Raw genomic sequence first — 112,632 nt, forward strand, 5'->3', positions numbered from 1 at the left:
TAAGTTCAGCATCTCCAGAGACACTTCTACTAACACAATAACAATTGGAGGACAGAACATGCAGACTGAAGACACAGCTGTGTATTACTGCGCTGGTTACACACAGTGAGACAGAATAGTGGATTCCTCTTACAAAAACCTTATGAGACATGTTACACACATCCTCTCAATGCAACTAATAAATCATCTCAGTCACACTTTCACTTTCTTTCACTGTAATGTATTCGTAAGGTTTTGCAGCATTTTAAAATATAGTCACACAAAATAATTTTTAAATAAAAAAGAAAACATTATTGAAAAAGTGTTCATTCTGAACTATTATTAATCCCTTCATTTTACAGGATTTTCAATCGTTTTCACTGATTCCAATTTCAGCAGTTGAATCAGTGTTTACTGAGTGGATTCAGGATATTTCTTACTTTCTTTTTTAACTTTAACACCAATCTGTGTGTTCTTGCAGATTCCTGCAGTCAGACACTGATCGAGTCTGATCCAGTGATCATCAAACCTGATCAGTCTCATAAACTGACCTGCACAGCCTCTGGATTTGACTTCAGTAGCTACTGGTTGGCTTGGATCAGACAGGCGCCTGGAAAAGGACTGGAATTTGTTGCAAGAATCTACAGTAGTAGCATATATTACTCCAGTGCAGTTCAGGGCCGCTTCACCATCTCCAGAGACAACAGTAAGAAGCAGGTGTATCTGCAGATGAACAGCATGAGGACAGAAGACACTGCAGTTTATTACTGCGCCCGACACACAGTGATACTTCCCCTTAGACATCAGTACAAAAACACATACTTGCTATAGTCACGTGACAAACCCACATTTTCAGATTCATGGAGGTCAAAGAACCAAAATGTGAACATTGTCTGGACATTTATGCTGATTTTAGATTATGATGAATTTAGGCAATAAAAATATAAGCAACTCACAAAACAGTGTAGCTTTCCTGCACCCTTTCAGGATTCTGTGTAATGAGATCCACTCAATATAAATGTTTTCCCTACATGTTGTTTTAAATACAGAAATATTTCACAGTTTGACAGAATGAGAACTATGTAAAAAGTTTAGAGGTTGAAAGTCATTTACATACTAAATTTAACTTTACTTATTCAGTTTTAAATAAATATAACATAACTTAAGCACCAAAGAACATTTTCACTGTGGTTATAAAACATGTATAAAATCATCATAACAATATGTAAATGAATATGCAAAATGTTCCCCTTACAGCTACATATAGAGAAATATCAGCCACGGTCACTGTGGGCTCTGGAGAGTTTAGCACTGCTTTTAGATAAAAGATGTTCCTTCCAGTTCTGCTGCTGCTGGCAGCTTCATCCTGTGAGTTTCACTTCAGTAATGAACTCAGAGCTGCTAGTAAATTACTGCAGTTATAACCTACTGTACATACATTTTTACTGAAATTGTGACATCTCTTTTTTTCAGATGTGGAATGTGCAGTAGAGCTCACTCAGGACACCTCAGTGATGTTAAAGCCTGGAGATTCTTTAATGAATGAATGAATCAGCCTTTATTTGTCACATATACATTACAGCACAGTGAAATTCTTTCTTCGCATATCCTTTCTTGGAGGTTGGGGTCAGAGCGCAGGGTCAGCCATGATATGGTGCCCCTGGAGCAGAGAGGGTTAAGGGCCTTGCTCAAGGGCTGTGTAGACTTGTTGAAGTTCCAAGCATATGAGGAAGTGGCATCACAGGCAGCCCAGATCTTTACACCATATTTTGCAGGTTTAGATGGTATATACTGCCTAAAAGGGGCAACAGCCCCAAAATGGCATCAGCTGCTCATCACTTGTGACATTAGGCACACACACACACACACACACACGCACATAGAAACAGTAGGCCCAGACAGGAGGAGGACAGTGTACGTACACAGGACCAATTTCCACACATTTATTAGCCCCGGGTCCAGTGGACCCAAACATCCCGTATATAATATAAATGTGTAGGGGGGTGTACAGTGTGTGGTCATTGAAAATGTGTTCTGATATATGTTCTTCACAGAAAATGACCCAAGGCCAATGAGTTTGAGTTTGAAAAAATAATTAATCGTATCATTTTTCTTTTGATAAATAATGAAAACGGGTCCCACAGACCCGACCAGCATACAAGGGTTCTGACCACTGATTCATTTGCTTGAACACTGGTGCTATCACCAAGATCCCCTTTACCATACAATTGCATAGCTATTATTTTTAAGGCAATTACTTTTTTAAAATTTATGTACATGTGTGTCTACACACCTTCACAGATGACAGTTAGCTGTTTGCCCTCAAAAATGTCAGCTCACGTAACAAGTTATGGACTTCTAAGTATTTATTTACTGAAGTCAGATGTAAAGTTGTATGCTTTGTTTGTGAAATACAGATTGCTGTTTTTATAAATTACAGTTTGAGTTACCACTATGCAACTAAACATGCAGAAAAACACGAGAACTTGACTGAGGCAGAGCAGCGACAGTGCGGTCAGTTAAAGGGCGGCCATAATCTAGCCCATTTGCCATCATCTAAACCCTGTTTGCTATAATTTTCTGGATACAGAAATCTTCATGTAGTTTGATTAATCATCTAAAAAATGTGTGTTTTAAACCAAACTGTTTTTATAAATTTCAAATTTGATTTTAAGATGATTTTAAGGGGAGAGGATGACATGTTATACTGATGATTTAAACAATCTGAAATCTCTAAACACTTGTGAAACCCTGATTACATTCTACACCAAATACCACAAAATTCAGACTTAAACATAATATAGTTGACCTATACAGTGAGCAGTGTGTGGTTGTGGATTGAACACCTCCATAGTGGTCATGGACACTCCCTATTCAAATAGAGTCGTGTATAAACAGCATGTTCTTGGCTGCTCTAGTTTCCAGTGAGCTCTGTGATAGATAACACTCCCATACACTTTAAATCTGGGTGAAGCAGAACTCAGAGAAGGATGATTTTAGGACAGTGTATTTTATTGATACTCATTTCATGTAAGTTTATGTTTTTTCATATGAAGGTTATTAGTATTCTAATCATTATAACATAACATTACCTAGTTCTACTCTTCTCTTCCAGATTCTTATGGACAGTCCCTGACCTCCTCTGCTTCTGTAGTAAAGAGACCTGGAGAGTCGGTCACTCTGTCCTGTACTGTCTCTGGATTCTCAATGAGCAGCTACTACATGCACTGGATCCGTCTGAAACCAGGACAAGGACTGGAGTGGATCGGATACATTGACAGTGGCACTAGCACTGCATTCGCTCAGTCACTGCAGGGCCAGTTCTCCATCACTAAATACACCAGTAAAAACATGCTGAACCTAGAAGTGAAGAGTCTGAAAGCTGAAGACACGGCAGTTTATTACTGTGCACGAGAGTCACACTGACACAACAGACTCCAGAGCTGTACAAAAACTTACACAAGCACGTCCTCATGAGCTGTAAATATTCCCTCAGCAGGAAGCTGCACCCCAGAGACATTTATTATAAACATCCATTCACACTCAGCACTCAGATCTTTCTCTCTATTCCAATCTTTTTTTTTAGCAGTTATTAATATTAATAAAAATAATCCCCATTGTAATCTATCACATTTACATGGACAATGCTCTAGGACAATGATTCTGATGACTAGTTGTGACTATATACTGTACTATTCATGCTTTTATTCCTCCTATTTGTGATACCAGCTGCAGGAACACTACAGGTCAGTGGTTAATTTCCTGAATTTAGAAGCACAGAGTCTGTTCAGCAGCACAGAACCTGACAAGAGATCACATGAAATGTACATGTTTTCTGCAGCATCATTACTACAAACTCCTAAATATAAAAATCATCTGTAGGGGGCAGCAGCTCACTTGTTTTCAAGAAGGACTCCTGAAACTATGAAATCTAACAGCTGAAGGATGTTTATGCAAATTCACCCTATTATATAAAAAAATCAGCCTCTTGCTCACCAGATGTTTTTGTCACATGACTGAATCAAAGATCTTGATCATGGAGCTGAGGGTCACTCAATACCAGTGGCGGACTGTCAGGGCCAGCAAACAGCAGTGATCTGAATCACTGACTTGCATGTTAATATATTTAATATATTTTTCCATGAATGTGTATTAAATTATTCCCAATAGTCTATTCTCTACATTTCATAGCTTTTCTCTTGGTTGCGCTGCTTCCAGTAGTGTATATTTATGATAAGAGTATTTATCCAATCATATTTCAGCCAGTGGCTGACATCATGTGTTGCCCAGCTCTAAGGCCTTCAGAATCAATAGTGCAGGCGCCCGTAGATTAAAATGAGTGGCAATGAAACTGCTCCATTAACCAATCAGATTTCGAGTTGGCGTCACGGGGTCATCTAGCAGGCATACGATTACGTCAGCAATTTCATGTCTTGTGATTGGATAATTGGAGTAGTCAGAGGCGGCGAACCACATAAACTAAATAAAATATATATATTTTAACTCACAATGGCTGACAGAGGAGAAGAAATCGATTTGGTCACGGACATCCTTACAAATGCATTTTCAAGGCGGACATTTTAAGAAAATCCTTTTGATTCTTCAAAATAGTTGGTAAGCTTTTTCAGGAACCATTTATGCTTTTGGGTTTTCTTTTTTTCTGGGTTTTCAGTTTGCCTTCATTCCAGATCCCCGGGGTGGACTGTGGTTTTATTTTTTTTTGCTGCAGTGAAAGGAAACTTGTGAGACTGAATTGTGTTAATGTGTTTTTTTTGCTATATGTAATGTAATTTTATTCATGTTCTCTACAAGAGCCTGTGACACAGCGCACTGTTATACAGTGTTTCTATATTCACTGTGTCTCATTTCAGATGCTGCGTCCTCCGGAGATTGCAGTTTGCTGCATACGGCATCAAGAATGACTTTTTTGAGAAAAGTAACCCTAATAAAATTGACTATTCCTTGTGAGGTGTGAAATACTGTAGACTAATTTCTTTTTTACTTCGTTATTTAATAGTTGATTAGCATCTATAGTGATGCTATGAAGGTGGATTAATTCAGTTAGGACACCAGTGAAGGCCTAGGTCTGAAATGCACGGCCCGCCACTGTTTATATCAATGTTGTGCATGAAAGGGTTAAGAATTCTCTCCAATTCTGCATTATCCTCAGAGGGAATTTGGGGCATTTTAATGGAATTAAAAAAAGAATCAAGTTCAGAACAGTTATAATCAATTTCAGACGAATACAGGGCTGTATAGAATTGTTCAAAGACCGAAATGATTTCCAACTCATCCTTGGTGATCCTGCCATCATCCCTACGGATAGATGTTATAGTATTTGTAGTTAAGTACTGTCTTATTTGTTGAGCAAGAATTTTCCCACATTTGTCCGAAAGTTTCTATAATTTAGAGCGAGATTGGAGCAAAAGTCTTTCTGTCTGTTCAGATGTTATTAGATCACTCTCTGTCTGTAGCTTTGTTCTTTCCTTAAAAATGTCAGGTGAGGGCTTAATTGCACATTTCAAGTCTAATTGTTTAATTTGATTAAAAGATCATTTAGTTGATGGTTTCTTTTTTTCCCCTCTCCCTCGATGAAAATGAGATTATTTCCCCTGCTTATGGCTTGGATATAAGAAACGTCAGAGATCAGGAAATGTATATGTCTCAAAAAAGTATTAATAGACATGGCGGATTTAGTTATTTTGTAGGGCAGGGACATTTGAAGGTCCAAATATGAATTTTCATCAATGTCCAAGTTCTTGAAGATTCAAGATTCAAGAAGCTTTATTGTCATTTCAACCACATATAGCTGACGCAGTACATAGTGAAATGAAACAACGTTTCTCCAGGACCTGGTGCTACATAAACATACAACAACAAAGTTCAACATAAAAACAACACCACAGAGCTAGGACACAAGATTGTCATTAGCCACGTAAAGTCCACAGTGTGCAGCTAGGTGCAAACAGAGCATAGACAAGACAGTGCAAAAGACAATAAATACAAGAAAGACAACACAAAAGAACACAGGACACTTAGCGCCGAAAAGAAAGAAAAGAACGTGTACTGGAATGTAAGTGAAATAAGATAAGATGAAGTGAAATGATGTAAAAAAAAAAAAAAAGTATTGTACAAAAATAATTGTGCAAAAATACACAGCAGCGGTTGAGGTAGTGCAAATAGAAATAAACATAAATATAACTATAGCAGCGGATGACAGGTTGAGGTAGTGCAATAAGTGTGAACAATATAAATTGTGTGTGTGCGTGTGTGTGCGTCCACACAGTCAAGAGAGAGTATGTGTGTATCTGTGTGTGAGAGAGACAGAGAGTTGATATACAGTTCGGTCCTGAGTGAGAGTGTGTGTGTGTGTGTGTGTGTGTGTGAGAGAGTGTAGAACAGTTCAGTCCAGGGTGTTGAGGAGCCTGATGGCTTGAGGAAAGAAACTGTTACACAGTCTGGTTGTGAGGGCCCGAATGCTCCGGTACCTCTTTCCAGATGGCAGGAGGGTGAAGAGTGTGTGTGAGGGGTGTGTGGGGTGTGTAAGAGTGTGTGTGAGGGGTGTATGGGGTGTGTGTGAGGGGTGTGTGGGGTGTGTGAGAGGGGTGTGTGGGGTGTGTGTGAGGGGTGTGTGGGGTGTGTAAGAGTGTGTGTGAGGGGTGTGTGGGGTCATTCACGATGCTGTTGGCTTTGTGGATGCAGCGTGCGGTGTAAATGTCCGTGATAGAGGGGAGAGAGACTCTGATGATCTTCTCAGCTGTCCTCACTATCCGCTGAAGGGTCTTGCGATCCGAGACGGTGCAGTTCCCAAACCAGGCAGTGATGCAGCTGCTCAGGACGCTCTCGATGGTCCGTCTGTAGAACAAAGTCGGGATGGGGGAAGGGAGATGGCCTTTCCTCAGCCTCCTCAGGAAGTAGAGGCGCTGCTGGGCTTTCTTGGTGATGGAGCTGGTGTTGAGTGACCAGGTGAAGTTCTCCGCCAGATGGACACCAAGGAATTTGGTGCTCTTGATGATCTCCACAGAGGATCCGTCGATGGACAGCGGAGAATGGTCACTCTGTGCTCTCCTGAAGTCAACAACCATCTCTTTGGTCTTGTCGACGTTCAGGGAGAGGTTGTTGGTTCTGCACCAGGCTGTTAGATGTTGCACCTCCTCTCTGTATGCTGACTTGTCGTTCTTGCTGATGAGACCCACCACGGTCGTGTCATCAGCGAACTTGACGATGTGGTTGGAGCTGTGCATTGCTGCACAGTCGTGAGTCAGCAGAGTGAACAGCAATGGACTGAGCACACAGCTCTGAGGAGCTCCAGTGTTCAGTGTGGTGGTGCTGGAGATACTGCTCCCGATCCGGACTGACTGAGGTCTCCCAGTCAGGAAATCCAGGATCCAGTTGCAGAGAGAGGTGTTCAGGCCCAGGAGACTCAGCTTTTAACAACTGGTTATCATAAAACTTGGTTTTAAAAAGCAAGCATGCATAACAAATCAACACTATTATTGAAAAAAGTGACTTTTGCATTCAAAATACATTAATAACAAATGGCAAAACAAATAATTTAAAGTGTTCAAGAGGCAGGCTAAAAATAACATAATAGAGAGCAGTCTAATGTGAGAAAAGGCTCTGTCTGTCTTCCATCAGCTGCCTAAACCATGGCACAAAAGGAGTGGTTGCTAGACGGGGACACTGGCCTAAATGTTAATTAGTCAAGCTGCTGCAGTATGAGTTCTTCACAACATTCATTACTGAGAAGACTCGCACTGATAGGTCGACCCAGAGTTCAGTCTGCAGAGATGCCATGCTTGCCCATGGGAAGATGCTCTTGTTTCTTTTGACAACTCCTCAACATTCTTGACCAGGAATGGAGATGGAATGCAGAGCAGCACTAGTCTGCCTACACTGAAGCCCTCAAAGCGCTCCCTGAAATTTTCAGCTAGCTTCTCCAAAAAGGAAAGATGGTGATGATGGTGATTGCCATTAGTCTGCTGGAGAAGAGTTGGAAAGTGGATATGTGGCCATGTGATGTCACTCTTAAAGATCTCCAGCCGCCTTTCAGAGGAGAGTCCTGCTGCCATCAGATCACACATGTTGCCTTTGCCCTGGAGCCTCTGATTCAGTTCATTTAGCTGAGATGTTATGTCCACTAAAAAGGCCACAAGCTCTATGCTATCATCATTCCTCAGAAAATCCATGTAAAGGCTGGCTTTGACAAATCCATGTCCAAATCTTTCCTGATGACCCTAACCTCTCCAAGACTCTTCCCTTACTCAGCCACCTGACATTGTTATGGAGGAGTAAGTCATCATAAGCAGCATTTACCTGGTAAGAGAAAAAATAAATAAATAAATAAATAAACAAACAAACAAAGAAATAAATACGAGATCTTTTGTGTTGCAGAAATATTCATAAAGTGAACACAAACACCTTGTAAATGCTGTAAATGTAAATGGTTTAAGTCTGTTGAAAGTAGATTTTGATGACAATTGTTAATACTTCCAAATGCATATAATAACATTTTCTCCTACATTTTATTGACAATTGAAAATGATTATATGCATAAAAATTCATAATGTCTGTGTTTTGTTTCGTAGTGGCGTGTGACATTTCCACTCTTCACAACTCCAACTGTCTCATTACAAATCAAACAGAACGGTTTTGTGTTGGATTTGGGCAAAATGAATGCATACCTCTCTGTCCAATTACCTTTGAAAACTCTATTTTCTTCACCAACTTTTCTTTTCCTGGAAACTGATATCCTCACCCATCCAATCACTCACTGTGGTGAAGTGTCACCCGATTACGTCAAACGTCATACACACACTAGATGTCATGACAACAATGTCAAAAACAAAACTTTTAATATCTTGCCTTCGCTTTCATTTTGGAACATCTTTAAAAAGACATTAAAAAAACTAAACAGATGATTTACAAGTCTGACATGCGTTTATCAAAGTAGGAAATCCACACTTTTATTCACCAGAGTCCAGACTTTGAGAAGTGATGTAGGGTGTTTTTGAAGACTGATCCATAGTGGGGTGGAGCACACAGTTAAAATCCCCTCCTGGGATTAGTTTAGGTGTAGTCAAATTGGAAAAACTAGTTAAGAAATTTTTTTAAAATAATACATAGTCCCTATTAGGGACATAAATATTGTCTAATATCAGGGGAACATTATATAATGAACCTGTTGCTATTACAAATCTACCCCCCACCCAGCCCCACCCCCCCTATCTTTTGGACATTACTTACACAGAATGGTGTGTTTTCTCTTATAAGAATCACAGTCCCTCTGGATCTCTGTACATTTGCCCCACCCACGATTTTTGTAGTTTATAATGATCAGCTGGTATTGAACACACCTTAAATACTGTACCAGATGATGGTAGCTATGTAGAAACTAATGAATTATTACTGTTTAATGTTTACAAAATAAACAGTTTAATTGTATTGTGTGTGTGTGTGTGTGTGTGTGTTTAATTTCAGAGAAAAAATAATAATTATATTTATTTGGACATTTATCAAAAGAAAATTAATACTTAAAAATATCCAACAGAAAACAATATAATAAAATCTACTTATTTAATTCACAACAGGAAATTCTACAGACATTAAAGATTTCCTTCATATGTGGATGAAAGTGATGTTTCTGTCTGTAAAAATTTGACTACTTAATTAGTTTAATTAAATATAATTTATGATATATTATGAATCATATATTATGATTTATATTAAATATAATTAAGTATTTTTTTTATTTATTTATTTTTATTGAGGTTTATTTGAAAAGGGACCATGTACAATTATAAACATAAATGTGTCCATTTAATGCACCGAATTTAGCCAAAAGGCTAATTTTCATCCGAAAAGATCCAGTAGATCTTAAAAAATCTGCAGAGCGGAGGTGTACAAAAACACGAAGTATGGGAGGGGCCAAACCATTTAGAATTTTATATACCATACACAAATTTGTAAAAAGCCTAAAATTATCGAAACTCAAAAAATTATATTTCTCCAAAACCCTACAGTGGTGATACTGGTTAGGCTTTTTGTCCAAAGTTTTTAAAGTCTGTTTATAAAGAGATCTTAAAGGTTTAATAACTGTTTCTCCTGCTTGACCCCAACATGTCGCACAATATGACAAATGAGAAAAAATTGTAGCATGCATGAGAGTCGTAGCTACGTCAGTGGGAAGACATTGTCTAATTTGTCTGAAATTTATCAAGTTACATTTTATAGTCCTCACCATTTTCTTTACATGCTTTTTGAAACTAAGCTTTGAATCCAACGTTAAACCAAGATAATTAAACTCTGACAATTTTCTCCATTTATAGAGATCTACATATCTACAATACTTGATATCTTCATGAAGGTTATGTTTAGTGGTAAGTACATTTTACTTGATACTCCTAAGTGAGTTGTACTTGTTATTCCAGCAGAAATATTTACTTAAAAAGTGCTAGTGCACATCGCTATGAGGATTTTTTCAAGTAAACCCTAAAAGGTTTTTGTTAAGTGTATGAACAGGGTACTGTGATTAGTAATTAGTAATTAGTAATGCTCTAAATTCCCCAGTCTACCTTATCCCACTGATTCTTAAGATGTTTTATAAACATACTTAACATGATTTGTAGGTTTATTATTATTTATATATTGTATTCGACTTTAACACTTTTGCTCATTATTGAAGACAATATGAAATATGTTCAAATTTGAGATAAATGTATACTATAGATGTATATTCTCTCCTGTGGGTTGGACATTTAAAATATCCATATTTTTTAACCTATAATACAAGATCAAGTTCATTTCTGGCTATTACTCATTTGCTGGATTGAACGGTTGCCACACATGAATACAAAAACGACAGAAAAATCATCCTAGGCCAAAAATGAAAATGAAAGGTGCAGTCGCATATGCAATATGATTGTACAATGGGATTTGACTATTGTTTACCAGCTCTTCTATGTGGAATTAAGTTACATTAAACGTGCAGCTATCTTTTTGGGAAGCTGAGCTCACTCTTGTTGTTTGAAATACACAATATTGCCAAAAGTTTTGGGACACCCCTTCAAATGATTGTCTTTAGGTGTTGTTTTTTAGTGGTTGGGCTCAGGCCTCTGAGAAATCTCACAGCTAAAATAATTAAGGAGATAAATCCTGTTGTAATTAAAACCAAGCTGTTAAGAGAAAAACTAAAAACAGCGCGAGTTACAACATGATTTCATGAGGGTCGACCATATACTGCATATAAAACCTCCACTGGTTTCCAACAGAACGTCGACCCTTCCAACATGGCGGAGGAATTGACGTGTCTGTATACAAATCACAGCGGCGCCCTCTACTGCCTCCTGATATAAGTGAATAGGACAAGCTGTTATGACAGGAAAGTGTATTTATTAACCATTTATTATCAGATTTAATTGAAACATAATCATCATGCATTATAACCTTAATTAATGTTTATATAAAATATTAAGAATATAACGCGCCATGTTGTTGTTTTTTGAAAGCCCCGCCCCTTTTTGTGGTTTTCATTTAAATGTCCAGAGCGCGTGCTTGCGTCATCTAGAAGGCTTTTAAAAGAGATTTCAAAAGAAAACGACGGAGACAGCGACACTGCGGATTACCTGGAGATATTTCAAGGATAAACTGCAGATTTTCTTGGAGAGAAATGATGGATTTAGGTAAGTATCTTCCCTTCCTAGGTAGATGGACAGGCCGGGGCCTGGCCTGCGCCGCCGGGATGCTCGCGCTCACCTCCGCGGGATACTGCGCGTATCGCTGGCTGAAGAGGAGCAGCGATCTTCAAGCTGCTGAACTTCAAGCTGCTCACGGTGAGAAAAGCTCACTTTTTACTCAGTCTGTGTGTTTCTAATCGCTTTAGAACTTACAAAGAGAGTGTGTGTGGAAAATGAATGACTTTAACCGGTACAGAGGACAAACAGGATCAAATCTCCTGTGTAGTTTAGCTAACAGAGCTAGTCGAAAGCTAAGGCGCTAACATTAGCCGGCGATGCTACATGGCTCATATCAAGAGCATTTTAAAGTATAAGTGATTATTTTGTGGATTAAAACATTTCGAGGCACAACATCATGACTTTTAGACTTTTAGAAATAGTCTTGAAGTTTTATGAAAATAATCAAGTACAGGGCGGAGTCACGAAGCCTGACATGAAGTGGAGTTACTGTTAGCACCGGGATTATTATTATTATTATTATTATTATTATTATTATTATTATTATTATTATTATCGTTGAAGTGTTTTATTTCTCTTCTTGGTCTCGGCATTGTTTCTTCTGATGTGTTAATAGTTAGAGTGAATGTTGTGGTAATGAGTGAGTTCCTGTTAGCGCATCATTGTAGCAGCTGTAAAGAGTCAGTCCCTCACCAACTCGCCTTTTTATTTCCCTTCCTCTTCAATAAGACTCGTTTCTCCTTACTGATCACTAATATAACACTCTGATTAAAGACATGAAGGGGATGAGAGAGTGTCTTCTTGAAATATTTTCTTTCCTACATGAATGTCAGTTTCCACTGATGAAATTTGTCATCTCCGTGACATACTGATGTGGTTAAATGTGTCAAATGTTTTCCTGGATCTGTTGTTGATGATGTGGAGGAAGCCGAGACCACTGAAGGGTTTTTTTTGCAACAGTGCTGATGGTGCTCCTTCTCTCTTTTTTGCTCAGGCACTTGGTGTTTCTCTCCACCTGAGTGGGTGTGTGATGGAGAGTATTTGGGTTATCCTGCCACCATGTGGGGTCTGGGAGTTCTCCTGTTTCATCTTGTCTGTGGACACTTGCCCTTCTGTAATGAGGATGAGATCGTTTACAGGAAGATGGACTTCGCTCCCGGCCTGTCTGAAGGTGAGAAAATGTAGAAGCATCACCATTTAGAACAGCTGAAGTTGTAAAACTGGCATTACAAGATTAATAGATTTTTTAATAATATTAATATATATCTGAAATGTCAAAGCACTATCTATAATATCTCATCGCTGCACACACAGGTTGCCACAATCTGATCAATTGGTGTCTGGACCCGGAACCTGAATGTCGGCCCACGTTTGAAGAAATCCTCAGCCATCTGGTGGACCTGAGTGAAGGATCTGAGTGTAGGTGGATCTGTTGAAGACTCTCACCCTCACTTACATAAAGAAAGCAAGAAATGAATAAACAAATGTGTATATATAAACAAATACATTGTTAAAAAAATGTTCCATTTTTTTTTTTTTTTCTTATTTAGCCATTTGGATGTCCACCGTTGTGTTACGCCTCGTGAAGGAGCATGTCCAGGAGATGCTGAAGGCCATGAAGGGAGTCTGAGCAACACTCCTCTCACACACACACACACACACCTCTCTATCTCAGCCAGCTTAGAGTGATCAGGACATTTTAGGAAATCTATTGTTGGCTATTCAGTGGTCATTAGAATATAAAACTAAGATTAAACTCTGCACTTTTGCCCATTCATTTGTAGAACTGCTTTTGCTCTCCATTTTGTTTGATGATAGATTACTTGTAACTAATTTATAAGATTAAGCAACCCCCAAAATTTGAATAAAGTAATAAATGTCCTGGTCATACTTTAAACACATCTCTTTTCTTTCCCTTTCTTTCTCTCTCTACTTGCTCAAGACCTCCACAGGTAAGTAAATACTTATTACTGTCTTTTATTTTCTGCAGATTTAAACCTGTCTTGCTTTTCTTCTCTCCCTGAGCAGCTGGACACAACATCACTGACCTCTAACATCAACACCTGTTAGTGCTCTCTGACCAACGGACCACATCAACATCTGCAGCTCCGATAAGCGTCTCCATCTTTAGTTTAACTTTTTATTATATACATTACTCATTAAGACTTTAATCTTTATTATAGGTTTAAGATTTTTCTGTATTTTACTATTTATTAGACATTTAAGATTTTGTTGTATTTTAATAGACTTTACTGTTCATTATACTTTTTTATTAATAACCTTTTATCATAGCTTTACATCTTTTATTGTAGTTCTATTTATTATATTGCATTTTTAATTAAAACCTAATAATTTATTAGCTCATATTTGAGGTTTCATTGTGATCATTCCCAGTTTTTCTGAATGTTTCTGATGAATGTTGGGGTTGAAATGTAACTAGAAACAATCGGAGACTTTTTCCTCCTAGAAAAGAAAGACTTGTTTTCTACTGACTGTGGAATTAACACTTTATTTAGATTAAAACAAAAATCTATTAAAGAAACATTGAGTTCATAGTCAAAATGATGAAAATTAAATCAATCTCATATAGAGCCTCCTGTCCCCTATGGCAATACGGTGTTTAACTCCATCTCTGTGTTATATACTAGAACCTAATATTTAACAGTGGATTTGTACATGACGCCATCTTCAAACACAAATACTGATCTTTTTGTACTGAAGTGAAATGATGTTAAATGAATGTGAAGTAAACAGTAGTGGCAGAAACACTGCTTAGATTCATGATACTGCGTTATTTACATGAGTCTCTGATTTACAGAATTATATTCCTTACTAAATCCATTCATGAATCTGACTCTGAATTTGGCAAGAGCACAACACACAACAGAAAGGCAGCCTAAGACATTAGGCTGCTTTCTAGTTAAGGTATAGAAAAATCATTTGTTTTTAGAAAAACAGTGCCTGCAGAAGATGCCTTAAAAAAATCTGAGCAAATTGGATCATTTATATTAAGCATTCCCATGTGGAATGAAAAAGTATTCAACAAAATTCATTCATTAACAGTTATTCATTCATTAATAATCAGATTTTCATGAAGATTCTGTGTACCATGAAAACGAGTTCACTTTAAACAACACATTTTCTCTCAGCATTGTATGACTCTGGATGCTAGTTTAATTTTAGACTCAATATGATCATAACTCAGTGGTTTTCATATCAGAGGACAGATGAGGTGGACAGTTAGGATACATGGAGGGATGGGATTGAATGGATAGACGGAGGACAATGTTCTTTATATTTTTTTATGTTTGTTAGATTGTGTGCAATCTTGCATCCTGTGTACCAGATAAGTAGTGTATCTATTGTGTTATCAATTTTCCATCCTTTTTTTTATTACAGAAGTAAGGATTACAGATCATTACTTTCTACCCTGCTATAATACAGTGTTGGAGGCATAAAAATGATCTACTTTAGGTATTTGTGCTGCACAGAAAGTTAGCACCAGGAATGTAAATATTTTTATTTGTTCATTAACTAAGGATGGTTGTTTTTGCATGAGAGACAGTTATTAAAGTAATGATCAACATTTTCATATAATTCCATATTAATGTTGCTGCTGTCTGACAGACGTCCTGTACAACAAGTCATTTATTTTACATTTTCTGGTACAGCAGTTAGTTTAAAATAAAAGTTAGTTTAACAAAGGAAATTAAGTCTCACATTATTTACATTTTATTCACACACAAAACATTAATGGTGAACATTTTTGACTTTATAAAATTATTCTCTCGAGTCTGGTTGGGCCCTATTAAACAATAAAGAAAGTAAGACGTCTTTTTTATACAGCCTGGACATGTTATACATGCCCTTTTAAACTGTGATTTATATGCTTTATTTATATGTTTCTTATATTGCTGTAGTTTTTGTTCTTAGCATTGCGCTAGTAACTTCTGGTCAGTTATCACATTACCCTGTGTATACTGACTATATGTAAGATATACAGTGTGCAGTCTACAACCTGTCTTTATGTTACTGTCTCTATTGCTGCTGAATATCTATCTATCTATCTATCTATCTATCTATCTATCTATCTATCTATCTATCTATCTATCTATCTATCTATCTATCTATCTATCTATCTATCTATCTATCTATCTATCTATCTATCTATCTAATCACACCTAGGGTCATTTTAGAGTCACCTGTTTTATTCCTGATTCAATTTCTTGAAGAAGATCATTTTAAACTTTTGAATAAGAAAGAAGAAGAAGTATAGAGAATAGTTTCACTGTTGAGTTGTTGATAGATATTAGATTTTACATTTTCACAAGATCTGCAGGTGGCGCTAGAGCTTAACAAATATACTGTTACATTGTAGGTTTTTTTAAAGTGGTCATAAGTACAATGCATTCTCATATCCTCAGTCAGGGCTAGATACTACACAATTTCTATGTTTTTCTGTCAGACAATGAAAACTGAGACTGTCTCTTATAGTCTAATTCCCAAAGAGGGAAATTATAACATTCACAGAAATATTGCTAACTTCTAATCAGTGATTATTAAATACATACATTTCACAAAAGTTCCACAACATTAACTATTAACTATAAACAACCAAATGTTCACTGTATTCTTCTTTAATTAATAAATAAATTGTAATCGTTCACAGACTGCTGCTTTATAAGAGGAACAGTGATTATAATAATTAATGGCATTGAATATTGGAAAATAATTGTCTTCATGTTTGTAGCAGTAACTCCCTGACACAGTTCAGCCAAAGTATGCAGAACTACACAATGTTTTTTTTTTTTTCTACTTCACAATAATTAATTATTGGCATCTACATCCACCACCTCTACAATTCCTGACATCACACTGCCTGGTCCTTGATTATTGTCCTATAATAACACACCCCCAAATGTTTTACTCCTTACTGAATATGCTGATAAGGAAAGTGCATTCTATTCACATAAATTCACCTGAGAAAGTCTCTTAATGATCCAAATTTTATAGATTTATAATCACAGATTAGAGACGTTCATGAGATGAGAGGAGGATTTCAGGTGTAAAGGAATCCATCCAATTTTGTCCCTAAGATAAGGAGTGTCGCTATGCAAATGTCTTTCCCTGTTATATATTTAAGCAACAAAGACCAAGAGCTTTTACGTCTTCTGCTTCAACACACACCATGATCTCTACATCCCTACTGCTGCTGCTGCTGGCAGCCGTACACTGTAAGTGTTTTTACATTTGACATGTAATACAGTTTTGGTTCCTTAAAGCTTTTCACTTTTCCATCATTAAAATAACTTTTCTTTAACAGGTGTTCACTGTGTTGAGCTGATCCAGACTGGATCCACAGTATTAACTCCTGGTCAGTCACTGACTCTGACCTGTAAAGTGTCTGGATATTCATTAACTGATAGCTACTGTACAGGCTGGATACGACAACCTGCAGGAAAAACTCTGGAGTGGGTCGGACGTATGTGTGGTAGCGGTAACACTTACTACAGTGAGAAACTGAAAAGCAGGTTTCGGGTTGCCAGAGACACGTCCAGCAGCACAGTGACATTAACAGGGCAGAACATGCAGACTGAAGACACAGCTGTGTATTACTGCGCTCGTGAACCACAGTGAGACAGATAAACAACATCCCTGTACAAAAACTCCTCATCCAGTGTTCATTATAACAGAATGTCCAAAAGACAACACTGATCTATAGAAGTCAAAATAACACTAAATATACCACAAATGAGAAGAAAGTGTTTCAATCTAGGTATTTTTTAAAGTCAGTAGTGTTGATTTAAAACCATAATATTTTATCTGTAATATTGCTCCACATCATAAACACTATTATAGTCATATCACTATCCAGAACTTTATCCAGTGTAGTGTCTTTGACTAACAATAATCACCTTGACAAATTAGAATGTGTGATCATGTGTAATGCTCTCACACTTTCTCACATATTGTTTAAATTAAAAATGTGTGAGAAAGTGTGAGGGCATTTTTTCATGACTTCAGAGAGGTAGATTTTTTCTATTATCATGATCCCAGTATCATCAATCATTGTCAGGGATGGCAGGTGAGGACCCAAATGCAGGACACAGTTCAAACTTAGAGTCTTTATTAAGAATGGCACAAAAAATGGCAGAGTTCTCAATCAACTCCAATAGAAAAACTGAAAAAACCAGGATACAGCAGGCTGGTAGAATCAGTAAAAGAAACAACCACATACAGTCCAATAATCCACCATCCAGAGAACAGGTTAAACGTAGGACAGGCAGAGTCATTAACAGCATACAATCCAATAATCCAAAATCCAGAAAGCAGGTTAAACATAGGACTGGCAGAGTCATTGATTGAAGGAAGGCAGAGACAACCAGGCAGACAGGAACTGAAGAAAAGGGCAGGATGCTGTCTCAGAAGCTCAAGGCTGACTGAAGAGACCATCTGGCAAGGAGCATGGACTGCTCATATAGGACAGCTTATATAGGACTGAGGAGCATAAAATGGCGCAAACCGGAAATGAGTTCGCGAAACCGGAAGTTGCGTCCCGGAACCCGGAAGTAGCAACAAGGAACCCAGAAATGCATGCCTGACAGTACCCCTCCCTCCACGGGGCATCTCATGACGTCCTTCCTGGTTGATCAGGATGCTCGCGGTGGAACTGGGAAACAAGGTCGGGATCAAGGATGTGACGTGCGGGCACCCAGGAGCATTCTTCAGGGCCGTAGCCCTCCCAGTCGACAAGATACTGGAGACCTCTACCCCGATATCTGGAGCGTAGAAGGTGGCGAACTGTATAAACAGGGCCTCCATCAATGACCTGGGTGGGAGGAGGGCGTCTGGTGGAGGGAACTAGCGAACAGGCTCGGACAGGCTTGAGTCTGGAGACATGGAACGTAGGGTGGATGCGAAGGGCCCGGGGAAGCTTGAGTCGGACGGATACTGGATTGAGCACTTTAGAGATCGGGAACGGACCAACAAAGCGAGGAGTGAGCTTCCCGTCAGGCGGCACTTACGATTGGCCCACCGAGCATAGCTTTTGGATGAGCGGAGAAGCACTAAGCGGGTCCTCCTCCAGACCCGTCGACACCGTTTAACCAGAGCGAGGGCAGAGGGAACCGAGGCCTCTAATTCTTGGGAGGAGAACAGAGGTGGTCCATAGCCGTAAGCGGCCTGGAAAGGGGAGAGGCCTGTGGCTGCCGAGGGAAGAGAGTTGTGGGCATATTCGACCCAAATGAGGTTGGATGACCAGGATGTAGGGTCTTCAGAACAGAGGATTCTGAGCCCAGTCTCCAACTCTTGGTTTAATCGCTCCGTCTGGCCGTTGGTCTGCGGGTGGAAGCCAGATGAAAGGCTAATGGAAGTACCCAGGAGGTGACAGAACTCCTTCCAGAATCTCGAGGTGAACTGTGGCCCCCGGTCAGACACAATATTGCGAGGCAACCCGTGTAAGCGGAAGACATGTAATAGTAGCATCTGGGCAGTCTCCTTGGCAGAGGGAAGCTTGGCCAAGGGCACGAAATGGACCATTTTCGAGAATCGGTCCACCACAGTAAGGATGGTAGTGTGGCCGGCGGAAGGAGGTAGTCCGTTGACAAAGTCCAGGGAGATATGAGACCAAGGTCATCTGGGGGTCGGAAGGGGGCGCAGGAGCCCGGCTTGTGGGGTCCTGGACGATTTCTGCTGAGCACAGGTGGGACAGGCTGCCACAAATCTCTGGATGTCGTGCTTGAGTGATGGCCACCAGAAACGCTGTTGGAGAGTAGATAAGGTACGGGAAACCCCGGGATGACAAAAGAGGCGGCTGCTGTGGCACCACTGGTTGACCTGAGACCTAAGGTGATCAGGGACAAAGAGTCTGTTCCTGGGGCAGTTGCCTGGAATCTGTATCCCTGCGATAGCCTGCTGCACTCTCCTTTCGATCCCCAGATGAAGAGCACGGATGGTTACCGACGAAGGGAGGATGTGTTCAGGAGCTGGGTCATCCTCATCGGGAGTGAATTGTTGTGAAAGGGCGTCCGGTTTACCATTCTTAGAACCAGGGCGGAATGAGAGGGTGAAGTTAAAACGCCCGAAGAACAGCCCCCAACGAGCCCGTCGAGGATTGAGTCGTTTGGCTGTCTGAAGGTATTCTAGATTTCTGTGGTCAGTCCATACAATGAAAGGCTGCTCTGTGCCCTCCAACCAGTGGCGCCACTCTTCCAGGGCCAGTTTCACTGCCAGAAGCTCCCGTTCACCGATGGCATACTTCTGTTCGGCTGGGGAAAGGCGGTGAGAGAAAAAGGCACAGGGGTGAAGTCGATTGTCCTTAGAAGCCCTTTGAGACAGGACGGCCCCCACCCCACAGTCAGATGCATCCACTTCCACCACAAACTGGTGCGATGGGTCCGGAAGAATCAGGACAGGAGCAGTAGTGAAGAGCTTCTTAAGTTGGGCAAAGGCTAGCTCAGCCTCTGGAGTCCATGAAAAGGGGTGTAGCGAGGAAGTGAGTCGGTGCAGGGGTGCCGCAATGGCACTGTAACCTCTGATGAACTTCCGGTAGAAATTAGCGAACCCCAGGAAACGTTGGAGCTGCTTACGACTTTCAGGGCACTGCCAGTCCCTCACAGCCTCCACCCGACTGGGATCCATCTGTATGCTACCAGCCGAGAGTATGAAACCCAAAAACGTGGTGCTGGAGGTGTGGAATTCACACTTGTCGGCTTTCACATACAGACAGTTCTGAAGCAAGCGACGGAGCACCGACCGGACATGGTGAACATGCTCCTCTAGGGAGTGGGAGAAGATGAGGATGTCATCCAAGTACACAAAGACAAACTGGTTTAGGTAGTCCCGGAGGATGTCATTGACCAGGGCTTGAAATACAGCAGGGGCATTAGTGAGCCCGAACGGCATTACCAGATATTCATAATGGCCTGTTGGGGTGTTAAATGCAGTCTTCCATTCGTCACCCTCTCGAATACACACCAGATGATAGGCATTGCGAAGATCGAGTTTGGTGAAGACAGTGGCTCCCTGGAGGAGTTCGAAAGCAGTAGACATGAGGGGTAATGGGTAACGGTTCTTGATAGTAATGGCATTAAGCCCATGGTAGTCGATGCATGGATGCAGGGACCCATCCTTCTTCCCTACAAAGAACCACCCAGCCCCAGCAGGTGAGGAAGACGGACGAATGATCCCGGCCGTGAGGGAATCTTGAATATATTGGGTCATAGCCTCTCTTTCGGGTCCCGAAAGCTGGTAGAGCCGACCCCGGGGAGGGGTAGTGCCAGGCAGGAGGTCAACAACACAGTCATATGGACGATGAGGGGGTAAAGAGGAGGCTCTGACCTTGCTGAATGCCATTCCCAGGTCATGATAATCGGAGGGTACTGAGCTGAGGTCAGGTGGTGGTTCATCCATGTCAGACACCTTGGTCAGAGGTACAGATCCTAGGCAATGGGCTAGGCAGTAGGTGCCCCAATCCAGAATACGGCCACTGGTCCAGTCCACGTGAGGATTGTGCTTCCGGAGCCATGGAAAGCCCAACATAACAGGGGCAAATGGTGAAGGGATCAGAAGAAAAGACAATCACTCTTGGTGATGTTCAGAGATGGTGACAAGCAAGGGTTTAGTGCGTTGGGAGGCATGATGGAGGACGTGGCCGTCCAAGGCCCGAACTTGGAGGGGCGAGAACAGAGGCACCGTCTCAAGGCCTAGTTGTTTAGCCAGGTCTTGATCCATAAATTCAGAGTCGGCTCCAGAGTCCACAAAGGCAGATAGGCCGTAGCCCCGCTGGTCAACTGAGATGCGGATCTTGAGCAGTGGCTTGGAAGGGACTGATGGTCGTAGACTCGCTGCTGGCCCCTCTTTCAGCGACGAGCCCTGTCCTTTTGCTGGGCAGGAAGCGGCAAAATGTCCAGCCTCTCCACAGTACAGGCATAGTCCTGAGGCCTGACACCTGTCCTTCTCAGCAGGGGATAAGTGACAACGACCGATCTCCATGGCATGGGAGAGAGGAAGGCTCCTGAATGCAGAGACCGGGAGGGTAGGAGAAGGCAGGGAGCGAGAGACAGTGGGTCGGTAGTTGGGTTGTCCAAGACGTCGGGCTGACCTTTCAGTTTGGCGTTCCCGAATGCGTCGATCGATGCGGGTAGCCAGGGCGATCAGGTCATTGAGTTCGACTGGTAGCTCCCGGGCAGCGAGCTCATCCTTAATTTCAGAAGCCAGCCCCCGATAGAAGGCATCATAGAGTGCGGTGGCATTCCACCCGCTGTCAATGGCAAATGTGCGAAAATCCACCGCATATTCCGCCACGGTTAGGGTCCCTTGTGAAGCTTCAAAGAGGGAGCGTGCAGCATCCTGCTGGGGAGCAGAGGTGTCAAAGACCTTGCGGAGTTAATCGGAAAAAGACTCAAAGGAGGAGCAGAGTACAGACTGACGTTCCCACTCGGCGGTCACCCAGAGCTTGGCCTTGCCTGACAACAGGGAGATGACATATGCTACCTTGGAGCGGTCTGATGGGAAGGAAGAGGGTTGAAGTTCAAAGATCACTAAGCATTGCATCAGAAATGCACTGCATAGTCCTGGTTCACCAGAGAAGCGTTCGGGGTAAGGCAGGTGTGGCTCTCGAAGATGACTTGGTGAGCTCGTGGGTGTCGTTGTCGCCGAGGGAGCTGAAGAGGGTGGAGTGACTGAAAGCTGATTCACGCGACGGATCAGTTCATGTGTAGCCGAGGCGAGATCCTGGAGACGACGTTCGTGAGAGGTGGAGGTCTCAGACAAGGAGCTTAGAAGGGCTTGCATGTTCTGTGGATCTGCTGGGTCCATGTTGGCCAGATGGTACTGTCAGGGATGGCAGGTGAGGACCCAAATGCAGGACACAGTCCGAGTTCAAACTTAGAGTCTTTATTAAGAATGGCACAAAAAATGGCAGAGTTCTCAGTCAACTCCAATAGAAAAACTGAAAAAAACAGGATACAGCAGGCTGGTAGAATCAGTAAAAGAAACAACCACATACAGCCCAATAATCCACCATCCAGAGAACAGGTTAAACGTAGGACAGGCAGAGTCATTAACAGCATACAGTCCACTAATCCAAATCCAGAGAACAGGTTAAACGTAGGACCGGCAGAGACATTAACAGCATACAATCCAATAATCCAAAATCCAGAAAGCAGGTTAAACATAGGACAGGTAGAATCATTAGCAGCATACAGTCCAATAATCCAAATCCAGGAAACAGGTTAAACATAGGACTGGCAGAGTCATTGATTGAAGGAAGGCAGAGACAAACCAGGCAGACAGGAACTGAAGAAAAGGGCAGGATGCCGTCTCAGAAGCTCAAGGCTGACTGAAGAGACCATCTGGCAAGGAGCATGGACTGCTCGCTAGCTTATATAGGACTGAGGAGCATAAAATGGCGGAAACCGGAAATGAGTTGTATTTTAGATAAAGGTCCAGGTCTTCATGACTTTTAGCAGAAATCTTGAATTATTATCAATACAAGACCAAGTTATTGATGTCTACAAGCCTTTAGATGGCAGTCTGTGTGAACGAAACAATCTTTAACTGTTTATTAATACAGATCCCTGAGAGTGAACCTGATCACTCTCATAAACTGACCTGCACAACCTCTGAAATTAATATTGGTGCCTCTTGGATCAGACAGGCTCCTGGAAAAGGGCTGGAATGGGTTGCAACTATAACACATGACAGTGGTAGCAAATATTTCTCCAGTTCATGGCCGGGTCACCATCTAGAGAGACAACAGTAAAGAGCAGGTGTATCTGCAGATGACCAGCATGAGGACAGAAGACACTGCTACACACCACAATGATACATCCCCTTAGACATCAATTCAAAAACACATACTTACTACAATCACATGACAAACCCACTTTTTCAGAAGCAGTGGATACATGGAGGTCAAAGAAAGAAAATATTTCAGTTCACTTTGACTTACATGTTACCACTTGTTACAATTTATTCACAATTGTTGTGAACATTGTCCGGACATCTCAGTCACACTTTCATTTTCTTCCATTGGAATGAAGTCATAATAGTTTGCAGCATTTTAAACACAGTCACACAAAGTCATTTTTAAATAAAAAAGAAAACATTATTGAAAGATAGTTTATTCTGAACTATAATTAATTCCCTTATAAAATCCATTAAATCCCTTTATTTCTAACTAATATTTAAAATCAATATCTGACATTCACTCTGTGAGGAAATCACACTTACAGCAAGGTTTTACAAATCTTCAGGCAGACTGACTGTTTGTTGAATTCACTCCTTACACAAGATTTTTACAGGAACATACCTGAACCTGTATTACACATTCATTATAAACAGTTTTATGCATGGTTTCTTAACACTGATGTTTTCCCAGACCATCACACACGTCCATCTTCATTTTCCATCACATTTAATAACTTCTACAATGAAATAATAAATGATTACAGACAAAAATGTTTAAAAATTCTATATATTTGAACAGTTGTGCAAATTATGTTCCATTTTTTCTGACAGTCAAACTGAAAAAGTTTATTCAACCTTTGGTATACTGTATACTGTATATTTAACCTACACACACATTAGAAATGTTTGAACATTATGCTTTTCTTTAAGTTTTAAGGCCTGTGATGGTCGCTCTTTCTTTATTTTCCACAACATCTACCAAACATTTTGAGGTTTACATCAAAGTCATAAACTCTACAGCATTGTTATGAAGCTAAGACATTACAGCTCCATTATATCAGTGTCTCATTAAACCAGGCTGCTTCATCCACACAGCTTGATCAATTACATAGTAAATAAATAGTAAGTAACTAATAATTTGTGAATGTGTATGTTTTTACATATTCGGGAAATGCCTCATGTCTTCCTAAAGCCTAAACACTTACATGCAAATCAAAGCAGTTAACTGGACTGCAAAGTTATAAGTGTTTTATAGAAACTATTCACTTCATGCAGTTGTGGTAGTTTCATGTAAATGTGTGCAATACGTGTCATAATTATATAATAATTATTATACTATTAATTTTTATAATTATATAAGTATTAAAAGGATTAATAGAAAACACTGCGTCCTAAAGAGTATTATAGCAGAAAAAAAATATTGATTTCAAATCTGTGAATCTGGAGACTCTATATATGCTTTGGTTCGATCAGGTGTGTATAGAGTAGGGAAAACTCCAAACTGTTGAATAAAGTGAGCAGAGACAACAAGTCCTCTTCTGTGCATGTGAATAAAAGAGTATGACGCTTATGATTAAAACATAATGTGAGAAATTTGCATGTTAGTCTGAGTCTCCTCCCTTTTTCACATCAAGTCTGAAGAACTGAGACATAATAAAAAGCTCTGTGAACTGTGGAGATCCAAGATCAGTAGCCGTAGCTGGTGGAAATCCAATCACCATGAGCTCCATCTGTCTCCTGCTGTTTCTGACAGCTGTGTCCTGTAAGTGCAGTTCTCACTCACTGAAATGACTTTTCTGTTTCATTCTGCATCTCTTACAGATATGAAAAAGTATTGACTGTGTTATAAAATACAGCATTTGATCTTGTGTTGCTCTTTACAGGTGTGGATTCTGTTGAATTTACTCAGTCAGATAATATAGTGGTACGAACTGGAGAGGTGTTTACAATCTCCTGTAAATTCTCTGGGTTTTCAATATCCAGCTACTGTCCATACTGGATTCGACAAACACCATCCAAGACTTTGGAATATATTGGATATGTGTGTAGCAGCAGCTCGAATGTGAAGGACTCACTCAAGAACAAAATCAGTTTCTCTGCAGACGTCTCCAGCAGCACAGTGTTTTTAAAGGGACAAAACTTTCAGACGGAGGACACAGCTGTGTATTACTGCACACGAGAGCCACAGTCATTCAGAGTACTGGTGCAGCTGTACAAAAACCAGGGTCATACTGTGTGGAGCTCTCTTTAGTCTGCATTTAGACATATCCTACAAATAACATTGGACAAAGACCTGACTGAATATTGAATATTGTATTTTAGACCTTTGTGTGGTTGCTTAATTTAACAGGAAATAAAATAAAATTGATGAATTTCTGTATATCCGAACACATACAGTATAGATCCTGCACAAGTGATAATAACATTCTACTTAACTCACAGTCATTCTACTAAATTTAAGTTTGTAGTTTATTTATAATAAATGGCCTGTAATAGATTCTATATTCTTATTTCTGGTATAAATAAATATGAAAACTACAGATTTTCCTTTCCTGAAGTATATTTCTCTTTTGCATGTCTCTCAACTTCAATTAAAGTTTTAGATTTTCAAGATTTTATTCTGTTTATGGTGCAGAAGACAATCGCAGACAATCGCAGACATTTGACATCCAGTATCAGATTACATACTGATCTGATTAGGCTGATGTCCATTTCGCTATGACTATGTAACTAGGTTGTACCATATAAGAGTTTATCCAGATCACTACACATACATGTGATAAATATTCTAATTTAAAACTTTACAGTATATGCCGTATTTTGTAGAAATCTATTTCAACCTAATCACATTATATACAGTTTGAGAGCATATAATGGATGGGTAAACAAAAAAAGCATGAACATTGTGGGAAGAAGAGAATGTTCCATATACAAAATCTTGTTCTTAGGTTTATAAAGTTTATAAGGAAGATTTGTAATCTTTATAAGAGTTTTTCTCCCAATTCTAAACCCACACATACAGTACTTCATCAGATGAATCTCCTCCTCATGATTTAAATACATTTCAGATACATTCTCCTCCCATCATCAGCAGATAAGCAAATCCAAGCATCAGAGCTGGATCTCACTCTATTTATATGATGTGATGGTGTCTGTTAAACTTTGGAGAACAGAGAAGACTCCAGTACAAACAACACACACCATGTTCTCTACATCTCTACTGCTCCTGCTGGCAGCTGCTTCTTGTGAGTGCTTTATCAAATTCATTCATTTATTAGATGAAGAATAAAGGTGCAGCAGATATTGTGTGAGATATCACCATGTGTTTTCCTCCACAGATGTACATGGTGTGGAACTGACTCAGCCTGCTTCCATGACAGTCCAGCCAGGCCAGAGTCTCTCCATCCACTGCAAGGTTTCATATTCAGTTACAAGCGATGAAACAGCTTGGATCCGACAACCTGCAGGAAAAGCTCTGGAGTGGATTGGAATCATCTATAGTGGTGGGAGTACAGCTTACAGTGACAAACTGAAAAATAAGTTCAGCATCTCCAGAGACACTTCTACTAACACAATAACAATTGGAGGACAGAACATGCAGACTGAAGACACAGCTGTGTATTACTGCGCTCGTGAACCACAGTGAGACAGAATAGTGGATTCCTCTTACAAAAACCTTATGAGACATGTTACACACATCCTCTCAATGCAACTAATAAATCATCTCAGTCACACTTTCACTTTCTTTCACTGGAATAAAATTGTAATAATTTTCAGCATTTTAAAACAGTCATACAAAGTTGCATAAAAAAGAAAACATTATTGAAAGAGTTTTCATATTACAGGATTTTTAACCAACAGTTGGAATCAGTGTTTACTGAGTAGATTCAGGAATAATACAGCATGTTTCCAGCAGTGTGTTGTGTTTAACACACAGTCTGTTCTCACAGTGTGAGGTGCAATAATTGAAACAACTGAAGGAGGCAGCAGAGTTTAACAAATAAAGTGAAAAAAGTGAATCCACAAACTGTATTCTGTATGAGACTCATTCACTATCATTCATTATCAGACAAATATCTGATTATTTTTCACAAATTAGGATTATTTCATATTACCTGAGATTTACACCTACTCTGTAGCATTTTTTTTGCATGTGTGAAATGTTTACAGTTTATATTTATGTGTATAGTGAGTGCAGCCGTGTGAACTCGGTTACCCAGAATTCTCCGGGCTCATTAATTTGGATTGCCTGCACCTGCCAGGAAGGATAATTAAAGGCAGCCACTTGTCACATCCCCTTGTACAGGGGTGACTTGTATCGTATGTTGATATGCATTTGTTTAAAACTGGAACTGAAAACAAAAGCTGAAAGAAAGTGAAGGAATGAAGGGGGAAGAAGATTTTAGGCATGGCCAGGAAAAGAGAAAGAAAACAAGACAAAGAATTAATTGGAAAGTTTTCAAAATTACACAAAAACACTCAAACCCTTCTCTAAAGCTTGATCTTACCTGTATATTCTGAACTGTCCTGTAACAATGACAGCATGTCCCGATGTGTTTTACTCCTTTATCACAGCATTTTGAAAATAATGACATTTTTACGAATTCAATACAACATTTTGTACTTTTAATATTAAAGTAATATTATGAAACAACCACAAAACAAATTGGTTTCTTTTATCAGTTGTGCTCAGTGTCAGTGTCTGTTTCAGGAAGTGGCTTTAGCGGGCCATGTGCTCCAAGACGAGTTACTGTGACACAACAACCCAAATTTTAACCTGTTTATGTTCAGTGATAGACAGATATAACTGTCCACGACAGCCACACTGACACAAAAGACTTCAGAAACGTATACAAGCACATCCTCCTGAGCTGTAAATATTCCCTCAGCAGGGACCTGCACCCCAGAGACATTTAATAGATATTTTAGTTCTCAGTTTCTTTTCATCTTTTCTCAAACTTAACTAACTCTCAATAATTCTCATTCAAAAATTCTCATCCCTTTTCTTATAATTATCTCTGGCTGGTGATTAAGGCTGAAGACAAAAATGAAAGCAAAATGATAATAAATGGTGATAAACTTTTCTTTCCTTTGCAAGTGGGCTCAAAATATATTCTGGTTACATTTGTTAAATCATTTATTTGTTCATTTGTTTACACAATTTGATGAAAAATGTTTAAAGAAATTATGTACTATAGGAAGACTGCCATAATAACTAGTAAAAAAAACATAAAATTCATGCAAATTTCCCAGTTCCCAGGCAGATATAAATACACTGCATGTACATGGCAGCCTCTGTGTTTAGTTGCGTACAGCAGAGGAATCATGAGCTGGTCTTTTCTTCTTCTTCTGATATCTTTTGTTCCTTGTGAGTAAACATGTCTCTAACATCATACTCAGCTTTTTATATGATAAATATTTCAGTCTGTGTTGAGTCCACTCTCCTCTTTTCAGATGTGTGTTGCATCAGTCTGACCTCGTCTCCTGATGAGGTTAAATCTCCCGGAGCCTCCATGAAGTTGTCCTGTCAGATTTCTGGCTATGCCCTCACTGACTATGGAACAGTCTGGATCAAGCAAGCTCCAGGAAAAGCCTTTGAGTGGATCGGGATCATATGGGGTGATGGAAGCATAGACTATGGAACTTCCTTTAAAACTCGTTTCAGCATCTCCAGAGACACGAGCAACAATGTGCTTTACTTAGATATCAGCAGCCTGGTGTCAGAGGACACGGCTGTTTACTACTGTGCAAAGACAGACACAGCTGTACAGCTCAGTGCTAGAGGTGTACAAAAACATCAACATCAGTAAAAATGCAAGGATGATCAAATTAACAAGTAATACATTATAATGGGGAAAAACCCTCTCTTTCACCAAAACTCAGTCAAACAGATGTAAAGCCTCTAGAAGTCAACACTGCAATGTATTATAAACACCTAACATTTTTTTTGTGTTTTATTTTGTGCTTAATATAAAGATGTATGTAAATAATATTTGGTGTCTCATGAATTATTACATTGGCAAGATTAACTAAACTAAGCAACACGTCATGTCAGTTTTCATCCACTCCAAAACCTAATGAATAAAAATATACAATTAAATTTTTTATAAAATTAAGAGAGTCACACACCACTTGACACATTTCCCTCAGTAATTACACTGATTAGTGCATCTTTATCTTGAGTCTCAGGATTTATTGCCTCTATACTGGTCATGGACACGCCCTATTCAAATAGATTCAGGTATAAACAGCATGTTCGTGGATGGTCTGGTCATCAGTGTGCTCTTTGATAACACTTATACATTTTAAAATTGTGTGTATGCGAACTGTGAGAATGATTTTAGGATACTGTATTTTATTTGCACTAATATCATGTACGTTTCACATGATCCTCACTAGGAAATTTAAATATTTTCTCAATACTGTTTCTCTCAGCAATGTTATTAATATTAATAATCCCCATGTTATGTATCACATTTACATTATGATGTCTTTAATTATTTGACTCAAGTCAAATCAGCTCTAGGACAATGATTCTGATGACTAGTTGTGACTATATACTGTACTATTCATGCTTTTATTTCTCCTGTTTGTGATACCAGCTGCAGGAACACTACAGGTGAATGGTTCATTTCCTGAATTCATAAACACAGAGTCTGTTCAGCAGCACAGAATCTGACGAGAGATCACGTGATATCAGTGGTGGGCCATCAGGGTCAGCAAGGCCTTCTCTGCTGTGATCTGAATCACTGACTTGCATGTTAATATATTTAATATATTTTTCCATGAATGTGTATTAAATTATTCCCAATAGTCTATTCTCTACATTTCATAGCTTTTCTCTTGGTTGCGCTGCTTCCAGTAGTGTATATTTATGATAAGAGTATTTATCCAATCATATTTCAGCCAGTGGCTGACATCATGTGTTGCCTGGCCTTAAGGCCTTCAGAATTAATAATGCAGGCACCTGTACCTTAAAATAAGTGGCAATGAAACTGTTCCATTAACCAATCAGATTTCGAGTTGGCATCACTGGGGCCATCTAGCAGGCATATGATTACGTCAGGAATTTCACGTCTTTTGATTGGATAGTTGGAGTAGTCAGAGGCAGCAAACCACACAAACTAAATAAAATATACATATATATATATTTTAACTCACAATGGCTGACAGAGGAGAAGAAATCTGTTTGGTCGCAGATATCCTTACAAATACAATATGTGAAATATTGTAGCCTAATTTCTTTTTTACTTTGCTGTTTAACGGTTGATTAGTATTTATTGCCGTGGCGTCATAATAATGCTATAGAGGTGGAATAATTCAGGAAATGCACGGCCCTCCACTGCCTGATATGTACATGTTTTCTGCAGCATCATTACTACAAACTCTTAAATATAAAAATCATCTGTAGGGGGCAGCAGCACACTTGTTTTCAAGAAGGATTCATGAACTATGAAATCTAACAGCTGAAGGATGTTTATGCAAATTCATCCATTTATATAAAAAAAAATCAATCTCTTGCTCACCAGAAGTTTGTGTTACACGACTGAATCAAAGATCTTGATGATGGGGCTGAGGGTCACTCACTACTACATCTTTGTTATAATGTTAACCAAAGGTACCTGAGACTTCTTTACTGTATATTTCTTCCCTCAGAATATCTTGAGTGTGTTGATGATGATCTTTGATTGTTATGTTTTATCTGCTAGGTGTCAGCAGTCATGAGATCAGACTGGACCAGTCTCCTGATGTGGTAAAGAGACCTGGAGAAACTGTGAAGATCTCTTGTAAGATAAGTGGATATTCAATGACAAGCTACTACATGCACTGGATACGACAGAAACCAGGGAAAGCTCTGGAATGGCTTGGCTGGATGAATACAGGCAATAATCGAAGAACACATGCAGAGTCTGTGAAGAACCAGCTCACCTTAACAGAAGACGTCTCAGCAAGCACACAGTACTTAGAGACCAAGAGTCTGAGGACAGAGGACACTGCAGTTTATTACTGCACCCGAAGAGCCACAGTGACTGGAGCTGAGGAAGCAGCTGTACTAAAACCAGACAAACATTTTTACACTGTGTTTATTTTAAACAAGTCACATGTACTGTTATCATTTATCTATTATGTTCTATGGTTATTAAAAAGAAAAATTATATTTTATTTGCAATTGATTATATTACAATAATCTTTTTAATTTTGTATTCGAGTGCCGGCTCCAGAGTCCATCCCAGGAACACTGAGTGTACAGCCTGGACATGTTACACATTCACACACTCCTTCACATTTAGAAAAGACGAGTCACCTGCTTCACTCCTGATTCAATTTCTTGAAGCACATTATTTCAGACTTTTGAATATGAAAGAAGATGAAGTATAGAGAATAGTTTCACTGTTGAGTTGTTGATAGATATTAGATTTCAGCTTTGCCTTCTGTTCACTAGAGATTACAATTCTTCTTCAGAATTTAAAAACACCTGATCTAGAATCTTCTCAGCTATTTCTCTCTGGATTCATCAGTTAAAGCCTCTAGAGTGCAGACTATACCAGAATGAACATCATGTTCTATTGAACGGTTTGATTATAATGTTAAATGTAGTTCATGCTGTTCAGAAAACACTGCAATATTTCACCATGTCAGAGTCAAATATAGAAGCAGTTACTCACATTGTTATTTTAACAACTTCTCAGAAACAGAAACAAGGAAATTTGTGGACATGAGAATAATTTCTTTGTTAATGTAATTCTCTAGAGTGCAGCCTACACATGACTGATAATGATATAAAATATTGTTTATCTAATTATTATTATTTTCATGTATTATGGCAGAGATTCAGATGAATTTGAGGGAACTGGAAATGGAGCAGTATTCAACAGGTGAATTATTTTCCACATTAAATTGATATTGATTAAAACAAGGTGTGAGTGTGATTAACAGCTGCAGAGCTGCACTCAACACAGCCTCTCTGGAATGTTTATGCAAATCTGCATCTCCTCTTGTAATATTAGCAGCGTGCTGATCTAGAGAGGAAACACTTCTCATTAGTCTTCCTTCAACACAAACATGTTAGCTTCAGCTCCACTGCTGCTGCTGGCTCTCGCCCCCTGTGAGTGCTTGGATTGAAGCTTTATTATTTCATCTGATCCTTTCAGTTCGACATGTCAACCTTTTCTTTTTCTCTTTTCACAGATGTGTTCTGTGCTACTGAGCTCATCCAGCCAGACTCACTGCTTATAAAGCCAGGAGAGACTTTAACCATCACCTGTAAAGTGTCTGGAGCTTCTATCACTGATAGCAGCAGCCACTATGGAACAGCTTGGATTCGACAACCTGCAGGAAAAGCTTTAGAATGGATCAATTTAATTTATTATAATGGGGATATTTCTAAGAAAGATTCACTTAAAGACAAGTTTGTCATCTCTCGAGACACTTCCAGTAACACTGTGACCTTACGGGGACAGAACATGCAGACTGAAGACACAGCTGTGTATTACTGCGCTCGTGACTCACAGTGAGACAGAATAGTGGATTCCTCTTACAAAAACCTTATGAGACATGTTACACACATCCTCACAACAAGCTGCAGTGCTGCACAAAAGCCTCATCACAATTCACTTTTCTAATTAAACAACAACTACAACTACTGATTAACTAATCCCCCAATTAAAAACACTTCAGCCTAAATGTATAGATAATTATTTAACAAAAACTATTATAAACATTTGCTCAGTTCATAATTATTATGAAAATGTTGCTGTTTGAAATGAAAAGCATCTGAATATCCAGGTAACATTCCATCTGTTTTACATTTTTGAAAGCAGTTTTTACTTCAGATAACTGAGTTCAAATGATACTCACAATAATTCCTCCAATAATTTAGATTCAATACACGACACAGAGAGAGGTATTAGAGGAACAAAACACGTCCACACATGCTACTGTATCCCATCACCCTGTCATTGATTAGTTTCCTATATCATGCCTCCAAGTGTTTTATTCCTGACTCAATCTGTCACTGAGCTCTTCTGCTTCTGTTGTATTTTAGATAAAAGACCTAGTTTCTAATGTTTGTTGCATTGAGAGGGCAGTCTGTGTGAATGAAACCATCTTTAACTGCTCATTAATACACACTCAGCTTCAGTTACAGTGATACACAGTGATGGAATAAAAAGACATGAGATCTAATGAGTAAAGAGCAGTGATGAACCTGACAGCATGAAACACACCCAGAGTCTTACAGGAAGCTTTTTCTCATCTCAGCTGTTCCTCTGTGAATGTTTTTATATCTCTAGTGGGCGTGTCATGCAAATGAAATCCTGCATTTGAACCATTTATGCTGAAACATTCAGCCCAACAACATACCAGCAGTTTGTGTTCATTTACAGCAGCAGGAATCTTTCTTCTTTGAGATGGGACTAGGCAGTGTTTTGAGTTACTTTACTCTAGCAATCTTCATTCAATGTTGGTTTTATTGTTGTACACTTTTATCAAAAAAATCTTCTTTCATTATTTCTGTTTTTTATGTAACTTAACACCTATCTTTTTGTATTCTTTTATTTCACATTCCTGCAGTCAGACACTGATCGAGTCTGATCCAGTGATCATCAAACCTGATCAGTCTCATAAACTGACCTGCACAGCCTCTGGATTTAACTTTGGTGGCTACTGGATGGCTTGGATCAGACAGGCGCCTGGAAAAGGACTGGAATGGGTTGCAACTATCTCACACACCAGTGGTAGCATATATTATTCTAATGCAGTAAAGGGTCACTTCACCATCTCCAGAGACAACAGTAAAATGCAGGTGTATCTGCAGATGAACAGCATGAGGACAGAAGACAAGCTGGGGAACAATAGTCTGTTTCGGGTGGGGATGAAAGGAAAAAAATGGGGAAGAAGGGGAAGAAAGAAAAAAGAGAAAAAAGAGAAGAAAAGAGAGAAAAGAAAGAAAGGAAGACAGCAAAAGAGAGACAGAATATATATAATATAATATATATATATTATATTATATATAATATAGAATATAGAATAAGAGAGAATAAGACAGAATATAATAAGAGAGAATATATTGCTATTATAAAATAGCAATATATTAAACTATAATCAAAAAAGAAAAATGCTATTTAAACATCAAATATTTAAATATAAAATATACATAGAACTTTGTAAGAATACAAGCACTATATGCAACATATCTATATTTTCTTTATTTTTTGAGCACCTGCTATTTTGTCATTGTCTCTGTCACTGGACAATAAATTCTGGTCATGTCCTGGCTATGTCCAGTTGCTGATGTCCTAGAATGACCACTCTTTCTGCAAGTGTCGGCCTTCCACTCACCTAATGTATGGCACAGGTGGTTGAAATGCTGTTGGAGGAACATGGCTTGGCTGATGGACCATCATGTAGGGTGGAGTGCTGCTGGGCTGGGGAGTGCTGGTTGCTGAGGCTCCAGGGTCCATGTCCAGGGTCCGAATGTGGGTTCGGTGTGGGGACCATGCTTGATAGAAATGCTGGGCCCATTGGGAACAGCACTGGCTTGCGCCAGTATGCCTAAAACAACATGATGAAAAAAATAATCATTAGCAGTCTACGTATATGGCAGTAGAATTTAAGCAATGGGTAAAGAGTTTAGGTGAGATATTTCAGATATAATATACTGAGATATTTACATACCAAATTCTCCTCAATAACTTAAGTGGTAGAATCTGAAAAAAAGTGATGAGTGTCCACAGGCCTGCACTGGACATTTACTTATCTGTAACATTAAAAAAACACTGTCAGTTGGCACGCAGCCTATAGATTTCATGTTATGGCTTCATGTCTTTTCTATGCATACCTTCTGCTGAGAAGCAGGTCTGTCCCCAGCTGCAGAGGGCCACACACCTGTGCTGGAAAACTGCCATGGCCTTACGAGATTTTTGAGGCTTCTGTAGTCAAAAATCTGTGAAAGTTAAAGTCGGCATGTTGAATTGAATAATAATTAAATCATAATATACAATAATTAAATGAATAAAAACGAACATGCAATTGACTATCGTTCTTCAGGTAGCGCCATAGGATTTGACTATTGTTTAATAGCTCTTCTGGGAGCTACTTTAAACTATTTAAATGAAGACTTAAAAAAAATATATTGTGGAATTAAGTTACATTAAACATGCAGCTTTCTTTTTGGGAAGCTGAGCTCACTCAAAAACACCCCTTCAAATAATTGAGTTTTGGTGTTGTTTTTAAGTGTTTGGCCTCAGAGAAGTCTGACAGCTAAAATAACTAAGCAGAAAAATCCTCCTGTAATTAAAAGCAAGCTGTTAAGAGAAAAAATAATCTAAAAACAGCAAACTGCATATAAAACCACTGCTGGTTTCCAACAGAACGTCGACCTTTCCAACATGGCGGAGGAATTGACGTGTCTGTATACAAATCACAGCGGCGCCCTCTACTGCCTCCTGATATAAGTGAATAGGACAAGCTGTTATGACAGGAAAGTGTATTTATTAACCATTTATTATCAGATTTTATCGAAACACATTCATCATGCATTATAACCTTAATTAATGCTTAAATAAAAATATTAAGAATATAACGCGCCATGTTGATGTTTTTTGAAAGTCCCGCCCCTTTTTGTGGTTTTCATTTAAAAGTCCAGAGCGCGTGCTTGCGTCATCTAGAAGGCTTTTAAAAGATTTCAAAAGAAAACGACGGAGACAGCGACACTGCGGATTACCTGGAGATATTTCAAGGATAAACAGCAGATTTTCTTGGAGAGAAATGATGGATTTAGGTAAGTATCTTCCCTTCCTAGGTAGATGGACAGGCCGGGGCCTGGCCTGCGCCGCCGGGATGCTCGCGCTCACCTCCGCGGGATACTGCGCGTATCGCTGGCTGAAGAGGAGCAGCGATCTTCAAGCTGCTGAACTTCAAGCTGCTCACGGTGAGAAAAGCTCACTTTTTACTTAGTCTGTGTGTTTCTAATCGCTTTAGAACTTACAGAGAGAGTGTGTGTGGAAAATGTATGACTTTAATCGGTACAGAGGACAAACAGGATCAAATCTCCTGTGTAGTTTAGCTAACAGAGCTAGCCGAAAGCTAAGGCGCGTGACTGAGCTAACATTAGCCGGCGATGCTACATGGCTCATATCAAGAGCATTTTAAAGTATAAGTGATTATTTTGTGGATTAAAACATTTCGAGGAACCACATCATGACTTTTAGACTTTTAGAAATAGTCTTGAAGTTTTAGAAAAATAATCAAGTTCAGGGCGGAGTCACGAAGCCTGACATGAAGCGGAGTTACTGTTAGCACCGGGATTATTATTATTATTATTATTATTATTATTATTATTATTATTATTATTATTATTCTCGTTGAAGTGTTTTATTTCTCTTCTTGGTCTCGGCATTGTTTCTTCTGATGTGTTAATAGTTAGAGTGAATGTTGTGGTAATGAGTGAGTTCCTGTTAGCGCATCATTGTAGCAGCTGTAAAGAGTCAGTCCCTCACCAACTCGCCTTTTTATTTCCCTTCCTCTTCAATAAGACTCGTTTCTCCTTACTGATCACTAATATAACACTCTGATTAAAGACATGAAGGGGATGAGAGAGTGTCTTCTTGAAATATTTTCTTTCCTACATGAATGTCAGTTTCCACTGATGAAATTTGTCATCTCCGTGACATACTGATGTGGTTAAATGTGTCAAATGTTTTCCAGGATCTGTTGTTGATGATGTGGAGGAAGCCGAGACCTCCGAGGTATGTGTCAGGAAAAAAGGACTAGGATTAATATATTATATACTACAATATCAAATGTATTAGTTTTTCATTTTTAACTGGTGTGTGTGTGTGTGTGTGTGTATTAAGGTCACTGATCCAAGCGTCCAGCTCCTTTGCTCTGAACACGACCCTCAGATGTCAGCTGATGCCCTGGTAATTTTATATTTCTGTTATTTTTAGTGTATTCTTTAGGTGCTTTTGGTTGAAACAGCAAATTTTAATCTTTGTGCTTTATTCAGGTCACTGAGATAAATATCCAGCTCCGGAGCACCAGCCTTGACCCTCAGAAGTCGGCTGTCATTCTGGTAATTTTATATTTCAGACATTTTTCAGTGAAATGTTTCTCAACCTTTTTGTTTTTGTTTTTGTTTGGCCTTGTCACTGTCCATGCTTGTAAATCCAAATATGAAGTAATTCTCGCTGGATAATCCTCCTCTTGGGAATTTCTTTTAAAGACGACGCTTGTAGCCACTCAGAATGTTTGAGTTAGTTTACAGTAATTTACATTTAACTCTCACATGCAGTGAACTCTATGAACTCATATCTCATGATATGAACCATTTAATCAGCTTGTATCACTTTTTTATTCGTGAAGTTACAGTAGTCACAGAGGTATGTGTCAGTAAAAAGTAGTACAGATAAAATATTATATACAACAATTTAAAATATATTAGCTGTTCATTTCTAACAGGTGTGTGTGTGTGTGTGTGTGTGCACTGTATTAATGTCACAACTTCCTTCACTTCTGAGATTTTGCACAGAAGTTATGTGTAGAATTATGTGTCAGTTGAATTGTTTCTGTTAACATAATAATAAATAATTCCTAATAGACTCCTAAGTCATTACTAATCCAAGCCTTTGTACTGGAACATTTCTGTTTGTGAAGTGACGCAAATGACTAAGTTACAAGAACTCTCAACTCTTGCTTGCATGTACTCCAGTTATTAAACACAGCCACTAAGCTGAACTGATGAACTGTAAAAATGTGACAGCGTTTTCATCCTCAGCTCCTCCAAAACCAGCCTGTGGATGTCCAAAATACAGACCTGAGTCTATTGGTTAAAAGGATGTGCAAAGGATGTCTTTTTGTTCTGCAGCATTCAGACTCTCTAAAGACCAAGTGATACCATTTCTGATCACCCATTATATCTGTACTTTTATACTGTAAGTTTGGCTTCAGCAATGTTCATTTTCTGGTTCTCTAAATGACTAAATAAATTGCAGCTAAATTTCTCTGTCTGCAGGTTTTATGTGTTCAGGAGTCCACAAGAGAACAAATGTTTGTGCTCTCATCAATAGAGAACCAAAACTACTGGAATTAGAGGTGTAAGGATATATATATATATATATATATATTATATATATATACTGTAAATAAAAATATAATTGCTTAGTATCATGAGACAATAATCATGATAATGTATTCAGTCACTTGTTCATCTTTTAGGAAGTGTGTTATTCGGGTCAGAGTGCTGGATCCAGAGTCCATTTCAGGACCACTGAGTGTACAGCCTGGACATGTTACACATGCCCTTTTAAACTGTGATTTATATGCTTTATTTATGTTTCTTATATTGCTGTAGTTTTTGTTCTTAGATCTGTCTGTCTGTCTGTCTATCACACCTAGTGGCAATTTAGAGAAGACAAGTCACCTGTTTGATTCCTGATTTAATTTCTTGAAAAGTTTCTTCATTTTAAACTTTTGAATAATAAAGTAGATGAAGTATAGAGAATAGTTTCACTGTTGAGTTGTTGATAGATATTAGATTTCAGCTTTGTCTTCTGCTCACTAGAGATTACAATTCTTCAGAATTTAAAAACACCTGATCTAGAATCTTCTCAGCTATTTCTCTCTGGATTCATCAGTTAAAGCCTCTAGAGGGCAGACTATACCAGAATGAACATCATGTTCTATTGAACGGTTTGATTATAATGTTAAATGTAGTTCATGCTGTTCAGAAAACACTGCAATATTTCACCATGTCAGAGTCAAATATGACATGAACATAATTTCTGTGTTAATGTAATTCTCTAGAGTGTAGCCTACACATGACTGATAATGACGTAAAGGATTGTTTATATAATTATTATTAATTTCATGTAATAATTCAGATTAATTTAAGTGTACTGGAAATAGATCAGTTTTCAATCTGACCATCACAGGAACTGTTAATTACATCACAAAACATCCATATCATTAATAATAATAACAACAAACAACCAAATTCTTTTCCACTGTGGAACAGCTTGGATTCGACAACTTGACAACATTTGAATACATTTCAGATACATTCTCCTCCCATCATCAGCAGATAAGCAAATCCAAGCATCAGAGCTGGATCTCACTCTATTTATATGATGTGATGGTGTCTGTTAAACTTTGGAGAACAGAGAAGACTCCAGTACAAACAACACACACCATGTTCTCTACATCTCTACTGCTCCTGCTGGCAGCTGCTTCTTGTGAGTGCTTTATCAAATTCATTCATTTACTAGATGAAGAATAAAGGTGCAGCATATATTGTGTGAGATATCACCATGTGTTTTCCTCCACAGATGTACATGGTGAGGAACTGACTCAGCCTGCTTCCATGACAGTCCAGCCAGGCCAGAGTCTCTCCATCCACTGCAAGGTTTCATATTCAGTTACAAGCTATCATACAGCTTGGATCCGACAACCTGCAGGAAAAGCTCTGGAGTGGATTGGATACATCAGTAATGGTGGGAGTACTTATTACAGTGACAAACTGAAAAATAAGTTCAGCATCTCCAGAGACACTTCTACTAACACAATAACAATTGGAGGACAGAACATGCAGACTGAAGACACAGCTGTGTATTACTGCGCTCGTCACCACAGTGAGACAGAATAGTGGATTCCTCTTACAAAAACCTTATGAGACATGTTACACACATCCTCTCAATGCAACTAATAAATCATCTCAGTCACACTTACACTTTCTTCTATTGTAATAAAGTCGTAATAGTTTGCAGTGTTTTAAAACACAGTCACACAAAATCTTTATTAAATAAAAAATAAAACATCAGTTTATTCTAAACTATTATTAATCCCTTCATTTTACAGGATTTTTAACCAACAGTTGAATCAGTGTTTACTGAGTGGATTCAGGAATAATACAGCATGTTTCCAGCAGTGTGTTGTGTTTAACACACAGTCTGTTCTCACAGTGTGAGGTGCAATAATTGAAACAACTGAAGGAGGCAGCAGAGTTTAACAAATAAAGTGAAAAAAGTGAATCCACAAACTGCATTCTGTATGAGACTCATTATCAAACATCTCATTTATCATAATTTAGGAATATTTGTGTTGAATATTACCAAATTTACACTTGATATGTAGTATGATATAAAAACAGAATAAAAAATACATTCTATCCTCCATTATCCCTCAGTCATTATCATGATGATGTGAAACCTCTGGTAGGTTTGAGTTTTACAGATTAATTCATTAAGGGAATGCTTTAATTTCTTTAGCAGGTGTGAAATATTTACATTTCATATAATAGGTTTATGTGAAATACTGAAGGCTAAAACATATTAGAGAAATCCTCTGGATTAAGGGTTTTGCTCCTTTTGGTTTATTCAAAAAGGATACGTAAAAAAGAGAAGCAGATTTTTATTCCATCATTCACAAGATTTAACAACAGACAAGTTGTTAGCCTGAGCTCCTGACTAAATATATTACTGATTTGTGACCTGAATTATTTCTTTAATTAAATTCAGTTTCTATTAGACACACAGATAAAAAACTAAAAAGACATGAGATCTAATGAGTAAAGAGCAGAGATGAACCTGACAGCATGAAACACACCCAGAGTCTTACAGTAAGAAGCAGGTGTATCTGCAGATGAACAGCATGAGGACAGAAGACACTGCAGTTTATTACTGCACCCGTGACACACACTGATACTTCCCCTTACACATACTTGCTATAGTCACATGACAAACCCACATTTTCTGGACATTTATCCTGATGTAATATTTATTTAATTCCCTGAATATATGTAATATATTTTGCATATATTCATGATGTGACAGACTGAGAACTGTGGAAGCAGTGTTCACAAATCTAGAGAATTGAGCTCATTGAGACTAATATAGATTTCCCAATTAACTGATTGGTTAAACTAATTGATTTAGTATTTTACCTCTGATACTGTATCTTTTAAACCATGCTGAGAGATATGCTGCAATTCTGAATTCCTTATTCATTCATTTTTATTGCTGCTTTACATGAGATCTTTTTTATTGACAGCATCTTTTTTTTCTCCTCTATGACTCTTTCTAGATCTGGATCATTTAAAACATGTCTTTTCTGCCACTAGAGGGCAGTGTGTACAAACTCAAACATCTCAGTCTGTTTCTATCTGTACATTTAGGCATTCTCTCTTTTCACATTCTGCTCTGAATGCATCCAGCATCATGACACTCAGATTAAATTGAATTACATAAAGCATCTTAGCAACCTGTGTTGTGTTGATCAACAAATAACTCTCTTTTTTTTTGGAAAACCTGATTTCACAGAAAATTCTTAGGGAGTTGAATGAGCAAGATCAATTGCCAAGTTTTATACAAATAATCACCTGATTAAATTCAGAGCTTACACATATCAATCATCATAATCCCAGGATCTGCAAGCATGCATAATTATTATTATGCTAAATCTAATATTTATTCTTTTTGCATTCACGAGACTTTAACATTTGCTTTGGAAAAGCATTTGATGAAGAGGCTTCTGCTCCATTATAAACCCACACATCCTCCATCAGATGAATCTCCTCCTCATGATTTAAATACATTTCAGATACATTCTCCTCCCATCATCAGCAGATAAGCAAATCCAAGCGTCAGAGTTGGCTCTCACTCTATTTACAGCATCTCACAAAAGTGAGTACACCCCTCACATTTTTGTAAATATTTTATTATATCTTTTCATGTGACAACACTGAAGAAATGCCACTCTGCTACAATGTAAAGTAGTGAGTGTGCAGCCTGTATAACAGTGTAAATTTGCTGTTCCCTCAAAATAACTCAACACACAGCCATTAATGTCTAAACTGTTGGCAACAAAAGTGAATACACCCCTAAGTGGAAATGTCCAAATTGGGCCCAAAGTGTCAATATTTTGTGTGGCCACCATTATTTTCCAGCACTGCCTTAACCCTCTTGGGCATGGAGTTAACCAGAGCTTCACAGGTTGCCACTGGAGTCCTCTTCCACTCCTCTATGATGACATCACAGAGCTGGTGGATGTTAGAGACCTTGCACTTCCCCACCTTCTGTTTGAGGATGCCCCACAGATGCTTAATAGGGTTTAGGTCTGGAGACATGCTTGGCCAGTCCATCACCTCAGCTTCTTTAGCAAGGCAGTGGTCGTCTTGGAGGTGTGTTTTGGGTCGTTATCATGTTGGAATACTGCCCTGCGGCCCAGTCTCTGAAGAGAGGCTCTGCTTCAGTATGTCGCAGTACATGTTGGCATTCATGGTTCCTTCAATGAACTGTAGCTCCCCAGTGCCAGCAGCAGTCATGCAGGCCCAGACCATGACACTCCCACCACCATGCTTGACTGTAGGCAAGACACACTTGTCTTTGTACTCCTCACCTGGTTGCTGCCACACACGCTTGACACCATCTGAACCAAATAAGTTTCTCTTGGTCTCATCGGACCACAGGACATGGTTCCAGTAATCCATGTCCTTAGTCTGCTTGTCTTCAGCAAACTGTATGCGGGCTTCCTTGTGCATCATCTTTAGAAGAGGCTTCCTTCTGGGACGATAGCCATGCAGACCAATTTGATGCAGTGTGTGGCGTATGGTCTGAGCACTGACAGGCTGACCCCATACCTCTTCAACCTCTGCAGCAATGCTGGCAGCACTCATACATCTATTTCCCAAAGACAACCTCCAGATATGACTCTGAGCACGTGCACTCAACTTCTTTGGTGGACCATGGCGAGGTCCAATCTGAGTGGAACCTGTCCTGACCTGTCCTTGTTTACCATCATCTAATCCATCTAACCCCTGTTTGCTATAATTTTCTGGACAGAAAAATCTTCTTGTAGTTTGATTAATCATCTAAAGCAGTGTGTATTTGAAACCAATATTGTTTTTTTTAATTCTCAAATTTGATTTTAAGGTGATTTAGTAGAGAGGATGACATTATAATAAAATTATTCAAATGGTTTTCTACACCAAATACCACAAAATTCAGACTTAAATATAATATAGATCATCTATACAGTGAGCAGCATGTGGTTGTGGATTGAACTCCTCCATAGTGGTCATGGACACTCCCTATTCAAATAGAGTCGTGTATAAACAGCATGTTCTTGACTGCTCTAGTTTCCAGTGAGCTCTGTGATAGATAACACTCCCATACACTTTAAATCTGGGTGAAGCAGAACTCAGAGAAAGATGATTTTAGGACAGTGTATTTTACTGATACTGATTTCATGTAAGTTTATGTTTTTAATGTGATGATTAATAGGAAAACAAATCTTTGTAAGATAACATTACCTAGTTCTACTCTTCTCTTTTAGATTCTTATGGACAGTCCCTGACCTCCTCAGCTTCTGTGGTGAAGAGACCTGGAGAGTCGGTCACTCTTTCCTGTACTGTCTCTGGATTCTCAATGAGCAGCTACTACATGCACTGGATCCGTCAGAAACCAGGACAAGGACTGGAGTGGATCGGACGTATTGACACTGGCACTGGCACTGAATTCGCTCAGTCACTGCAGGGCCAGTTCTCCATCACTAAAGACACCAGTAAAAACATGCTGTACCTAGAAGTGAAGAGTCTGAAAGCTGAAGACACGGCAGTTTATTACTGTGCACGAGACTCACACTGACACAACAGACTCCAGAGCTGTACAAAAACTTACACAAGCACGTCCTCATGAGCTGTAAATATTCCCTCAGCAGGAAGCTGCACCCCAGAGACATTTATTATGAAGAACATCATCCATTCACACTCAGCACTCAGATCTTACTCTCTTCTAGCAGTTATTAATATTAATAATAATAATTCCCATGTTATGTATCACATTTACATTATGATGTCTATTTATTTGACTCGAGGCAAATCAGCTCTAGGACAATGATTCTGATGACTAGTTGTGACTATATACTGTACTATTCATGCTTTTATTCCTCCTATTTGTGATACCAGCTGCAGGAACACTACAGGTCAATGGTTAATTCCTGAATTCAGCAGCACAGAATCTGACGAGAGATTAAACAAAATGTACATGTTTTCTGCAGCATCATTACTACAAACTCCTAAATATAAAAATCATCTGTAGGGGGCAGCAGCACACTTGTTTTCAAGAAGGTTTCATGAAACTATGGAATCTAACAGCTGAAGGATGTTTATGCAAATTCATCCTGTTATATAAAAAAATCAGCCTCTTGCTCACCAGAAGTTTGTGTCACACGACTGAATCAAAGAGCTTGATGATGGAGCTGAGGGTCACTCAGTACTACATCTTTGTTTTAATGTTAACCAAAGGTACCTGAGACTTCTATACACTACTGTATATACAGCTCTGGAAAAAAATAAGAGACCACTGCAAAATAATCAGTTTCTTATGTTTTTTTCTTACAGGTTCATGTATTGGTGAGATGAACAGTTTTGTTTCATTTTTTGTGAACTGCTGACAATATTTCTCCAAAATTTAAAATATAACTATTGTTATTTAGCGTGTATATTTAAAGGAAATGACAACACATTAAAATAACCCAAGATCATGCAGTATTTGCATATATCTTGAGCTTTAATAACTCAAATAAAAACACAATGCAAATCATTTGTAAACAAATTGTGTAAATGCTTTGGCTAAATAACATTAAGAAATCAGTATTTGGTGGAATAACCCCTATTTGCATGCGTTTTGGCTCCATGATCTCCACCAGTTTTTCACATTGCTGTTGGGGAACTTTATACCACTCTTTTTGCAAAAAAGCAAACAGCTCAGCTTTACGTGATGGTTTGTGACCATCCATCTTCCTCTTGATGACATTCCAGAGGTTTTCAATAGGGTTCAAACCTGGAGATTGGGCAGTAGGCTCTTATTTTTTTCCAGAGCTGTATATTCCATCAGAATATCTTGACTGTGTTGATGATGATCTTTGATTGTTATGTTTTATCTGCTAGGTGTCAGCAGTGATGAGATCAGACTGGACCAGTCTCAGCTGTGGTAAAGAGACCTGGAGAAACTGTGAAGATCTCTCGTAAGATACATGGCTTTGATATGACTGAGTACTACATGCACTGGATACGACAGAAACCAGGGAAAGCTCTGGAATGGCTTGGCCGGATGGATGCTGGCAAAAATCAGACGATATATGCAGAATCTGTGAAGAACCAGCTCACCTTAACAGAAGACGTCTCAGCAAGCATGCAATATTTAGAGGCCAAGAGTCTGAGGACAGAGGACACTGCAGTTTATTACTGCGCCCGAGAAACCACAGTGACTGGATCTGAGGAAGCAGCTGTAATAAAACCAGACACACATTGTAACTAAATTTGCTTCACTTGTAATTCATACACAGATAAACACAGTCTGTATTTATTTACTGCTCCAATTCAACATAAATGTACCTGGATATAACCCCAAATAGGGGCGTGGCCTGAACTGGATTTTTTTTTTTTTTCAATATACATGAACCCTATTACTTTGCTCCTGGAAGCAATGGAAAATGCCCACAGGTAGAAATGGCAGCTCTGTCAGCATGTGTGAATGTGGTTCTGACTTTTCCTCAACCAACAAACTAACAGACATCCCAGTCCCAATACACACCTCTAGTCTCAAGCAGATCTCCTGCAGGATTTCTAAAAACAAACCTCCTGTGTGTATTATTATCTGTTCAGAACACATTACAACTTTACAACTTCACCATATCAACAATGCTACACATTTGTGTGGCTTGTCCAGTATATAAGGTCTGGTGTAAAGGATAGAAAACAGAAATCTATAACATACAAAAACTACAGAGAATGATGACCTCTCTGTAAAGCTTGCAGCTGGACATCCTGTCAGATCCACTGTAGTAGAAACGTAACTAAGACCTTCTAAACACAGCAACTATACTTTATTGTGAAAGGTTCATTTTAAATGATTGTTAAATGAAGATGTTCAGGTCAGTTAATCACAGAGATACGTTAGTGTTTTGTTCATTTCAGGCTAAGACAAATTCTTCAAAGAGGAAGAACATTAATGAGTAAATGAGTAAACCTGAGACTTCAAGATCATGCAGTTGATGATGCATTTTACTCCTCCACTCATGTTTCTTACATTAGAGAGGTCTGTGTGTGTGTGTGTGTGTGTGTGTGTGTGTGTGTGTGTGTGGTGAGGAGGAGGAGAGCAGCTGAGCATTTTACGTCACTTCACTTTTATATCAAACAACAATGCTCTCATTATCAGTGCTGCTGCTGCTTTCAGCTTCATTCTGTAAGTCTCCTTGTCAGCTGAATGAATTTAGATTTAATTCCCCATTTGTAAAAATGACTTGATGACTTTTGATGATGTTCTGTTGTTGTTATTTACAGGTGGTGTTGGCGGTGTGGAGCTCACTCAGACAGCCTCTGTGCTCTTGAAGCCTGGAGAGTCGTTCTCCATCTCTTGTAAGATCTCAGTGTGGAGTTACTGTATTCACTGGATATGGCAACCTGCTGGAAAAGCTCTGGAATGGCTCGGATATCTCTGTAGTGGTGGTGGCACTGATCTCAAAGACACAATGAAGAGCAAGATCAGTCTCAGCCAGGACAAATCCATCAGCACGGTTTATTTAAGAGGACAGAACTTTCAGGTCGAGGACACGGCTGTGTATTACTGTGCCAGAGACACAACACGACAAACTCACTGAAGCCCTAGCGCTCTTATTGACTTGGTGTTGCATTTGATCTGATCTGTCCCATTGAGCAAGATATGTTATACGTTCTTTATAGTATGTATTTCTGATCTTCTTCTATGCTATAATTACTGTTTCTGATTACAATCATTATTACTCTTAGGGAAGGTTCTTGTTTCTTTCTGCACTCTCATCTATTATGGTTTTCCCTGTGATTATTTTATAGCTATAATGCTTACAGTGAATTATGGATTGTCATAGTTCTGCTCATATGTTAAACCTACTACTGGGTGTTTCATATTTCATACCGAGGATATATCTTATCTTATGGAACTGAGAGTATATAAGGTAAGGAGAGATAAGGAAGTGGGTGATATATTTAGTTGTTGTTTTGGGGGTTTGGTTGCTGTGGTGATCTCTAAGGGGTGGGTTGATTTGGTGGGAGGGTGGGGGATTTTTACGGGGTGGCACTATGCTGGCATTGTATATTCTGTTTTTGGTGTTCTTTTGTTGTTTTTTGCTTTCATTTTTGTAATTTTTTGTATTCAATCACAATCCTCTGTTGTATATCTCAATGGGTAGAGATTTAAGATTTTTGAGCTAGAATGTTAGGGGTTTAAATCATCCGGTGAAGAGAAACAGAGTACTTGCTCATCTCCGACAGCAGAAAGCAGAGGTTGTCTTTTTGCAAGAAACTCATTTACGCAGTGTAGACCATTCTCGCCTCAACCGTGGGTGGGACGGGCAGATCTTTCATTCCTCATTTCAGGCAAAGGCAAGAGGTGTAGCTATCTTGATTGATAAGAATATACCCTTTGCGCCAAATAATATTACCTCAGATAAGAATGGTCGCTATATAATTGTTTCGGGCACTTTATGCAATGAGAATATAAATTTAGCTAATCATTATTCCCCTAATGTATGATGTCAGTTTCTTTAAACACACACTCTCTCTTGTTCCTGATTTAAATTCGCACTCTCTTGTACTCAGGGGAGACTTTAATTGCTGTCTTGACCCAGTGTTAGACCGCTTGTCATCTAAGCAATGCACCCCAGGCAAATCCTCTATTTACCTAAATAGTTTCTTTTCTAAATATGGCCATCAGATGTATGGTGATTTTTGAACCCCCCAAAAAGAGAATTTTCTTTTTTTTCAAATGTTCATCATTCTTACTCTCTGATTGATTATTTCATCTTGGATAAAGCTTTAATTTCTAGATTTCAATCCTGCTCATATCAAAGTATTATCATATCGGATCATGCCCCTCTTATCCTTGATTTGACCTTTTCAGACTTGCCTTCCCTTAGGACAAACTGGCGTTTCAATACTTCACTCTTGGGAGATGAGAATTTTATTTCCTTTGCTGCTGACCAGATTTCTTTTTTCCTAAGTGTTAATAAATCAGTGGATGTTTCAAACTCAGTAGTGTGGGAGGCTCTTAAGGCATATATGAGAGGCCAAATTATTTCGTATGCCACTACTAAAAGAAAGCGTGCCAGAGAAAAGCAAGCATCTCTTGCTAATGAGATTTCCCATTCCGGATTTAGAAGCTCCCATCTCTCTGAAGGAAGTGAAAGCTGCTATTGCTTCCCTACAATCTGGGAAATCCCCGGGACTCGATGGTTTTCCGTCAGAGTTTTATAAAAAATTCTTGATATAGCTCGCCCCTTTTTTGACTACTGTTTTTTCAGAGGCCTTTGAGAAAGGAACTCTCCCCACAACTTTAAATCAAGCATGTATCTCTTTATTGCTTAAAAAAGATAAAGACCCGTTGTATTGCTCTTCATACAGGCCCATTTCTTTGCTTAATTGTGATGTTAAAATTTTGGCGAAGGTGCTTGCCTCGAGACTTCAAGATGCTCTCCCTGCCATCATTTCTCCTGATCAAACAGGTTTTATAAAGAATCGTCAGTCTTTTTTTAATATCCGCCATTTGCTTAATGTGGTATATTCTCAGCATCAGTCCATTCCAGAATGTGTTGTCTCTTTGGATGCTGAGAAGGCATTCGACAGGGTAGAGTGGGAGTATCTTTTCTTAGTTTTAGAAAAATTTGGATTTGGTCCAGCCTTTCTCTCTTGGATTAAGTTGCTTTATAGCGCTCCTTCTGCTGTAGTTCTGACCAGTGGTCTTTATTCTCAACCATTTAATTTGCATGGAACCCGCCAGGGCTGTCCGTTAAGCCCATTATTATTTGCCCTAGCTATTGAACCCTTAGCAATTGCTCCACGTGAATGTCAGCAGATTACTGGAATTACATGTGGTGAGGCCGTGCATAAAGTAACTTTATACGCAGACGATTTACTACTTTTTATCTCTAATCCACAGACTTCTTTACCTGTAGCTTTAACCATGCTTGAGGTTTTCTGGCTACAGGCTTAATCTGGATAAGAGTGAATTTTTTTTCCAATCAATAAGGTAGATATGCAATTACAGTACTCCAATATACCATTGAAGCCAGTAAAAAACAAATTTACTTATCTTGGTGTCTGTGTTACTCACCATCATAAACACCTTTTTAAACATAATTTTGGTATGCTTTTGGAACGGATTAAGAAAGATCTTTCTAAATGGTCCCCTTTAAAGATTTCTCTTATCAGACGCATTAATTCCATTAAGATGGTAGTTCTCCCCAAATTTCTTTATCTTTTTCAGTCTTTACCGCTGTATATCCCTCAATTATTTTTTAAATCCTTGTTATTTCTACTTATATTTGGAATGGTAAGCATCCTTGTTTGCGTAAAACATACCTTCAAAGGTCTAGACGAGATGGTGGTATGGCATTGCCTAATTTTAAGTTTTATTACCGGGCAGCTAACGTATGAAATACACAGTATTGGTGGCATTATCACCTTCTACCTAATAAACCACCCTGGATGGACATGGAAATACATGCCCATAAGCAAATTTCCCTTCCAGGACTTCTAGCAACCAAATTACAGTTAACTTCTTATACCTCTGTCGAGTGCCCAGTGGTTAAACATTCGTTGAGGATATGGACCCAGTTTAGGAAATCATTTGGTTTTAAGGATCCTCCTCTTCTTGGCCTGTTGCCTGTAATCACCTCTTCTTGCCTTCAATGCAGGATGGGATGTTTAGGAGATGGGCTGACAAGGGGATAAAATGCTTCAAAGATTTATTTACTGATAATTTATTTGCTTCTTTCGAACAGTTAGTATCTCATTTTGGTCTTATTAAATCTGATTTCTTTAGAGTCTTGCAAGTAAAAGATTTTGTTATGTCACTTTTTTCGGATTTTCCAGTGATGCCTCCTGAAAATCCTATGGATAGTTACCTTTCTTGTAAGTGGCCTCACTGAATAATTGCATGATTGTTGTTCACAGGTATTAAATGTATTGAACTGGTTCAGCCTGCAGTCATGGTGGTTAAGCCTGGAGAATTATTTTCAGTCCCCTGTAAGATCACTGGATACTCAGCCACTAGCTCCTGCACTAACTGGATACGTCAATCAGGACATGTACTGGAATGGATCGGCTGGTACTGCAGCTCAAGTGATACTGCCAGCATAAATTCACTAAAGAACATGATTCGTTTCTCAGCTGAAGCCTCCAGCAACACTGTGACTTTACACGGGCAAAACTTTCAGACTGAAGACACAGCTGTGTATTACTGCACTCGTAACTCACAGTGAGACAGATCAACAAAGACGCTTTACAAAAACACCCAAAAACTGGCAGAAACAGTGTTTTATCTCCATGTTTTACCTTCTGTGTTTCTCAGAAGTGTGAGAAGACAACACCAGATTAAATGTATTTAATAAAGCATATATCTCATGGTAATTGGTAATTACTGTCCTGCAGTCCACTAAATCATTGTTCCTTGTCCAGTGGGATTGAGTTTAACATAATTATAGGAAATGATAAATCAGTATGTAGTTAAGCATTTCAATATTAAACCCTTTCAGTTTATTAAAATGAAAGGTTTTTTTCCTGATTTAAATTGACCTTTTTTATTTTTGTTATTTCTGCTTTGATGGCTTAAATTTTCCAACACATGAGCACAAGTCACGTTGTGAAGCGTGCTGATCACCATTGAAAATCACAACAATTCCCGCCAGTAACACAGTTACAATTCTTAAATGGCCAGCAATATTTCAGTAATGTATGGGAATCGCAATAATACACACTTAATGTGCAGTACACTTAAACCAAGACTCAGATAACCAGTCTCACGAATGACATCAGCTTTTCAACCTAGTTACATTATAAACCAACATTAGATGAATCTCCTCTTCATGATTTAAATACATTTCAGATACATTCTCCTCCCATCATCAGCAGATAAGCAAATCCAAGCATCAGAGCTGGATCTCACTCTATTTATATGATGTGATGGTGTCTGTTAAACTTTGGAGAACAGAGAAGACTCCAGTACAAACAACACACACCATGTTCTCTACATCTCTACTGCTCCTGCTGGCAGCTGCTTCTTGTGAGTGCTTTATCAAATTCATTCATTTACTAGATGAAGAATAAAGGTGCAGCAGATATTGTGTGAGATATCACCATGTGTTTTCCTCCACAGATGTACATGGTGTGGAACTGACTCAGCCTGCTTCCATGACAGTCCAGCCAGGCCAGAGTCTCTCCATCCACTGCAAGGTTTCATATTCAGTTACGAGCTATGATACAGGTTGGATCCGACAACCTGCAGGAAAAGCTCTGGAGTGGATTGGATACATCAGTAGTGGTGGGAGTACAGCTTACAGTGACAAACTGAAAAATAAGTTCAGCATCTCCAGAGACACTTCTACTAACACAATAACAATTGGAGGACAGAACATGCAGACTGAAGACACAGCTGTGTATTACTGCGCTAGTTACACACAGTGAGACAGAATAGTGGATTCCTCTTACAAAAACCTTATGAGACATGTTACACACATCCTCTCAATGCAACTAATAAATCATCTCAGTCACACTTTCACTTTCTTCCACTGGAATGAAGTCAGAATCTTTTGCAGCATTTTAAAACACAGTCACACAAAGTTAGTATGAAATAAAAAGAAAACATTATTGAAAGAGTGTTCATTCAAAACCATTATTAATCCCTTCATTTGACAGGATTTTTTTTACCAAAATTTGGAATCAGCATTTACTGAGTGGATTCAGGAATAATACAGCATGTTTCCAGCAGTGTGTTGTGTTTAACACACAGTCTGTTCTCACAGTGTGAGGTGCAATAATTGAAACAACTGAAGGAGGCAGCAGAGTTTAACAAATAAAGTGAAAAAAGTGAATCCACAAACTGCATTCTGTATGAGACTCATTCACTATCACTCATTATCAGACAAGTATTGATTTATTTTTCATAATTTAGGATAATTTGTGCTACATATTACCATATTTACACCAGATATGAAGTATTTTATAAAAACAGAATAAAAAAATGCATTCTGTCCTCCTCCATTCATTATCATGATGATGTGAAACCTCTGCTAGATTTGAGTTTTACAGATTAATTGATTATGTGAATGCTTTAATTTCTTTTGCAGGTGTAAAATATTAACATTTCATATTATTTTTTTTTTTAAACATTGAAGGCCAAAACATATTAGAGAAATCCTGTCAAAGTCTATTGGATAAAGGGTTTTGCTCCTTTTGGTTTATTCAAAACGGATAAGTAAAAAAAGAGAAGCAGATGCTTTAAATGATTCCATCATTCACAAAGATTTAATAACAGACATGTTGTTGGCATGAGATCCTGACTAAATGAATCAGTGATGATTTGTGACCTGAATTATTTCTTTAATTAATTTCTGTTTCTATTAGACAGTTAGTGTTACAGTTTAGAGGTTGAAAGTGATTTACATACTAAATTTAACTTTTTTACTCAGTTTTAAATAAATATAAAGTACCATACGGTAAGCACCAAAGAACATTTTTCACTGTGGTTATAAAACATGTAGAACACCATCATAACAATATGTAAATGAATATGCAAAACAGCCTGGAGATTCTTTAACCCTCAGCTGTAAAGTATCCGGTTACTCAGTTACTGATAACAGCTACGCCACAGGTTGGATTCGACAACCTGCAGGGAAAACTCTGGAATGGATAAATGACATTTGGGGGGGTGGAAGCATGTATCATAAAGAGTCTCTAAAAAGCAAGTTCAGTATTTCTAAAGATGCCTCCAGCAGCACGGTGACTCTGAGAGGACAGAACATGCAGACTGAAGACACAGCTGTGTATTACTGTGCTCGTATACCACACAGTGACACAACAAGCTGCAGTGCTGCACAAAAACCTCATCTTCACAGTTCACTTCTTTGATGAAATAACAACTACATTTTACACAGTAACTAATCCCCACATTACAATAAATTCAGCTTAGACAGATCAGCATTTACCAAAAAATAATACAAGTATTAACTTAGTTCAAAGTTAATAATAAAATATAATTATTTTTATTTTTTTTACTTCATATATTGATTTAAATATTGTCTCAATTAACTGCTAATAATTTGAATTACAAATTACATTTTTATATAAAAAGTAGACATGATAAACTGTTTCACTCTTTGTGAAAATGTAATTAGAAGATAAAACATTTGTTGATATGAATAAGTTTTCTGTAATGTGATGTTTATTTTTGAGTTGTTGGAAGAAGTCTCCAGTATCAGAGCTAGGTCAGGGTTAAAGGTGACTTCATTCTCAGTATGGGAAAGTCTTCAGGACAGAGGAGTTTTTCTCAGTAACAGGACAGGTGGTGAGGGAAGGACTGTTTCTAGTTGTAATAATGTGCATTGTCACAGGAAATAACTTGTTTGACTTTAAATGAACAAAATAAATAAATAAATAATAATAAAAAAGAAATAAAAATGGTTAATGATGATACATGAAAGACTTCAGGACTAATATGTAAACCTTTGGTGAAACCTGGAACTCTGCTTTGATTCATTGTTGATTATTTTTCTATATCAAAACCTCCCCAATGTTTTATTCCTTACTTACTGGCACTGAGCTTCTCCACTTGTGTTTGTTTATGTAAAGCTCCAAGTAAGTAAACAGCAATTTATTCTTAATACAGGATGACTAGAAGGCAGTCTGAGTGAATAAACCATTTATAGGGGAACTTTGGTGGAAAAGTAAAGAAAAGTACCGAAATATCTGAATACAGTGATTGGATTTGTATAAGATACAGTGATTGGATTTGTATAAGATACAATGATTGGATTTGTATAAGATACAGTGATGTGGTATGAATGGAATGATGAATATAAATATAGAATGTTGTATTTATTGGTAAAGCGCATGTAGTGCAGTTTTTTTACTATTGTGCAATTGTGCTTTAGTCCAGCTGGGGTCATTGATGTTATGGTATAAGTCTAGAAAAGTCCAGGCTCTAGGTGTTCTCCTGGTTGAGGGCCTGAATGACCTGCAGGATGAAGCTGCTCCTCATTCTCACTGTGTTAGGGAGCTCAGTGTACACTCAGCTGATTGCACCACCCTCTGTAGAGATGTCAGGTTCCGTATGATGTGAACATCAAGGTACCAGAAACTGTCCACTCTCTCCACTTGGCTCCCGATGATCATGAGTGACTGGTAGTTCCCCTCCTGCTTTGTGCTGAAGTCCTCTATCAACTTCTTTGTCTTGCTGATGTTCAGGAGATTGTTCTCCTGATTTTTAATCTCCTCTAGGTAAACCGTCTTACTGTTGTAATCTACCTCACAATGATTCCTATGAATTTGTAGGGTATAAAAATTAAAAAGCTACATTTAGTAAAACAGGTTCTTGAACGTTTCCTAATATGTTCATTAGATAAGTAAGGTATCTTCTAGAAATTATTTGACTTGGTTCCCTTTCTGATAGAGAAACATTCTGTTGTAGGGATTTACAAAGTACCTTATCATCCACACATCTATACAGTGAGCAGCATGTGGTTGTGGATTGAACACCTCCATAGTGGTCATGGACACTCCCTATTCAAATAGAGTCGTGTATAAACAGCATGTTCTTGACTGCTCTAGTTTCCAGTGAGCTCTGTGATAGATAACACTCCCATACACTTTAAATCTGGGTGAAGCAGAACTCAGAGAAGGATGATTTTAGGACAGTGTATTTTACTGGTACTCATTTCATGTAAGTTTATGTTTTTTATGTGAATATTATTAGCATTAAAATCATTATAAAATAACATTACCTAGTTCTACTCTTTTCTTCCAGATTCTTATGGACAGTCCCTGACCTCCTCAGCTTCTGCGGTGAAGAGACCTGGAGAGTCGGTCACTCTGTCCTGTACTGTCTCTGGATTCTCAATGGGAAGCTACAACATGCACTGGATCCGTCAGAAACCAGGACAAGGACTGGAGTGGAGTGGATCAGGCGTATTGACACTGGCACTAGCACTGGATTCGCTCAGTCACTGCAGGGCCAGTTCTCCATCACTAAAGACACCAATAAAAAACATGCTGTACCTAGAAGTGAAGAGTCTGAAAGCTGAAGACACGGCAGTTTATTACTGTGCACGAGACTCACACTGACACAACAGACTCCAGAGCTGTACAAAAACTTACACAAGCACGTCCTCATGAGCTGTAAATATTCCCTCAGCAGGAAGCTGCACATCAGCTCTATGACAATGATTCTGATGACTAGTTGTGACTATATACTGTACTATTCATGCTTTTACTCCTCCTATAAGTGATACCAGCTGCAGGAACACTACAGGTAAACAGTTAATTCCTGAATTTAGAAACACAGAGTCTGTTCAGCAGCACAGAATCTGACGAGAGATTAAACGAAATGTAACATGCATTCTGCAGCATCTCTACTACAAACTCCTAAATATAAAAATCATCTGTAGGGGGCAGCAGGTTGCTTGTTTTCAATAAGGATTCATGAAACTATGAAAGCTAACAGCTGAAGGATGTTTATGCAAATTCACCCTGCTATATAAAAAATCAGCCTCTTGCTCACCAGAAGTTTGTGTCACACGACTGAATCAAAGAGCTTGATGATGGAGCTGAGGGTCACTCAGTACTACATCTTTGTTATAATGTTAACCAAAGGTACCCGAGACTTCTTTCTGTCTGTCTCTGTCGAGGTATATGCCCCACTCCCGAGCTCCAAGTTCCAGTGTGACCACTGGCTCTACCCCTGGTCTGAGTCTCGTCGCTTGGTGTTGCTCACTGTGGATGCTGTGGATGGATTTGTGTGGACAGCCTGTGACCAGGAGACAGCCGTGGACAGAGCCACCTGGGGACTTTCACACTGTCACGGATCTGCCGTTACATCTGTCAGGCTGCGACAAATATACCTGCGGCAACTGGAGCGGAACTTATACAGCTCATTAACACTAAACTCCAAATATACAACTAGCAACAATTAAGCACATTATGTGACTTAGTCACTTTACTACAGAACCCATTTGCAACATACCTGCCTCGCTCATGTCCAAAGCTGTTCTGAGCGAGGGCGAGAATTAACTAAACAATTACACCGCAGAAATGACATCACTCAAATATAAAACTCAATGTATTACTTTAAAACAAAAATACAATTACCCACAATATTATAATGACATCAACAGCAATATACACAAACAAACAAAAATATAATTAAAATAAGTATAGTCAGTTCCCGTGGAAAATTACTTAAAGTTTGCTGGAAGAGTCACATGACCTAAAACGCTTCAGAAACATTAAATAAAAACAGATAAAAAATGTATCTGGATATAACCCTAAAGTGGGTGTGGCCTTAACTAGTATTGTTTCTTAAAAATATACATGAAACCTATCACTTTGCTCCTGGAAACAGTGGGAAAAAAGCCCACATTTTATGCAAATCCTCCACTCATCTCTCTTACATTAGAGAGGTCTGTGTGAGTGTGTGTGTGTGTGTGTGTGTGTGTGTGTGTGTGGTGAGGAGGAGAGCAGCTGAGCCTTTTACTTCACTTCACTTTCAAACAACAATGCTCTCATTATCGGTGCTGCTGCTGCTTTCAGCTGCATTCTGTAAGTCTCCTTGTTAGCTGAATGAATTTAGATTTTATTCCATGTTTGTGAAAATGACTTGATGACTTTTGATGATGTTCTGTTGTTGTTTTTTACAGGTGGTGTTAGCGGTGTGGAGCTCACTCAGACAGCCTCTGTGCTCGTGAAGCCTGGAGAGTCGTTCTCCATCTCTTGTAAGATCTCAGAATCCAGTTATTGTATTCACTGGATACGGCAACCTGCTGGAAAAGCTCTGGAATGGCTCGGATATCTCTGTAGTGGTGGTGGCACTAATCTCAAAGACACAATGAAGAGCAAGATCAGTCTCAGTCAGGACAAATCCATCAGCACGGTTTATTTAAGAGGACAGAACTTTCAGGTCGAGGACACGGCTGTGTATTACTGTGCCAGAGACACAACACGACAAACTCACTGAAGCCCTGTACAAAAACATCCCTGCTCATTTTCCTCTCTCTGCTGTACACTTGTCCCCAGGGACTGTGGTATATATGAGCTAGCAGAGCTAAGACCCATCTTTATCTCAACAATACATTAAATTATTGTTAATTAAGTGAATACACAGTTTATCCATCATTAATACTACACCAATCCAGTTGTGCAGGTTGTTGAAGTGGATGTTGGTATCAGTGATAGAAGCTCCACACACTCAGCTCAGTACAAAACACAAAAAAGAGAAAAAAAAGAGAAACAACATGAAAATATTTATTGCACCTATTGATGGCAGCAGCTCACTGCTACTGAAGTAAAACTCATCAACTTGATTTTACAGGAAACTGGAATGAGAAAAGACAAGTTTTATCTAAAAAAAAAAAAAAAAAAAAAAAACTAGGAGCAGAGGAATCCTCTAAATAACAACAGCAATAACACACCTGATATATCAGTTTGGACGACTTATGTAGACATAAAGAGCATTTGTAATTGATAACCTATACAGACGGTGCCTTAAGAAAATCTGAGCAAATTGGATCATTTATATTAAGCATTCCCATGTGGAATGAAAAAGTGTTCAACAAAACATTCTGAGGTTATTCATTCAATGATTTATTCATTAAATAAAATACTTTATGTTCATTAATAATTAATATCCATCATTAATGACTAAGTTACAAGAACTCTCAATGTTACACACACAGAATTAACAGACTTTTCGGGTGGCACATTGGTTATGTTTATTGTGGTCACACTCTGAAACAACAATAAAACACAAGAAACAAATGAGTTTTGCCGAGTGTTGTAATGACTTGGCAGGGTGTGACTTCTTCATCTACAGGTGAGGCTCTCCTGCTGCTCAGTATCGCCCCCAAACACCACCCGCCGGTATTACAGGTTAAGGTGATGTTAACCTATGCATCACAAACGATAGGTACATTAATAATAATAACAATAAATAAATAAACAAACACACACGTACATATATATATATATATATATATATATATATATATATATATACATACATGAAATGGCTTGTACCACTACATCAACTCTTGCTTGCATGTGCCACTGCATCAGGCCTGCCGTCTATACCTGTGTCTGTGTCCGTTTTTCCTCTCATTGCTGCTTCATACACTTCTTTTTCTTTTTATTCATCCAGTAGACTCTCTATTAACATACGATCACCTTACCCTGCTAAATATTCGCTCTACCATAGAGCATTTTCCACCGGCTCTCACACATACGTGTTCAGGAACACCGCCGCCACTATTCACGGACCTGCCGGTTCACCGCTTGCGTCCTTCTGCAGTTGATCTAAGGAGGAGACGACATCACCACCGAGGCAAGCGAGGAAGAGTGCTGGTAAGACTAAAATCTTACCTGAAATCGTCCTCATCGCTCTGCCCTCTAACACAGCTTCCAGGTGGATTGATACAGTGGGAGAAATTCATTCACCCCTGATCCCTAGGCTGTAGCTATCGTTGTCTTTAGCCTGTGCTGAGTGACTCGGATGCGCTTCTGCTGTGACTACAAAAGTGGTACAGCAACCGTGAGTCGTGAGTATGTGAGCTTTGAGCTGTTAGTTTCCTAAATATTCCTCTGATTTCATTCAGGAGTTTGCTGATATTCTATCTAATGTAACTATAAATTACGATAAACTGATTATCTGTGGGGATTTTAATATTCTTGTATGCTGTCCAAATAATAGCTTTTCTGTTGATTTTAATAATTTATTGGACTCTTTCAACCTTACTCAGTCAGTTAAAGTGCCAACACATGTAATTGGACACACCTTGGACCTAGCGATTTCATTAGGCCTCCTTCCCACTATCAGGGATGTGGGTGATTCATGCTTTTCGGACCATTTCCCAGTTCTGTTCGATGTCATTTCTCACTCTTCACCCAGCATGTCAACACTTCCTGCTCAATACGGCCGTATTATTTCATCTCAAACTCCAGGTGGTTTCTCATACGCCAGATCTTCAGAGATGTGGACGCCCAGGAACTGAAAGCTGGAGACATGCTCTACTTCAGACCCGTTGGTGTAGATAGGTGAGTGTCTGCTGCTGTTAGATGTCCGGAAGTCCGCAATGAGCTCTTTGGTATTCTTGGCATTGAGGGTGAGGTTGTTCATGGAACACCATGCTGACAGGCTTTGGATCTCCTCCCTGTAGGCCGATTCCTCAGTGTTGCTGATTCGGCCAATAACTGTGGTATCATCTGCATATTTGATGATGTTGGAGTTATGCCATGGAACACAGTCATGGGTAAACAGGGAGTAGAGCAGTGGGCTCAGCACGCAGCCTTGTGGGATGCCGGTGTTCAGGATGAGGGTTGAGGATATGTGAGGTCTATTTGTTAGGAATAAAAATATAATCATTTAATATCACAAGACAATAATCATTATAATGTATTCAGTCACTTGTTCATCTTTAGGAAGTGTTTTATTCGGGTCAGAGTGCTGGATCCAGAGTCCATCCCAGGAACACTGAGCGTACAACCTGGACATGTTACAAATTCACACACTCATTCACACCTAGGGGCAATTTTAATGAAGATCACTGATCTTGATCACTGTTGGGTGTAATGCATTACCTAGTAGCAGGTGGCTGTTTTGGAACTATTCCAAATGGAACTATTCCAATTACTTCTCTTTTTTGGCCCAGGTAGACAAGAACATTACTGTAAAATGTAAGCTATGTCCTGGTGAAAAAAACTATCGGCAGCATCGGCAGCATCGACAAACACTTTTGAGTGATCCATGTTCATCGACAGTACAAATGTTAAGCAGGCAAAACTTGATTTTACATCAGGAGTGTAGAAAATGTCCAAAGGTGAGCTAAAAAAATGATTGCAGGCTACCAGTCAAAGTTTATAGGGATTTTAAGAAGTAATTAATAATGAGTTAAATTACTTATTGAGTAATTAAATTACTTTTCAGAGTAATTAGAAACGCATTTTAAATACAGCATTGATGGTGTAATTAGTAATTAATAACCTTTTTTGTAGTAACTTATCCAACACTGCTGCTGATTCAATTTCTCAAAGAAGATCAATTTAAACTTTTGAATAATAAAGTAGATGAAGTATAGAGAATAGTTTCACTGTTGAGTTGTTGATAGATATTAGATTTCAGCTTTGCCTTCTGCTCACTAGAGATTACAATTCTTCTTCAGAATTTAAAAACACCTGATCTAGAATCTTCTCAGCTATTTCTCTCTGGATTCATCAGTTAAAGCCTCTAGAGTGCAGACTATACCAGAATGAACATCATGTTCTATTGAACGGTTTGATTATAATGTTAAATGTAGTTCATACTGTTCAGAAAACACTGTAATATTTTACTGTGTCAGAGTCAAATATGGAAGCAGTTACTCACAGCAATTATTTTAACACAGAAACCAGGGAATTTGTAGACATGAGAATAATTTCTGTGTTAATGTAATTCTCTAGATTGCAGCATACATACGACTGATAATGATATAAAGAATTGTCTATCTAATTATTATTATTTTCATGTATTATGAATGAACTCTTGGAGCTGGGGGTCATCCCCCCAGTGTTATGCAGTGAATGGGCCATGCCTGTCATGCCAGTGGTTAAGAGGAACGGGGATGTGAGGATTTGCAGTGAATCCGGCTCTGTGAATATGCTCATATGAAGAGTGTGTTCTCTTCACATAAATTCTTAGACCTAAGAAAGTCTCTTAATGTTTCAATTTTATAGATTTATAATCACAGATTAGAGACGTTCATGAGAAGGGGAGATTTTCATGTGTAGAGGAATCCATCCCATTCTGACCCTAAGATAAGGAGTGTCTCTATGCAAATGTCCTTCCCTGTTATATATTTAAGCAACAAAGACCAAGAGCTTTTACTTCTTCTGCTTCAACACACACCATGATCTCTACATCCCTACTGCTGCTGCTGCTGGCAGCCGTACACTGTAAGTGTTTTTACATTTGACTTTTAATACAATTTTGGTTCCTTAAAGCTTTTCACTTTTACATCATTAAAATAACTTTTCTTTAACAGGTGTTCACTGTGTTGAGCTGATCCAGACCGGATCCACAGTATTAACTCCTGGTCAGTCACTGACTCTGACCTGTAAAGTGTCTGGATATTCATTAACTGATAGCAGCTACTGTACAAACTGGATACGACAACCTGCAGGAAAAACTCTGGAGTGGATTGGAGGTATATGTGGTGATGGTAACACTTACTACAGTGAGAAACTGAAAAGCAGGTTCAGCATCTCCAGAGACACTTCTACTAACACAGTAACAATTGGAGGACAGAACATGCAGACTGAAGACACAGCTGTGTATTACTGCGCTGGTTACACACAGTGAGACAGATAAACAACATCCCTGTACAAAAACTCCAAGTAAACTGAAACAGTGCTAGCTCCCAACATTCTCCTTCATTAAAAAATAAATAATAATGATAACAATTCTGACTACAGCACCGGAGCCTCATGAACAATTTGACAGTCGGTATCTGATTACAAACTGAATTGATTAGGCTCATGTTCATTTCACTCATGTTCATTTCACTCATGTTCATTTCAGCTATCAATATCTGACATTCACCTGTGTGTGAGTAAATCACACATAAAGCAAGGTTTTACAAATCTTCAGACAGACTGACTGTTTGTTGAATTCGCTCCTTACACACATTTTCATGCATGGTTTCTTCACACTGTGGTGTTTTTTACCTCCAAAATTCTCCTTCACCTGCATCTGAGTTTTCCCAGACCAGCACACACGTCCATTTTATTTTCCATTACATTTAATAACTTCCATAATTAAATAATAAATGATTACATACAAAAATGGAAGGAAAAATGTTTAAAAATTCTAAACATTTGAACAGTTGTGCAAATTATGTTCCATTTTTATGTTACTCTCTTTTGCATGTCCCTCAACCTTGAGTAAAATTCTAGCATTTCAAGTGTTCATTCTGATTGTGGTGCAGAAGCATCACAGGCATTTTGACTTCCAATATCAGTGATCGACTGATTAGGATGAAGTCCATTTCACTATGACTATATAACTATGTTGTACCATATAAGAGTTTAGCCATAGACATATGTGTGATAGATATTGTAATTTAAAACTTTACAGATTATACTGTACTTTGTAGAAATCAATCCTATCCTAATCACATTATATACAGTTTGAGAGCACATAATGGATGGATGGATAAAAAAAAGCATGAACATTGTGGGAAGAAGAAAATGTTCCAGCAGTGTGTTGTGTTTAACACACAGTCTGTTCTCACAGTGTGAGGTGCAATAATTGAAACAACTGAAGGAGGCAGCAGAGTTTAACAAATAAAGTGAAAAAAGTGAATCCACAAACTGCATTCTGTATGAGACTCATTATCAAACATCTCATTTATCATAATTTAGGAATATTTGTGTTGAATATTACCAAATTTACACTTGATATGTAGTATGATATAAAAACAGAATAAAAAATACATTCTATCCTACATTATCCCTCAGTCATTATCATGATGATGTGAAACCTCTGGTAGGTTTGAGTTTTACTGATTAATTCATTAAGGGAATGCTTTAATTTCTTTAGCAGGTGTGAAATATTTACATTTCATATAATAGGTTTATGTGAAATACTGAAGGCTAAAACATATTAGAGAAATCCTCTCAAAGTCTACTGGATTAAGGGTTTTGCTCCTTGTGGTTTATTCAGAAAGGATACGTAAAAAAAGAGAAGCAGATGCTTTATTCCATCATTCACACAAAATTCACAAGATTTAAGATTGAGATCTAATGAGTAAAGAGCAGTGATGAACCTGACAGCATGAAACACACCCAGAGTCTTACAGGAAGCTTTTCTCATCTCAGCTGTTCCTCTGTGAATGTTTTTATATCTCTAGTGGGCGTGTCATGCAAATGAAATCCTGCATTTGAACCATTTATGCTGAAACATTCAGCCCAACAACATACCAGCAGTTTGTGTTCATTTACAGCAGCAGGAATCATTTTAATTCTTTGAGATGGGACTAGGCAGTGTTTTGAGTTACTTTACTCTAGCAATCTTCATTCAATGTTAGTATTATTTATTACATTATTTAAAAAAAAACATCTTTTTCTTTCGTTCTTTTTTTAATGTTAATGTCTCCTATTCTGTTTCAGATTCCTGCAGTCAGACACTGATCCAGTCTGATCCAGTGATCATCAAACCTGATCAGTCTCATAAACTGACCTGCACAGCCTCTGGATTAGACATTAGTGGCTATTACATGTCTTGGATCAGACAGGTATCTGGAAAAGGACTGGAATGGGTTGCATATATGTCAAGTAGCAGTAGTGACATACGTTACTCCAGCGCTGTTCAGGGTCGCTTCACCATCTCCAGAGACAACAGTAAGAAGCAGGTGTATCTGCAGATGAACAGCATGAGGACAGAAGACACTGCAGTTTATTACTGCACCCGACACACAGTGATACTTCCCCTTAGACATCAGTACAAAAACACATACTTGCTACAGTCACATGACAAACCTACATTTTCAGAACCTGTGGATTCATGGAGGTCAAAGAACCAAAATATTTCGATATATTATCACTTGGTGACTTTTACTGCATCTAGATTGTTGTGATCTTTATCAGGACATTCATACTGATAAAAGATAATGAAATTATTTCACAATAATATACTGTACTATGTTTTCAGTCATGTGAAAAAGAAAGTACAGACTCTTGAACCCTGTGGGTTTATGTATTATGCTAAAATAAAAAAATCATCTTGTCCTTAGCAGATCTTAAAATTAGGTAAATACAACCTCATCATCACATGACAAATTACACCAAGTCATTATTTATTTAACAAAAGTGAATGTAATCTGTAGAAACCATGTGTAAAGAACTAAATATGCCCTCACTGCTTCCATAGGGATTAATATGGTAAGTAGCAGCCAGGTGCTGCTAATCAAAAGCCCTTAAATAACTTATCATCAGCATCTCTATAGAAGTAGAAGTTTTGTCAGTTTGCTTTTCTGGAGCATTCATGTGTGTGTTAACACAACAGCAAGAAGAAAAGACGTCAGCAGTGATGTTGCTGCCCATCAATCTGAGAAGAGTTATAAGAGCGTTTCCAAACAATTTGAAATACCAGTTTTATTCCATGCATAACATGTCTATTAGAATGAACGATATATCACCAGTAAATACACACAGTTCATTCATTGGTTAGTAAGCAGAAGAAAAACTCCAGTCATTCTTTATGTTCATGGTGGCAGATGAATGCTGTAAATCCCAATTTTAGGGGATTAAACCCGAATATCTGCCATAAGCTTGATCGCCCGAAGTAGCAGATCAGACCCAAACACAGGGATGCAGTACATGCACTGGTTTAATTTAACAAAACAAAACACAACTACATTAAACGTAACAGCAATAAACCATAATTATGACATGGAAAATTAAATAACCTCAACAAAACATGACTATAACATAAAAACATAAATTACATGGCGTCCGGCCTTATGGCACACATACACCGTTACCTCGACACATATGAGTATAATGACCGACACTGACCAATACAGAAGGACAAAGATATATAGAGCAGCACATCAAGGGAAAACAAGGGATAGGTGAGAAAGCAGGAAAATACATTAGGAAAGGGCGTGGCAACGCCCACACAGGAATAACACAGTAATAAATAAACCACTTGCCAGGACCCCTAGGAGTCTGCCAAGGAACTGTCCCAATAACTCCTGACTATACAACACTGACAAAAATAAATAAATAAATAAATAAATAATGACAACCAAGTGTTTCAAGTTATTTTATTTTTGAAATAGTTGTAGTATAGATTTCTAACATTACTGCACACGATAAACACTATAATAATATCACTAACAAGAACTTATTATAATGTAGTAGCTTATTATTATAATGTAGTATGTAATATAATCACCTTAACAGATTAGAATTTGTGTGAGAAGGTTGAAGGTTTAGTTCCTGTTCCTCTCTGTTACATCATCATGACTCCCACATGTTTTCTATCATGAAATCATGATGCAAATCCAGATTGCTGTGTGTCCATGCAGTATTTATGTGCAGCTGAGCTGAGTGGAGCGATCGAGTCTCATCAACACTCACCATGAAGATCCCACTCTCCTCATTCCTGCTACTTATCAGCCTCATTGATGAGTTTTCATGCTGAATCTCAAATATCTTTTTCATTGTTTATTATACACTAATATTTTCTTGTTTATGTTGCAGGTATTCAGTGTCAAAGTCTTGAGTCTATTCCCACTGGTTCAGTAATAAAAACCCTGGAGAAACTCTGAGTCTTTCCTGTAAAGGATCTGGGTTTAACTTTGGTGGCTATGGCATGAACTGGATCAGACAACAAACTGGAAAAGCTCTGGAATGGATTGGGGCTATCTGGTATGATGCCAGTAAAACTATATATGACAAACACGTTGAGGGACGTTTGGAAATTACCAGAGACAACTCCAAAAACATGGTGTATCTGCAGCTGACTGGTTTGAGTACACAGGACTCTGCTGTGTATTACTGTGCTAGACACCACAGTGGTACAAACATCTTAATCAGCCGTCCAAAATCCTCCCACAGATGTGGTGAAAGAGAAAAGTGCATTCAATATACAGGGCATTTTCACAAGATCTGCAGGTGGCGCTAGAGCTTAACAAATATACTGTACCATTTTATGTTTCCTTAAAGTGGTCATAAGTACAACATATTCTCATATCCTCAGTCAGAGTTAGATACTCCATCATTTTTATGTCTTTGAGACACTGAACACTGAGACTGTCTCTTAAAATCAAATTTCCAAAGAGGACCAAAAAGGGAAATAATAATGTTTACAGAAAAAATGCCAACTTTTAATCAGTGATTATTAAATACATACATTTCACAAAGGTTCCACAACATTAACTGTTAACTATAAACAAAGAGTTTATACCGTATTCTTCTTTAATTAATTAATAAATAAATTGTAACCGTTCACAGACTGCTGCTGTATAAGAGGAACAGTGATTATAATAATTAGTCGCACTGAATATTGGAAAATAATTATCTTCAGGTTTGTAGCAGTAACTCCCTGACACAGTTCAGCCAAAGTATGCAGAACTACACAATGTTTTTTGTTGTTTTCTTTGTACTTTACACAATTAATTATTGGCACATACAACTACCACCTCTACAATTCCTGACATCACACCACCTGCTCCTTGATTATTGTCCTATAAAAACACACCCCCAAGTGTTTTACTCCTTACTGAATATGTGTATATGAAGAGTGAGTTCTCTTAACAGACCTGAGGAATTCCTGCGAACCTGTCTCCCTATCCTCTTTAATGTGCTCTGAACTTCCAATGACTGAACCTGTCTCTCGCTATTCCTCTAATCTTATAAATCCTAAAGATTTGGAATCAATTTAGAAAATCATTTGCCCTTCATAGTCTCTCCTTACATGCCCCCTTAAGTAAAAACCATATGTTCACTCCTTCAATAATGGACAATGCCTTTGATATTTGGGTTAAGAGTGGGATATATACATTACAAGATCTTTATATAAATAATACTTTTGCGTCTTTTGATGAATTAGTTAACAGATTTAAGATTCCCAGGTCCCATTTATTTAGATATCTGCAAGTACGAAACTTTCTGGTTTCACATATTGATTGTTTTCCTTCATAACTTTCTGCATCCCTATTAGACTCTATTTTTAAGGTAGGAAAAGATTCCAATCAAATCATTGGCAAAATTTATAACCTCCTCAATCAGCATAACCTGGCGTATTTAGATTGCTTAAAAAAGGCATGGGAGGAGGATCTGAATGAAATTTCAGAGACAACTTGGCAGAATATTATTAAACAGATCTACTTGTCATCTATATGTCAACTATTTAAGGTGGTACACCGACTCCATTGGTCAAAAGTTAAGGCTAAATCTAAATTCTGGCCAGAGCTATAGACCCTATTTGTGACAGATGTAGGCAAACTCCTGTAAACCTTCTACATATGTTTTGGACATGCCTGTGTTTGTATAACTTCTGGAAATTGATTTTTGGTGCATTCTCAGAAATAATAGGTTTGCCAATAGACCCATCTCCTTTTATAGTGATATTTGGTGTTGTAACACAAAACCTGTGCAGAAGTAGCTATAATTGTGAAATATTGGCCTTTTGCACACTCCTTACTAGAAGATTAATATTGCTTAAACGGAAAGACCCCCACCCCCCTACTTTCCCTCACTGGATTAAAGAGACCATGCAGTCTCTTGGAAAAAATAAGGTACTCTCTGCAAGGATCTTCCCAAAAATTCTATGCAAACTGGTAACCTTTTTTGTCATTTGTTGAAAAGCACAAGTAGGAAACACAGCCCCAAGAACAGTTTTTTTTTTTTTTTTAGTTATTCATTTACTGTTATTTATTTGTTTATTTTATTTTATTTTATTTTATTTTATTTTATTTTATTTTATTTTATTTTATTTTACTAATTAATTAATTTTTTTTATTGTTTTTTTGTTGCTGTTCTCATGTCGTCTTTGTACAATGTAATTGATGCTTTATGTCTGTTGGGTAGAGGGTTGGGTTGGGCTATGTTGTATTTCTTCTGTTTTTTGTTTGTATATTGTAAAATTATAAATAAAGAGATCTTGTTCAAAAAATTCAGAGACCTAAGAAAGTCTCTTAATGTTCCAAATTTTATAGATTTATATTCACAGATTACAGAGGTTCATGAGACGGGGAGATTTTCATGTGTAGAGGAATCCATCCCATTTTGTCCCTAAGATAATGAGTGTCTCTATGCAAATGTCCCTGTTATATATTTAAGCAATGAAGACAAAGAGCTTTTACTTCTTCTGCTTCAACACACACCATGATCTCTACATCCCTACTGCTGCTGCTGCTGGCAGCCGTACACTGTAAGTGTTTTTACATTTGACTTTTAATACAATTTTGGTTCCTTAAAGTTTTTTGTTTTTACATCATTAAAATAACTTTTCTTTAACAGGTGTTCACTGTGTTGAGCTGATCCAGACCGGATCCACAGTATTAACTCCTGGTCAGTCACTGACTCTGACCTGTAAAGTGTCTGGATATTCATTAACTGACAGCAGCTACTGTACAGACTGGATACGACAACCTGCAGGAAAAACTCTGGAGTGGATCGGAGAGATATGTGGTAGCGGTAACACTTACTACAGTGAGAAACTGAAAAGCAGGTTTCAGGTTTCCAGAGACACGTCCAGCAGCACAGTGACATTAACAGGGCAGAACATGCAGACTGAAGACACAGCTGTGTATTACTGCGCTCGTGAATATCACAGTGAGACAAATAAACAACATCCCTGTACAAAAACTCCAAGTACACTGAAACAGTGCTAGCTCCCAACATTCTCCTTCATTAAAAAATAAATAATAATGATACCAGTTCTGACTACAGCACCGGAGCCTCATGAACAATTTGACAGTCGGTTTCTGATTACACTGAATTGATTAGGCTCATGTTCATTTCACTCATGTTCATTTCACTCATGTTCATTTCACTCTGATGCACAGCTATCAATATCTGACATTCACCTGTGTGTGAGTAAATCACACTTACAGCAAGGTTTTACAAATCTTCAGACAGACTGACTGTTTGTTGAATTCGCATCTTACATACATTTTCATGCATGGTTTCTTCACACTGTGGAGTTTTTTACCTCCAAAATTGTCCTTCACCTGCATCTGATGAGTTTTCCCAGACCAGCACACACATCCATTTTATTTTCCATTACGTTTAATAACCTCCGTAATGAAATAATAAATGATTACATACAAAAATGGAAGGAAAAATGTTTAAAAATTCTAAACATTTGAACAGTTGTGCAAATTATGTTCCATTTTTACTGACAATTCACCTGAAAAAGTTTACTCAACCTTTGTTCTTGAACTGTATACTGTATAATTAACCTGCACACACTTTAGAAATGTTTGAACATTATACTTTTTGTTAAGATTTAAGGCCTGTGATGGTTGTTTTTTCTTTATTCACACAACATCTACCCAACATTTTGAGGTTTAAAGGACTGAAGGTGTGTCATAAATATGAGAACATGTTCTCCTGGGATTTACATCAGTCATAAACTCTAAATACAGCATTGTTATGAAGCTAAGACATTACAGCTCCATTATATCAGTGTCTCATTAAACCAGGCTGCTTCATCCACACAGCTTGATCAATTACATAGTAAATAAATAGTAAGTAACTAATATTTTGTGAATGTGTATGTTTTTACATTTGCAGGCAATGCCTCTTCTGAAAGCCTAAACACTTATATGCAAATCAACAAATCAAACCCCTTTATAAATGATTAGAGGTGTTTTCAGGAGAAGTGAGGATCTGGGTTCAGGTTCTGCTCAAACCATGTTCTTTACACTTCTACTCCTGCTGTTAACAGCTACATCTGGTAAGTGTGTGGAGAATTTTGGAGAGATGCAGATCATTGTGTACATTTTTCCTGTTGATAGATTTCACCTGAATAATTGCATGATTGTTGTTCACAGGTATTAAATGTATTGAACTGGTAAAGTCTGCAGTCATGCTGGTTAAGCCTGGAGAATCATTTTCAGTCCCCTGTAAGATCACTGGATACTCAGCCACTAGTTCCTGTACTAACTGGATACGACAATCAGGACATGCACTGGAATGCAGTGGTGGACCGTCAGGGTCAGCAAGGCCTTCTCTGCTGGCCTAAACAGCAGTGATCTGAATCACTGACTTGCATTTTAATATATTTAATATATTTTTCCATGATTGTGTATTAAATTATTCCCAATAGTCTATTCTCTACATTTCATAGCTTTTCTCTCGGTTGCGCTGCTTCCAGTAGTGTATATTTATGATAAGAGTATTTATCCAATCATATTTCAGCCAGTGGCTGACATCATGTGTTGCCCGGCCTTAAGGCCTTCAGAATTAATAGTGCAGGCGCCCGTAGCTTAAAATAAGTGGCAATGAAACTGTTCCATTAACCAATCAGATTTTGAGTTGGCGTCACTGGGGCCATCTAGCAGGCATACGATTACGTCAGGAATTTCCCGTCCTTTGATTGGATAGTTGGAGTAGTCAGAGGCAGCAACCCGCCCATATACAGTGTTTCTATATTCACTGTGTCTCATTTTGGATGCTGCGTTCTCCGGAGATTGCAGTTTGCTGCGTATGTCATCAAGAATGTCTTTTTTGAGAAAAGTAACCGTAATAAAATTGACTGTTCCTTGTGAGGTGTGAAATACTGTAGACTAATTTCTTTTTTACTTTGTTTTTAATTAACGGGTGATTAGTATCTATTGCTGTGGTGTCCAGTTGCAATTCTAGAATTTTCATTTAAGTGGGGCTCAGCAACCAGTGAGGGTATAATAGTAATAAATAAATGTATAAATAAATAAAATAAAGGTTTGACTAACAGGGTAGGATGGTAAACTTATTGCATAATTCCACTGTATGGCATAGATGTGTATAACATTTGAGTACTGAACAAGCCAAATACGAGTCTTCCTGATCACACACTCACACACACTCACACACACACACATACACACACACACACACACACACACACACATACACACACACACTTACACAGACACACACACACACACACTTGTCCTCTGATCCTCGGTCTGTGGATTGAAGAACGTGCTGAAAGACGGGGAGGAGCTGAAGTCTGCCGCTGTTTTCATATGAAATTTAAAGGGGACTGAGCAGATCACCAACTTGTGTAGAGTTTATGGAGAATCGCAGAATGTTAGGAGGGCTGAGTAGAAAATGGCCTAGTGATGCCCATGGTGGCGTCATAATGATGGTATAGAGGTGGATTAATTCAGGAAGGACACCAGTGAAGGCCTAGATCTGAAATGCACAGCCCGCCACTGCTGGAATGGATCGGCTGGTACTGCAGCTCAAGTGATACTGCCAGCATAAATTCACTAAAAAACAAGATCACTTTCTCAACTGAAGCCTCTAACAACACTGTGACTTTACACGGGCAAATCTTTCAGACTGAAGAGATTGTTGTGTATTACTGCACTCGTAACTCACAGTGAGACAGATCAACAAAGACGCTTTAAAAAAACACCCAGTACAGAAGACTGTTAGAAGACTGTTAGTGTCGTATCTCCATGTTTTACCTTCTGTGTTTCTCAGAAGTGTGAGCAGACAACACCAGATTAAATCTACTAAATAAAGCATGACATCTCTACATCTCATTAGAACTGAGTTATGATTCAGATTGGATCATGACCATATTATTGTCCTGCAGGCCACTGAATCATTGTTCCTTGTCCAGTGGGATTGACTTTTAAATAACTTTAGGAAATGATAAATCAGTATATAGTTAAACATTTCAATATTAAACCCTTTCAGTTTAGTAAAATCAGAGTTTTTTTTTCCTAATTTGTATTGACCTTATTAAACAAGATTTATTTTTTAAATTGTCATACAATTAAAATGATTTATATTCAGAGATTTTCAATGATTTGCTGTGAATGTTGAGGTTTTCTGAATGTCTTTTTATTGGACTTTGAATTTGCCTGCTCTCAGTATGTTCACTATTACTTTACTTGTTTAAAAAAAGTGTTGCTATCTAACAGGTGAAGGGATATACACAGGAAAATGATGTACTTGTTATTTATAGAGTATAATGATTGCAATATTTATTAAGCAGTTAACCAGATTTTTGCATATTTGTGAAAAATGTTACATAGAAAGTGTTTGCCTCGATATGAAGTTTTATATATATGTGTGTTATAACACATAGCAAAGGGTCTGGGCCAGATCTGGCATTAAGCTGGCACTGCTGGCTGAGTGATGGCATGGCAAGTGGTACGTCAACTAGATGCAGACCAGGTCTGACAATGATGGCACTCTTTATATGATGGCATGCCAGATGTGGCCCAATTATGTTTTCTGTGGGCCAAATCTGGGTCAGCAGTATGGCCCAGTGCTGTCCCTGTTCTGAGCAAACAGTGTGGCCCAGTGCTGGCCTTGTGCTGGCCCATGCAGGGCCCACCTCTGGCAAACCAGATATGGGCCACCCAAGGGTGATCATTCTTTGTGGTATGTGGGCCGAGTGTAAGTGCACTGTGTGGGCCAGATTTGGGCCAGACCTATTTTGCTGTCTGGCACACGTCTCCAGCAGCACAGTGTTTTTAAAGGGGCAAAACTTTCAGACAGAGGATACAGCTGTGTATTACTGTGCACAAAAGTGACATTCATTCAGATTATTTATAAAATGAACATTGTGGTTAAAAGAGAAAGTTCCAAATATAAAATCTTTTTGTAACTGGGGTTTATTAAATTCATAAAAAAGAGTTTTTTCGCCTGTTATAAACCCACATATCCTCCATCAGATGAATCTCCTCCTCATGATTTAAATACATTTCAGATACATTCTCCTCCCATCATCAGCAGATAAGCAAATCCAAGCATCAGAGCTGGATCTCACTCTATTTATATGATGTGATGGTGTCTGTTAAACTTTGGAGAACAGAGAAGACTCCAGTACAAACAACACACACCATGTTTTCTACATCTCTACTGCTCCTGCTGGCAGCTGCTTCTTGTGAGTGCTTTATCAAATTCATTCATTTACTAGATGAAGAATAAAGGTGCAGCAGATATTGTGTGAGATATCACCATGTGTTTTCCTCCACAGATGTACATGGTGAGGAACTGACTCAGCCTGCTTCCATGACAGTCCAGCCAGGCCAGAGTCTCTCCATCCACTGCAAGGTTTCATATTCAGTCACGAGCTATTATACAGCTTGGATCCGACAACCTGCAGGAAAAGCTCTGGAGTGGATTGGAATCATCAGTAGTGGTGGGAGTACAGCTTACAGTGACAAACTGAAAAATAAGTTCAGCATCTCCAGAGACACTTCTACTAACACAATAACAATTGGAGGACAGAACATGCAGACTGAAGACACAGCTGTGTATTACTGCGCTGGTTACACACAGTGAGACAGAATAGTGGATTCCTCTTACAAAAACCTTATGAGACATGTTACACACATCCTCTCAATGCAACTAATAAATCATCTCAGTCACACTTTCACTTTCTTTCACTGGAATGAAGTTGTGATCATTTTCAGCATTTTAAAACAGTCACACAAAGTAATTTTCGAATAAAAAAAGAAAACATTATTGAAAGAGTGTTCATTCTGAACCTTTATTAATTCTTTATTTTACATTTTTAACCAACAGTTGAATCAGTGTTTACTGAGTGGATTCAGGAATAATACAGCATGTTTCCAGCAGTGTGTTGTGTTTAACACACAGTCTGTTCTCACAGTGTGAGGTGCAATAATTGAAACAACTGAAGGAGGCAGCAGAGTTTAACAAATAGTGAAAAAAGTGAATCCACAAACTGCATTCTGTATGAGACTCATTCACTATCACTCATTATCAGACACGTATTGATTTTTCATAATTTAGGATGATTTGTGCTACATATTACCATATTTACACCAGATATGAAGCATTTTATGAAAACAAAATAAAAAAATACATTCCATCCTACTTCGTCCCTCAGTCATTATCATGATGATGTGAAACCTCTGCTAGATTTGAGCTTTTCAGATTAATTGATTAAGTGAATGCTTTAATTTCTTTTGCAGGTTTAAAATGTTAACATTTCATATTATGGGTTTATGTGAAACATTGAAGACTAAAACATATTAGAGAACTCCTCTCAAAGTCTACTGGGTAAAGGGTTTTCCTCCATGTGGTTTATTTGAAACGGATAAGTAAAAAAAGAGAAGCAGATACTTAAAATTATTCCATCATTCACAAAGATTTAATAACAGACAAGTTGTTGGCATGAGCTCCTGACTAAATGAATCAGTGATGATTTGTGACCTGAATTATTTCTTTAATTAATTTCAGTTTATTTTAAACACACAGAAGAAAAAATGACAGTTTCTGAACAAACCAGAATGTTCTTCTGGGTGTTACAGTTTAGAGGTTGAAAGTCATTTATATACTAAATTTAAGTTGCTTATTCAGTTTTAAATAAATATAAAGTAACTTAAGCACCAAAGAACATTTTTCACTGTGGTTATAAAAACATGTAGAAGACCAGCAAAACAATAGGTAAATGAATATGCAAAATGTTCACCTTACAGCTACATATAGAGAAATATCAGCCACCGTCACAACTACATTTTACACAGTAACTAATCCCCACATTATCATAAACTCAGCTTAAACAACTAGATCAGCATTTATCAAAAAATAATACAAGTGTTTACTTAGTTGATATTTAGTAATAATTTTTTTTTCTTCATTTATTATTTCAAATGTTATCTCAAATAAATGGTAATAATTAAAATTACAAATTAGATTTTAACTCTTTTCTTAGTGTATTAGATGTAAACTGTTTCAATATTTATAATGTTATTAGAAGATAATTTTTCAATTCAATTTATTTGCATAGCGCTTTTTACAATGAACATTGTCTCAAAGCAGCTTTACAAAAGTAGAGAAACAGAAAGGAGAAAAAAAAGAAATATTAAATGAAATTATTAAACTATTTTATCCCTATTTATCCCTAATAAGCAAGCCTGAGGCGACAATGGCAAGGAAAAACTCCCTGTGATGAAATGAGGAAGAAACCTTGAGAGGAACCAGACTCAGAAGGGAACCCATCCTCATTTGGGTGACACTGGACAGTAAATAATGTAAGTGTAAATAATGTCCTATCTACAACAGTAACCATGGGCCTATGAGGAACTATTAAGTCAGTGTAGTTTCTGAGTTCATTATAGACACTAATTCCTTGCTATCAGAAGCTAACAGATGTAACGGGCGATCTGTGATGGTGTTAAAGTCCCCAAATGGCTCTGTCCACGGCTGTCTCCTGGGTCACAGGCTGTCCACACAGATCCATCCACAGCATCAGTGGGCACTACTGGAACATCCAGACAGTAAGGCATTACAATAATCCAACCTAACAAAAGCATGAACTAGTTTTTCTGCATCATGAAGTGACAACATATTTCTTATCTTAGCAATATTTCTAAGATGAAAGAAGGCTACCCTAGTGATATCTACATGAGCTTCAAACGAAAGACCAGAGTCAATAATCACACCAAGATCTTTTACTGCTGGACATGAAACAGAAAGACCATCCACTGTTACTCTGCAATCAGAAAGCTTACTTCTAGCTGCATGTGGTCCAAGTAAATGACCTCTGTCTTGTCAGATTTAAGCAGGAGGAAGTTAGTAAGCATCCACTGTCTAATGTCTTTTACACATTCTTCAATCTTAATGAGCTGGTGTCTCTCATCTGACTTAGCTGAAACATATAGCTATGTGTCTTCGGCATAACAGTGGAAGCTAATACCATGTTTACGAATAATTGCACCAAGGGGTGGCATATATAAGGACAGAAGCAGTGGGCCTAAGACAGAACCTTGTGGAACACAGAACATAACCTTGGTATGCATAGAGAAGTCACCAATTAGATCTACAAACTGATAACGGTCAGTCAATTAAGACCTGAGAGGGCTGTTCCTTTAACACCAACATGTTCTACCTTATCAAGTAGAATAGTGTGGTCAGTGGTGTCAAAAGCATTTGTTGATATGAGGACGTTTTCTGTAAAGAGATGTTTATATCGAGTTGTTGGAAGAAGTCTCCAGTATCAGGGTCAGGGTTAAAGCTGTGACTTTATTTTCAGTATGGGTAAGTCTTCAAGACAGAGGAGTTTTACTCAGTAGCAGGACAAGTGGTGAGGGAAGGACTATTTCTAGCTGAAATAATGTTTGAAATAACAAGAAATAACTTCATTGCTGATTATTTCTCTATAACAAAATCTCCCCAGTGTTTTATTCCTTACTTACTGGCACTGAGTTTCTCCACTTGTGTTTGTTTATGTAAAGCTCCAAGTAAGTAACAGCAATTTATTATTAATACAAGACAATGAGAAGGCAGTCTGAGTGAATAAACCATTCAAATTACAATTTTCACATTCAAACTTTTTTTTTGTCACACTCATAATCATATACAATACAACATGTAGTGAAATGCTTTTTAGGACTGTCCTTAAAAATTAATTAACACTAATATAACTATCACTAGAGTAAAACAATAAAGATAATACAAATGTGATACAATAAAATAAAATAGAAAATATAGGGCATATAGGGAATATAGAGGGGAACTATGGTGGAAAAGTACAGAAAAGTACAGAAATATCTGAATACAGTGATTGGATTTGTATAAAATACCGTGATGTGGTATGAATGGAATGATGAATATAAATATAGAATGTTGTATTTATTGGTAAAGTGCATGTAGTGCAATTTTACTATTGTGCAATTGTGCTTTAGTCCAGCTGGGGTAGTGGATGTTATGGCATAAGTCTAGAAAAGTCCAGGCTCTAGGTGTTCTCCTGGTTGAGGGCCTGAATGACCTGCAGGATGAAGCTGTGGAAGTGTTTCCCTGAACTCATGAGAGAAAAGAGACCATTGTTGGGATGGCTGAGGTCTTTCACTATCTTCCTGCCCTTGGTCCAGCACCACTTGCTGTAGACTCCAAGTGAGGGAGCTCAGTGTACACTCAGCTGATTGCACCACCCTCTGTAGAGATGTCAGGTTCTGGGTGATGTGAACACCTAGGAACCAGAAACTGTCCACTCTCTCCACTTGGCTCCCGTTGATCATAAGTGACTCAGGCACTCAGGACTAGTAGTCCTCTATCAATTTCTTTGTCTTGCTGATGTTCAGGAGATTGTTCTCCTGGTTTTTAATCTCCTCTCGATAAACCCTCTTACTGTTGTAATCTACCACACAATGATTCCTATGAATTTATAGGATATATAAATTAAATAGCTACATTTAGTAAAACAGGTTCTTGAATGTTTCCTAATGTGTTCATTAGATAAGTAAGGCATCTTCAAAAATTATTTGACTTGTGTTCCATTTCTGATAGAGAAACATTCTGTTGTAGGGATTTATAAAGTTACCTTATCATTCAGATAGCTATACAGTGAGCAGCATGTGGCTGTGGATTGAACTCCTCCATAGTGGTCATGGACACTCCCTATTCAAATAGAGTCGTGTATAAACAGCATGTTCTTGGCTGCTCTAGTTTCCAGTGAGCTCTGTGATAGATAACACTCCCATACACTTTAAATCTGGGTGAAGCAGAACTCAGAGAAGGATGATTTTAGGACAGTGTATTTTATTACTACTCATTTCATGTAAGTTTTTTTATGTAAGATAATTACTAGAATTATAATCATTATAAGATACCATTACCTAGTTCTACTCTTCTCTTCCAGATTCTTATGGACAGTTCCTGATCTCTGCTTCTGTGGTGAAGAGACCTGGAGAGTCGGTCACTCTGTCCTGTACTGTCTCTGGATTCTCAGTGGGAAGCAACTACATGAACTGGATCTATCAGAAACCAGGACAAGGACTGGAGTGGATTGTCAATGTATTGACAATGGCACTATGGCACTATATTCACTCTGTCACTGCAGGGCCAGTTCTCCATCACTAAAGACACCAGTAAAAACATGCTGAACCTAGAAGTGAAGAGTCTGAAAGCTGAAGACACGGCAGTTTATTACTGTGCACGAGACTCACACTGACACAACAGACTCCAGAGCTGTACAAAAACTTACACAAGCACGTCCTCATGAGCTGTAAATATTCCCTCAGCAGGAAGATGCAGAGACATTTATTATAAAGAACAACATCTATTTACACTCAGCTTTGAGATCTTCTTCTTTATTCCAATCTCTTCTAGTAGTTATTAATATTAATAATAATTCCCATGTTATTTATCACATTTACATTATAATGTCTTGGCAAATCAGCTCCAGGACAATGATTCTGATGACTAGTTGTCTATATACTGTACTATTCATGCTTTTATTCTTCTTATTTGTTATGCAAGCTGCAAGAACACTACAGGTCAATAGTTAATTCCTGAATTTGGAAACACAGAGTCTATTCAGCAGCACAGAATCTGATGAGAGATCAAACGAAATGTACATGTTTTCTTCAGGATCTCTACTACAAACTCCTGAATATAAAAATCACCTTTAGGGGGCAGCAGCACACTTGTTTTCACGAAGGATTCATGAAACTATGAAATCTAATAGATTAAGTTTTTTTTATGCAAATTTGTCCTGTATTATAAAAAAAAAAAAAATCAGCCTCTTGCTCACCAGAAGTTTGTGTCACACAACTGAATCAAAGAGGTTGATGATGGGGCAGAGGGTCACTCACTACTACATCTTTGTTATAATGATAACCAAAGGTACCTGAGACTCCTTTACTTTATATTTCTACCCTCAGAATATCTTGTCTGTGTTGATGATCATCTTGGATTGTTATGTTTTATCTGCTAGGTGTCAGCAGTGATGAGATCAGACTGGACCAGTCTCCTGCTGTGGTAAAGAGACCTGGAGAAACTGTGAAGATCTCTTGTAAGATACATGGCTTTGATATGACTGAGTACTACATGCAACCAGGGAAAGCTCTGGAATGGCTTGGCCAGATGGATGCTGGCAAAAATCAACCAATATATACAGAGACTGTGAAGAACCAGCTCACCTTTACAAAAGACGTCTCAGCAAGTCTTGACCTCTAAGTACAACACAGTACTTAGAGGTCAAGACTCTGAGGACAGTGGACACTGCAGTTTATTACTGCGCTCGAGAAGCCACAGTGACTGGATCTAAGGAAGCAGCTGTACTAAAACCAGACACACATTTTCACACAGTGTTTATTTTGAACAAGTCACATGTACTGTTATCATTTATCTATTATGTTCTGTGGTTATTGAAAAGCTCAATTAGATTTTGTTTACAATTGATTATATTACAATCCAGAAATAAATAAATGTGTATTAAACAGTTTAATGTTTTCTTGAAATGTTGAAAATCTTACCCACCATTCAGACTCTCTAAAGACCAAGTGATACCATTTCTGATCACCCATTATATCTGTACTTTTATACTGGCAGTTTGGCTTTAACAGCATCAACAATGTTCATTTTCTTGTTCTCTACATGACTCTAAATAAATTGCAGTTAAATTTCTCTGTCTGCATCTGCAGGTTTTATGTGTTCAGGAGTCCACAAGAGAACAAATGTCATTTCAGGAACACTGAGTGTACAGTTGTACAATTTACAGAAGACAAGTCACCTGTTTGATTCCTGATTCAATTTCTTGAAGAAGATCATTTTAAACTTTTGAATAAGAAAGAAGAAGAAGTATAGAGAATAGTTTCACTGTTGAGTTGTTGATAGATATTAGATTTCAGCTTTGCCTTCTGCTCACTAGAGATTACAATTCTTCTTCAGAATTTAAAAACACCTGATCTAGAATCTTCTCAGCTATTTCTCTCTGGATTCATCAGTTAAAGCCTCTAGAGGGCAGACTATACCAGAATGAACATCATGTTCTATTGAACGGTTTGATTATAATGTTAAATGTAGTTCATGCTGTTCAGAAAACACTGCAGTATTTCACCATGTCAGAGTCAAATTTGACATGAGAATCATTTCTGTGTTAATGTAATTCTCTAGAGTGCAGCTTACACATGACTGATAACGACATAAAGGATTGTTTATCTAATTATTATTATTTTCATGTATTACGGCAGAGATTCAGATGAATTTGAGGGAACTGGAAATAGATCAGTTTTCAACTGCTCATTAGTCTTCCTTCAACACAAACATGTTAGCTTCAGCTCCACTGCTGCTGCTGGCTCTCGCCCCCTGTGAGTGTTTGGATTCAAGCTTTATTATTTCATCTGATCCTTTCAGTTGGACATGTCAACCTTTTCTTTTTCTCTTTTCACAGTTCTGTGCTACTGAGCTCATACAGCCAGACTCACTGCTTATAAAGCCAGGAGACACTTTAACCATCACCTGTAAAGTGTCTGGAGCTTCTATTACTGATAGCAGCAGTCACTATGGAACAGCTTGGATTCGACAACCTGCAGGAAAAGCTTTAGAATGGATCAATATAATTTATTATAATGGGGATATTCATAAGAAAGATTCACTTAAAGACAAGTTTGTGGTTTCTTGAGACACTTCCAGTAACACTGTGACCTTAGGGGGACAGAACATGCAGACTGAAGACACAGCTGTGTATTATTGCGCTCGTGATCCACACAGTGACACGACAAGCTGCAGTGCAATTCACTTCTTAAATTAAATAACAAACAACATTTTACCAAGTAACTAATTCCCACATTACAAACACTTACAGTCTAAACACTCAGCTAATTATTTAACAAAAACTAATAAAAAGTTTACTCAGTTCATTGTTATGAAGAATATGTTGCTGTTTGAAATGAAAAATGTCTGAATGTCCAGTTAACATTCCATCTGTTTCACATGTTTGAAAGCAGTTTTTACTTCATATAACTGAGTTCAAATTGATACAATAATTCCTCCAATAATGTTGAGTCAATAAACAACAAGATACAGAGAGAGGTATTAGAAGAACAAAACACGTCCACACATGCTACTGTATCCCAGCACCCTGTCCTTGATTATTTTCATACAACATCATGCCCCCATGTGTTTTATTCCTTACTTATTCTGTCACTGAGGTCTTCTGCTTCTGCTGTATTTTAGATAAAGGTGAAATTATTCTCAATACAGGACCAAGTTACTGATTTCTGATGCATAGAGAGGACAGCTTTCTCTCGTGTGAACGAAACAGCATGAAACACACCCAGAGTCTTACAGGAAGCTTTTTCTCATCTCAGCTGTTCCTCTGTGAATGTTTTTATATCTCTAGTGGGCGTGTCATGCAAATGAAATCCTGCATTTGAACCATTTATGCTGAAACATTCAGCCCAACAACATACCAGCAGTTTGTGTTCATTTACAGCAGAAGGAATCATTTTAATTCTTTGAGATGGGACTAGGCAGTGTTTTGAGTTACTTTTCTTTAGCAATCTTCATTCAATGTTAGTATAATTATTCATTTCATATAGAGCATCATTTTAAGGATTTTCATATTTGCTTTTTTAACATGAACATAAATGTTTGTATGTTCTTGCAGATTCCTGCAGTCAGACACTGACCGAGTCTGATCCAGTGATCATCAAACCTGATCAGTCTCATAAACTGACCTGCACAGCCTCTGGATTAGACATTAGTAGCCATTACCTGGCTTGGATCAGACAGGCGCCTGGAAAAGGACTGGAATGGGTTGCAAGCATCTACAGTAGTAGTTACATATATTACTCCAGCACTGTTCAGGGCCGCTTCACCATCTCCAGAGACGACAGTAAGAAGCAGGTGTATCTGCAGATGAACAGCATGAGGACAGAAGACACTGCAGTTTATTACTGCGCTCGAGGTGGATACTACACACAGTGATACTTCCCCTTAGACATCAGTACAAAAACACATACTTGCTCTAGTCACATGATAAACCCACATTTTCAGATCCAAGGAGGTCAAAGGAACAAAATGGTGTTTGATTTCCCTGTGTGTCTGCAGTCTGTGTATATGAAATCATCTTTTAACATCTCATTAATACGCATTCAGCTTGAGTTACAGTGATACACAGTGATGGATTAAAAAGACATGAGATCTAATGAGTAAAGAGTAGTGATGAACCTGACAGCATGAAACACACCCAGAGTCTTACAGGAAGCTTTTTCTCATCTCAGCTGTTCCTCTGTGAATGTTTTTATATCTCTAGTGGGCGTGTCATGCAAATGAAATCCTGCATTTGAACCATTTATGCTGAAACATTCAGCCCAACAACATACCAGCAGTTTGTGTTCATTTACAGCAGCAGGAATCATTTTAATTCTCTGAGATGGGACCTGACTGACTCACCCCAGTTAAATGATCCGATTCTGCATATTAACTCATGATTCATGAGTCCAAGGTTTTTTTTTATGAAACAATACAGAACATTATATATTATACATTAACATTATTGCAGTTCTTAAACATAGCAGAGAAAAAGCAGACTCGCAGAGCCGGGTCATAGACTGATTCAGCTGATTCTCAGTGGACTCGTGGAGCCGGGTCATAGACTGATTCAGCTGATTCTCAGTGGACTCGTGGAGCCGGGTCATAGACTGATTCAGCTGATTCTCAGTGCACTCGTGGAGCCGGGTCATAGACTGATTCAGCTGATTCTCAGTGGACTCGTGGAGCCGGGTCATAGACTGATTCAGCTGATTCTCAGTGCACTCGTGGAGCCAGGTCATAGACTGATTCAGCTGATTCTCAGTGCACTCGTGGAGCCGGGTCATAGACTGATTCAGCTGATTCTCAGCGGACTCGTGGAGCCGGGTCATAGACTGATTCAGCTGATTCTCAGCGGACTCGTGGAGCCGGGTCATAGACTGATTCAGCTGATTCTCAGCGGACTCGTGGAGCCGGGTCATAGACTGATTCAGCTGATTCTCAGCGGACTCGTGGAGCCGGGTCATAGACTGATTCAGCTGATTCTCAGTGGACCCGTGGAGCCGGGTCATAGACTGATTCAGCTGATTCTCAGCGGACTCGTGGAGCCGGGTCATAGACTGATTCAGCTGATTCTCAGTGGACCCGTGGAGCCGGGTCATAGACTGATTCAGCTGATTCTCAGTGGACTCGTGGAGCCGGGTCATAGACTGAGGCCTAGTCCACATGTACATGGGTATTTTTAAAAACAGAGTTTTTCCTCCTTCATTTTTAAAAAAAAATCTTGTCCACATGAAAACGCAAAAACGCAGTCTGAAGCACTGTCAAGAGCATGCCAAACCAACAGGTGGCAATATAATCTCAACCGTAAAGCCATGTTGGCCAATCAGAAGCCTGAGAAAAATGTTATTACCGGTTCTGCTAGGCTAACAACATGGCACACCGAGGAAGGGGAGAATCATATGTGTGGACTGATAATGAAGTAAAATTATTTCTTAATGTCACAACTGAATATAAAAATACCAAAACACAGGAAAACGTGGACTGGGAGTCTTGTCAGTCCAAGTACGCTGACGTCCTAGCTCTTTTCCTTGAGCAGTACCCTCAAGGAAAAAACACAGATTTTCCTCATCGCAAAGAGGATATAACCAGGGCCATCATCACCAACAAGCTAAAGGTGATACGGGGGAAATACTGACAAGCGGTGGACTCCGGTCGGAAAAGCAGTCACGGCAGAGTGGTTCTACTCTACTTTGAAGTATGTGAGCTGATAAGGGGTGGTTCACCAGCAACGACTACCATTTCATCTGGTATAGAAACGACAGATGTTATTACGGCTTCTCATTGCAGATCGGATTCTGCATCTTCATCTACACTTGACTTGTCGTTTGTGGAAATGTCTTCTGTGTCTGATAAACTTCAAGAGTCTGACGGCAGCAATTTGGCCCCCTCGGTGGTGAAGGAGAGAAGAGATCTACTTCATGTATTTTAGCGTTTAATCGTTGATCATTAAGCAAATGCATATGTTTATAAAAGTAAACTGCAGACTAACTCTATATGCCTACCAGTACTGTGTAGAAGAATATAAATATCAGTAAAAGTAAAAGTGCAGAATGGCCCCTTTTAGAATAACAGATTTTTTTTTTTACTGGATTTTAAGTATTGATGTATTAATGTGCTCATCTCTTTAGTGAAACATTTGGTAAAGGTAGGGCTCATCTTACTTTTTATACTGTTGAGTATTAATATTCTGAATCTGCAAAGTAACAACTGAGTTATCAAATAAATTTACTGGAGTAAAAAGTACAATATTTGCCTTCAAAATAGAGTAGTACAAAATGGAAATACCCAAAATATAATTACCTCAAAACTGTACTTAAAAGGATAGTTCACCCAAAAATGCAAAATCATTTACTCACCCTCAAAACCTGTATGAGTTTCTTTGTTCTGTTGAACACAAAATAAGATATTTTGAAAAAGTTGGTCCCCTAACAGCTGATGGCACCCATTGACTTCCCATAGAAGGAAAAAATACAATGGAAGTCAGTGGGTGCCGTCAACTCTCTGGTTACCAGCATTACTTAAAATATCTTCTTTTGTGTTCAGCAGAACAAAGAAACTCATACAGGTTTGGAACAACATGAGGGTGAGTAAATGATGACAGAATTGTGTTTTTTGGGTGGACTCTCCCTTTAAGTACAGTAATTGAGTAAATATACTTGGTTATATTCCACCAATGGTGTTGTTGTGAACCACAACACATGTAGTTATGTGGCTAACTTATTCGTTGTAATGTATATTGTCATTCTTGCCTATGTAGTTTTAACATTATGTATGCTAGCTTGAAAAAATTATTTTAATCTACTCTTTTCAAGGCAAAACTCAAAGCACACAAACAGGACAGACTTAAAAGAAAGCTTCCAGCTGAGACACAGTTGCTGTATGCAGTCGAAGAAGACATCCAGATGAAAAAGAGAATTTTGGACATGATGGAGACATCGGAGAGGCATGCTTCTGAAAATTTCAGGAAATTATCTACTAGTCTTGAGAGTCAATTGCAGATGGATTTTCACTACTGAGACAAGTTATAATGCATCCACTACCACAACCATTCAACGTGCCACCATACCAAACCAGGGGCCCTTATGGACACATCTATGCATCTTCACCACCACTCAACATTATAGCTGCCACATTTCCACCCAACACTACACCTTCCACATTTCCACCAAACACTACTATAAGTCTATCACCACACACACCTGGCTCTACCTCACCTGTACAGAGATACGGGCAGTTTTCCATCACACAAGCCCTTTTTCAGGATGACATTTGAAATTCTTGCCACAAAACATTAGAAGGCTATGGTTTGAGCTGCATCTTTGTATTTTATTCATTTTTATTTATTGTTTTTTATTATTATTAATATACTTTAGAGTCATGACTAAGTAAAACTTTGTGTTTAAAGACTGTTGCTGAAATCCACCTGTTCTTGAGTTGTTGAATGTGTTGTGTTAGCTGTTAGGCAGCTCCGATATTCTATATACAAAACAGCTAGCACTGGAATATAAGAAGTCTTTAATGGGCTGTCAAACCTTTTAAATTTTGTTGTACAAAAAAGTTTTTCTGTAAAGACAGCTCATTTTGTACTATCTTGTAATTTGCAAGTGCCTTCCTCATTACATGGGTTTTTGATTTTGTTTCTTAGTTGCTGTCTTGGCCCGCCAACAACATGATTTTGCCACCTACTTTATTTAACCCTCAATTTTAGGTTATGAGGTCAGGTTATGCTACTTTATTTTATTTTAAGTGGATGTTGGTGACACCAAAATGAGCTGACAATGCTCATTAAGTTCATTTGTTAAATTGTGCTGAAACAGTATTCAGGCAAGTTATGACATTTTGTGCAGTGGCTGTTTCAGTGCCAACAATATCAAAAATTTATTCAATAAAAAAAAAAAAGTTCAAAAACTGTACAGATGTCCATGTTATTATTTAACATAAGATTAATGCTCTGTGCCATAAGTGCTGTAATCTCAAGAACATGACAACCACATACAGCTTTCATTTTAAATAAAATTGTGTTAACAATGATTACCTGTGGGAATGGAAAAAAAAAAACGTTTAACTTAACACACTTTTTTACATGTTCAGGTTTGACTGGCATGTAACACACACATACAGTGCAGAGAAGACTGGTATAAGCAGCCAACAGAAAGAAGTCATTTTATGGATCAAGGAATTCTGTAAGCACTCTCCTGACCCTCTTCCCCTCTCCTGTGATGCAGTCGGCTCTGAAATAAGTCTGTGTGTCTGGCTGGTTGTCCTTGTCATGCTGAATTGACTTGATGTTCTCGCCCATCATCTCCTTAGTGGCCTCACAATAGTTATGGAGCACAAAACAGGCACAGATGACAAAGGGAAGGTCATTTAGATTAATGTCCATCTCCCTGTCCAACACAAACCGTGCTTTCAGTCTGCCAAAAGCACATTTAATGAACATTCTAGCTTGACATAAGGACAGTCCAAAATACTGTTCCTGAACAATGCTCCCCCCATTTGCATACTCCTTCATCAGGTAGGGATATGCCTAGGCAAAGGATATGCTGGGTCCCCAAGAAGGAAAACTGGAATGGATTCCTCATGTTCTAGAATTTGTTTTTTTGAGGAAGGGATTGTGCCATTTTTCAAATGTGTGTTGAGTATGGAGTTTGCAAAAATACGGGCATCGTGGACACTACCCGGCCATTTCACAATGACATCAAAAAATGAACACTTGTAGTCACACGCAGCCTGAATGTTAAGAGAGAATCTCCCCTTTCTGTTCAAGTAATCCATAGCATAAGACATGGCTGTCTTATTTCCACGAGTCCCATCCACAGCACCGGTGCACTGAGGGATGCCATGGGCTCGGTGAAAGCCTGCTACAAGTTCCTCTACTTTGGACTCAGTGACAGGTAATTGTATATAGACAGGGCCCAAATGGACTGTAATAGCTTCACACACTTGCCTTACTATTTTTGACACCACCTGTCTTGACAATCCAAAGGCGTTTGCCGTCTTCCGTAATCTCCCCATGTCAGCTAACTTTTTTTACAACGCTGACAGGTGATCTCATTACAGTTGTCTTTTCTTCAATGTGTGGGTGAAGCAGCTCACTCAAAGACAACAGCGATGTCCTTGACATGCGAAAATTCTCTCGCCATTTTTCAGAAATGACCATTTCATTCTCGAACTTCTCCCACCAACTAGAGTTCAAAACCGGCGACGATGGCGGCGAGATGGGTGTCGAGGGAGAGTTGTCATAAGCAGTGACCGGCGTAGGATTGCGTTCTGACATCTCTGTTCCGCAATGTAATGGAAAAACTGGGCATGTATCTGAATACATGTTAGAAGCCCTGTTAGCGCAGTTATCAGCAGCAATATTTTGGCTACATCCGCCATTGCACAGACTTGTTTCATGTAAACAAAGAAGACAGTGGCGCACAATCTGACATCAAACAAAGGAAACAACGGCGCGTACACTGACGTCACAAGCCAAAAATCTCCGGTTTCTCTGTCTACACGATAACACTGAAACCGGAGTTTTTAAAAAACTTCACCCTGGCAGGAGTTTTCAAAAATGTTCGATTTCAGAGACCTGATGCTGCGTTTGCATGTGGATGAACGGCCAAACCGCATAAAAAAAGCTGCGGTTTTAAAAATACCCGTGTTCGTGTGGACAGGGCCTCAGTTTCTGCAGATACTGTACACTGCAGTCAAAACTTGTTAAAAAACAAAACAGAAAAACAATGATCTATCCATTAGAAAAATGTGTTTTTTAACCAACAGGTTTTATGACAATATGATGAAAACAAATAAAGACTCATACTATTGAATTTGAAATTTATGTTTTAAAAGTTTTCAATAGAATCCTTTATGGAGACTTGTGGCCTTATGACTGTCAGGGCACTACAATTAGGGCCACTAAAGTAGGGGTGTCAAGCTCAGAAAAAAAGAAGTTTATTATAAGAACTTGTGCCAATCAAATGAGAGGGCTATCTTAAAATGTTTAAAGCCTTTTACTAGCATTAACAACAACAACAAAACAACTTCCCTGCTTAATCCCCCCTACCCCGCATCACCAACACACCCCTGCCCACAAGTAGCTGAAATTAAGTAGATTACCTTTATGTGTAAAATATTTTGTGGATCTATTCTCAAACATGAGATTTGTATATATATATATATATATATATTTGTTTGATATTTGTTTGTTTGTTTTATTTAACTTCTTTGGAGTTTTTGACTGTTGGTTGGTTGTTTGGACAAAACAAACCTTGCAATTAAACAAACATTCCCTGATTTTCTTTACAGAACAAACAATAAAAAGAAATCATGACAATAATCAGAGAATTACTCCTGTATAAAAATAATTGGTAATAAGTCCTGTACAAATCAATCATATAATATATAACATTCACATGATGACAGTCATCTTACCTGTTTTTGCGGGAGTCTTCTATATTTTGTTGTTAAGAGTCGGTTGTGGGTCATCATCATCATCATCATCATCATCATTCAAATGATTCTTCAGTTTTCGTTTTGATGCCATGATGACGTTTGACTTGAAAATTTCTGCTGTCATGATTCTAAATTAAATTGAAACTTTTGAATTGCTGGGTGAAGTGTTTCCTGATTTTCCTTGTCAGCCAATCAGAGTTGGGGACGAAATTTATACCGCGCGTGTTTGCTCGTTTCACTTGAATGTAGGTGCGCGGTGCTAGCGGTCGAAATGTCGTTCCAGTTCACTATTTTTTACCTCTTTAATAAAACGGTAAAGGTGGAAAGTACGTCGCACATTGTTGGTTATTCTGACCAACAAATTAACCAAGTGACATCCGAGCCAGACCTTGACAGCGACGATAATTGGCATGAAATAAAATGGCCCAGCAGAAAAGAACCAGAAAAGACAGTGCCAGCTAAAGTCCTGCTATTTGGGGGTTAGTGTTTTTTAGCTAACTTATAAGCAATCTGTTTATTTGTATAAAAAGTTCCCATAAAGGTTGTTTTGCTCTTTTATATTAGATTCTTTCAAAGAACTCCTCACAAAGAAGAATTTGTATATTTTGGGTAAAGATATTTGGACCGAGGAGGAAAGCAGAGGCGCACGCATGAAAAAACAAAATACAGACCAAGCCAACAACATGGTGGAGCCTAAAAAGGCCAGAGTGGTGAGTGGATATGAATAATTTCGACAAACGCCATGTTTTCAATTTGACAGTCCAGTTTTAGACATGTTTTATGTACAATATGTGTGGTACTGTACATGCTTACATGCTAGGAAATGCAGGTAATGTTAGCTAGCAGAAAGTTAATGCTTTCTTGTACTCTGAAGTTGGAGTCCAGTATGAGTAAGGCGTTTTTCTCCGTGGGACAAAGACATAATCACACCCACTAAGCACGCCTCTCCAAAATGCATGAGGATTTCTTTCACATTGTGAATATATTCTTGTCCATATTTTCTCTCTTTTTTAAACTATACAGTACACATTTTCTGGCAGGCAGTGCAAGCCAGAATTAAAGAGGCAGCCAAGGGCCAGGTGATACAAAACCTGAAGACTTCCCTTTCAAAGAAGAGGGCCATATCCACACAAGATCACCACATCAGTTCTGACGATGAAAGGCCACAACTTAATGATGGTGTAAGCTTTCCTGTGCAGTTGGCTAAATTTTATGTTGTGTGGTGCAAAGTGCTTTATAATAATGCAAATATCAACAGGTGTGGTATACTGAGACAAGCAATCAAAGATACAAGAAACAAAGTTTGAGAATTTTATTTTTTTTTTTACTTTATAAACATTTTTATCCAGGAAATGCACACAACAGCAGCTACAAAAGTTGTTACCCGTGGCGTCATCTCCTGATCTTCACCACAGTTCTGATGACGCCACAAACATAGGGAGTCCACAACATCCTGACATTGTAAGTTATACTTCCGCATATCATAGCTGTTTGCTGTGTACTCTCTCAGACATGTTTTCTTTGTGTTTTATTGTCATTCACAGCTCTGTGTCCTTTTCATTTTTCAAAATTCCAGGGATGAAGAGATGCGTTTACCCTCAACTCAGAGAATGGCAAGTACTTTTATATTGGTGCTTTTAATGATAGGTCAAATAAAGTTTTCACATCATTACATTGTATCCGACTGTGTAATTTCCCTCAAGTCATAATACAGTAAGTCCCCTATATACAAACATTCAAGTTACAAACTTTCGAAGATACGAACATGCATTCGTGCATGTTCAATCGTGAAAGTTAGATCACATGTTCGGAGTACTTTGTCACGTACATGCAGCGTGCATCCTCTGCAATCCCAGGATGTTCGGAAGCAAGCGTAAAAGCAGCAGGATTGAAGCTGGTACTGCTAAGAAGCGGCAAGCAATAATGATGGAGACAAAAGTGAAAGAGAGAATAGAGAGAATGGAGTGAGGTGAAAAGATGGCAGACATTGCTCGATCTTTTCAGACATTGCTCGTTCTTTTCTTTTTTGCTCGTTCTTTTTTTGTAATATACTCTGTATAGCCAATTGCGTTAGTATCCTTGTACCTAGACAATGTTTTTTGAACTTACGAACAAATTGGACTTACAAACGAGCTCTCGTAACAGAACATGTTCGTATGTAGGGGACCTATTGTACAATCTCATGTTGTCCCTCAGTCTTACTTAATTTTATTCATCCAGATTTTACAAGATTTTTTTATTCTAAACATTTGTGTCACTCTATATTACAAGATATTAGTCCCACTGTTTGGTACTGTGTTATACATGTTAATATGGTTTAATGTGATTAATCTTATTCAAACAAAAAAGCCTGGTATTCCATTGGTCTTTATGTTGCAGGAGTTATATGATAATACCGGTCATGGCATGTGGGAGTAGATGAGATCATGGCATCCCTTCATGGTAGGTGTTCAGATGGGCATGGGTGGGGTGACAAAATACATTGTGTTCACTGAATTAATGAAGGAGTGTATGGAGTGTGTTTGGACATTGATACCTTCACTCAGAGGGACCCCCTCATCCACAACCTCAATGTTATCTTTCTCATAGAACTATGAAACTGAAATGGTACATTACAATTAACCGATGAAAGCATCTATTTATTAATAGTCATTGTTCATTTGTGGATATATAGAACGCTGAATTTGCACCACTTTGGCATCATAGCTTGGTGCTTTACATGGTAAAATATGTCAGTAAATCCTGATCTATGTGTCTGATTTCTCAGACTCGGATTAGTTTGCTATATTCATTTAATTATTTGCAATTAACCACATAGTCAGCAGAGGGCATAATCTGACAATTTCTCTCTCTCTCACACACACATTTGAGGTTATAATAATCTGCAAGATTATTCAACTTCAAGAAACATACATAGATGCTACAGTATATATGAATTAGGATTTTAATTTTCACAATTTATTTAACAAGGATGTCAGTAGGGTTTAAAACCCATTGTCCATTTGCATAGTGGAGATATTTTGGGTTGATTTGTTTAGCAATGCAGAAAAGTTCAATTCTTGATTTTCATGTGGGTTTTGGAGTGTATTTGTATGTTATGCTCTGATACTTACAGCTGGGGTAAGAGATTAGAAACTATGAACAGGAACTTTACCCAGGAAAATGTGCATTTCAAATAGTCTAACTGTAACCTATCACTAACACACAATGCAGTAGGTATCTTATTTAATCAGTAATAACCTTGACTAATAACGTTCTTGTTGTGATTTTCATGATGAAGAGGAATTGTAGGCCATCCTTCCCTAAAAACACTGAGTTCCTTAATAATTAGTTACTGCATATCAATTAGTTAAAGATCTGGACTCTGAACTGAAAGGTTTTTATCAATTTAAATGCTTAAAAAGAGTCCTAGAGTCATTAATTACATTGAATTAAGCTGCAGGTGACTGGCCACTACAAGGACATCAGTAGTGTTTAAAACCCATTGTCCATTTGCACAGTGGAGAGATTATGCTGGCTGTTTACAGAGTGTACTGACTTTAACAAGTGTAGTTATTTGTTTGCTTTTTAATTGAAGATCAGACATTTTACAGTTCATGCAGATGCCCTTATAATTCCAGAAGGTTGACAAACTTAAATACATTTATGAATATTATTTGCATTACAGTTTAATGATTGTTATACAAACAGGATGCACCTGTTCTTTTAGCTGCCCTGCTGCCTGTGGTTTCTTACAGTGAAACTACCATAAAATGATTTACAAAAGAAATATGAAAAACAAATTCATATATTTATATCATTTGTTTATTTTATTTAATTGCATCATTTTAATTTATTTTATTTAATTGCCTAGAACTAATTCTTATTACCTGTTCCAACTTAGTCTTTTGAAAGTGACCTACAGCTCTGGAAAAAAGACACCACTACAAAATAATCAGTTTCTTATGTTTTTTTCTTACAGGGTCATGTATTGGTAAGATGAACAGGTTTGTTTCATTTTTTGTGAAATGCTGACAATATTTCTCCTAAATTCAAAATATAACTATTGTTATTTAGAGTGTATATTTAAAGGAAATGGCAACATATCAAAATAACTCATGCAGTATTTGCAGAGCTTTAATAACTCAAATAAAACAAAATGCAAATAATTTGTAAAAAAAAAAAAAAGTGTTAATGCTTTGGCTAAATAACATTAAGAAATCAGAATTTGGTGGAATATCCCTGATTTGCATGCGTTTTGGCTCCATGCTCTCCACCAGTTTCTCACATTGCTGTTGGGGAACTTTATACCACTCTTTTTTGCAAAAAAGCAAACAGCTCAGCTTTGCTTGATGGTTTATGACCATCCATCTTCCTCTTGATGACATTCCAGAGGTTTTCAGTAGGGTTCAAGGCAGTGGTATCTTATTTTTTTCAAGGGCTGTATAACAGATTAGGGGCTCTTAATAAGTAACTAAAGACAAATGCAGGCTATTAATGGCTGGAACAAGGCAACATGACACCCCACTGAGAGGAGGGGAGGGAACTCAATGCACCATCTCCTTCAGATGCACATGAATATATTAAACATGGAAACTCAGTCATTCATGGTCACCAGTTCACCAAATAACCCCATTAATATTGTCTTAGCTTCCCCATGGCTGGCTAACCCATTATTCCTTGGAAAAAAAGGTGAGGTTGTGTCTTAGAACCCAGCCTGCTTAAACCTTATCTGTCTCTTTCTTCTCAAGCCAATCATGTAGAAGGCCCTAAAACCCAGAACAAAGTGAAGATTTCAACACTTCACTTTCAATACTGACCTCACAGAAGTTTTCAGTCAAGTCACTGTACCAAAGTTACCACCTCACTGACCCTGGAACTGCTCCAATGAGCTTCTGACAGAGAATGCTTATCAACGTCAATGGTTTCTGGCATCATGATGCAAATCCAGATTGCTGAGTGTCACTGCAGTATTTATGTGAAGCTGAGCCAAGTGGAGCAATTGAGTCTCATCAACACTCGCCATGAATGAAGATCCCACTCTCTTTATTCCTGCTACTAATCAGCCTCATTAGTGAGTTTCTTAATTAACCTTTGATTAAGTTGTTTATTTGCAGGTATCTGTATTAAATATTGATTAATCTAATATTTTACTTACTCTACTAGGTGTGAAATGTCAAAGTCTTGAGTCATTACAAACAACAGTGCAGAAGAAACCTGGCGACACGCTGAGTCTCTCCTGCAGAGGATCTGGATTCACTTTTAGCAGCTACCAAATGCACTGGATCAGACAGCAGGCAAACAAACCACTGGTGTGGATGGGGTACATCTATACTGATGGCAGTAAAACTGGATATAGTACATCTTTTGAAGGGAGAACAGAAATCACCAGAGATAATTCCAACAGCATGGCGTATCTGAAACTCTCTGGGGTGACAGCAGAAGACACAGCTGTGTATTACTGTGCCCGAAGAGCACTGTAGCAGAAATGTGAGGAAACACTGTACAAAAACACTAGCATTGCTGCTGATTCATTTCATCTGGCCAATAGGTTTCAGAGACCAAACCATCTCTTCTATTTAAATAATGAATCTCCAGAGCAGCATTGTTTAAATAAGGGTTTATGATTTCCTCATTTATTTCATATAGATAATAAATGTTGCATAAATGCTTTTTCATGGAAGGATAATAAAAATGATCATTAAAAATTAGATAAAAAATGTTTAGATTATTCATTTATTTCTTATTACTTTTAGTAATTATGACAGAATGCAAACATTTAGTAGTCTATCATTAACATCAAATCCATTTTGTACTTTGTCTTCCACTAAAACCTGAAGAGAACTGAATTTCTACAAATAGCTCAATAATGAAACTATGGGGTTTGATATGTGGCTTGATCTGGGGATATCAGATATCTCTCACACACACATTTGTGGGTTTCAAGGCAGTGATGCAATTACTTCTCCATTGCAAGTTTCCTTAGAAAATTTTCATTGTGTCTTTAATTTAAACAATTTCAATATTAACATTGAAAAACTCTATTCAAAATATCAAACAGTAAGCAGCACTCTTGTGTGTTGTCTCTCCTGAAGCATCACACACTTCAATTTAATAAATATCATCAAACACTGAATCTCTTATAGCCAAATTCTCACAGAGGACCAACAAATGGAAAAAAATACGATAAATAAATAGTTTCAGTCACTGATTACTGAACATATCCAACACTACTGAAAACAAATCAGCAGTGGTGGGCCGTCAGGGTCAGCAAGGCCTTCTCTGCTGGCCTAAACAGCAGTGATCTGAATCACTGACTTGCATTTTAATATATTTAATATATTTTTCCACGAATGTGTATTAAATTATTCCCAATAGTCTATTCTCTACATTTCATAGATTTTCTCTTGGTTGCGCTGCTTCCAGTAGTGTATATTTATGATAAGAATATTTATCCAATCATATTTCAGCCAGTGGCTGACATCATGTGTTCCCAGAATGAAAATCTGCCTTAAGGCCTTCAGAATTAATAGTGCAGGCGCCTGGAGCTTAAAATAAGTGGCAATGAAATTGTTACGTTAACCAATCAGATTTTGAGTTGGCGTCACTGGGGCCATCTAGCAGGCATACGATTACGTCAGCAATTTCCCGTCCTTTGATTGGATAATTGGAGTAGTCAGAAGCAGCGACCCGCCCATATACATTGTTTCTATATTCACTGTGTCTCATTTCGGATGCTGCGTCCTCCGGAGATTGCAGTTTGCTGCTTAAGGCATCAAGAATGTCTTTTTTGAGAAAAGTAACCATAATAAAATTGACTGTTCCTTGTGAGGTGTGAAATACTGTAGACTAATTTCTTTTTTACTTTGCTATTTAACAGTTCATTAGTATCTATTGCTGTGGCATCCAGGAGCGATTCTAGAATTTTCATTTAAGGGGGGCTGTAGGGTATAATAGTATTCCAGTATACAGCATTCCACTGTATTGCATAGATGTGTATCACATTTGAGTACTGAATAAGCCTGATCACACACACTCACACACACATACACACACACACTCACACACACATACACACACACACTTGTCCTCTGATCCTCGCTCTGCGACGCCGCGGTCTGCGAATGGAACGAGCTGAAAGACGGGTCTGCCGCCGTTTCATATGAAGTTTAAAGGGGACTGAGGCAATCAAGAATTTGTGTACAGTTTATGGAGAATCGCTGAATTTTAGGAGGGCTGAGTAGAAATGTTAGGGGGGCTAAAGCTCCCCTAAAATGGGCTAGCGATGTCCATGGTGGCGTCATAATGATGGTATAGAGGTGGATTAATTCAGGAAGGACACCAGTGAAGGCCTAGGTGTGAGATGCACGGCCCGCCACTGCAAATCAGTAATCAAATAAAAAAAAACATCAGTCAAGTTTTCAAGCACAACAAAGTGGAGAGCTTTGCTATTTGTGGATTCTCAATAACAAATTGTCTTATTAACTTCAAGAAAGAGAAAAGAGAGAGTCTAGTGAAGAAGCAACTGTATATAGCTGCTATAACATAAGTGATAATGGGAAATTAAATGTTTTACAGACATTTCACAATATAATAGAATATAATTATGAACAAAATAAATGTACAACATATTGTTCAGCACTTAATACAACTGGGATATTATAATTAAAGTAAAAACGCTGATTTAGGTTGTATTAGGAAAAAAAATAATAACTTCAAGGTGTGAGCTCTGACATCACGGCACTGTCACTGATCATTTTCTTGTAACAGCACACACCAAACTTTTTTTATCCCTTCTTTCTGTTATCTTATTTATACTATATTATGTGGTTTCCATACTTTTAGGTATTTAAAATAAGAAAGATTAGAAATGTTTAAGAAAAGCTTTTCTCCTATAAAAGAATTCAAAATCTTTTTGGCCTAAGATAAGGAGTGTCTCTATGCAAATGTCCTTCCCTGTTATATATTTAAGCAACGAAGACCAACAGCTTTTACTTCTTCTGCTTCAACACACACCATGATCTCTACATCCCTACTGCTGCTGCTGCTGGCAGCCGTACACTGTAAGTGTTTTTACATTTGACATGTAATACAGTTTTGATTCCTTAAAGCTTTTCACTTTTACATCATTAAAATAACTTTTCTTTAACAGGTGTTCACTGTGTTGAGCTGATCCAGACCGGATCCACAGTATTAACTCCTGGTCAGTCACTGACTCTGACCTGTAAAGTGTCTGGATATTCATTAACTGATAGCAGCTACTGTACAAGCTGGATACGACAACCTGCAGGAAAAACTCTGGAGTGGATTGGAGGTATATGTGGTGATGGTAACACTTACTACAGTGAGAAACTGAAAAGCAGGTTTCAGGTTTCCAGAGACACGTCCAGCAGCACAGTGACATTAACAGGACAGAACATGCAGACTGAAGACACAGCTGTGTATTACTGCGCTCGTGATCCACAGTGAGACAAATAAACAACATCCCTGTACAAAAACTCCTCATCCAGTGTTCATTATAACAGAATGTCCACAAGACACAACACTGATCTATAGAAGTCTTAATATAAAAACAATAATCCCACAAATGAGATCAAAGAGTTAGTAATGTTGTCAGTAATGTTGATTTAAAACCAATATTATCTCTAATATTGCTGCACATCATAAACACTAATATAATCATATCACTATCCTGAACTCTATATACTGTAGTGTCTTTGGCTAACAATAATCACCTAAACAAATTAGAATTAGTGTGATCATGTGTAAAAGCATTTTGACATGACTTTTGAGATGTACAATTCTTCCATTATGATAATAATCCTCAAAGATAAATTTAGTATTTAATAAAAATAATAATATATAAATAATAAATACTATTTCCACTTTCCACATACGATCAACATGTCCTCCATCAGATGAATCTCTTCCTTATGAATTAAATATAGCTTTAAGGCCTGTGATGGTTGCTCTCTCTTTACTCACACACATCCACCCAACATTTTGAGGTTTAAAGGCTCAAATCCACAGCCTCTGGATTTGACTTTGGTGCCTCTTAGATGTCTTGGATCAGACAGGCACCTGGAAAAGGACTGGAATTGATTGCAAAATGGATTCCAGTTTTGGGATGCTTCACCATCTCCAGAGACAACAGTAAGAAGCAGGTGTATCTCAGGATAAACAGCAAGAGGACAGAAAACACTGCAGTTTATTTTTGTAACCATGTACCACAGTGATACTTGCCCTTAGACATCAGGACAAAAACACATACTTGCTTTAGTCACATGACAAACCCACATTTTCAAAAGCAGTGGATTCATGGAAGTCAACAAGCCAAATGTTTACAGTGTCTTTGACTTACATGCTGACTTTTACTGGACTGCTGTGAACATTGTCTGGACTGTGATACAATACTTTTGTAAGATTATTTAATTCATGTCTGAATATACACAATACCACAGCACCATAATACACATGGGTTTGAAACTGACATTGATATTAAATTCTTTAAGTCTGTAATGAGCTTCTGTCAGTATTGAAGTTCTCCTTTCATACTGTTTTGAAGTGTGAGACCTATGCAAGTAGTTGTTCACAAAACTAAGAAAGAGAGCTCAATGTCATTATCAATGAGACTCATACTGATCTCTATGACTCGCCTCTGTGTTTAGAAGATCATCTGAAACAAGCAATATTTCCTGATTTTTTTTATTATATGGAGACTAATAAAAAGTATATGTAAAAAAACACTCTATCTTATGCAATTACAGTATATTGATCTGACTAAGACATTTAATAAGAAGATAAATGTTGAGGTCAGAAGGTAAACATTGTGACAATAATAAAAGGCACCAGGCTGATCTGAGGAGGTTTTTGTACAGGCACTGCAGTTTTCTGTATCATTGTGTTATGGTAGCGCACACAATAATACACAGCTGTGTCTTCCATCTGCAGATTCTGACCATGGAGAGTCACCGTGTTACTGGAGGTGTCCTGTGTGATGCTGAACCTGTCTTTCAGTGACTCTGTGTACCCTGTGCTTCCACTGCTACAAATGACTCCAATCCACTGTATATTTTTCCCAGTAGCATGACAATGGTCAAAGCCTGTCCAGGCTGGACATTCACATGACCTGGCTGAGCAAAATTGATTGTGCCAAAAACAACTGCAATAAAAAATGTAAAAAGTACATATTAATCAAATTTCTCTAAAAAATCTCAAGAACAATTACACAAAGTACAACGATAGATGCTTTAAACAAATGTGTGAACTTACAAGATGCAGATATGCACAGCACCAGGAAATAAACAAGCAGCATGTTTGCTCTTGAGGCTGTACTGGTGGGATCTGCTCTTTGGTCATCAGGCTTTATTGAGGTGTAGTCAGGGACAGAGTTTATATAATGTTAGCGCACGCAAAATGGCTCTTTTCCTGTTTTGGTGTACAGGTTGAAGGGGCTGCTGGATATAGCTGTGATATTTCCTAATGTAATAGGTAGACTGTTTTTTTTTTTACCTTAAACATCAGTGTAAAATACAATAATTAGAATCAGGAATTTATTTAACATCAAAATATAACATTTAGATATCTGAGTTTTTTCTTTGCATTTATAGAGATGCCAAAATGCCAATGATCTTATGTTCATCATAATTTGTTGTCAAAGGTTGTAATTAGTTATAAATTCTTTTCATAGAGGATTTTTAGTTATTGTTAGCTAAGCAGGTGTGTTGTATTTCTGTTAAAATTATACAATGTCTGTAAAATCAGATTTACATTTTTTTTTTTCAACAAAACCCTCATTCCAGGATACAGTATAAATTATTATTAAATTATAATTCTCTACTTGTTTGTTTTTATGCCTCTAGATGTCAGTCTTTGTAAAGAAGCCCTTCTCAGTATATTTTAACACATTCAGCATCTCTCTCTTTAAACACTCTAATCATTCTCCAGCTTCATTTAACTCAAATAACAGATAATTGCTTTTTTGGGACTCTGCAAAAGTGATCTATATTTAACAACAATATTCAGTTTATTTTATAAATTTTACAGTTATACTCACTTTTTGGGGTTTTATAAAATATTTAGAAAATAAATGATAAATGAGCAGGATCAGGAAAGTTTGTGTATTTATGCTTAGCACAGTGCAATAATAATTCAATACAAGCAGCAGGAGTGTTAGGGCACACTAGAAAATACCACAAAAATAACAGTTAATGACCTGAAAATGTGAAACATACAGTAAGCTTCGTCTCGGCTGTTCATCTGTGAATGTTTTTATATCTCTAGTGGGCGTGTCATGCAAATGAAATCCTGCATTTGAACCATTTATGCTGAAACATTCAGCCCAACAACATACCAGCAGTTTGTGTTCATTTACAGCAGCAGGAATCATTTTAATTCTTTGAGATGGGACTAGGCAGTGTTTTGAGTTACTTTACTCTAGCAATGTTTATTCAATGTTAGTATTATTATTTGTTATAAAGAAACATTTTAAGTATTTTATTACTTGCTTTTTTAACATTAACACAAATGTTTGTATGTTCTTGCAGATTCTTGCAGTCAGACACTGATCGAGTCTGATCCAGTGATCATCAAACCTGATCAGTCTCATAAACTGACCTGCACAGCCTCTGGATTAGACATTGGAGGCTACTGGATGGACTGGATCAGACAGGCGCCTGGAAAAGGACTGGAATGGGTTGCAACTATAACATCTGACAGTAGTAGCAAATATTACTCCAGCACTGTTCAGGGCCGCTTCACCATCTCCAGAGACAACAGTAAGAAGCAGGTGTATCTGCAGATGAACAGCATGAGGACAGAAGACACTGCAGTTTATTACTGCGCCCATGACACACAGTGATACTTCCCCTTAGACATCAGTACAAAAACACATACTTGCTACAGTCACATGACAAACCCACTTTTTAGATTCCTGGAGGTCAAAGAACCAAACTATTTACAGTGTCTCTGACTTACATGTTACCACTTGCCGACTTTAACTGATTGTTTGGACATTTACTGTTGTTAGATTACTTAATTCAATTCTAAATTTAGGCAAAGAAAAAATAATACAACACACACAACATGAGGTCCAGACAGTATAAAATTTTTCTCTACTTGCTGTTTTAATCACAGAAAAATTTCACAGTGTGACAGAGTGAGAACTATGGATACATTTTCAAATCATTAAAAGTCATTTACATACTATACACCAACATTTATCTTGCATATTGAGTCTTAAATAAATACAAACAAATTTAATCACCAAGGAACATTTCCATTGTGATTATTAAAACCTGCAGAACACCATCATAACAATATGTAAATGAATATGCAAAATGTTCCCCTTACAGCTACATATAGAGAAATATCAGCCACGGTCACTGTGGGCTCTGGAGAGTTTAGCACTGCTTTTAGATAAAAGATGTTCCTTCCAGTTCTGCTGCTGCTGGCAGCTTCATCCTGTGAGTTTCACTTCAGTAATGAACTCAGAGCTGCTAATAAATTACTGCAGTTATAACCTACTGTACATATATTTTTGATGTACCCTTAATTTTGAAGAATGCTGATTACATTCTACACCAAAAACCCCATATATTTAAATGCAGACTTAAATATAATATAGATCAGCTATACAGTGAGCAGCATGTGGATGTGGACTGAACACCTCCATAGTGGTCATGGACACTCCCTATTCAAATAGAGTCATGTATAAACAGCATGTTCTTGGCTGCTCTAGTTTCCAGTGAGCTCTGTGATAGATAACACTCCCATACACTTTAAATCTGGGTGAAGCAGAACTCAGAGAAGGATGATTTTAGGACTGTGTATTTTATTACTACTCATTTCATGTAAGTTTATAATTACTAGCATTATAATCATTATAAGATAACATTACCTAGTTCTACTCTTCTCCTCCAGATTCTTATGGACAGTCCTCAGCTTCTGTGGTGAAGAGACCTGGAGAGTCCATCACTCTGTCCTGTACTGTCTCTGGATTCTCAGTGGGAAGCATATTCACTCAGTCATTGCACGGCCAGTTCTCCATCACTAAAGACACCAATAAAAACATGCTGTACCCTTGAATAGCTTGTCATCATCATCTCTATAGAAATAGAAGTTTTGTCAGTTTGCTTTTCTAGAGCATTCAGGCAAGAAGAAAAGACATCAGCAGTGATGTTTGAGAAGCAACTGTTGTTGCCCATAAATCTGGGAATGATTATAAGACGATGGACAAACAGTTTGAATTATCCTAGAATTTAAGAGTACTTTCTTTTTCACAAAAACTATATATCACATCCAATGTTTTATTCCAGGCATAACATATCTATTAGCATGAATTGTATATCACTGGTAAATACACACAGTTCATTCGTTGGTTAGAGAGCATAAGAAAAACTCATTCTTTATGTTCATGGAGGCAGATGAATGCTATAAATCACAATTATAGGTGGATTACAGCATGAATACTGTAGAAAGGCATGGTTACACAAAAGAGTTAAACAAAGGAGTTTTTCTCCCCATTAGAAACCCACATAGCCTCCATCAGATGAATCTCCTCCTGATGATTTAAATACATTTCAGATACATTCTCCTCCCATCATCAGCAGATAAGCAAATCCAAGCATCAGAGCTGGATCTCACTCTATTTATATGATGTGATGGTGTCTGTTAAACTTTGGAGAACAGAGAAGACTCCAGTACAAACAACACACACCATGTTCTCTACATCTCTACTGCTCCTGCTGGCAGCTGCTTCTTGTGAGTGCTTTATCAAATTCATTCATTTACTAGATGAAGAATAAAGGTGCAGCAGATATTGTGTGAGATATCACCATGTGTTTTCCTCCACAGATGTACATGGTGTGGAACTGACTCAGCCTGCTTCCATGACAGTCCAGCCAGGCCAGAGTCTCTCCATCCACTGCAAGGTTTCATATTCAGTTACAAGCTATCGTACAGCTTGGATCCGACAACCTGCAGGAAAAGCTCTGGAGTGGATTGGATACATCAGTAGTGATGGGAGTACAGCTTACAGTGACAAACTGAAAAATAAGTTCAGCATCTCCAGAGACACTTCTACTAACACAATAACAATTGGAGGACAGAACATGCAGACTGAAGACACAGCTGTGTATTACTGCGCTGGTTACACACAGTGAGACAGAATAGTGGATTCCTCTTACAAAAACCTTATGAGACATGTTACACACATCCTCTCAATGCAACTAATAAATCATCTCAGTCACACTTTCACTTTCTTCTATTGTAATAAAGTTGTAATAGTTTGCAGCATTTTAAAACACAGTCACACAAAGTCATTATTAAATAAAAAATAAAACATTACTGAAAGAGTTTATTATCAGTTTATTCTGAACTATTATTAATCCCTTCATTTTACAGGATTTTTAACCAACAGTTGGAATCAGTGTTTACTGAGTGGATTCAGGAATAATACAGCATGTTTCCAGCAGTGTGTTGTGTTTAACACACAGTCTGTTCTCACAGTGTGAGGTGCAATAATTGAAACAACTGAAGGAGGCAGCAGAGTTTAACAAATAAAGTGAAAATAGTGAATCCACAAACTGCATTCTGTATGAGACTCATTATCAATCATCTCATTTATCATAATTTAGGAATATTTGTGTTGAATATTACCAATTTTACACTTGATATGTAGTATGATATGAAAACAGAATAAAAAATACATTCTATCCTACATTATCCCTCAGTCATTATCATGATGATGTGAAACCTCTGGTAGGTTTGAGTTTTACTGATTAATTCATTAAGGGAATGCTTTAATTTCTTTAGCAGGTGTGAAATATTTACATTTCATATAATAGGTTTATGTGAAATACTGAAGGCTAAAACATATTAGAGAAATCCTCTCAAAGTCTACTGGATTAAGGGTTTTGCTCCTTGTGGTTTATTCAGAAAGGATACGTAAAAAAGAGAAGCAGATGCTTTATTCCATCATTCACACAAAATTCACAAGATTTAACAACAGACAAGTTGTTAGCTCCTGACTAAATAAATTACTGATTTGTGACCTGAATTATTTCTTTAATTAAATTCAGTTTCTATTAGACACACAGATAAAAAAAGACATATTCTGAACAAACCAGAACATTCTTCTGGGTGTTACAGTGATAAACAGTGATGGATTAAAAAGACATGAGATCTAATGAGTAAAGAGCAGTGATGAACCTGACAGCATGAAACACACCCAGAGTCTTACAGGAAGCTTTTTCTCATCTCAGCTGTTCCTCTGTGAATGTTTTTATATCTCTAGTGGGCGTGTCATGCAAATGAAATCCTGCATTTGAACCATTTATGCTGAAACATCATCAAACCTGATCAGTCTCATAAACTGACCTGCACAGCCTCTGGATTTAGTAGTAGCTATGATATGGCTTGGATTAGACAGGCGCCTGGAAAAGGACTGGAATGGGTTGCATACATCTCAAGTGGCAGTAGTAGCATATATTACTCCAGCGCTGTTCAGGGCCGCTTCACCATCTCCAGAGACAACAGTAAGAAGCAGGTGTATCTGCAGATGAACAGCATGAGGACAGAAGACACTGCAGTTTATTACTGCGCCCGTGACACACAGTGATACTTCCCCTTAGACATCAGTACAAAAACATATACTTGCTATAGTCACATGACAAACCCACATTTTCCGAAGCTGTGGATTCATGGAGGTCAAAGAACCAAAATATTTTCATTCTCTCTGACTGACCTGTTACCACTTGCTGATTTTTACTGGATTGTTCTAAATATTCCCTTAATATATCTTAACTAATATTGATTTCCATATTGATTGAAATAATTAGTAATACTCTAAATTTCCTAGTCCACCTTATCCCACTGATTCTTAAGACATTTTGTAAACATACTTAACAAGATTTGTAGGTTTATTATTATTTATATATTGTATTCAATTTTAACACTCTTGCTCAGTACTGAAGATAAAATGAAATATGTTGAAATATGAAATAAATGTATACTATAGATGTATATTCTCTCCTGTGTGTTGGACATTTAAAATATCCATATTTTTGAAACTATTATACAAGATCAAGTTCATTTCTGGCTATTACTCATTTGCTGGATTGAACGGTTGCCAGACATTAGTATGAAAATGACAGAAAAATCATCCTAGGCCAAAAATGAAAATGAAAGGTGCAGTCGCATATGAAATATGATTGTGCAATGGCATTTGACTATTGTTTACCAGCTCTTCTGGGAGCTACTTTAAACTATTTAAATAAAGATTTAAAAAAATATATTGTGGAATTAAGTTACATTAAACGTGCAGCTTTCTTTTTGGGAAGCTGAGCTCACTCTTTCTGTTTGAAATACACAATATTGCCAAAAGTTTTAGGACACCCCTTCAAATGATTGAGTTTAGGTGTTGTTCTTAGTGGTTGGGCTCAGGCCTCTGAGAAGTCTGACAGCTAAAATAACTAAGCAGAAAAAGCCTGCTGTAATTAAAACCAAGCTGTTAAGGGAAGTTACAACTTACAGCATGCGAGTTACAGCATGATTTTTTGAGGGTCGACCATATACTGCATATAAAACCTCCGCTGGTTCCCAACAGAACGCCGACCTTTCCAACATGGCGGAGGAATTGACGTGTCTGTATACAAATCACAGCGGCGCCCTCTACTGCCTCCTGATATAAGTGAATATGACAAGCTGTTATGACAGGAAAGTGTATTTATTAACCATTTATTATCAGATTTTATTGAAACATAATCACCATGCATTATAACCTTAATTAATGCTTAAATAAAATATTAAGAATATAACGCGCCATGTTGTTGTTTTTTGAAAGTCCCGCCCCTTTTTGTGGTTTTCATTTAAAAGTCCAGAGCGCGTGCTTGCGTCATCTAGAAGGCTTTTAAAAGAGATTTCAAAAGAAAACGACGGAGACAGCGACACTGCGGATTACCTGGAGATATTTCAAGGATAAACAGCAGATTTTCTTGAAGAGAAATGATGGATTTAGGTAAGTATCTTCCCTTCCTAGGTAGATGGACAGGCCGGGGCCTGGCCTGCGCCGCCGGGATGCTCGCGCTCACCTCCGCGGGATACTGCGCGTATCGCTGGCTGAAGAGGAGCAGCGATCTTCAAGCTGCTGAACTTCAAGCTGCTCACGGTGAGAAAAGCTCACTTTTTACTTAGTCTGTGTGTTTCTAATCGCTCTAGAACTTACAGAGAGAGTGTGTGTGGAAAATGAATGACTTTAATCGGTACAGAGGACAAACAGGATCAAATCTCCTGTGTACTTTAGCTAACAGAGCTAGCCGAAAGCTAAGGCGCGTGACTGAGCTAACATTAGCCGGCGATGCTACATGGCTCATATCAAGAGCATTTTAAAGTATAAAAGTGATTATTGTGTGGATTAAAACATTTCGAGGCACAACATCATGACTTTTAGACTTTTAGAAATAGTCTTGAAGTTTTAGGAAAATAATCAAGTACAGGGCGGAGTCACGAAGCCTGACATGAAGCGGAGTTACTGTTAGCACCGGGATTATTATTATGATTATTATTATTATTATTATTATTATTATTATTATTATTATTATTATTATTCTCGTTGAAGTGTTTTATTTCTCTTCTTGGTCTCGGCATTGTTTCTTCTGATGTGTTAATAGTTAGAGTGAATGTTGTGGTAATGAGTGAGTTCCTGTTAGCGCATCATTGTAGCAGCTGTAAAGAGTCAGTCCCTCACCAACTCGCCTTTTTATTTCCCTTCCTCTTCAATAAGACTCGTTTCTCCTTACTGATCACTAATATAACACTCTGATTAAAGACATGAAGGGGATGAGAGTGTGTCTTCTTGAAATATTTTCTTTCCTACATGAATGTCAGTTTCCACTGATGAAATTTGTCATCTCCGTGACATACTGATGTGGTTAAATGTGTCAAATGTTTTCCAGGATCTGTTGTTGATGATGTGGAGGAAGCCGAGACCACCGAGGTATGTGTCAGGAAAAAAGGACTAGGATTAATATATTATATACTACAATATCAAATGTATTAGTTTTTCATTTTTAACTGGTGTGTGTGTGTGTGTGTGTGTGTGTGTATTAAGGTCACTGATCCAAGCGTCCAGCTCCTTTGCTCTGAACACGACCCTCAGATGTCAGCTGATGCCATGGTAATTTTATATTTCTGTTATTTTTAGTGTATTCTTTAGATGCTTTTGGTTGAAACAGCAAATTTTAATCTTTGTGCTTTATTCAGGTCACTGAGATAAATATCCAGCTCCGGAGCACCAGCCTTGACCCTCAGAAGTCAGCTGTCATTCTGGTAATTTTATATTTCAGACATTTTTCAGTGAAATGTTTCCCGACCTTTTGTTTTTGTGTGGCCTTGTCACTGTCCATGCTTGTAAATCCAAATATAAAGCAATTCTCGGTCAGTAAAAAGTAGTACAGGTAAAATACTATATACAACAAATTTAAAATATATTAGCTGTTCATTTCTAACGTGTGTGTGTGTGTGTGTGTGTGCACTGTATTAATGTCGCAACTTCCTTCACTTCTGAGATTTTGCACAGAAGTTATGTGTAGAATTATGTGTCAATTGAATTGTTTCTGTTAACATAATAATAAATAATTCCTAATAGACACCCAAGTCATTACTAATCCAAGCCTTTGTACTGGAACATTTCTGTTTGTGAAGTGACGCAAATGACTAAGTTACAAGAACTCTCAACTCTTGCTTGCATGTACTCCAGTTATTAAACACAGCCACTAAGCTGAACTGATGAACTGTAAAAATGTGACAGCGTTTTCATCCTCAGCTCCTCCAAAACCAGCCTGTGGATGTCCAAAGTACAGACCTGAGTCTATTGGTTAAAAGGATGTGCAAAGGATGTGTTTTTGTTCTGCAGCATTCAGACTCTCTAAAGACCTAAGTGATGCCATTTCTGATCACCCATTATATCTGTACTTTTATACTGTAAGTTTGGCTTCAACAATGTTCATATTCTGGTTCTCTAAATGACTCTAAATAAATTGCAGCTAAATTTCTCTGTCTGCATCTGCAGGTTTTATGTGGTCAGGAGTCCACAAGTAAATAGAGAACCAAAACTACTGGAATTAGAGGTGTAAGGATATATATATATATATATATATATATATATATATATATATATATATATATATATATATATAATTATACTGTAAATAAAAATCTAATTGCTTAGTATCATGAGACAATAATCATGATAATGTATTCAGTCACTTGTTCATCTTTTAGGAAGTGTGTTATTCGGGTCAGAGCGCTGGATCCAGAGTCCATTTCAGGAACACTGAGTGTACAGCCTGGACATGTTACACATGCCCTTTTAAACTGTGATTTATATGCTTCATTTATGTTTCTTATATAGCTGTAGTTTTTGTTCTTAGCTCTATCTATCTATCTATCTATCTATCTATCTATCTATCTATCTATCTATCTATCTATCTATCTATCTATCTATCTATCTATCTATCTATCTATCACACCTAGTGGCAATTTAGAGAAGACAAGTCACCTGTTTGATTCCTGATTTAATTTCTTGAAAAGTTTCTTCATTTTAAACTTTTGAATAATAAAGTAGATGAAGTATAGAGAATAGTTTCACTGAGTTGTTGATAGATATTAGATTTCAGCTTTGCCTTCTGCTCACTAGAGATTACAATTCTTCTTCAGAATTTAAAAACACCTGATCTAGAATCTTCTCAGCTATTTCTCTCTGGATTCATCAGTTAAAGCCTCTAGAGTGCAGACTATACCAGAATGAACATCATGTTCTATTGAACGGTTTGATTATAATGTTAAATGTAGCTCATACTGTTCAGAAAACACTGCAATATTTCACCAAGTCAGAGTCAAATATGACATGAGCATCATTTCTGTGTTAATGTAATTCTCTAGAGTGCAGCTTACACATGACTGATAACGACATAAAGGATTGTTTATATAATTATTATTAATTTTATGTAATAATTCAGATTAATTTAAGTGTACTGGAAATAGATTAGTTTTCAATCTGACCATCAGAGGAACTGTTAATTACATCACAAAACATCCATATCATTAATAATAATAACAAACAACCAAATTCTTTTCCACTATGGAACAGCTTGGATTCGACAACTTGACAACATTTGAATACATTTCAGATACATTCTCCTCCCATCATCAGCAGATAAGCAAATCCAAGCATCAGAGCTGGATCTCACTCTATTTATATGATGTGATGGTGTCTGTTAAACTTTGGAGAACAGAGAAGACTCCAGTACAAACAACACACACCATGTTCTCTACATCTCTACTGCTCCTGCTGGCAGCTGCTTCTTGTGAGTGCTTTATCAAATTCATTCATTTACGAGATGAAGAATAAAGGTGCAGCAGATATTGTGTGAGATATCACCATGTGTTTTCCTCCACAGATGTACATGGTGAGGAACTGACTCAGCCTGCTTCCATGACAGTCCAGCCAGGCCAGAGTCTCTCCATCCACTGCAAGGTTTCATATTCAGTTACAAGCGATGGTACAGCTTGGATCCGACAACCTGCAGGAAAAGCTCTGGAGTGGATTGGATACATCAGTAGTGGTGGGAGTACTTATTACAGTGACAAACTGAAAAATAAGTTCAGCATCTCCAGAGACACTTCTACTAACACAATAACAATTGGAGGACAGAACATGCAGACTGAAGACACAGCTGTGTATTACTGCGCTGGTTACACACAGTGAGACAGAATAGTGGATTCCTCTTACAAAAACCTTATGAGACATGTTACACACATCCTCTCAATGCAACTAATAAATCATCTCAGTCACACTTTCACTTTCTTTCACTGGAATAAAGTCGTAATAGTTTGCAGTGTTTTAAAACACAGTCACACAAAATCTTTATTAAATAAAAAATAAAACATCAGTTTATTCTAAACTATTATTAATCCCTTCATTTTACAGGATTTTAACAACAGTTGGAATCAGTGTTTACTGAGTGGATTCAGGAATAATACAGCATGTTTCCAGCAGTGTGTTATTTGTGTTGAATATTACCAAATTTACACTTGATATGTAGTATGATATGAAAACAGAATAAAAAATACATTCTATCCTCCATTATCCCTCAGTCATTATCATGATGATGTGAAACCTCTGGTAGGTTTGAGTTTTACAGATTAATTAATTAAGGGAATGCTTTAATTTCTTTAGCAGGTGTGAAATATTTACATTTCATATAATAGGTTTATGTGAAATACTGAAGGCTAAAACAGAGAAATCCTCTCAAAGTCTACTGGATTAAGGGTTTTGCTCCTTTTGGTTTATTCAAAAAGGATACGTAAAAAAGAGAAGCAGATGCTTTATTTCATCATTCACACAAAATTCCCAAGATTTAACAACAGACAAGTTGTTAGCTCCTGACTAAATAAATTAGTGATTTGTGACCTGAATTACTTTTTTAATTAAATTCAGTTTCTATTAGACACACAGATAAAAAACTAAAAAGACATGAGATCTAATGAGTAAAGAGCAGAGATGAACCTGACAGCATGAAACACACCCAGAGTCTTACAGTAAGAAGCAGGTGTATCTGCAGATGAACAGCATGAGGACAGAAGACACTGCAGTTTATTACTGCACCCGTGACACACACTGATTCTTCCCCTTACACATACTTGCTATAGTCACATGACAAACCCACATTTTCTGGACATTTATCCTGATGTAATATTTATTTAATTCCCTGAATATATGTAATATATTTTGCATATATTCATGATGTGACAGACTGAGAACTGTGGAAGCAGTGTTCACAAATCTAGAGAATTGAGCTCATTGAGACTAATATTGATTTCCCAATTAACTGATTGGTTAAACTAATTGATTTAGTATTCTACCTCTGATACTGTATCTTTTAAACCATGCTGAGAGAAATGCTGCAATTCTGAATTCCTTTTTCATTCATTTTTATTGCTGCTTTACATGAGATCTTTTTTATTGACAGCATCTTTTTTTTCTCCTCTATGACTTTCTAGATCTGGATCATTTAAAACATGTCTTTTCTGCCACTAGAGGGCAGTGTGTACAAACTCAAACATCTCAGTCTGTTTCTATCTGTACATTTAGGCATTCTCTCTTTTCACATCCTGCTCTGAATGCATCCAGCATCATGACACTCAGATTAAACTGAATTACATAAAGCAACCTGTGTTGTGTTTTTTTTTTTGGAAAACCTGATTCCACAGAAAATTCTTAGGGAGTTTAATGAGCAAGATCAGTTGTCAAGTTTTATACAAATAATCACCTGATTGAATTCAGAGCTTACACACATCATAATCCCAAGATCTGCAAGTGTACATAATTATTATGCTAAATCTAATATTTATTACTTTTTGGCTTCACTGAGACTTTAACATTTGCTTTGGAAAAAGATAAGAGCATTTGATGAAGAGGCTTCTGCTCCATTATAAACCCACACATCCTCCATCAGATGAATCTCCTCCTCATGATTTAAATACATTTCAGATACATTCTCCTCCCATCATCAGCAGATAAGCAAATCCAAGCATCAGAGCTGGATCTCACTCTATTTATATGATGTGATGGTGTCTGTTAAACTTTGGAGAACAGAGAAGACTCCAGTACAAACAACACACACCATGTTCTCTACATCTCTACTGCTCCTGCTGGCAGCTGCTTCTTGTGAGTGCTTTATCAAATTCATTCATTTACTAGATGAAGAATAAAGGTGCAGCAGATATTGTGTGAGATATCACCATGTGTTTTCCTCCACAGATGTACATGGCCAGTGGTGGCTCAAGTGGTTAAGGCTCTGGGTCGTTGACCGGAAGATCAGGGGTTCCAGCACCGCCAAGTTGCCACTGTTGGGCCCTTGAGCAAGGCCCTTAACCCTCTCTGCTCCAGGGGTGCCATATCATGGCTGACCCTGCGCTCTGACCCCAACCTCCAAGGATGGGATATGCGAAGAAAGAATTTCACTGTGCTGTAATGTATATGTGACAAATAAATAAAGGAACTGACTCAGCCTGCTTCCATGACAGTCCAGCCAGGCCAGAGTCTTTCTATCCACTGCAAGGTTTCATATTCAGTTACGAGCGATGATACAGTTTGGATCCGACAACCTGCAGGAAAAGCTCTGGAGTGGATTGGAATAATCTATACTGGTGGGGGTACAGATTACAGTGACAAACTGAAAAATAAGTTCAGCATCTCCAGAGACACTTCTACTAACACAATAACAATTGGAGGACAGAACATGCAGACTGAAGACACAGCTGTGTATTACTGCGCTCGTGACTCACAGTGAGAGAAGTAAACAACATCCTTGTACAAAAACTCCTTATCCAGTGTTCATTATAACAGAATGCCCACAAGATCCATGCAACGAACGGGTACAGATGCCGCCGATGGTGGGGATCAAACCCAGATCTCCAGCATAAACTCTATCACCCACAGTAGCAGATCAGAACCAAATGCAGGGATCCAGCATGTGCACTGCTTTATTTTTATTTTTTTTAAAAAACACTGGTTTACAAGGTTTTTGTTTTCTTCATAATTTTTAGTGTGCCAGATAGATTTTGAGATGCTGTTCACATAAATAACTTTAAATTTTTACCATCACGCAAGATTTTTGAGAAACAGCCAATTTTGTAATAAAAATTAGGAAATTTTCGTAACATGCAGTTGTTGCTGAATCACATTCAGTACTCGAGATACAACTGAATTATATGCGGGGATCTGAAGGTGGTTGCAATTTTACTTTCACAGTCTACAGTTAGGATACACCAAGTATTGTTGTTTTCTTTGCAAGTAGGACAGCCAAGCATGAACTTCACATTAGGTGGTCAGAGACTGGCTACCTCGCAGGAAATTGTTGCCAGGGCAGAAGAATGTTGTACATGACCCACTGGTTGATCCGAAGAACATAATTCTTCCGCCACTGCACATCAAACTTGGACTAATGAAAAATTTTGTGAAGGCAATGAATAAACAAAGTGAAGCGTTTGCATACTTACGACAAATGAAGGCGTTTTCGTTGGCCCATAAATCCGAGAGGTGATGATAGATAGTCACTTTGATGACTTTCTGCAGGGTGCCGAACGTGTTGCATGGACTGCCTTCAAGAATGTTGTGAACTTTTTGAAGAACATTTTGGGCAACTATAAGGCACAAAACTACGTTGAACTGGTTGAAACTCTGCTTCAGGCATACAAGTCATTGAACTGCAA

The 112,632-nt window shown here is 38.0% G+C and overlaps 1 protein-coding gene and 10 gene segments (V, D, J or C); all 11 read left to right on the plus strand.

Moving 5' to 3' along the window:
- Positions 1–16,860: 16,860 nt before the first annotated feature.
- On the plus strand, positions 16,861–17,294 carry LOC131344283 (Ig heavy chain V region 914-like; the record flags this gene model as incomplete). The annotated part of the segment is given in 2 exon segments: positions 16,861–16,906; positions 16,996–17,294. Coding segments are annotated over 2 exon segments (345 nt in total), but the record flags the coding sequence as incomplete, so codon positions are not given.
- Positions 17,295–30,929: 13,635 nt separating this feature from the next.
- LOC131364396 (immunoglobulin heavy variable 1-3-like) lies at positions 30,930–32,132 on the plus strand. The segment is given in 3 exon segments: positions 30,930–30,981; positions 31,073–31,413; positions 32,115–32,132. Coding segments are annotated over 3 exon segments (411 nt in total).
- A 294-nt stretch (positions 32,133–32,426) lies between these two features.
- LOC131342850 (immunoglobulin heavy variable 4-39-like) lies at positions 32,427–32,863 on the plus strand (the record flags this gene model as incomplete). The annotated part of the segment is given in 2 exon segments: positions 32,427–32,469; positions 32,553–32,863. Coding segments are annotated over 2 exon segments (354 nt in total), but the record flags the coding sequence as incomplete, so codon positions are not given.
- A 10,644-nt stretch (positions 32,864–43,507) lies between these two features.
- LOC131364403 (uncharacterized) lies at positions 43,508–45,676 on the plus strand. Its single transcript, XM_058407547.1, has 3 exons — positions 43,508–43,606; positions 43,692–43,990; positions 45,329–45,676. The coding sequence occupies exons 1-3, from the start codon at positions 43,567–43,569 to the stop codon at positions 45,674–45,676; spliced, it is 687 nt and encodes a 228-aa protein (XP_058263530.1). The 5' UTR covers positions 43,508–43,566.
- An 832-nt stretch (positions 45,677–46,508) lies between these two features.
- LOC131343780 (Ig heavy chain V region MC101-like) lies at positions 46,509–47,410 on the plus strand. The segment is given in 2 exon segments: positions 46,509–46,603; positions 46,702–47,410. Coding segments are annotated over 2 exon segments (360 nt in total).
- A 9,456-nt stretch (positions 47,411–56,866) lies between these two features.
- On the plus strand, positions 56,867–57,579 carry LOC131344294 (Ig heavy chain V region 23-like). The segment is given in 2 exon segments: positions 56,867–56,982; positions 57,081–57,579. Coding segments are annotated over 2 exon segments (360 nt in total).
- A 3,737-nt stretch (positions 57,580–61,316) lies between these two features.
- Positions 61,317–61,768, plus strand: LOC131362296 (Ig heavy chain V region 914-like). The segment is given in 2 exon segments: positions 61,317–61,362; positions 61,452–61,768. Coding segments are annotated over 2 exon segments (363 nt in total).
- A 6,533-nt stretch (positions 61,769–68,301) lies between these two features.
- Positions 68,302–69,785, plus strand: LOC131364412 (Ig heavy chain V region 914-like). The segment is given in 3 exon segments: positions 68,302–68,347; positions 68,437–68,751; positions 69,715–69,785. Coding segments are annotated over 3 exon segments (432 nt in total).
- A 3,178-nt stretch (positions 69,786–72,963) lies between these two features.
- Positions 72,964–73,515, plus strand: LOC131364089 (Ig heavy chain V region 914-like). The segment is given in 2 exon segments: positions 72,964–73,030; positions 73,124–73,515. Coding segments are annotated over 2 exon segments (351 nt in total).
- Positions 73,516–81,316: 7,801 nt separating this feature from the next.
- Positions 81,317–81,828, plus strand: LOC131364420 (Ig heavy chain V region 914-like). The segment is given in 2 exon segments: positions 81,317–81,413; positions 81,509–81,828. Coding segments are annotated over 2 exon segments (372 nt in total).
- Positions 81,829–96,373: 14,545 nt separating this feature from the next.
- LOC131370714 (Ig heavy chain V region 914-like) lies at positions 96,374–96,810 on the plus strand (the record flags this gene model as incomplete). The annotated part of the segment is given in 2 exon segments: positions 96,374–96,419; positions 96,509–96,810. Coding segments are annotated over 2 exon segments (348 nt in total), but the record flags the coding sequence as incomplete, so codon positions are not given.
- Between the last annotated feature and the right edge of the window lie 15,822 nt (positions 96,811–112,632).

Source organism: Hemibagrus wyckioides, linkage group LG02, assembly GCF_019097595.1.
Source record: "Hemibagrus wyckioides isolate EC202008001 linkage group LG02, SWU_Hwy_1.0, whole genome shotgun sequence".
Classification (NCBI taxonomy): Eukaryota; Metazoa; Chordata; class Actinopteri; order Siluriformes; family Bagridae; genus Hemibagrus; species Hemibagrus wyckioides.

Bases quoted from the DNA above. Each gene is read 5' to 3' on its own strand.
- LOC131364403 (XM_058407547.1), top strand. From the start codon at position 43,567: ATGATTTTAGGACAGTGTATTTTACTGATACTGATTTCAT. The intron at 43,607-43,691 runs GTAAGTTTATGT...CTTCTCTTTTAG, and splicing joins TTTACTGATACTGATTTCAT to ATTCTTATGGACAGTCCCTG. The intron at 43,991-45,328 runs GACTCACACTGA...TGATGAGATCAG, and splicing joins CAGTTTATTACTGTGCACGA to ACTGGACCAGTCTCAGCTGT.